The sequence below is a fragment of the Ornithorhynchus anatinus genome, chromosome 9, assembly GCF_004115215.2.
Source record: "Ornithorhynchus anatinus isolate Pmale09 chromosome 9, mOrnAna1.pri.v4, whole genome shotgun sequence".
NCBI classification, from domain to species: domain Eukaryota; kingdom Metazoa; phylum Chordata; class Mammalia; order Monotremata; family Ornithorhynchidae; genus Ornithorhynchus; species Ornithorhynchus anatinus.
Genome location: NC_041736.1, coordinates 58,110,259 through 58,226,736, shown reverse-complemented (window position 1 = coordinate 58,226,736; position 116,478 = coordinate 58,110,259). Strand labels below are relative to the sequence as shown.

Below are 116,478 nucleotides of genomic sequence, written 5' to 3'. Positions count from 1 at the left end.
AAGGACCGTGGCCGCTCGAGTCTAGTCTCTCGGGTCCTAAAAGCCATGACTTGCATCCGGTGGACTTCCCCAAGCGTTGAGTCCAGTGCCCTGTTCAGGCGGGGGCACTCGGGACATAGCGCCGACGCTGCCGTGGCTGTATTTCGGTCTGGCGTGGTACGGAGAGAGCATCGATAACTGTGTCTTTCCGTAGACTGAAACGCTTGAAAGATGCTGACAATCCGATCTCACCAGAGGTGGCTGCTTAGGTCTGAAGGACACGAGTCGATGAGCAAAGCCATCCCGGGTCAGATCAATCGTCATGCAGCGGGGGATCCTGTCTCCACGGCAACGAAGTATGCTCGGAGGAACCGTGGGATGACTTGGCCAACCACTCTCGTGGTTAAGGGATGGCCTCTAACCACTCTCCTTATTCATTTCTTTCTTCCCCTCTGGACTGTAAGCTCGCTGCGGGCAGGGGATGTGTCCGTCACGCTGTTTCATCGTAGCCTCCCAAGCGCTCAGTACAATGCTACGCACCCAGCAAGCGCTCAATAAATACCTCTCGGCCTGTACCGGTCCTCCCCGGCTCCCTCGGGACACAGACCGACTCCCCGGAGTTTGACTTGAGCATGCCCAGGGAAGGGAAGGGCAGCCTTAATACGCACAAGATGAAGAGGAAATAAAAAAAGCTGACGTGTTGATGATGCTCCCCCGCATCTGCTACAAATGATAAAAATCTTGTCTCCTCCCTGCCGTGCCCAGCGGCCGTTCCGACTCGAATTCTCCCATCGGGTTCAGTTGTCTCCGGATCTCCTGAGTTGAAACCGAAGACATAAAAAGGAACAGCATGCAAAGGGACACCGTGTAGCCAACAGAAACCGCTCTCTCCACCTCCTCCTCCTCCCCTGCTGGTGTCCTTGCTTTCCTCCCTCACCTCTCCGACTCCCCGCTGATCGGAAAGCCGATGGAATCGGCCCGATTTTTTTGCCTTGGAGCCGCCAAAGGTCTTCCAAATGACGAGTCATATCGTCTACCGCTTATCATATCCTGCCCGGTCTATTGTATCGGCCTCCTCGCTGACCTCCCTGCCTCTTCCAGCTCCAGTTCAGACTTCCCTCAGCTGCCCGGGTCATTTTTCTACAGAAAGGCATTCGGTCCACATCTCCCAACTCCCCAAGAACCTCCAGTGATCGCCCATCCACCTCCACTTCAAACAGAAACACTCCGTTAAAGGAAATTCCTCTTCCAACCCTTTGCATTGTCCTCTCCCACGTGCTCAGCACAGTGTCTGCCCACAGTAAGCGATCAATAAATACCTTCGATTGACTGAAGGCAGGTTACGTGTGTGTGCGTTTGTTTCTGGAGTACTCGACCAAGCGCTTAATACAGCGCGCTTAGATTAACGTGATCTCTGGGTTCGGAGATGAGGCTGGCAATGGTGAGACGGAATCCGAGGGTGGAAATGTCCTCAAGAGATACTCTTGGGGAAGCAGTACGGCAGCGTGGCCTTGTGGCTAGAGCCTGGCCCAAGAGGACTTGGGTTCTAATCCAGGTTCCGCCACTTTTCTGTTGAGGGACCTTGGGTAACTCATCGCTTCTCTGGGCTCCATATTGGACAGGGACTGGGTCCTTCATAATAACGTTGGCATTTGTTGAGAGCTTACTATGTGCAGAGCACTGTTCTAAGCGCTGGGGTAGAATCAGGGTCATCAGGTCGTCCCACGTGAGGCTCACAGTTAATCCCCATTTTGCAGATGAGGTCACTGAGGCACAGAGAAGTGAAGTGACTTGCCCACAGTCACCCGGCTGACAAGTGGCAGATCCGGGAGTCGAACCCATGACCTGTGACTCCGAAGCCCAGGCTCTTTCCACGGAGCCACGCTGCTTCCCGTACCTCGTGATACGAGGTATCGTGATCATGTCATATCTACTCCAGCGCTCAGAACAGTGCCTGGCACATAGTAGGCGTTTAACGAAAACAATAAATTAAAAAAGAGAGGATCGAGCAATCCAAAAATGTTATTTCTAGAACTCTTACTCAGTACAAAGCTTGTTCAACTTTGCCTGTGAAAATTCTGCTGCGCATCTTTTCAGGACTCCTGCCACTCAGGGTAAGCATGGCTCGGACATCAGTGGGTTAAGGTCGTGACTGCCGGCCTCACCGGACTCTGGACAATTTGAAAACGGCTCCTTCGTCGCAAGTTTCTGAAATTCTCATCACTCCCATCGTCGTCCTTGGGCCCTTTCTTTTTTTTATGGTGTTTGTTAAGCGCCAGGCTGGGGAAGATACAAGCAAGTCACGATCCATTTCCCACATGGGGTTCACAGTCCTCATCCCCATTTTACAGGTGAGGGAATCGAGGTCCGGAAAAGCGAAGTGACTCGTCCAAGGTCACACAGCAGACAAGTGGTAGATCTGGGATTAGAACCCAGGTCCTTCTGACTTCCAGGGGTCCTTCTGACTCCCAAGAGATACAAGCTAATCAGGTTGGATGCAGTTTCTGCCCCACCCGGGGTGCGGAGTCTTCATCCCCATTGTACAGATGAGGGAACTGAGGCCCAGAGAAGTGAAATGACTTGCCCAAGGTCACGCAGCGGACAAGTGAAGGAGCCGGAATTAGAATTCAGGTCCTTCCGACTCCCAGGCCCGGGCTCTATCCTCTTGGCCACCTGTGTCGCTTTGTCAGTGCATTAGATCTTTCCTCAGATCCGGTTCCCGATCAATCCGTCAGTAATATCTCTTTGGTGCTTACAGCGTGCAGAGCACCGTACTGAGCGCTTAGGAGACAGTACGGTGGAGTTGGCGGACACGGTCCCTGCCCTCGCAGAGCTGACATTCTGGCGAGGAACAGCCCTAATTCAAAAACCCCAACACCGCCGGCTTCTATCCGCTTCAGAGCGCCCCTCTACGCGCTGGAACCCGCCCAGTCCACCGAGCCTCGCATTAGCGTCATTTTAATCAAATATCCCAACCTCGCAAATTACGGCTATCTCTTCAGCGACACCGCCACCTCCGGGTATTGATCCCCGAGCCAACGACCTCGTCTGAATGACTCCCTTTAACGGTCCTCCCCATCGAGGCTCCCATTAAGATGTCAGAACTGTCACAGACCGTGTAAACGCGGCGCGACCTCTCATCTCTTCCAAGTAACAACGCATTATTTATGGAACCCGGGTTTCCGATGGCTTTGCTTAACACTTGACAGAGGCGATAAAGCATAAACCTGCCCTCCGTCCAGCTCGGCCCCGTCTCTGGCTCTCCACCGGATGCTTCTCTACCCTAAGACCTTTTTCGGAGAAGCATTTCTAATTCAGTTGGGTGCCGCGCACGGTCATTCGATTTATGGTATGATTTCTTTCAGGAGGGAGACAGAGCCTGATCGATATTATCATAGAGCCGCCAAGCCGAGCTGCTAATCGGAACCCATTCAAGGAAAGAGTAGTCGGACGATTCCAAGTCAAGGTTATGCCAGCCAAGAAGTCAGTCTCTCGATCGTTCATTCGATCGCGTTTACCGAGCGCTTACTGTGTGCGGAGCACTGCGGAGTACCAGCTTTCCCGATGGGTGGCCCTTTCAGAGGCTTGACGACGCACATTTCAATCAGTCGTCATATTTTTTAGCTCTTACTGTGTGGCGAGAGCACTTGATTCTATCTATTGCCATCGTTCTCGTCCGTCCCTCTCCCCCGATTAGACCGTGCGCCCGTCAAAGGGCAGGGACCGTCTCCCTCTGTTACCGATTTGTCCATTCCAAGCGCTTAGTCCAGTGCTCTGCACGTAGTAAGCGCTCAATAAATACTATTGAATGAATGGATGAACTTGGGAGCGTACAATAGAACACCCAAGAAATGTCAACGCCCTATCAATCCATTATTGATGCATTTATTGAGCGCTTACTACATGCAGAGAACTGTATTAAGCGCTTGGGAGAATACCATACAACAGAGTTGGCAGACAGGTTCCCCGCCCACAAGGAGCTTAGTCAATAATGTTGGTATTCGTTAAGCGCTTACTATGTGCCGAGCACCGTCCTAAGCGCTGGGGGAGATACGGGGGAATCGGGTCGTCCCACGTGAGGATCACGGCTAAACCCCATTTTCCAGATGAGGGAACTGAGGCCCAGAGAAGTGAAGTGACTCGCCCACAGTCACCCAGCTGACGAGCGGCAGAGCCGGGATTCGAACCCATGAACTCTGACTCCCAAGCCCGGGCCCTTTCCACTGAGCCACGCTGCTTCTCCACGCGGCTGGAAATAGGGAATGACAATATTGAAACAGATCTAATAGGGCTCGTCGTGGGCAGGAAACGCGTCTGGAGGTGATAGGACTCTAGACGGTTTCCCAGCCCATAATGAGCCAAAGTGTACTTTTCAAGCACTCAGTGCTCCGCACACAGTAAGCGCGCAATAAATACGATTGAACGAATGAGTGAATCAGGGACTGTGTCCAACCCGATGTGGAAGCACAGTGGTCAAGGTCCTGCATCTGGCCCCTTTTCCCTCTGACCTCTCCCTCTGTCTAGGCGCGCTTGCCCACTTTGGGTTCGCCCGATGGGTTGATTGACCCCAGGCTTGGCTACTTGGTTCAATCAAGTCCGGTAGTTTGCTTAACCCGAACTCCCCGGCTCCTTGATTTACTCAGAGCCAAGCCCAGTCGTTTGATTGACTCAGATAACTTGGCTATGGGATTGACTCAAAAAACTTGGTTTCATGACGGACTCTAATTTAGTCGCCGAGCTCCATTTCGGTCAAGCACATTACAACACGTTAAAACCACGCGCTTGAACAAATCAAGCCCCTGGCCCTACTTATCGCCTTATCAAAAGAGGTCCAGGGCAAAACAGAAAATGCCCCAAGGACTCACTGCTCTCAGCGTGGCTCAGTGGGAAGAGCCAGGGTTCGGGAGGCAGAGGTCATGGGTTCGAATCCAGGCTCTGCCACTTGGCAGCTGGGTGACTGTGGGCGAGTCACTTCACTTCTCTGCGCCTCAGTGACCTCATCTGGAAAATGGGGATCAACTGTGAGCCTCACGTGGGACAACCTGATTACCCCGAATCTACCCCAGCGCTAAGACCAGTGTTCTGCACATAGTAAGCGCTTAACAAATACCAACATTATTATTACCCTGAAGTATTTCTCCTATCGTATCGTTCCGATCGCTACGAATGCAGTATCAATGGCATATATAAAGAATCTCTGCGCTGCTTGAAGTCGAGCTGGCCTTGACTGGCGAGAGAATCACGGCCTCTCGACGCCTCTCCCTATCAGTGCTAGTAATAATAAAATTTGTCTCTGATGTACCTTTTTCTAAACGCAACACGGGGTCTGTGAAATTTTTCTTCCATACTCGTCTCCACCCCAGCACTTAGTACGGTACCTGGAACCTAGTAAGTGCTTAACAGACACCACAATAATACTAATAATTGCTATTATTATTATTGGGGGACTTGGATTTCACAGTCCCTTAATTGCTATTATTTTATTATTATTTTGTACTCTCCCAAGTGCTTATTAATTTAATTTTAATTTAATTTAATGTTGGTATCTGTTAAGCGCTTACTATGTGCAGAGCACTGTTCTAAGCGCTGGGGTAGACACAGGGGAATCGGGTTGTCCCACGTGGGGCTCACGGTCTCAATCCCCATTTGACAGATGAGGGAACTGAGGCACAGAGAAGCGAAGTGACTCGCCCACAGTCACACAGCTGACAAGTGGCAGATCTGGGATTCGAACTCATGACCTCTGACTCCAAAGCCCAGGCTCTTTCCACTGAGCCACGCTACAGATCTCTCGAGGGACCTAAAAGATTGCGTTGGTGACCTGATGCTGGAGAGGGTATTTGTTTTCCAAAGATTTACAACAGCAGGAAACTATTTTCCCTCCATGGAAGGGCCGAGCTTAGATATCTACAAGCCTACCTTTCGGAGAGCTAAATCAAAAAGGTTATAATTATTACGCGTTGCCGGCAATAATTTTCTGAACGCTTCTATCTTACAGACTGGAAGTAACATTCATGACGTAAACTGTACTTCAGGCGGAATATAAACGAATATACAAGGAATTGAATCAGCAGTGGCAAACTGCATGTCTAAATAGCACATACGGGTTTGCTTTAATTATTTCGCACTGGATTGGAGCGGAATGACAGGACAGTGAATCCTGGGTTTGATCATGGTTAAATCCTACTGAGGTTTCCCATCCTAGCCCAGTAGCCACGAAAGCGTCTCTCTCCCCTGTTAGATTGGAAGTTCCTTGAAGGCAGGCATCGTATCTATCCATACACCGGACAGTCATTCATTCAATAGTATCTGCTGAGCGCTTACTATGTGCAGAGCAGTGTACTGAGCGCTTGGAATGGACAAATCGGCACCAGATAGAGACGGTCCCTGCCCACTGACGGGCTCACGGTCTAATCGGATATCTTACGACTGTACCGATGCCTTGTCTACTTGTTTTGTTTTGTTGTCTTGTCTCCCCCTTTTAGACTGTGAGCCCGCTGTTGGGGAGGGATTGTCTCCGTTGCCAAATTGTACTTTCCAAGCGCTTAGTACAGTGCTCCGCACACAATACGTTTGAATGAAGGAAGGAAGGCGAGAGGCGCACCCAAAACACAGATCACGGGCCTGGGACGTGGAGGACCTGGCTTCTCAGCCCGGCTCTGCCATTCACCTGCTGCGTGACCTTAGGCCAGCCACCGAACGTCTCCGTGCCTCGCTTTCCTCATCTGTAAAATGGGGGTCCGATTCCTGTTCTCCCCCTAGATTGAGAGCCCATATGGGACCTTATTATCCCACATCTAACCCAGAGCTTAGTACAGCCACTGAAACACAGAAAGACTTTTAGAAACAGCACATTATGACCGCTATTATTATAGGGTAGGGGATGGGGGTAGGGAGGGGGTGCCCGAGGGTGGCTTCAACCCCTGAAAACCTCCGGGAATTACCAGGAGGTCACCAACATCTTTCCCTCCCGTCCTACTCTCTCAGTCCAGCTAACTCATCTGCTCTCTGGAGCTCGGGGAAGGTACACATTTGCCGCTAAAATCGTCTTTTCCTCGGATTAAGGAGGAAAACGAAATGATCCCGTGAAGCGTCATCACGATCTTCTTCCCAAGCTTTCCCCTCGGGTTTTCTCTTGAGGCCTGAGCGTCCCCTCGCCTATTCCTTGGGGAGAACCCCCTCTTCCCCCCAAACCCCCCCCCCCGGCTAAGTAGTCACCTCCGGTTTTAAAACGGACAGACAGACAGATGGAGAAGACTTGGCCGACGATGATTTCTTAGGCTCGCGGCAGTCGTATAAAATTTTAATCGGGAAGAAACAAAATGGAGACCGGCCTTCTAAATTCACCATAAATGGAACAATAAACGGTCATGAAGGGAATTTTGATGATGCGATAACTTTTATTAGCTTGATGGCCTGACAGAGGAAAGGCACAACCCCGAGCTCTTAAAAGGTGGTTTTTTAAGGAAGAATAATTTGTTTGCATAAAATATGATTACTTACCTTCATAAATGTTGATTTGAATTTATTATACTATAATCCAAGCCAACTGCACCAGATCCAGCAGGGAGGCTAGCTTTTGAATTGCAAAACACACCGAGAGTGTGGATGGAGGTCGGATGGGAAGCATCTGCTGACTGGCAGAAATGGAGAAGGTTAAATTTCTGCTGATTCTCCCGGGGAGGAAGACCCTGATACGACGGGACTCTTATAAAATGGAAATAAATGTAATGGGCAGCGGGACCGACGAAACCCATAAATATCCCTTCCCTCAGGCCTCCTTTCCTCTTTTCCCACTTTCTTCTGCGTTCCCCCCCATTTGCCCTCTTTATTCACCCCTCCCTCAGCCCCCACCACTCATTTCTATATCTGGAATTTATTTCGATTAATACCGGTCTCCCGTTCTAGACCGTAAGCTCACCGTGGGCGGGGAACGTGTCTACCGACTCCGCGATACCGTACTCTCCAAGACGCTTAGTACAGCGCTCGGCACACAGTGAGCGCTCAATTCACACCACTGAATGACGGATTGATACGGAGCACTTTTTAAGCGGAGCCCTGAAAGCAGCGTGGCCCGGTGGATAGAGCCCGGGCCTGGGAGTCAGGAGGTCCTGGGTTCTAATCCCGGCTCTGCAGCTTGCCTGCTGGGTGACCTCGGGCAAGTCGTTTCACTTCTCTGTGCCTCAGTGAACTCATCTCTCAAATGGGGATTAAGAGTGTGAGCCCCATGTAGGACAGGGAGCTTCTCCAACCTGATTAGCTTGTATCTGTCCCAGCGCTTAGAACAGTGCCTGACGCATAGTAAGCGTTTAACAAATACCCTCCGTATTATTAGTATTTACCGGTCCTGACTAACGGGAAGGGGGTTAGACCAACTCTCCGGGCTTCGGCTCGAGCCGGGAAGGGGCCTGGCTACTGGAGAGGGGAGGCTGCAGGCCGGACATTGGATTTCGGGGGCAACATCAGCCCCGTGCGGGGGTCTACATCGGACGACGAGGCGGGGCGACCGGTCGTCGGACGCCGCCGGTGGGCCACGCGGGGGAACTCCCGGGCGTCCCGTATGACGTCCCCTAAATTGCGCCGAGCGTGCCCATGGGACAGTGTCATCCCTCATCACGCAGAGGATGAGAAGATGATGACGATAATGGTATTGATTAAGCACTGTGTGCCAGGCACCGTTCTAAGCGCTGGGGTAGATACGAGAGAATCGGGTTGGATACAGTCGCCGTCCCACGTAGGGCTCACGGTCTCAATCCCCGTTTTACCGACGAGGGAGCTGAGGCCCAGAGAAGTGAAGTGACTTACCCAAGGTCACACGGGATGATGAGAAGATAATAACTGTGCTATCTGTTCAGTGCTTACTGTGCGCCAGGCACTCTACTAAGCGCTGAGCTGGATCCACCCTAACCAGGTTGGACACGGTCCCTGTCCCACGTGGGGCTCAGAGTCTTAATCCCCATTTTCCAGAGGAGGTAACTGAGGCCCGGACAAGTGAAGTGACTCGCCCAAAGCCACAGAGCAGACGAGAGGCAGAGCCGGAATTCGAACCCTTGCTTGCTGGCTCCCGGGCCCGTGTTCTAACCATTAGGCGACGCCGCTTCCCCGTTCTCCCTCCTACTTGGGCTAAGAGCCCCATATGGGCCAGGGACCGGATCCAACCTGCTCATCCTGTATCTGTCCCGGTGCTCGGCACAGTGCTCGGATACTCAAATGCCGTAATTATTATTTGGCAGAGTACAACGGGGGTGCTCTAAAAATGGGAAAAGGAGGAGACCGGGAGCCAGGCTCGGGGTTCTGAGGGGTGAGCCGGGGGAACGGAGGAGCGGAGAGAAGCACGGAGCAATCTTCCAGAAGCAGGCGGCGACGAGAGACCCGCAATCTGCTCTAATCGGCGAAGGATAACACCGCTCCCAAGGAACGCCCCGCCGGCGGCCGGGGAGTCGGAGCCGTGAAGGTCTTGAGTGTTTAAACACCATCTGCCGAGACATTAAAACCGCCGTTCCGGGCACCCGAGGAAGCGGAACGAAATGAGAGAAACTCCTTAGCGCCCGGCTCCAAAATTCGGGCTTCTAAAATCCCAACTCCCTCTCTCCTCTTCCGAGTCTGCGGGGTGAAGAGGAGCAGTTGGCAGCGAGGCCTCGGGGCTGGAGCGGTCACGGCGTGACACGTGGAAGTCGCGTGGCCTGGTGGAAAGAGGGGTCTCGGGGCTGGGGGTCGGAGGACCTGGATTTTCATCCCGGCTCTGCCTCTTCCCTGCTGCGTGACCCCGGGCAAGCAGCTTGACCTCTCTGGGCCTCAGTTTCCTCAACTGCAAAATGGGGAGTCTGCCTATCTCCTTGTTTTGTTTTGCCTTCATGTCTCCCCCTTCTAGACCGCGAACCCGATGTCGGGTAGGGATCGTCTCTATCTGTTGCCGAGTTGCATTTTCCAAGTGCTTAGGACAGTGCTCCGCACACAGTAAGCGCTCAGTAAATAGGAATGAATGGATGAATCCCTTTTCTCCCCTCCTACTTGACTGTGAACCCTATATAATAATTATGATATCTGTTAAGCGCTTACTATGTGCCGAGCACTGTTCTAAGCGCCGGGGGCAGGGAAGCGGCGTGGCTCAGTGGAAAGAGCCCGGGCTTGGGAGTCAGAGGTCATGGGTTCGAATCCCGGCTCTGCCCCTTGTCAGCTGGGTGACCGTGGGCGAGTCACTTCGCTTCTCTGGGCCTCAGTTCCCTCATCTGTAAAATGGGGACGAAGACTGGGAGCCTCACGTGGGACCACCTGATGACCCTGTGTCTCCTCCAGCGCTTAGAACAGTGCTCTGCACATAGTAAGCGCTTAACAAATGCCAACATTATATTGTAATTATTACGAGGTAATCAGGTTGTCCCATGAGGGGCTTGCATTCTCAATACCCATTTGACAGATGAGCTACGTGAGGCACAGAGAAGTTAAGTGGCTCGCCCCAGGTCACACAGCAGAGGAGTGGCGGAGCCGGGATTAGAACCCACGTCCTCTGACTCCCGAGCCCGGGCTTTTTCCACTAAGCCACGCTGCTTATATGAGAGGGGGACTGTGTCCAACTGGATTGACTTGTATCCACCCCAGCGCTTAGACCAGTGCTTGACACAAATACCATAAAAAAATTAGAATGATTCACAGGCACGCTTCGCTTGAAGATGGAGTTTCAAATCCCCTTAAAGATCCTTTTGGGGTTGTCTGGAAGGACCAAAATAATAATAATGATAATAACGTCGGTACTCGTTAAGCGCTTACTACGTGCCGAGCACCGTTCTAAGCGCTGGGGGAGATACGGGGGAATCAGGTCGTCCCACGGGAGGCTCACGGTTAATCCCCATTTTACAGATGAGGGAACTGAGGCCCAGAGAAGTGAAGTGTCTTGCCCACAGTCAGCTGACAGGTGGCAGAGCCGGGAGTCGAACCCGTGACCTCTGACTCCGAAGCCCGGGTACATTGGGTCCGTTAATCGAGCAACCAATACTTAGCTAATTGTGGGCGGGAAATGTATCTGCTGATTCTCCTGCACTATACGCAGCACGGCTCGGTGGAAAGAGTCCGGGCTTGGGAGTCGGAGGTCATGGGTTCGAATCCCAGATCTGCCACTTGTCAGCTGTGTGACTGTGGCCAAGTCGCTCAACTTCTCTGGGCCTCAGTTCCCTCATCTGTAAAATGGGGATTAAGACTGTGAGCCTCATGTGGGACGACCTGATTCCCCTGTATCTCCCCCAGTGCTCTGCACATACTAAGTGCTTAACAAATACCAACATTCTTATTATTATTTTTATACTCTCTCAAGTTCATTCATTCAATAGTATTTATTGAGCGCTTACTACGTGCAGAGCACCGTACTAAGCGCTTGGAATGGACAATTCGGCAACAGATAGAGACAATCCCTGCCCACGGACGGCCTCACAGTCTAATCGGGGCAGACAGGCGAGAACAGTAGCAATAAACAGAATCAAGGGGATGTTCATCTCATTAAAACAATAGCAATAAATAGAGTCAAGGGGATGTTCATCTCATTAACAAAATAGATAGGGTAGTAAAAATATATACAAATGAGCGGACGAGCACAGTGCTGAGGGGAGGGGAAGGGAGAGGGGGAGGAGCGGAGGGAAAGGGGGGGGGAAGGGGGCTCAGCCGAGGGGAGGGGGCTTAGAGGGGCAGCAGAGGGAAAAGGGGAAGTCGAGGAAGGCCTCATGGAGGAGGTGAGCTCTCAGTAGGGCTTTGAAGAGGGGAAGAGAGTTAGTTAGGAGTAGGTGAGGAGGGAGGCCATTTCAAGTGCTTAGTACAGTGCTCTGCACGCAGCGAGTGCTCACTAAATGGCACTGATTGATTCCTACTGTGTGCAGAGCACAGTGCTAAGTGCTTGGGAGAGGTAACAGAGAGATGGCCCCTGCCCTCAAGGAGTTTAGAATAGAGAGGGGAAGAGAGAGGCGCTAAGTAAATTACAAATAGAAGAAAAGAAAGTTGCATAGTTGTTGGTATTTGTTAAGCGCTTACTATGTGCAGAGCACTGTTCTAAGCGCTGGGGTAGACAGGGGAATCAGGTTGTCCCACGTGGGGCTCACAGTCTTCATCCTCATTTTACAGATGAGGGAACTGAGGCACCGAGAAGTAAAGTGACTCGCCCACGGTCACACAGCTGAGAAGTGGCGGAGCTGGGATTCGAACCCATGACCTCCGACTCCAAAGCCCGTGCTCTTTCCACTGAGCCACGCTGCTTCTCATGCGTAAGAACTTCTAAAGTGGGGGATAGACGGCGACGTGTAAGTTCGCTGCGGGCAAGGAACGTGCCTACCAACTCTGCTGTATTCATTCGATCGTATTTCTTGAACGCTCACCGTATGCAGAACACTGAACTCGGCGCTTAGGAGAGTACAAAACAGCAAGAAACAGTCACATTCCCTTCCCACAACGGGCTCACAGAAACGCTTAGTACAGTGCTCTGCGCGCAGTCTGTGCTCAGCCAAATATCATCAGTAGCGATGCGTAAAGAAGGGCTGCGGGTGGGTGGAGGTGCGTGAATAATGACACTTCAGGTTCTTATCGTGTTGGTCTCCTTGTTGTCATAGTCATGTTGGTATTCGTTAAGCGCTTCCTATGTGCAGAGCACTGTTCTGAGCGCTGGGGTAGATACAGGGTAATGAGGTTGTCCCACGTGAGGCTCCCGGTTAATCCCCATTTTACAGATGGGGGAACGGAGGCCCAGAGAAGTGAAGTGACTCGCCCACAGTCACCCAGCTGACGAGTGGCAGAGCCGGGAGTCGAACTCCTGACCTCTGACTCCAAAGCCCGGGCTCTTTTCCACTGAGCCACAGCTGCTTCCCAACCAGTCAATCAAACTAAGGCATTTGTTGTTCACTCACCGTGTGCAGGGCACTGTGCTAAGCAGTTGGGAGAGGACAATACCACAGAGTTGGTAGACACGGTCCCTGCCCCCAGGGAGCTTTTAGAGGGGGAGGCAGATATTAATACATTCCAAGCGCTTAGTACAGTGCTCTGCACATAGTAAGCGCTCAATAAATACTATTGAATGAATATTAATAGACGGGTACTTCAATCAATTGTGTTTACTGAGAGTGGAAAGAGCCCGCGCCTCGGAGGTCACGGGTTCGACTCCCGGCCCTGCCACTCGTCAGCTGGGTGACCGTGGGCGAGTCACTTCACTTCTCTGGGCCTCGGTTCCCTCATCTGTAAAATGGGGATTAAGTGTGAGCCTCCCGTGGGACCACCCGATGACCCTGTATCTCCCCCGGCGCTCAGAACGGTGCTCTGCACATAGGAAGCGCTTAACGAATACCAACGTCATTATTATTATATTAAGGTACTTAAAGGGAGCAGATCCAAGTACAGAACAGTGCTTCGCACATAGTAAGCGCTTAACAAAATACCATCACCATCATCATCATCATAAGCAATACAGAAGGGAGAGGGAGTAGGGGAAAAGACGGCTCAGTTGGGGAAGACCTCTAGGAGGAGATGTGATCTCAGTAAGGTTTGGAAGGTGGGCAGAGTGGCGGTAATAATAATAATAATAAGAATGATAATGATAATACGTTGGTATCTGTTAAGCGCTTACCATGTGCAGAGCACTGCTCTAAGCGCTGGGGGAGATACAGGGGAACCAGGTTGTCCCACGTGAGGCTCCCAGTCTTCATCCCCGTTTTACATATTAGGTCACTGAGGCCCAGAGAAGTGACCTACCCACAGTCGCCCAGCTGACGAGGGGCAGGGCCGGAATTCGAACCCACGACCCGTGACTCCCAAGCCCGGGATCTTTCCGCTGAGCCACGCTGCGGTCTGCCAGATAGCAACGGGGCGGGAATTCCAGGCCGGAAAGAAGACGCGAGCAAGGAGTGGATGAAGAGATGGGGGAGACGGGGGCCCAGGGAGAAGGTTGGCATTAGAGGAGTGAAGTGGGCAGGCTGGGTTGGGGTAGGAAAGGAGGGGGGCCGGGGGACTGAGGGCTACAAAGCCGACGGTGAGGAGTTTCGGTTTGCCGCAGAGGCGGACGGGCGACCGGCGGAGCCTCCTGAAAAGTGGGAAGGCATTCTAATCCCAGGCAGCAGAGGCAAGTATGGATCGAAAACCAGATCGTCCGCCGTAAAACCAGAGAAATAGCCACACTGCCATGGAAGCCGTGCCCTGACTGCGCCCTCCTTTCCTCTTCTCCCTCTATTCATCCCCCCTCCCGCCCCCCCCCCCCCCAAATCCCTCCTCTACCTCTATTAATGTCCGTCTTCCCCGCCGGACTGTAAGATGGTTGTGGGCAGGAGATACGTCTGTAATATCGCGCTCTCCCAAGCGCTTAGTACAGTGCTCCGCACACAGTAAGCTCTCGATAAATAGGACCGACCGACCGACCGACCGTTTCCAGTTGAGAAGAGAAGAGCCGCGGTCCCGCAGACCTATCCCAGGAGTAGCAGTGGAAATGCTATTTCCTGAGCACTCCCTGGGTGCAAGGCACTGTATTAAGCGCTCGGTCAGCACAGAGGCACGAAACACACACGGGGAGCTTCCCCACTGAAGGGTGGAGGGGGTAAAATGGGATCCACGGGCCTCATCTGGGGCACTAATCGCCACCTCCTCTTCCTCCTCCTCTTTCCTAGAGTGACCGACAAATAGCATAATCGACGGTTAGTTAGCACAAATAGAACAAATGCTTTTCCACAGTTAACGAGCTAGTTAACGAGCCATGAGAAGGACCAGGAAGATGGAGGAGGAAGAGGTCTGAATAATTCGGAAAACGGAGAATTCGGCCTCTAAGCGCTGAAACCCGTAGAGCGGTCCAACCCGCGATTGCCATTACCACTACTGATAATAAGGATAAATTGAGGAAGAGGTTGCCCGAAGCTTTGGAGGCCTCTGTGACTTTGGGCAGGTCACTTCGCTTCTCGGTGCCTCGGTGACCTCATCTGTGAAATGGGGATGAAGACCGGGAGCCTCGCCTGGGACGATCTGATGACCCTGTGTCTACCCCAGCGCTCAGAACGGTGCTCCGCACATAGTAAAGCGCTTAACAAATAGCAACATCATTATTATTATTATAGACGATAGGGAAGCAGCGTGGCTCAGTGGAAAGAGCCTGTGCTTCGGAGTCAGAGGTCAGGGGTTCGACTCCCGGCTCTGCCGCTTGTCAGCTGGGTGACTGGGGGCGAGTCACCTCACGTCTCTGGGCCTCAGTTACCTCATCTGTAAAATGGGGATTAACTGGGAGCCTCACGTGGGAGAAGTTGATTCCCCTGTATCTCCCCCAGCGCTCAGGACAGTGCTCGGCACATAGTAAGCGCTTAATACCAACATTATTATTATGAGAGAGACACAGAGAGAGAGAGAGAGAGATACAGAGAGAGACGGAGGGAGGCCGTGTCAACGAGGAAGGGAGAGAGGAGTAAGAGACGCGGCCTGAACCTGAAGGTTTATATGCTTTTTGCTCGTCCTTTCCTACCATGGAAATAGCCTAATGGCTGCGAAATCGACTACATGAGTTTTGTGCTTTAATGTCCCAATTAATTAAAACCACAGAGGCTCCAGAGGTCTAGTAAATGACCAGCTCTTTCTCCTTTGAAAACCCCCGAAAGAACGCCAATGTCAGAATGGCATGTACAGCGGACCACAGCCCTCTTCAAGATGGTGCTACAAAGCCACCTCCTCCACGAAGCCCTCCCGGCTAGGCCCCCTCACGGACTCCTTTCCTCCCATAACCCCGGTGGCCCTTGCGTCCAGCTCCAGAAACTACGTTGCTCCGCTCGTGCCCTGAGATCCCTCTGCGTGGTGGATAGAGTCCGGGCCTGGGAGCCGGAAGGACCCGGGTTCTAATCCCCGCTCCGCCACTCGTCTGCTAGGTGACTGTGGTCGAGTCATTTCTCTTCTCTGTACCTCCGCTCCCTCATCTGCCAAATGGGATTTAAGACTGTGAGCCCCATGTCGGAATATGGGCTTTATCCAACCTGTTTAGCTTGTGTCTATCACAGTGCCTGGAGAGGCAGCGTGGCTCAGTGGAAAGAGCCCGGGCTTGGGAGGCGGAGGTCATGGGTTCGAATCCCGCATCTGCTACTCGTCAGCTGGGTGACTGGGGGCAAAGTCACTTGGCTTCTCGATGCCTCAGTTACCTCATCTGTAAAATGGGGATTGACTGTGAGCCTCCCGTGGGACGACCCGATGACCCTGGATCTCCCCCAGCGCTTAGAACGGTGCTCTGCACACAGTAAGCGCTGAACAAATACCAACGTTATCATTAAAAACTAAAAAAATAGCCTAAGAACGTCTTGGGGTTAAAGGACAATTGCGGGGGAAGGTAACAGAGGCCCCAACCAGATGGGTCCACCAGAAGAATATTAATCCGTTCATTCCTTCAGTCATATTTACTGAGCGCTTACTGTGTGCGGAGCGCTGTACTAAGCCCTTGGGAGAGTACAGTATAACAATAAACAATAATAACAATCATAATGGTATTTGTTAAGCACTTAACTATGTGCCAAGCGCCGTTCAGACATATCCCCCGCCCACAGGGAGCTTACGGAGGGACACACATTAATAGAAATAAATGAATTACAGATATGAATGGTCTCGAGATGCTAAAAGATTAGGCTCAGCGAAACAGAAAATGCAAACGTTTTTCAAAAGAAAATAGGCGAGAGAAACAAAAAGAGGTTTTTTATAGATCGTAGGGCCAGAGGCAACAAAGCCTCCCCATTTGTACCCTCTCCTCGTGACTCGACATCAACTTGCCTTCGCTGGGGATACTGGCTGCGAGGGCTCAGTACTTTTATTAATCCCCGCTCTTCAGCGAGGTGTTAAATAAACCATGCCGCAGAGCGGGCTATTTCAGGCAACGTATATCGCATTCCGGCCCATGCGTGTTTTTTGCGGAAAGGCGCCCCGAGGGGACTGACTTGGGGATGATTAAAATTTCACCCCACACCCGGGCAAAATAACCACCGTGGTATTTGCGGATCGATCCGTCGATCAATCGGCGGTATCTATGGAGCGCTTACTGTGTGCGCAGCACCGTACGCTGTACGGGAGAAGCGGTGTGGCTTAGTGGAGTCCGGGCCTAGGACTCGGAAGGACCTGGGTTCTAATCCCGGCTCCGCCTCCTGTCCTCTGTGCGACCTTGAGCAGGTCCCTTCACCTCGCTGGTCCTCAGGGATTTCATCGGTAAAACGGGGACCGAGGGTAAGGTACAAGCTAATGAGGTCGGACCCAGTCTGGACTTCTCGGGGCCTCAGTTTCCTCATCTGTAACATAGAGATCCACTTCCTGGTCTCCCTCCCTCTGAGCTCCATGTGGAACAGGGACTGGGCTCGTACCCACCCCAGTCATTGGTCTTAATAATAACGTTGGTATTTGTTAAGCGCTTACTATGCGCAGAGCACCGTTCTAAGCCCTGGGGTGGAATCAGGGCGATCGGGTCGGCCCACGCGAGGCTCACAGTGAATCCCCATTTTACAGATGAGGTGACCGAGGCCCCGAGAAGCGAAGCGACTTGCCCACCGTCACGCGGCCGACGAGTGGCGGGGTCGGCATTCGAACTCATGACCTCTGACTCCCGAGCCCGGGCTCTCTCCACTGAGCCGTGCTGCTTCTCGTACCCCGTGCCCCATGCGGGACAGGGAGCGTGTCCGACCCAACCGCCCCGTAGCTATCCCGGGGTTTAGTGCGGTGCCTGGCACGGAGTAAGCACTTGACAAATACCACAGTCATTATTATTAACATTATTATTCTTCCCTCAGCGATGGGCAAATGAGGTGACCGGACTCCCCAGGTCGGGAATCTGCAACGGGCCCACAGTCCGACGGCTGACGGGGGGCAGAGCCGCATCCGAACCCACGACCTCTGACTCCCAAGCCCGGGCTCTTTCCGCTGAGCCACGGTCTCTGAAAGGCCCCGGGGACCTGGCTTCTCCCGTGATTCTCGGAGAGGAGAACGGGGGACGGATGGGGGATGAGCTGAGCAGGTGGGGCGGATTTCGAACCTGGGGCAGAATTAACCAAAAACTGGCGCTCTGATGGCAAGGGAAAGCCGGCAACCCCAAAAATAGTAACGAGGCTGAATTCTTCCACCGCCTTTGTCTCCTGCCAAAGGAGCGACCGGAAAACGGTCCAATCCCCGGGAACTCGACTCATACTTGATGCAGGGAGGCTCCTCAGAGGCTTTTTTCATTATTGTCGTTACTATTTTTATGGCTCCAGCGCTTAGAGCAGTGTTTGGCCCAGAGTAGGCACTTAACAGATACCATAACTATTATGATGATTATTACTTTAGAAGTGCTTACTTTGTGCCAAGCGCCATTCTGAGCACTGGGATAGATACCGGTTAATTAAATTGGACACGGTCCGGATCCCACGTGGGGCTCACGCAGTGCCTGGCACATAGTAAGCGCTTAACAAATACCATGATTATTATTAATATATTAATAATACTCATCATCATCCCCATTTTACAAATGAGGTCACTGAAGCCCAGGGAAGTGAAGGGACTAGCCCAAGGTCGCCCGGCAGACGCTTGGAAGTCGCAGGTCATGGGTTCGAATCCCCGCTCCGCCACCTGTCAGCCGTGTGACCGTGGGCAAGTCACTTCACTTCTCTGTGCCTCAGTGACCTCATCTGGAAAATGGGGATTGAGCCCGCGAGCCTCACGGAGGACAACCCGATGACCCCGTATCTCCCCCAGCGCTTAGAACGGTGCTCGGCACCTAGTAAGCGCTTAACAGCTACCGACGTTATTATTATCACGTGGCAGGGACAGGCTTAGAACCCAGGTCCTTCAGACTCCCGGGCCCGTGCTTTATCCGCAGAGCCACCCTGACCCGGTCAAAGGAACGGGCAATCCGACACATCTAAATTCACTCCCTTCTTCAACGTAGACGGAGCGTAAGCTCCTTTCTTATGGTATTTATTAAGCTCTTACGCGTGTATCAAGCACCGTTCTTAGGCCGGAGTAGATGGACGCTAATCGGGTCGGACGCGGTCCCTGTCCCGTGCGGAGCTCACGGCCTAAGAGGGAGGGAGAGAGAATAGGTATTGGGTCCCTAGTTTACAGATGAGGAAACTGGGGCACCGAGAAGTCAAGACTGCGTCCGACCTGATTAGCCTGTATCTACCCTAGCGTTCAGTACGGTGCCTGGCGCGCAGTAAGCGCTTGACGAGTACCGTTTTTAAAAAGTGCTTTGGGCCCACGGCAGGCGGGCGGGGTAGCTGGGATCAGAACCCAGGACCTCGGACTCCCAGGCCCCTGCTTTACCCACCAGGCTACACTGTTTCGCCTGCGGAGGAGGGTGTCGTTTGCTTAGTACAGAGCACCGGATCCGGTAGATATTTCTACCGCCACCGTTCACTACTTTACGACGAGCTCGTGGCGGGCGGGGAACGGGTCTGTTGTCCTCTCCCGAGCGTTTAGTGCAGCGCTCACAATAAGCGCTCCATAAATACCAACGCAACGATTTCACCTTTACGACCCTTGCCGACTAAGACCGTGAGCCCCACCGTGGGACGGAGACTGCGTCCAACCTGATTCAGTCGGTATCCGTTAAGCGCTTACTATGTGCCGAGCGCCGTTCTGAGCGCGGCGGGGGGCGGGGGGGGAGGTACGGGGGTCGCCGGGCCGTCCCACGTGAGGCTCCCGGTCTTCATCCCCGTTTTCCAGATGAGGGAACTGAGGCCCAGAGAAGTGAAGCGACTTGCCCACGGTCACCCGGCCGAGGAGTGGCCGGGCCGCGATTCGAACCCGTGACCTCCGACTGCTAGACCCGGGCTCTTTCCGCTGAGCCACGCTGCTTCCCTTGTGTCTAACCCAGTGCTGGTCCTCTCGGGGTGGCAACCGGAGAGTTTCCGGTCCTCCGCCGGTCTCGGCGACGGGAGGGGAGAGTCGAGCGGAGGCCCGGCCGGTCCGTTCCCGGCCCGGCCGGTGGCTAGCGGGCGGCAGGCCGTCGGCCACGCGTCGAAACCCAACCCCCCCCCCGTGCCGGGCAGCGGCGGCCCGGGAGACGGCCGAGGGCGGAGACTGGGGTCTCCCGCGCGGAAGGCGGCGACGGTCAACCCGCTTCTGGATTAGTCCCGAGGAGATTCTACGGATCCACCGCGGGGACGATCGCAGACGGAGAGCGGGGCCTTCCGGAAGAGACGGGTCCCCGGTGTCGCTATGGGTGGGAAACGACTCGACGGCACGAGGCGAGACCGGACCCCGGCGCCGGGGACGGTCCTCGACGAGCGGTACGTCTTTTACAAACGCCGTCGTGAGAAATAAACGGCACCTCCGGCCCTCTGAACGTACGAGACTTCACGGGTTGCTCTGTCCGCTTGGTTCCTCCGTTAGATTCCTCCATTAAACTTCTCGAGGGCAGGGGACCTGTGCCTCGCTTCTGCTCGAGCGCTTAGTATCCTGCCTGACACTCACCAGCTGCTCCGTAAATGCCACCGACCGATTCACTTCATTCGCTCGGTCGTATCTATTGAGCGCTTCCCGGGTGCAGAGCATTCATTCGTTCGATAGCATTTATTGAGCGCTCACCATGCGCAGAGTACCGAGCGCTTGGAATGTACAATTCGGCGGCAGATAGAGACGACCCCCGCCCACTGACGGGCTCACGGGCTAATCGGGGGAGACGGACGGACGGAAACGAGAGCAATAAATAGAATCGAGGGGACGTACGTCTCATTAACAAAACAAAGAGCGCTGCACTAAGCGCTCGGAAAGTCCAATCCGGCAGCTAACAGAGACAATCCCTGCCCACGACGGGTTCGCAGTCTAGAAGGGGGGAGACAGACATCGGAACGGGTAAAAAGGCATCAGTGGCATCGATATGAATACCCAGAGTTATAGAAATATACACATCATTAATATAATGGAATTATAAATCTGTACTTATAAGCATAAGTGCCGCGGGGCGGGGCGGGGGGGAGCAAAGGGAGCACGTCGGGGCGAAGGGAGCGGAGGGAAAGGGGGGGGCTTCGCGACAGTCACCGTGAAGAAGCCAAACATAAGTTAGATAAGCACGTCCCCCAGATTCCAAGCTGGGTGTTATCGATCAAGAAATCAATGGTACGTACTAAGCGCCTGGGAGAGGACCTCGATTCTGCCCCTCGACTCCATCTACCGCCATCGTCCTCGTCCGCCCGTCTCCCCCGATCGGACCGTGAGCCCGTCGGAGGGCGGGGACCGTCTCTATCCGTTCCCGACTTGTCCATTCCAAGCGCTCGGTCCGGTGCTCTGCACACAGTAAGCGCTCGATGAATGCTAGCGAATGAATGAATGAATGAATGAATGAATGAGCAGACAACAGCTCCGCATCTCTTCTCCACCGCCGAGCGCTTCCCGAGCCTAGCGGAAAAAGCAGGGCCCTGGGCTCCGATTCCGGCTCCGCTGCTTGATGACGATGGCATCCGTGACGCGCTTGCCACGGGCCGAGCGCTGTTCTAAGCGCCGGGGAAGATACAGGGGAATCGGGTCGTCCCCCGGGGGGCTCACAGACTTCATTCCCATTTCACAGATGAGGTCACTGAGGCCCAGAGTGAGGTCTTGCCCGAAGCGACCCAGCTGACGAGTGGCGGAGCCGGGCTTAGAACCCGCGACCTCTGACTGCCGAGCCCGGGCCCTTTCCGCTGAGCCCCGCTGCCGGTCCGCTGTGCGAATTGGGCCGAGTATGCTTGGCTTCTCCGGGCCTCGGTTTCCTCATCTGTAAAATGGGGATGAAATTCCCCTCCCGCCTCCCCCTCAAATCAAACTTGGCATTCGTTAAGCGCTCACTGTGTGCCGAAGCCCCGTTCTAAGCGCTGGGGCGGACCCGGGGGGGGGGGATCGGGTCGTCCCACGTGGGGCTCACGGTCTTCATCCCCATTTTCCAGATGAGGCAACTGAGGCCCAGAGAAGCGACGTGACTCGCCCACGGTCCCACGGCCGACGAGCGGCGGAGCCGGCATTCGAACCCGCGACCTCTGACTCCGAAGCCCCGGCTCTTTCCGCTGAGCCGCGCCGATCATCTTGTATCTCCCCTGATGCCCAGTGTCGGACACTCGTTAAGACTCTAACAAATACCGCTATCGTTAGTAGTAATTTGAAAATCCACAGCAGACGGGCGGGTGTCCGTCGAACCGCGAAGGGAACAGATGGAAAACAAACGAAAGATTTCGTCGTACCGCAGTGGGAAAGCGCGTGGAAGTGGGGTTGTCTCAAGGAGTCGGGCGGTCTACGACTATCGGTTCATCCAAGGCGGCTTTAGAAACCTGCAAGGGAAACTGGAATTCTCGGGAAGAAATTTAGGAACGTTAGATAGGGTGGCCGCTAGAATGTAAAGCATCGTGGCTTAGTGGAAAGAGCCCGGGCTTGGGAGTCAGGGGACGCGGGTCCTAAGCCCGGCTCTCTCTCACCTGTCTGCCGGGTGACCTGGGCAAGCCATTTAATAATAATAATAATAATGATAATGTCGGTGTCCGTTGGGCGCTCACCCCGTGCAGAGCACCGTTCCGAGCGCTGGGGTGGACACGGGGGAATCGGGTTGTCCCACGTGGGACTCGGTCTTCATCCCCATTTTCCGGATGAGGGAACCGAGGCCCGGAGAAGCGAAGCGACTCGCCCCCGGTCCCGCGGCTGACGAGTGGCGGAGCCGGGATTCGAACCCGTGACCTCTGACTCCACGCTGCTTCTCTAGCCACGCTCTGGGCCTCGGTGACCTCGTCTGGAAAATGGGGATGAAGACCGCGAGCCCCACGTGGGACGACCTGATCACCTTGTACGCACCCCGGCGCTTAGAACGGGGCTCGGCGCGTAGTGAGCGCTGAACAAATACCGTCGTCGTCATTATTATTATTATTCTCCCAACCGCTGAGGTCGAAGACATTCATCTCCCCGAAAGGGGGTGTCCGAATAGATCTCCTAAACGTGGTAACCAGGGAAACCCGCATTTCAAGGTGGGAGACGGCTCCCAACGAGCCTTGCCTCTAATGAAAAAAAAGAAATTAACCTCTGCCCGTCGACTGAGGATTTCGCGGAGCACGTAAGCTTATTACGCTTCGACTCCGTGAATGATTCATTCCGCCTCAAGTGGGAGAGGTCGGATTTAATTGCATTCCGAGGGGGCATCTCCCGTCCAATTAAACGGTGAGATTCTCAGCCGGCCGCCGGCGAGCTCGGAGGCACGGACTTCATCCGTGACTCCGTCCCGTGTGTGGAGACACAAAATGAGGGGCGGCTCCGAGATCGGAAAGGACGATAGGACGCAGACCCACGACTGGACGTCCTCTCGAAACCGGCGTTTGAACGAGATCCACGGACGACCGCAGTTCCGTGGCCTCCGCGCCCGCTTACTAAGGGGGCGGCTCGGGGTCTTACGCCGGTTTTGGCAGAATTGATCTCCAGAGGGGAGCGCGTCACTACACGTAAAGCGGTTCCAGGCCACCGGTCAGCGAAAACCGTCCGTTTCCAGCAGGGCGGTAACCCCTCCTTCGCGTTGGAACGAGCCGGGCCCGTGATTATATCCAAATGGATGGCAATTCCAGACGCCGGCATTTTTCACTGTGCTCTCGCTACAAGGCTCCGTGATCCTCGATGCCAAATGGAGGGAATTCTCAATTCCGCCGTCTCTTCTCGCCCGTTGCCCGCGGGACGACCGCCGTCCCTCCTCCCGGCTGAGAAGTACGTCTAGATCCCGTCGGAACCGATCGACTCAGAGAGGTGGGGGAGTGTCTGGAGCAGAGATGCTTCGACTGGAAGTGGATTTAGCAAACGCTATCAATCTCTTTCTTTTTGAATCGTATTCGTCAGGCCTTTACCGTGTAGCGTTTAATAAAATCGCCTAGTGAGAGCGTGCCTAGTGGACAGAGGCCCGGGAGGCAGGAGGACCCGGGTTCTAATCTCCGTTCCGCCACGTATCCGCTGCGTGACCTCGGGCAAGTCACTTAACTTCCGCGGGCTTCTGCTTCCTCATCTGTAAAACGGGGATCAAAACTGTAAACCCCTCGTGCCCACCCCGATTACCTCGTATCTCCCCCTGCACGTGCTGGCGTCAGGCACGTCGGTTCGACCGTATCTACCGAGCGCTTACTCTGCGCAGAGCACCGTGCCAAGCTCTTCGGGCACACGGCGAGTGAGTTCGAATCCCGGCTCTGCCGCTCGTCAGCCGTGTGACTGGGGGGCGAGTCGCTTCGCCTCTCTGGGCCTCAGTGACCTCATCTGGAAAATGGGGATTGAGACCGGGAGCCCCGCGTGGGACGACCCGATTCCCTTGTGTCTCCCCCGGCGCTTAGAACGGTGCTCTGCACGTAGTAAGCGCTTAACAAATACCAACATTATCAACAAACACCGTTTAAAAAGTACGGAAATAATGAAAACGACCTCAGGGCAGACGTTCACCAGGACAGGTGTAACGTGCTAATCTTCCCCTTCGGGTTAAACTTCTCTGTCTTGAATACCGTTGCTATTTGTTAAGCGCTTACACCGTTCTAAGCGCTGGAGGAGATCCAGGGTCATCGGGTCGTCCCACGTGAGGCTCACAATCTTAATCCTCATTTTCCAGATGAGGTCCCTGAGGCCCAGAGAAGCGAAGCGACTGGCCCGCAGTCACACAGCTGACAGGGGGCGGAGCCGGGAATCGAACCCACGACCTCTGACTCCCAAGCCCGGGCTCTTTCCACTGAGCCACGGTGTCTTTCCATCTCTCCCCGTAGGAAGGAACAAATATACACACATCCAAGACGGGGATGACGCCGGCGTTTCTCTCTTAGAGACAACAGCCATTTGGGAGGCCTAATGATCGATTCCTTCTCGGCCTTAATTAAATATCGGCGAGTTCCATTCTTCCACCTGACACGATGGCGACACAAGGAAGTGCGGACACATGGAGGCCTCTATCGACCCCAGACCGACAGCTCCCGAATGCTACTTTCCAGACGGTTAGTACAGTGCTCTGCGCACGGTAAGCGCTCGATAAATACGACGGAATGAAGTTGACTCCCCAGAGAAATCTTCTCAGCTGGGCGTCCCTTCCAAGGGATTTCCCAGCCCCGGCTTCTAAAACTCCGGACTGAGCTCCTGGCCTAATCATAATCGTGGTATTTGGGAAGCGCCTGCTGCGTGCCGGGCACTGTACTCAGGCGACGTTCCTCCCCTTGATTCTATTTATTGCTACCGTTTTCGTCCGTCTCCCCCGATTAGACCGGAGGTCCGTCAACGGGCAGGGACCGTCTCCGTCTGTTGCCGATTCGTCCATTCCAAGCGTTTAGTGCGGTGCTCTGCACGCGGCGAGCGCTCAATAAATACTGTTGAACGAAGGAATGGGGTGGACACGAGCAAATCGGGTTGGACCCGTTCCCCGCCCCACGTGGGGCTGGCGTCCTCCATCCCCGTTTCCCACAGGCGAGGTCACCGAGGCCCAGGGAAGCCAAGGGGCTCGACCGAGGTCGCACGGCCGATAAGTGGCCGAGCCGGGATTAAAACCCGTGACCTTCTGACGCCCGGGCCCGGGCCCTCCGCGCTACGCCCAGCTGCTTCTCTCGGGGCTCGGCTGCGGCCGGTTTCCCGTACCGCTCTGGGATGGGGGTCAGAGGTCATGAGTTCGAATCCCGGCTCTGCCGCTTGGCAGCTGTGTGACCGTGGGCAAGTCACTTCACTGCCCCGTGCCTCGGTTGCCTCATCTGTAAAAACGGGGATTGACTGTGAGCCTCACGTGGGACAACCCGATGACCCTGCATCTCCCCCAGCGCTCAGGACAGTGCTCTGCACAGAGTAAGCGCTTAACGAATACCAACGTTATTATGATTATTATCCTCCAGGGCCTCTCGGGCTCAGAAGCTTAGGCTCGTCGCTGATTCCCGGGCCCGGACTCTTCCCGCTGGGCCCCGCCGCCCCTCGTCTCTCCCCGGGGCTCAGCGTGTGGAAAAACGTTCCGTCGGATTCGACAAACATCGTTACCCCCCGCTAAACCGCGGTGCTTATTTCCAATTTAATCGAATCGGAAATTACAAGTGGAGGACTCCCGGCCCTCCGACCTCAACCTGCAATTTTTTAATATAACAGGCCGTTGCATTTTTATGACTGAAAACAGTAATCACGGTTTAGTGGTCGTTTGACAGACGCCTCCTAGCATCAGAGGTCCTTTCTCTCCCTCTGGAAATGGCTTCGAAATGGGAACCGCCATCGTCCAAAGCGAGGAGGAGGTATTAGTCACGGGTCACGAATATCACCCGCTGCTTTTAAAAAAATTATCGGCGGGAGGCGGGGAGGGTTAAATAAGGCAAAAAATACATTCGCCGATTTTGCCAACGGGTTAAAGACACTCAACGGCTTCAGGCGGTAAGATCTGGCGAGATCCTCGAATTGCCCCCCGAAACCGATACGATTCGCATCTTTCCACCACCCCGAAATGAAGACGACGACTTCAATTCCATCCTTGTAAAATCGAACAGACCCGTCACCTGACTGACGCCGAGCGAACCCGATCTCATCTGCGGAGGTCTCTCCTTCCCGGCTCGCCCGGCACCCGAGATATTTACGGTGACCCGCCTGGGAAGCCCCCGCTCCGACCCCTTCTCCCGAAGGGAGGCTCCTCCGGAATCCCGGAGCGTCCGCTGGCTTTGGAGGCGGCTCGCGCCGCGTACGTCCGCGGCCGGCGACGACGAGGCTCCCGCCGATCGCGGGGAATGACGACGACCATCTCAAAAGAGGGGCAGAGCCGAGGCCTAGCGAAGACAGCTCGGGCCTGGGGTCCGAAGGACCCGAGTCCTAATCCCGGGTTCCGCCACGTCCCCGCTGCGGGACCTCGGGTGGGTCCCGTGGCTTCTCTGGGCCTCAGTTCCCCCATCTGTAGAATGTATTCAGTCGTAGTCATCGAGCGCTCACTGTGCGCAGAGCACCGCGCTAAGCGCTTGAAATGTACAATTTGCGACGGGTCTGTAAAATGGGGATCAGACTGGGAGCCTCACGCGGGACGGGGACTCTGATCACCCAGTGATTTGTATCTACCCCAGTGTTCGGTACTGTGCCCGGCGCACGGTAAGCGCTTAAAAAAATACCACAATTATTAATATCATTATTACAACAAACGCGAGACTGCCAGATTCCGACGAGCAGTGGACTTCTATCGAGTCCCCCGGGCCGGTACCCAACCCCTTATCCCCGCTCCCCGCCGGGACATCTCCGGTTGGGCCGCCTCCTCTCCCGCTCTCGCTTTGGTCCCCTTCTCCTTTCTCGTCCCTTCTCGGCCCCGTTCTCATCCTCGTTGGCTGCTTGACCGTCGTCCCGTCTCCTCTCCTCGATCGATCGATACGATCGAATGGTCCCCATCGCCTATCGGGTGCACAGCGTGGGAAGAAGGCCGTACCGGGCGCTCGGGAAAGTACCGCATAACGAGAGCACGGACACGTTCCCCGCCCGCGACGAACTTACCGTCTAGATTGCTAGATACGGTCTCAGAGAAGCAGCGCGGCTCGGTGGAAAGAGCCCGGGGTTGGGAGTCAGAGGTCGCGGGTTCTAATCCCGGCTGTGCCGCTTATCCGCTGTGTGACTTGGGGCGAGTCACTTCACTTCTCTGGGCCTCAGTTCCCTCATCTGGAAAATGGGGATTATGACTGCGAGCCCCCACGTGCGACCCCCTGACTACCTTGTATCTAGTCCAGCGCTTAGAACGGTGCTTGGCACGGAGTAAGCGCTTAACAAATACCACCATTATTATTATCATTATTATTATTATTAAGACCGTGAGCCCCACGTGGGACAACCTGATTCATTCGATAGTATTTACCGAGCGCTCACTATGTGCAGAGCACTGGACTAAGCGCTTGGAATGGACGATTCGGCAACAGATAGGGACGGTCCCTGCCCGCGGACGGGCTCACGGTCTGATCGGGGGAGACGGACGGACAGAAACAAGAGCAATCAATAGAATCGGGGGGACGGACGCCTCATTAACAAAATAAAGAGCGCTGCGCTGAGCGCTTGGAAAGTCCAATTCAGCCACAAAGGGAGACAATCCCTGCCCACAACAGGTTCGCAGTCTAGAAGCGGGGAGAGAGACCTCGTATCCTCCCCAGCGCTTAGAACAGTGCTTTGCACGTAGTAAGCGCTTAACAAAAATGCCATCGTCATTATTATTACGCCTCCACACAAGTGCCCGCACATGTGTAGACAGGGGAGAGGAAGAAGCAAAACGGTGAGACTTCGGAGTAGAGGACCCGAGGAGACCAGGACAGGGAAACCAAAAACACTAGGGAGAAGAAAACAGACGCATGGTCTGTCTAACCCAAAGACGAAACATTTCTCCAAGTTCAGAGCAAAAAGAGACGGTAACGCGCTCCGCAAAACGGAAGGGCTCCAGAAATACTAAATCAAATGGCCACACTGCTTACTAAAGCCCACTTGGGTTTTCACCGATTTGAAGAAAAACACATTTCAGGAACCGTGACACCTCGAGTTTGTACGGCCCATTTCACGCTCAGTAACCCTTTCTTAAAAGAAGACGAGCACGACGCCGCTCATTCGAAAACTTAGAATACGATTCCGCCTCCCACTCACGACCGGAGAGACAATGAAAGGGAAGAAAACGTAGGAGCCCGCTGGGACCCGACCGAGACGGAGAGCATTTTCTTCCCGGAACGCCGATTCAAGAGAGGAGACTCCCATCGGTCGAAAAGTCGAGGCGGAACGGATGCGACGGCGGGGAATCGGGAATCCACGAAGCTGTCGAGAAGAGGCTTGGCCGGAGCCGACCGGTCCGCGCTGCGTTTGGGCTGATTCTGCGGCAGATTCGAGGCCACGAAAGCACGGTTGTCGGCATCGCCTGAGAGGCTCCGGGCCTCGGTTCCCTCATCTGCAAAATGGGGGTTCGATATCTGTCGCTGTCCCTCCTACGTAGACGCCTGATTATCTTCGATACAGATACAGAGATCTTCATCTGGAAAATGGGGATTAACTGTGAGCCTCACGTGGGACAACCTGATTACCCTGCATCTCCCCCAGCGCTTAGAACGGTGCTCGGCACATAGTAAGCGCTTAACGAATACCGACATCATTATTATTATTATTATTATTATTATTCGATCTACCCCAGGGCTGGGACCAGTGCTCGGCACGTAGGCGGTGCCCATCAAGCACCGCGATTAACGTGACCACTTGGGGAGGGAACTCTGTAGACCGTAGACTCGCTGTGGCCAGGGACGTGTCTGTAATACCGCGCCCTCCCGAGCGCTCAGTACAGTGCTCTGCACCCAGCAAGCACCGCTTGTCAGCTGGGTGACTTCGGGCAAGTCACTTCACTTCTCTGGGCCTCCTCGTCTAATCTCCCCCCATTAGACGGGGAGCCCGTCGAAGGGCAGGGACCGTCTCTATCTGTTACCGATTTGTCCATTCCAAGCGCTCAGTCCGGTGCTCTGCGCGTAGTAAGCGCTCAGTGAATACTGTTGAATGAACGAATGAATGAATCTGTAAAATGGGGATGAAGAATGTGAGCCCCGCGTGGGACAACCTGATCACCTTGTATCCTCCCCAGCCCTTAGAACAGTGCTCGGCACATAGTAGGCGCTTTAACAAATGCCATCATCGTTATTATTATTGCGCCTAATAAGCGCTTAATAAATGACTGACTGTATTCAGTTTCTCACTGAACCCGCTGGCTTCTTTTCTTTAGACCCACCCAAAATTCTCAGACCCGGGCTTGAATTTTCAAGACTCACCGGATGGAGCACTTGGGGAGAGTTAATCAATCTCGGTATTTATTGAGCGCCTACTAGGTGCAGAGCACTGCCCTTGGGGGAGTACGATACAAGAGAGTCGGTGGGCACGTTCCGTGCCTACGGGGAGCTGACTCTCTAGAGGGGAGGACTTGCGTTGAAATAAATTACGGATATGTACGTAAGTGCCGTGGGGCTGAGGGCGGGGTGGATAGCCAGTTCGTTCAATTGTATTTGAGCGCTTACTGTGTGCAGAGCACTGTACGAAGCGCTTGAGCGCTGCACTGAGAGAGAAGCAGCGTGGCTCAGCGGAAAGAGCCCGGGCTTGGGAGTCAGAGGTCGCGGGTTCGAATCCCGGCCCCGCCACTCGTCGGCTGTGTGACCGCGGGCCAGTCGCTTCACTTCTCCGTGCCTCGGTTCCCTCATCCGCAAAATGGGGGTGAAGACCGTGAGCCTCCCGTGGGACGACCCGATGACCCCGGATCTCCCCCGGCGCTTAGAACGGCGCTCTGCACATAGTAAGCGCTTAACAGGTACCAGCACCATTATTATTATTATTATTATTATTATTACTAAGCTTGAAGGATGCAGACCCGAGTGCTTCGAAGACACAGAAGGGAGAGGGAGAAGGGGAAAGGAGGGCCTATTTGGGGAAGACCTCTCGGAAGAGGCGTCGATCAGTCAAGCACGTTTGTTGAGCACTTACCGTGCCAAGAGCCCGGTACTAAACGCTCGGGAGAGAACAGTAGAACCATAAATAATAATGTCGGCGTCTGTTAAGCGCTTCCTGTGTGCAGAGCACCGTTCTAAGCGCCGGGGGAGATACAGGGTCATCGGGTCGTCCCGCCTGAGGCTCACGGTCTTCATCCCCATTTTCCAGATGAGGGAACCGAGGCCCGGAGAAGTGAAGCGACTCGCCCGCGGTCACACAGCCGACGAGCGGCGGGGCCGGGATTAGAACCCACGACCTCCGACTCCCAGGCCTGAGCCCTTTCCACCGAGCCACGCTGCTTCTCGTCAAGAGACCCATTCCTTGCCCACAGTGAGATGGGATCTCAGTAAGGGCTTGAAGGTGGGGAGAAGGGGGGAGCGTAAAGGGGGAGGGAGTTCTAGGCCAGAGGGAGGATGCGGGCAAGGTCGTGGGTGGTGAAGCCGCTTGGCCTAGCGGATAGCGCCCGGGCCTAGGAGTCGGAAGGACCCGGGTTCTAATCCTGTCCCCGTGTCTGCTGGGTGACGTTGAGCCGGTCGCTTCGCTTCTCTGGCTTTCGGTTCCCTCATCTGAGAAACAGGGATTAAGGCCGGGAGCCCCACGGGAGACAAGGACCGTGTCCGACCTGCTCGGCCCGTCTAGACCCCAGCGCTCGGAACGATGCTCGACACGTGGTAAGCACTTAACAAGTACCAGAATTACTACTACGGCGAGACTGAGATCCCCAGGCGATTAGTACAGTGCTCTGCACGCAGTGAGTCCCCGACAAATCCGACAGACCGGTTGATCCGGTCAATCGGCATTCCTGCTGTCTGCTCTGTATATATTTTCATCACCCTATTTATTTTGCTCACGAAATGTACACGGCCTCGATTCTATTTATCCGCTATTGTTTCGATGAGATGTTCATCCCCTCGATTCTGTCTGTCGCCATGGTTCTCGTCCGCCCGTCTCCCCCGATTAGCCTTTGAGCCCGTCGGAGGGCAGGGACCGTCTCCGTCCGTTCCCCATCTGTCCATTCCGAGCGCTTAGTCCAGTGCCCTGCACACAGTGAGCGCTCAGTAAATACTACCGAACGAATGAATGCTCCTCTATCACTCAGGTATCATGGGACGAGAGTCTAGTCTATCACTTCCATTTGCAGGGATTCACACTGTCACGTGAGAAACCCGCTGGAGAAAAAGGATTTTTAGCCAACGGGGTATAACGGCATACGCGATCAATCAGTCTGAATACACAACAGCTGTGAGTAACTCGCAAGTATTGATTTCGGGGCGGGGGGACGGGGACGCAGCACTGAAATGGCGAGAGAGAGGAAAGGGGGACCGCAAAAAGCATCATCGCATAACCGGGGGCGGAGGGTGATGTCCGCGGTTATTTTATTCTGCATTTGAATAACGGGCGGGAGTGACAAGGTTCAAATGCACGACAAGCCCCCTTCTCGGGCAGCAAACGCCGATGTTTAGAGCCACTTTTCCTAAGCAAAATAAGGGCCGGGCCAGAAAAAATCTCCAGGTTAAACCGAAGAACTGTTGTGCAATGTCTCGGCCCTTCACGGAAAGAATATGCGACCTCAGGAAGCAACACTAACTCAGATAATAATAATAATAATACCAAGCACCGTGCTTAGAATAGCGCTCGGCGCATAGCCAGCGCTTAACAAATACCGTAATTATTATTATTATTATTATTATTATCGTTACTAAGCGCCGGAGTAGATGATACAAGATCAAGTCCCAGATGGGGCTCACGCTCTAAGCAGGAAGGAGAACAAATTCAGGATCCCCATTCTGCAGATGAGGTAACTGAGAGACCGAGAGGTTAGGTGACTTAACAGTGACAATAATAACGATGCTAGTTGTAAAGCGCTTACTACGTGCCAAGCGCTGTTCTAAGCACTGGAGGAGGTAAAAGGTAATCGGGTTGTCCCTCATGGGGCTCACTGTCTTAAACCCCATTTTCCAGATGAGGTCACTGAGGCCCAGAGAAGTGAAGTGACTCGCCCAAAGTCACCCAGCTGATAAGTGGCGGAGGCAGGATTAGAACCCACGACCTCTAGCTCCCGAGCCTGGGCTCTTGCCGCCGAGCCATACCGCTTCTCAAGGCCAAAGGGACGAGTGGCGGAGCCGGGTCCTCCGACTTTCAGGTGCTCTTTCCGCCAGTCAATCCTATTAACTGAGTGCTTACTGTGCGCAGAGCACTGCACTGAACACTTGGGAGAGTACACAGTATAATACCAATGTCGGCATCTGTTAAGCGCTTACCATGTGCAGAGCACCGCCGTAAGCGCCCGGGGGAGATACGGGGTCATCGGGTCGTCCCACGTGAGGCTCACGGCTAATCCCCATTTTCCAGATGAGGTCACCGAGGCCCAGAGAAGTGAAGTGACCCGCCCACGGTCGCACAGCTGACGAGTGGCAGAGCCGGGAATCGAACCCGTGACCTCTGACTCCGAAGCCCGGGCTCTGTCCACCGAGCCACGCCGCTTCCCACATCTAACACTAGGCCACGCCAATTCCCCATACACCTGCCGGTTTTCCTTCTCCCTCCTCTCCGTATATTATTTAATCGTCTGTCTTTCCTCCATCGGGCCGGAAGCTCCTTGAGGGTGAGAATCCTAACCGTCAAACTCCGTCGCGCTCTCCTAAGCGCTTAGCTCGGTGCTCTGCGCCCAGGGCTGGCTCAGTATATACGGCTCTGGAAATGATGGTAAAAAAAATTCAGTCACCTGCCAAAAAAACCTTCGGGTCCACAGCTTTCCGGACAAGTGCCAAGGCTTTACGACGGTTGGACCCGCTGTTCCTTTTTTGGCCCTCCCTCACTTACCGCTCCGAATTCCAGGAATGCGTTCATCTCATCGATACCGACCCGATTACCTCTTCTGCCGGACACGGTTTGAATCCGGAATCCCCCCGCCGTCTCTGAACACCCCCGAGAAGAAGGGGCGGGGGAAATCAAGTCGACCGCGTTACCGTAATCTTCAAACAAACATTCCCCGAGGGGGAAGGAGCAAAATCCATTTTCCTCCCGGTGGCTAAATTAAGAGCTGGAAAGGGGATAACTGGGATTGCGGATCATCACGGTCCCTTCACGGAAATGGAGTTCCATCTACCCTCTTTCGGGCCAAACGCTATCACCGCATCCCGTGGATTCGCTTTCGGCGACGTTCCAGGCGATCGCCCCCTGAAAAGTTTCCAGTTCCCACAAACGCCGGATTGAGGGAAACAACGCTATCCGGAACAGCTAGCCTAAAGTTGCTTATTCCCATCACGCCGATCGTCATTATCGATGCTATTCGTTGAAGAGCTTACTGGGATCAGAAGCCACGTGGCCTAGCGGATGGAGCCCGGGCCTGGGAGTCCAAAGGACCTGGGTTCTAATCCCGGCCCCGCCCCTTGACCGCTGTGCGACCTCGGGCAAGTCACTTCGCTCCTCCGTGCCTCGGTGACCGCGTCCGTCGAATGGGGACGTGGTGCCCGGACTGAGTCCGGCCTAGCGCTTAATACGGTGCCTGGCACGTAGTGAGCGCTCAACAGATATACCGCGATCACAGTTACCGTCATCATCATCGTTACCATTACTGAGTTCTCGGGCAACAAAGTCAGGCCTTCCCTGAGCCCTCTCTTCCTCTTCTGGCAGTCCCCCCTGCGTCACCCTGACTCGATCCCTTTATTCATCCCCGCTCCCGACCCCACGGCGCTGATGTCCTCATCTGTGATTTATTTCCATTAACGTCTCTCTCTCCCCTTAGACCGCATGTCATTGCGAGGAGGGACTGTGTCTTCTTCCTGCTAAATTGTACTCTCCCAAGCACTTAATAAGCGAGAGAGAAAAGGGAGAGAAAGGAAAGGGAAAGGGAACGGAAAGGGAAACGGGAAAAAGAAAGGGAAAGGAAGAGACAGTCCCCGCCCACCGCGAGCTTACAGTCTCGAGGGAGATCGGTGACGGGAAGCCGAAGGACGCGATCGCGGAACAAATTTCAAGAGGCTGGGTTTCCGTCGCTCTTTATTTCCGATCTCGCAAAGGCGGCAGGGGAAGGCCGGACAATACAGGGCGGACGAGGGTCTAGAGAACCCGGCGGCGTCGAAGCGTCGGCCTACGCGACCGCGGCCCGTCCGGCGATGCCTCTCGGCCGCGCTCTCTCCCCGGCCCGGGCCTCCCGGAGGAGAAACGAGCCGCGTCAACCGGTGCCGCCGGCTCCCGCGCGCCCGGGGTCGTCGGAGGGTTCTGGGATCTTGTGCGTCCTCAGGACGTCTCTGAAGAGCAGGTAGTCGCGCAGGCTCGCCGGGAGCTGCAGCTGAGCCACGCAGCCGGGCCTCCGCACCCGCTCCGCGTTTAGAAGGGACCGGATTTCCAGGCGGCAGAGGTGGGCCAACGGCGGGATGGAGGCTGCAGAGGGGACAGACCGGACGGGGGAGGGGAGGATGGGGGCGAGGGAGGGAGTGGGAAGACGCGATCGCTCTACAGAGAAGCACTGTGGCCTAGCGGAACCGACACGGGCCTGGGAGTCAAAGGACCAGGGTTCTCGCGGCTAGAGCCCGGGCCTGGGAGACGGAATGATAACGTTGGGATTTGTTAAGCGCTTACCAGGGCGATAACTGGAGGGGGAAGTGGGGTCGAGAGCGGGTTTTTTTTAGGATGGGGGAGACGTGGGCGTGTCCGAAGGCAGAGGGGAAGGAGCCGTCGGAGATCGAGTGGTTAAAGGTAGAAGCTGAGGAAGGGAGGAGGGCAGGGGGCGACGGTTTTAATAAGGTGAGAGGGAATGGGGTCCGAGGCGCAGGCGGAGGGGGTGGCGCTCGCGAGGACGGAGGAGACCTGCCTCCGAGGATGCCGCGGGGAAGGACGGAAAAGTAGGGGAGAGGGGCGGTGGCGGGGAGGGGAGAGGCGGAGGGGTGACTTTGGGGAGCTCAGACCCGATCGTGTTGATTTTCGTGATGAAACAGGTGGCGGGATCATTGGGGGGGAGGGACGGGGGAGGGGGAGGAACGGGGGGCCTAAGGAGAGAGTTAAAGGTCCGGAACAATCGGGCGGGGGTGACGGGCGGGGGTGTCGACGAGGGAGGAGAAGAAGTTACCTCATTTGGAAAATAATAAGGTTGGGATCTGTTAAGCGCTTACTACGTGCAGAGCGCCGTTCTAAGCGCCGGGGGAGATCCAGGGGAATCGGGTTGTCCCCCCCCCCCGAGGCTCACGGTCTTCATCCCCATCTTCCAGATGAGGGAACGGAGGCCCGGAGAAGTGAAGTGACTCGCCCACAGTCACACAGCTGCCAGGTGGCTGAGCCGGGAGTCGAACCCGCGACCCCCGGCTCCCAAGCCCGGGCTCTTTCCGCCGAGCCACGCTGCTTCTTTATTAAGATCAAGATCCTGGTGTGGGACAGGGACTGTGTCCGATCCGATCTGCTTGTATTCCCCACCAGCCCCTGCTCCGGTGCCTGGCACACAGTAAACACTTAATAAATACCACCGATGTTATTATTAGAGCCGTTATCAAATAAACCCACGCTCCCTGCCCTCAAGGAACTTATAATAATAACGGTGGCATCTGTTAAGCGCTTACTATGTGCAGAGCACTGTTCTAAGCGCTGGGGGAGATCCAGGGGAATCAGGTCGTCCCACGTGAGGCTCACAGTCAATCCCCATTTTCCAGAGGAGGTCACTGAGGCACAGAGAAGTGAAGTGACCCGCCCACAGTCCCCCAGCTGCCGAGCGGCAGAGCCGGGATTAGAACCCACGACCCCTGACTCCCAAGCCCGGGCTCTTCCCACTGAGCCGCGCTGCAATGAGGGCGACGTTGAGGAAAGTCATTCTACCCGACGTGACGGAAGGAGTGACGCCCTGTTACGATTTCTGAAGTTTTCCAACTGGATACGCAAAACTCATCCGGCCCTTCGCACTATATCCCGAGGAAGGTTTTAAAAGACATTTTCAAGTGAGAGTAGCGGCGAGACACGGGAGATTTTAAACCGTTGAATAACGTTCTCACCCCCTGGGTTGAGACGATGACCTTCGCTGGAAATAACATCACACCCTCTCGCTCACCTCATTCTTTCGTCTGACCCAGGTTATTTAAAACATCGTACCGGATTGAGTCTCTACACCTATCTAGGGGGAAACATCCCCTCGGCTGAAGGGTTTATCTAGCCCGTTTCCCCACAGGATGTTCTTATTCCTCTTGTGTCTAGACAGAGGGACGGTAACCCACAGTCCGATAATACGACTCTAGCGGCAATTCCTAAACCTTTAGCAGACGACGGTAGAGGAAACGGCCGAAAAGCTCCTCCCTGGAAAATAACCTGTTGCTCCTCCTTCGTGTAATCAAAAATCGGAATTTTTTTTTTTTTTTTATGGTATTTGTTAAATGCTTGACGATGTGCCGAGCACTCTTCCAAGCGCTGGGAGAGAAACAGACCGATCAGGTCCGGCACGGGCCCAGTCCCGCGGGGGGGCTCACAGTCTAACTAGGAGGGAGAACGGGGACTGAATCCCCGTTTTAATAATAATAGTGTTGGTATTTGTTAAGCGCTTACTACGTGCCGAGCACTGTTCCAAGCGCTGGGGTGGACACGGGGGAAATCCGGTTGACCCACCTGGGGCTCACAGTCTCCATCCCCATTTTACAGATGAGGTGGCTGAGGCACCGAGAAGTGAAGTGACTTGCCCAAAGTCGCACAGCTGACAAGTCGACAAGCGGCCGAGCCGGGATTCGAACCCATGACCTCTGACTCCTAAGCCCGTGCTCTTTCCACTGAGCCACGCTGCTTCTCTACGGTTGAGGAAACTGTGGCACAGAGAAGTTTAGGTTAGTTTCGTTGTTTTTTCAATGTCTGTTGGCGTCTACTATGTGCCAGGCACTATACTAAATGCCGGGTAGATAGAATGAAATCAGGTGGGACATAGATGTCTCGCATGGCGTTCACGGTCTTGATCCCCATTTTCCAGAGGAGGTAACTGAGGCACAGAGAAGTGGCATGACCGAGGTCAAAGAGCAGACAGTAGAGCAGCGTGGCTCAGAGGGAAGAGCCCGGGCTCGGGAGTCAGAGGTCATGGGTTCGCATCCCGACTCTGCCGCTCGTCGGCTGGGTGACCGTGGGCGAGTCGCTTCACTTCTCTGGGCCTCGGTGACCTCGTCTGTAAAATGGGGATTGACTGGGAGCCTCCCGTGGGCCACCCCGATCACCCCGTATCTCCCCCGGCGCTTAGAACGGTGCTCTGCACATAGTAAGCGCTTAACAGATACCAACGTCATTATCATTCTCTGTGCCTCAGTTCCCTCATCGGGAAAATGGGCACGAAGACCGTGCCGCCCCACCTGATGACCCTGTATCCACCCCAGCGCTTAGAACGGCGCGCTGCACATAGTAAGCGCTTAACAAATACCAACCTCATCATTGTTATTATCACCCCGGCGCTTAGAACAGCGCTGGGCACGTAGGAAGCGCTTAACAGATATCGCCGTGGTCCTCGTGTTCTCCGGCCCGTCGGTGAAGCCCGGGAAGGGGGGGCCTTCTTCCCTTGGAATCCCCGGGGCAGCGAGGGGGCCGAGACGGGGGGGGGGGGGGGGGGACCGGCTCACCTAAATGCGGCGGGAGAAGCCAAGAGGACTGCTCGGCGTGGATAGAGAGGAGCTCGAGGACAGCGGGAGGGAGCCGCTTCCAGTTGGAGAACTCCAGGGTGAAGTTCAGGGCGGCATCGTTCACGGAACGGATCCTGCCGGGAGGAGGTGGGGGACGAAAAGTGAGCCCGCCGGCGACACCCGATTCGCCCCCCGCCCCGGAAGGGATAAACGCCTCGGATGCCGCGGTGCTAACAGCGCTCGGCGTAGTGTGCTGCGTACGGGAAGCGCTCGGCAGGTACCGCTGATCGATCGGAGGATTTATTGGGCACCCACTGGTCGCCACGCACCGTACTAAGCGCTTCCCTCCGCCTAGCTCAGAGGGGGTTTGCTGTTTTATCCCCGGGAAGAGGGGACGGGCAGGAGACGTGAACTCGGCGAGGTGGGGATACTAACCCGGGCCCCGCCCGGCTCAACTCGGGAGCCGGCCTACGCCCGTTCCGGCGTGCCGTACCCTCCCGAGCGCTCAGGCCGGCGCTCCGCACGCAGTACGCTCCCGATAAATACCACCGGCTGACCGGTCGGCGCACGATACGCTCCCGGTAAACGCCACCGGTCGATCGATCGACCGGACTCATCTGAGCGGGGATCGCTTCGTTTTCCCGGGTTGCGGGTCTAACGGTGACTTGTTCGGGGCCATTTTTAAGCCGTCATCTGCACTGGACACAGGAGGGTGAATCTGTCCGGCCAGGCGATAGACCGATGGCTTGCCGAGTCGACTTTACCCAGCCGACAGTACCACTGAAATCGATCGTCTCCGACCACGACGCCGTAAGGGGCGGTTTATCCATTCAACAGTATTTACCGAGCGCTTACTAGGCGCGGAGCACTGTACGAAGCGCTTGGAACGAACGAGTCGGCAACAGACAGAGACGGTCCCTGCCCTTCGACGGGCTTACGGTCTAATCGGTTTATCCGATCGCAAACGTTGGGTCGAGACGCCCAACGCCCGGTGACGACGACGACTGTCGGTTATCCCCCCCGTTTAGAGTCCAAGGGGTGAGAACGCGCACACGCGAAAATCCGTGTCACATTTTCAGTTACTAAAACACATCAGGTTTGCGGATTATATTTTGACAGGCGATTACTCTACCTGGCACGGTTTGATTTTTTCAAACGGTTTGAGACGAGCAGTGCCTACAGAAACCCCTTATGATTTACATGACAGAGATCTGAAAGGTGGTTACACGTGATCCTAATCAGACCAGAAGAAAAAAGAAAAGCGCTTCCCTGATAGGTGGGGAATTTCGGGGGGCTGGCGAATCTTACTACGCTCAGTCCTTCGCACGCGAGTTTCGACAGAGAAATCAAACATCGTCACGTCAGACTGAACGCCGGACCGATCCGGGAACAGAAGGTTCCACCGAGTCAAGGAAGTATTTTGATGGCGGAGGGAAAATCGCAAACAGGACGACGACTTCCACGCCGACTGCCGCCCACAGCCGTAATGGCGCCGACTACGCGAGTATAAGAATGAGTCTAAAAGAAAGGAAGGACTCCTTCAGTGGAATGGGGAGCAGAAAAATAAAAACGCAGCTTGAGCCGTCCCATCGCTCGGGCAGCGGTGCTTAAATCGACCCCGTTATCCGCGCTACGTCAAATCGCTCCATTTGGGGGGGGGGGGTGGGAGAAGGGAAGTGGAGGGAAAGGAAGGAGGGGGAAGAGAGGGGAATTGAATGAGGGAGGGAAAGAAGTCGGAGAGAGCGAGAGGAAGCCAAGGTGAGATTGAATTTGGGGGAGAGGGAAGGTGGAGACGGGAGGGAAACCGGCGGCATTTATTAAGCGCTTACTCTGGGCTCGGCACTGGGCTGAGGGCGGGAGAGAGACGAGATGATCGGATCAGAGATCTAATCTCCCCCGATTGGACCGCGCGCCCGTCGAAGGGCAGGGACCGTCTCGATCTGTCACCCATCTGTCCGTTCCAAGCGCTCGGTCCAGTGCTCTGCACATTGTAAGCGCTCAGTAAATACTATTGAATGAATGAGTGGGAGAGAGAGGAGGGGGAAGTGGGAGAAAGAAGAGGGAGAGGTGAGAGGGAAAGGAGCAAAAGAGAGGGGGGGAGGGGAGGGAGGAGGAAGGGGAGGAGGAGGAGGAGGAGGACAAAGAGAAGGGGGAAGAAAACGCGAAGGAGAGAAGTGGAGGTAGGCAGGGAAGGGGAAACTTCCTCGGTGAACTCATCCGCTCTCACGGCTTTGACTACCATGTCTACGCAGATGACACGCAGATCTACATCTCCGCCCCCGTCCTCTCCCCCTCCCTTCGGGCTCGCGTCTCCTCCCGCCTCCGGGACGTCTCCGCCCGGATGTCGGCCCGCCGCCTAAAACTCGACGTGAGCGAGACCGAGCTCCTCATGTTCCCTCCCGAACCCGGTCCTCTCCCGGACTTCTCTATCGCCGTGGATGGCGCGACCGTCCTTCCCGTCTCTCGGGCCCGCGATCTCGGTGTCGTCCTCGACTCGTCCCTCTCGTTCGCCCCACGCGTCCTATCCGTCGCCGAGACCCGCCGGTCTCACCTCTACGATATCGCCGAGATCCGCCCTCTCCTCTCCACCCGGACGGCTACCTTACCGTTACGGGCTCTCGTCATATCCCGGCTAGACTACCGTGTCGGCCTTCTCTCCGACCTCCCTTCCTCCTCTCTCGCCCCGCTCCGGTCTATCCTTCACTCCGCCGCCCGGCTCGTCTTCCCGCAGAGACGATCCGGGCCCGTCACTCCCCTTCTTAGACAACTCCAGCGGTCGCCCGTCGACCTCCGCTCCGAACAGAGACTCCTCACTCTAGGCTTCGAGGCTCTCCGTCACCTCGCCCCTTCCCACCTCTCCTCCCTTCTCTCTTTCTACCGCCCACCCCGCACGCTCCGCTCCTCCGCCGCCCGCCTCCTCGCCGTCCCTCGGTCTCGCCCGTCCCGCCGTCGACCCCCGGGTCGCGTCCTCCCGCGGTCCCGGAACGCCCTCCCTCCTCGCCTCCGCCAGACCGATTCTCTTTCCCTCTTCGAAACCCTACTTAAAACTCACCTCCTCCGAGAGGCCTTCCCAGACCGAGCTCCTCTTCCCCCCTACTCCCTCTGCCATCCCCCCTTCACCTCTCCGCAGCTAAAGCCTCATTTTCCCCCTTTCCCTCCGCTCCTCCACCTCTCCCTTCCCATCCCCGCGGCACCGTACTCGTCCGCTCGACTGTCTGTATTTTCGTTACCCTATTTATTTTGTCAATGAATCGTACATCGCCTCGATTCTATTCAGTCGCCATCGGTTTTTACGAGACGTTCTTCCCCTCGACGCTGTTTATCGCCATCGTTCTCGTCCGTCCGTCTCCCCCGATCGGACCGTGAGCCCGTCGGACGGCGGGGACCGTCTCCATCTGTCGCCGACTTGTTCATCCCAAGCGCTTAGTACGGTGCTCTGCACATAGTAAGCGCTCAATAAATACTATTGAATGAATGAATGAAACCCCGGTCTTAGAGAGACCAGATTTCCAAGATCATCCTCCGTGGCATTTATTAAGCGCCTCCTACGTGCAGGACACCGTACTAAGCGTCTGGGAGAGTACACCACCACAGAGTCGGAAGACCGCTCCCCGCCCGAAAGGAACTTACAGGCTGGCGTGGCGGGGGGGGCGGGGGGGGCTGACGGTAATATAAATGAATTTAAAGATAGAAGTTAAAGATGCATACGTAAGTGCTGCGGGGCTGAGGGCTGGGAGACTATCAAATGCCCGAAGGACGAAGATGATAATAACGATACCAATAATGACGGCATTCGTCAAGCGCTTATTATGTGCCGAGCGCCGTTCGAAGCGCCGGGGTGGAGACAAGGTGATCGGGTGGTCCCACGTGGGGCTCGCGGTCTTCGTCCCCGTCTTCCAGATGAGGTCGCTGAGGCCCAGAGGAGTGAAGTGACTTGCCCACGGTCACACGGCTGACGGCTGGCGGGGCCAGAATCAGAACCCACGGCCTCTGACTCCCGAGCCCGGGCTCTTGCCACTGAGCCAGGCCGCTTCTAAGATCCAAGCGCGTGGAAGACGCGGAAGGGGAAGGAGGGCTTAGTTGGGGCAGGGCCCTGTCGTCATCATTATTTTTAAACAGCCTACTATGTGCCAGGCACTGTTTTAAGCGCCGGGGTAGATAGAAGCGGGTCGGACGCCCGAGGCTCACGGTCTTAGTGCCCATTTCACAGATGGGATAACCGAGGCACGGAGAAGCAAAGTGGATCTATCCCAGACCTTAGCGCAGGGTCTGGCACATAATAAGCACCGGACAGATACCACAAAGCAAAGCGACTCGCCCAAGGTCGCCCGGCAGACAGGCGGCAGAGCCGGGACGGGACCGCGGGTCCTTCTGACTCTCGGGCCCGCGCTCTACCCGCTAGGCCACGCCGCCTCCGCGCACCGTACTAAGCGTCCCTCTCCCGCACTCAGCCCGGTGCCGAGCCCAGAGTAAGCGCTCAATAAATACCGCCGGCTCCCCTGTAACGCGGGGCCCGCGTCCTCGACGAACGCTCGCGCCCGGAGGAGAGGGCAGGGCGCCCTTCCCTTCCTCGCCTCAGGGAGATGGAGACTCCCTCCTCCACGTGCCCGCACCTCGGGAAGCGGCAGGGTCTGGCGGGTAGACCATTGGCCCGAGGGTCGGGAGGACCCGGGTTCCGATCCCGGCCCCGCCACCCGACCGCCGCTTGACATCGGGCAAGCCGCTTCACTTCCGTAGGCCTCAGTGACCTCGTCGGTAAAACGGGGATGAAGACCGGGAGCCCCACGTGGGACAGAGACCGCGTCCTTCTCGTCCATCCGGCCGCCAACCCCCCGATCACAACCCGGCGCTGGCCCGGAACGCCCGCCCTCCTCAAATCCGACGGACGGTGACTCTCCCCTCCTTCGAAGCCTCGCCGAAGGTCCACCTCCTCCAAGGAGCCTTCCCCGACTAAGCCCTCCTCTCCTCTTCTCCCGCTCCCTCCGGCGACACCCTGACTCGCTCCCTTCGCTCATCCCCCTCCCGGCCCCGCACCGCGATCCCCCCCTTCGCCTCTCCGCAGCTAAACCCTCTCCTCCCCCCTCTCCCTCCGCTCCTCCCCCTCTCCCTTTCCCCTCCCCTCGGCACCGTGCCCGTCCGCTCGACTGTACAGATCTCCGTCGCCCTATTTATTTTGTCCAGTGAGACGTACGTCGCCCCGACTCTTATTTATCCGCTATCGTTTTAATGAGACGTTCATCCCCTCGACTCCGTCTGTCGCCACCGTCCTCGTCCGTCTCCCCCGATCGGACCGTGAGTCCGTCGGAGGGCGGGGACCGTCTCTATCCGTCGCCGATCCGTCCACTCCAGACGCTCGGTCCGGTGCTCCGCACGTAGCGAGCGCTCAATAGATACTACTGAATGAACGATCAGGTTGTCCCAGGTGGGGCTCACGGTGTCAATCCCCATTTGACAGAGGAGGTCACCGAGGCACAGGGAAGTGAGGTGACTCGCCTAAAGTCACACAGCTGGCGAGCGGCGGAGCCGGGATTAGAACCCATGACCTCTGACTCCCAAGCCCGGGCTCCTGCCACTGAGCCACGCTGCCTCTCAAGACCGTGAGCTCGTTGCGGGCAAGGAACGTCTCTGTTCGTTGCTATACTGTACTCTCCGAAGCGCCCCGAACAGTCCTGCACGCCGGAAGTGCTCAGTAAATACCACCGACTGACTGAACCCGATCAGCTAGTAGCGTGGCTCGGTGGAAAGAGTCTGGGCTTCGGAGTCAGAGGTCACGGGTTCGACTCGCGGCTCTGCCGCCTGTCGGCCGTGTGACCGTGGGCGAGTGGCTTCGCCGCCCCGGGCCTCGGTGACCTCGTCCGTAAAATGGGGATTAAGACGGTGAGCCTCACGTGGGACGACCCGATGACCCTATATCTCTCCCGGCGCTCAGAACGGTGCTCCGCACCTAGGAAGCGCTTAACAGATACCAACGTTATCGTCGGCTAGCATCCACGCCGGCGCTCGGACCGGCGCCTGACACCCAGTAAGTGCCGAACGCCGTCATATCTTCGCCACGGCGACGACCGCTAGCGTTATTACCATCGGACGGTACCCTCGCTCCCACGGCCGAGCCGGGGCCGAGCGGGGGCCGAGGGACGGAGATCGGGGGGAAAGGGCGCGGGTCTTACCAGGAGGGGCACAGCAGGTTGACGGGGTCGAACCCGGCGAGCAGGAGGGCGGGCAGCCACTGCTCGAATCGGGCCTGGGAGCCGCTGGCTTGGCGCAGGAACTCGGACATGTGGCTCCAACGAGCCACCGGGCAGCCCCTCCTCAAGAAGTCCCGGAACAGCGGAAACTTCTGGTGCTCCAGGCAGCGCGTCAGATGGACCTCCGTCAGCCGGACTCCGTATCTCAGGAGGACGTCGACGATTTCGAAGACCCTAGGGCCCCGGAAGACGACGACGACGGTCCGCTCGGGGTAAGGAGGAGGTCGGTCGAGACCCCGTCCGCCGGAAGTCCCCCCCCCCCCCCGCTCCTCCCCGTCTCCCGTCCCCTCCCCTCGGCCCCGCGCTCGTCCGCTCGACTGTATCTATCTCCGTCGCCCTATTTATTTCGTTTCACGAGACGTACGTCGCCCCGATTCTATTTATTCGCCGTCGTTTTAATGAGACGTCCTTCCCCTCGACTCCGTTCATGGCCCTCGTTCTCGTCCGTCTCCCCCGATCAGACCGTGAGCCCGCCGGGGGGCGGGGACCGTCTCTATCCGTTGCCGATCTGTCCATTCCGAGCGCTCGGTCCGGTGCTCCGCACCTAGTAAGCGCTCGATAAACGCCACCGAATGAATGAATGACCTGTCCCTTCCCAGTGGCGCGGTACGGTGCTCTGAACGGGGGACGTGCTCAGTGAGTACCCAGGACTGGCTGCTCACTGTGGGCGGGTTGTTCTGTACCCTCAGAGGCGCTCACTACAATGCTCTGCACATAATAAGCGGCGTGGCTCGGCGGAAAGAGCCCCGGGCTTCGGAATCAGAAGCCCGGGGCTCCTCCCGCTGAGCCACGCCGCTTCTCCACGGACGAATGGGCGACAGAGACCACTTCTCCTAACTCCGCTGCCCTCTTCCAGGTGCTCGGCGCAGCGCTCCGCACAGGGCGGGCCGTTCGCTGAACGGCAGCCGCCGGCCGACGGATCCAGAGCACGTCCGAGGAGTCGCCCGGCCTGTCTGAAGCGACGCTCCTGCTCGGATGGTCCGAGGAGACTCCGGGTCGGCCCGGAATTCCCACAGGAAATCCGCCCTACGGGGATGGGGGAAAAAAAGGAATCCCAGGATACGTACTCTCTCTGGAAAGCCATGCACATGGGAGAAAGGCACCCGAAGATGAGGCACTTCTGGGCGTCGGGACTGTAGCCGCTCTTCAGCAACGTTTCCACGCACTCCCGGTGACCCCCGAACACGGCCGAGTAGACGGGGCTCACTTTGCCCGCTCCCGTATCGCAGATGCGATCGGTGATCGGAATGAGCAGGTCCAGGATCCTGCAAAAGCACAGATTCGGAAACGAGTCGAACCCTTCTCCGTTCCCGGGAGGGCAGGGGCCGCCTTTCGATCGGGCGGTGGGATTTATTGGCTGCGTACTGAGGGAGAAGGGCTGTGCTGAGCGCTCGGGAGGGGACGGCGTGACATCATAGTCGGCCGCCGCATTCCCCTGCCCGCGAGGAACCGAGACCGTAGGTATTTTCATCACCCTATTTATCTTGTCAATGAGACGTGCGTCGCCCCGATTCTATCTATCCGCCATCGTTTTAACGAGACGTTCATCCCCTCGATTCCATTTATCGCCATCGTTCTCGTCCGTCCGTCTCCCCCGATTAGACCGTAAGCAGGGACCGACTCTATCTGTTACCGATCTGTCCATCCCAAGCGCTTAGCACAGCGCTCCGCACCTAGTGAGCGCTCAATAAATACTACCGGATGAATGAATGAGAGTAGCAGAGAGGCGGCGCGGTCTAGCGGAGAGAGCACGGAAGCGACGCGTTTCAGTGGATGGAGCACAAGCCCGGGAGTCAGAAGGTCCTGGGTTCGCATCCCGGCTCCACCACGCGTCTGCTGTGTGACCTCGGGCAAGTCGCCTTACTTCTCTGGCCCTCTGTTGCCCCATCCGTAAAACGGGGATTAAGACTGTGAGCCCCAGCGCTTAGAACGGTGCCTAGCGCACAGTAAGTGCTTAACAGATACCATCATCGTTGCTGTTATTATACTCCGGGCCTTAGTTACCTCCCCTGTAAAATGGGGATCAGGAGCTGTGAGCCCCATGTGGGACAGGGACCGTGTCCAACCTGATTACCTCGTATCTACCCCAGCGCTCAGAACAGTGCTTGGCACACAGGAGGCGCTTAACAAGCACCAGAATTATCATCTGGGAGTCAGGAGGCCCAGGTTCTAGTCCTGAACGCCTCTGCGCTACTGGGCAATTCAGAGGTGAGGAGTTCGAATCCCGGCTCTGCCCCTTGTCGGCTGCGGGACTGTGGGCGAGTCACTTCGCTTCTCTGGGCCTCGGGGACCTCATCTGGAAAACGGGGATTAACCGTGAGCCTCGCGTGGGGCGACCTGATCCCCCCGTGCCTACCCCAGCGCTTAGGACGGTGGTCGGCACGTAGCGAGCGCTTGGCCAATACCAACATTATTATTATATATCCTCTCTGGGCCCCGTATTCCTTAAATATAAAGCGTGGCTACGACGTCGGCTTCTCCCTTTCCTATACGGATGTTGGGAGGGTGAAAGCCGACGACTCACATAGACGCGTTTCGGGAAGATTAAAAGCGTCATCCGGCGTTATCATTTCAGGTCACCCAGAGCTTTCTAAAGCGCCGAGGTTATTCCGGATCCTTGGGCGGACCTCTAGATCCACCTGCATTTCTCCCCTCCACGAAATGCACGTTTAAAGGCTTCATCATCTCTCATTTCTTCCCCGTCGGACTTGAGCGCCGACGCCGATCTAGCGCGGGAGTCCGTCGGGTCTCCGACCGAATCCAGCGAGAGAGGACTCCCTTTCCTACAGAAAAGAACCACGGGAAAATGCTTCCTTTTTCAGAACGGGTCTACCAACTGTTAGAGTGTCCAGTACGGTGTTCTGCGCACGGTCAGCACTCAATAGAGAGGCAGCGTGGCTCGGTGGAAAGAGCCCGGGCTTGGGAGTCGGAGGTCGGGGGTTCTCATCTCGGCTCCGCCGCTCGTCAGCTGGGTGGCTTTGGGAAAGTCATTTCACTTCTCTGTGACCCAGTTATCTCCTCCGTAAAACGGGGATGGAGACTGTGAGCCCCACGTGGGACAACCTGATAACCTCGTATCTATCCCAGCGCTTAGAACAGTGCTTGGCACATATCAAGTGCTTAACAAATACCACCGCCATCATCATCATCGACAGACGTCATTCCGTGATCGATTTTCCCCTCAGGAGACGAAACCTGCCTACTACTTTGTGAGCCACAAGTGGGACAGGGACTGTTTCCTAACTGATTAACTTGGCACTACCTCAGTGCCCCCAGCGCTTGGAACAATTCTTGATATATAGTAAGCCTCTAACAAACAATAATAATAATAATAATAGTAATAAAGGTGATGCATCTTCTTTTGACTGGGGCTGATATATTTTTTTTACGTTGGTATTTGTTAAGCGCTCACTATGTGCCGAGCACTGTTCTGAGCGCTGGGGTAGACGCAGGGGAATCAGGTTGTCCCACTTGGGGCTCACAATCTCAATCCCCATTTTACAGACGAGGTGACTGAGGCACCGAGAAGTTAAGTGACTTGCCCAAGGTCACCCAGCTGACAAGCGGCCGAGCCGGGATTCGAACCCATGACCTCTGACTCCCAAGCCCGTGCTCTTTCCACTGAGCCACGCTGCTGCTTTTTTTCGCCCGCAGAAGGTCTAAGAGGCCAATTTATTCGGAAACTACCCAGCTCCTTCCTTTCCCACCTTCGGGGAAGAGAAGGGAGAAAGGGTAGGGAGAAAGGGAAGGGAGATAGGGAAAGGAGACAGCGAAGGGAGCCAGGAAAGGGAGAAAGGGAAGGGAGAAAGGAAAAGGAGAAAGGAAAGGGGAAAAGGAAAGGGAAAGGGAAGGGGAAAGGGAAGGGGCACAGCGAAGGGAGCCAGGAAAGGGAGAAAGGGCAGGGAGAAAGGAAAAGGAGAAAGAAAAGGGGGAAAGGAAAGGGAAAGGGAAGGGGAAAGGGAAGTGGAAAACAAAAGGGTGAAGGGAAAGGGAAAAGAAAAGGGGAAAGAAAGCCCGGCCTCCTCAGCGCTCTGGATGACCTACTTGACGTGGCCCATTTGAGCGGCTGCGTGAATGGGCAACTGCCATTTTTCTGCATTACAGTAGAGGTTGGGGTCAGCTCCCTTGGCCAGCAGCAGCTCCACGCACTTTTGGAGACCCTCCTGAGAGGCGATGAAGAGTGGTGTGGCTTTGTCCGAGGCTTGGCAATCGACGTTGGCTCCTGGGTCAAAGCACAGCACGGAAGAGGAGACCGGTGTCTGCAGCCACACACGCACAAACTCTCTGTCTCTCTCTGTCTCTCCCCACCCGTGGTCAAATGAAAAAATTAACCGCCAGAGGCCCGTTGGGAAAACATTCCGACACCGAACGCCGCCAACTTATTTGCTCGTCATTCTGTTCGCCTACACTCCTTTACCGACGTAATAATAATAATAATAATGTTGGTATTTGTTAAGCGCTTACTATGTGCAGAGCACTGTTCTAAGCGCTGGGGTAAACACAGGGGAATCAGGATGTCCCACGTGGGGCTCACAGTCTTCATCCCCATTTTACAGATGAGGGAACTGAGGCACAGAGAAGTTAAGTGACTCGCCCACAGTCACCCAGCCGACAAGTGGCAGAGCTGGGATTCGAACTCATGAGCACTGACTCCAAAGCCCGTGCTCTTTCCACTGCGCCACGCGACCCGAGGGAATCTCAGCGAAGCAGTCGTCTTGAAACGGTAAGAACAATCTCACCCGTCGAAGAACTCATCGCCCCCCCTTCCAATCCGTCTCCCCGAAATAACCTTCGGTGGATCGACATGAGACCATTTGAGAAGGTAAAAGGGAGTGGACACGTAAAACTGATAATCTTCAGGACAGATCCTCGCTTGGCGTGGAGTCTGAGGACTGGAATCAAGAGCTCTTGACGGAACGACTAACCGATGCCGGCTAAGATGGATGAAAAGGGAACTAAAGTGCATCGGTGGAAACGGAAGTAATGTTAATAATAATTAATCACCATGGTATCTGTTAAGCGCTTACTATACGCCAAGCACCGTCCTGAGCGCTGAGGTCGATAACAGGGTGATCAGGTTGCCCCACGTGGGGCTCCCACTTTTAATCCCCGTTTTACAGATGAGGCCACTGAGGCCCAGAGAAGTTAAGTGACCTGCCCAAAGTCACCCAGCAGACAAGCGGCGGAGCCGGGATTAGAACCCACGTCCTCTGACTCCCAAGCCCGGGCCCTTGCCACTGAGCCACGCTGCTTCTCTAACGGGAAACGGCAACAAGCAACACGAAACCACCCCATGACCGGATTTTGTCCGAATGATACAGCGGGACCCCCGTGCCTCGGTTTCCCCACTCTGGGGGGGGGTGGGGAAGGGTGCGAAAGGACCTTTCCAAGGGGGTGAGGGGGACATTCGGTGGCCCTACAGACCTTGGGCAAGTCACTTCACTTCTCTGTGCCCCAGTTCCCTCATCTGTAAAATGGAGATTGAGACTCTGAGCCCCTCAAGGGACAGGGGCTGCGTCCAACTCGATCCGCTGGAATCCACCCCAGCGCTTAGTACAGTGCCTGGCACACTGTAAGCGCTTAACAGGCACCGTCGTCGTCATCATCATCATCATCAGAGCCGGGCACTGACCCGTGCCTCCGCTCCGCAGGAAACCCCCTCTCGGCTGCGGCGGGAGAGGCAAAATCCCGCAAGTTTGGCAGATTTAGCCAAAAGTCTCGGACGGACGCCGTGACGATCTCAACACCCCCGGGGAAGATCCAAGTCGATGCGGTCTAGCGTCTAGAGCCCGGACCCGGGAGGCAGAAGGACCTGGGTTCTCATGCCGGCTCCGCCACCTGTCTGCTGGGGGACCTCGGGCGCATCGCTTCACTTCTCTGGGCCTCAGTTTCCCATCCGGGACACGGAGATGAAGACCGTGAGCCCCACGTGGGACAGGGGCTGTGCCCAACCTGATGAGCTCCTGTCTACCCCGGCGCCCAGTACAGGAATCGCTTAGCGAATCGAAAAGAAAACTTGGAGGAAGATGGAACGAGTGCGTGTGACGGAGGAAGTTGGAACCGCCTCCTCAGCTGGCTGTTTCCTCGCCCGCCGCCGACAGACAACTTCATAATCACGGTATAAACCCCACAAAGAGCAATGGCTCAAAGAGAAACCCTTCAAGCGATGCTCCGATCCGGAAAACGCATCCCCATCCCTTAGCAAGACACACAGAAGCGTTAGCTAATACATCAATCGATCCCTTGCACCCTTGGAAGATGAGGTCGCTCAATTCCCTACAAGGGACGACAGTCCCATCATTCAACGTGCCAGTGATCTTGGCCCAGCCAATCAGCAGCTGGGCATTCCATTACGTTTAATAATTGGTTCTTAATAACGCTTTCATTCCCCCTCTAGACCGCAAGCTCGTTCCGGGCAGGGAACGTGTCCGCTAAGCAACGTGGCGCGGTGGACGGAGCGCTGGCCCGGGAGCCAGGAGGTCACGGGTTCTGATCCCGGCTCCGCCGCACGTCGGGCGACCACGGGCAAGTCACTCTGCTTCTCTGGGCCTCGGTTACCTCACCTGTAAAATGGGGATGGAGTCGGTGAGCCCCACATGGGACGGGGCCTGTGTCCAGCCCGATTTGCTCGTATCCACCCCAGCGCTTAGTACGATGCCTGGCACGTAGTAAGCTCTTAACAAATACTTTTATCATTATTATTATTATTATTATTATTATTAATTCTGTGCTAGCGTACTCTCCCAGATGCTTATCACAGTGCTCTCCGTGTAGAGAAGCAGCGTGGCTCAGCGGAAAGAGCACGGGCTCGGGAGTCGGAAGTCATGGGTTCCAATCCCGGCTCTGCCGCTTGTCAGCTGGGTGACTGTAAAACGGGGATTAACCGTGAGCCTCACGCGGGACGACCCGATGACCCTGTATCTCCCCCAGCGCTCAGCACGGTGCTCGGCACACAGTGAGCGCTTAACGAATACCAACGTAATAGTGATAATAATAGTAGGCACTCGCTAAATACCACTGATCGACCGACCGATTTGACTTACCCCGTGCAGCATTCACCGCCCCCCCCCCGGTTGCCGTCCGGCCCCGGGACCCTCCCGGCCGGAGCAGTTGGAGTCAGACCCGGAAGCACCGCGCGGATCGGGGGGAAAGGAGGGAACGTACCGTACGCCGTCAGCAGGCTCAGACTCTCCAGCTTGCCGTACTGAGCAGCCACGAACAGAGGGGTGATGCCAAAGTCGTCCTGGCACTCCAGATTCACCCCCTTTCCGAGAAGGAATTGGATCATCTCCAGGTTTTCCTGGAAGACGGATTTCGGTGGGACAAGAAAAGAGCTCGGGGGGAGGGACGGGGGAAAGGACGGGGGAAGGAGAGGAAAGGGAGAGGGAGACTATGCCCAACCTGATTAGCTTGTATCCACCCAGTGCTTAATACAGTTCCTGGCACCCAGAAAGAGCTGAACAAATACCATTAATGAAGAAAAATAAATTAGCCTCTTAGACCTTCTGCAGGCTAAAAAAAAAAATACATCAGAAGGCTCTAATCAACTGGCCCAAGGAGGGGGCAAAAAAAAAATACCATTTGAAGACAAGTGTCCCCCAACAAAAATGGCCACCACTTACAATTTCTTTAGAGCCCCCAAATCTCATCTGGTGATTGAAGTAGATCAGCCGGGCTATAAATCCACGATACCAGGCTTTAAATACTTTATTAATGATAATGATAACGATAACGTTGGTATCCGTTAAGCGCTTGCTACGTGCAGAGCACCGTTCTAAGCGCCGGGGTAGACGCAGGGGAATCGGGTCGTCCCACGCGGGGCTCACGGTCTTCATCCCCGTTTTACAGATGAGGGAACTGAGGCCCAGAGAAGCGAAGTGACTCGCCCGCGGTCACACAGCCGACAGGTGGCAGAGCCGCGATTCGAACCCACGACCTCTGACTCCAAAGCCCGGGCTCTTTCCACCGAGCCACGCTGCTTCTCTTCCTTTGAGAAGCGGTGTGACCTAGAGGACAGAGCGCGGACCCGGGAGGTGGAAGGACCTGAGTCCTAATCCCGGCTCCGCCTCGCGTCTGCCGGGTGACCTCGGGCGAGTCACTTCACTTCTCTGGGTCTCTGTTCCCTCATCTGTCAAATGGGGATAAGGATGGGAGCCCCCAGGCGGGACAGGGACCGCGTCCTGACCGGATTACCCCGTACCTACCCCCCAGCGCTTAGAACAGTGCTTGGCCCACAGTAAGTGCTTAACAGGTACCACTGTTATCACCATCGTGGTACCTGTTGTTATTATTATTGTTTTCATTGTCAACCAGCCCCTCGAGCCCAGCACCCACACCAACCGCCGAAGCCTCGAGCTCCTTCTGAACGGCCGCTGGCGTTTAGACCGCCTCGCCGGGGCGAGGCCGACCGGCACAGATCGGCGGCGGGTGGGGAGCGGAAGGGAGAGGAAGGTCCCACCATTCCCGCGGCGGTGGAAAGCGGGACCGCGCGCAAGGTTACCCGGAAGACAGCCTGGTGCAGGGAGTTCCAGCCGCACGTGGAATGAGAGCCGTTGACGTCCGCCCCGTGCTCGGTCAGGAGCTTCGCCACCTCCGTGTGTCCGTTCTCCACGGCTAATAATAATAATAATAATAACAACGATAATGTTGGTATCTGTTAAGCGCTTACTATGTGCCCGGCGCTGTTCTAAGCGCCGGGGTAGACATAGGGGAATCGGGTCGTCCCACGTGGGGCTCACAGTCGTCATCCCCATTTTACAGATGAGGGAACTGAGGCCCGGAGAAGTTAAGCGACTCGCCCACGGTCACACAGCCGACAAGTGGCAGAGCTGGGATTCGAACTCATGAGCCCCGACTCCAAAGCCCGTGCTCTTTCCACTGAGCCACGCTGCTTCTCCTGCCAAGGGTGGGTCCGTCAGGTGATCGGATTTACGCGCAGCACCGTACCGAGCGCCCGGGAGCGTCCGATACAATAAACAGACCCGTTCCCCGCCCGGGGAGAAGGCGGATTCTCCCGCCTGGCGCCTTCCGAGGGCTGGGACAAGCGGTCAGTCGTATTTATCGAGCGCTTACTGCGTGCGGGGCACTGTACTGAGCGCTTGGGGGAGCGCGACAGAACGGACACGCTCCCCGCCCACAGAGAGCTTAGAGTCTAGAGCGGGAGACGGACATTAACGGAAATAAATGAATGACAGATACGGACAGAAGCGGTGTGGGGCCGGGCCGGGGGATGAGTAGAGGGGAAAGTCAGGGAGACGCAGAAGGGGGCGGGACACTTAGTCGGGGAAGGCCTCTCGGAGGAGGGGGCTTCCGATAAGGCTCCCAAGAGGGTGGGGGAGAGTCATTTTCCGTCGGACAATTACTCGGCATCTCTTTCCCCGGTCTCACGAGGGTCGTTTCTGCCCCCATCACGCCATTCAAAGCCGGGGAAGAAGCGGTGCGGCCCGGCAGACGGGACCCCGGGTCTGGGAGTCGGACGGACCTTTTCTGCCGGGAGACCCAGGATTGCTTTCAAACCACCAGTGAGCTGTTCAGCGCACGCCCGCTTATGTTGGGAATTACCTTCCTTCCTGCAGAAACGCTCTGGGCACGTCACTCCCCTCCTGAAAAACCTGCGGCGGTTGCCCGCCGACCTCCGCACGAAACAAAAACTTCTCCCCCTCGGCTCCGAGGCCGTCCGTCCCCTCGCCCCCTCCTACCTCTCCTCCCCCGTCTCTTTCCGCCGGCCGCCCCGCACGCTCCGCTCCTCCGCCGCCCGCCCCCTCGCCGTCCCCCGTCCTCGCCCGTCCCGCCGTCGACCCCCGGGCCGCGTCCCCCCGCGGTCCCGGAAGGCCCTCCCTCCTCGCCCCCGCCCGACTCGTTCTCTTCCCCTCTTCCAGACCCTACTTAGAGCTCACCTCCTCCGGGAGGCCTTCCCGGACTGAGCTCCCCTCTTCCCTCTGCCCCCTCTCCCCACCCCCCTTCACCTCTCCGCAGTTAAACCCTCTTCTCCCCCCCCCCCCTCCGCTCCTCCCCCCCCTTCCCGTCCCCTCGGCGCCAGACCCGTCCGCCCGACCGTATGTATCTTCGTCACCCTATTTATTTCGTCGATGAGACGTACGTCGCCTCGATTCTGTTTATCCGCTGTCGTTTCAAGTGAGACGTTCAACCCCTGGACTCTATTTCTGATCGCCATCGTTCTCGTCCGTCCGTCTCCCCCGGTCGGACCGTGAGCCCGTCGGAGGGCGGGGACCGTCTCCCTCCGTTGCCGATCTGTCCATTCCGAGCGCTCAGTCCGCTGCTCTGCACATAGTAAGCGCTCGAGAAATACTATTGAATGAATGAATGAACACAGTCCCTGTCCCACATGGGCTCACAACCTTCATCCCTATTTTCTAGGTGAGGTGATTGAGGTCCAGAGAAGTAAAGTGACTTGCCCAGCAGACGACTGATGGAGTCGGATTAGAACCCAGGTCCTTCTGACTCTCAGGCCCACGTTCTATCCACTAGGCCACTCTGCTTCTCCCAGATGATCCCGACAGAGAAGCAGAGATGGGCCCGGTCGGGGAGGGCAGCGGGGGTGACATGTCTCACGGCCCTCTGAGCCGGGAGCTCCCTCATTTACGAATTCCAACTCTCCGACCAGTCCTCAGCGTTTCCAAACCGGGAGCTCTCGACGCCTGCCTCGGGCAAGTCGCTTCACTTCCCTGGGCCTCCGTTCCCTCCCTGTGGCATCTGTTAAGCGCTTACTACGTCCCACGCACCGTTCTAAGCGCTGGGGTCGATACAAGATAATCGGGCCGGCCCACGCGGGGCTTACGGTCTTGATCCCCATTTTCCGGAGGAGGAAACTGAGGCACAGAGAAGCGAAGTGTCTTGCCCAAGGTCACACAGCCGACAGGTGGGACGAGAACCCACGTCCTCTGACTCCCAAACCCGGCCTCTATCTGAAAAATGGGGATGAAGATTGGGAGCCCCGTGCGGGACAGGGACCGTGTCCAACCCGACAACGCCGTATCTACCCCAGCTTTCGGTCCAGTGCCTGGCGCGTAGTAAGCACCTGACGGACACCAATCGAGAGACGCGCTTCGGCAGGACCGAGTGTACCTGAGAAGTAGGCGTAAGCTTCCTATCGCGACTTACGCTCCCGGATAAATCTCAGCTGAGGCCTCTGAACTTGCTCTGCAAGGTCCCCCCCGGCCCAGCTCCTTCGATCGGTACAAAACGAAGGCGTGCAGACACACACACGGTGCGCGTGCCTACAAAACCCAAGATCGCTAACCCCCAAATCACTGCCGACATCGGTGGCCTGCATCACTACGAAATCTAGGAGACGGATCTACTTCGAGGCGATCGCGTCCGCGAACGGGAAGAGAAGACACGTAGGGAAAGTCTGGCTCCGGAGTGCCAAACGTTCGCCCCGCTCCGCGCCGAAAACGCACCACGGGGAGCTGTGTTTCACAGCTCTCCGCTAAAGATAGTGTCCCTCACGCAGCCATCCGCGTTTCGCCCGGCAGCCTAGTTGAGAAATGCCACGGTCAGCGAGGCTGCGACGACAGTAGACAGCGCAAGCCGTCCGTCTCCTCGATGTTTTCAGGAAGGCGGCCGAAATGCGCCGGCTCCTCTTCGAGGTCACCGCGCCGGCTCTCCGCCGACTTGAAAAGAGCCGGGTCAGACCCCCAAGCGGGCCTCCCGCCCGCCGTCCACGCCTTCGGAGACCGACCGTCTCCACGGAACGTCGGACGTCCGCATCTCGGCTCCGAGATCTCCTTTCTTGGCCGGAGCCCCCGTCGCCACGCGAGAGGGTCATTTCCATCTGCGGCCGAGCGTCCCGGCCCCGAGCTTACACTGACATCTGCTGGAACCGGAAATGAAACCCTTCGACAAGGACTCGAGCTTTTTCGGGGGGCACCGCTTCTGGTAGCGGGGACGATTTCTTCCGCGCCATCTGGGGGTTTACGCCGGTTGGGGGTAAGCTGACGGAATTTCCGGGATGGGATTCGACGTTCTGGGTTTCTCCAGCGGAGCTGGGGAACTGGGCGCCCCGGGGGGAACCCGGAATTTTCTCCGCCGGACTGAGGCCTTCTTTCCGCGGAAGGATTTCCGACCGGGCGGACGTAAGCTCGGGCCTCCGGCCTCTGAGCGGCTTCGCGGAGATTCTCGTTCTCCGGGGTCGGGGGCTCGATCCCGTCTCCCCGCCCACCCCAAGACTGTAAGCTCGCTGTGGGCCGGGAACACGTCCGCCGACTCTGTAGCGCTGTACTCTCCCGAGCACTTAATACATGGTCACTACTCAAATAAATAGAAAGGTAGAGGGGGAGGAGAAGGAGAAAGAGGAGGAGGAGGAGCAGGAGAAAGAGAAGAAAAGAAAGAAGAGGAGGAGGAGGAGGAAAAGAAAGAGGAGGAGGGCAGGGAATGGCTTCATCCACTCCTCTTCCACAGCTCTCAACAAAGGCAAAACCTTCCCTAAAAGCCCCTTCCTCACTTAATTCCCCACGCCCCAGAACCGTTCGGGGGCACAGGCCCGAGAGTCAGGGGACCCGGGTTCCGATCCCGGCCCCGCCCCTCGCCTGCAGTGTAACCCCGAGCGAGTCCGCGCGCTTCTCCGTACTTCGGTCTCCTCGTCCGTAAAGCGGCGATTCCTCCCTCTCCCTTAAACCGGGAGCCCCAGACGGGACAGGGACTGTGTCCGATCCGACTGCGTCCCACCCACGGCACAGGACTTGGGACGTAAAGCAAAAACATCAGCTCGCTTTCTGGGGCCCTTCCTGGGTCTCCCGGAGGGACTCCCCGCGAACCGCCTGTGCATTAGGCAAAACACCCCTCTGAGTAATTCATCGCTGAACCGGAATTTCAGACTAACGGTCACGACGTCGGCTAAATAACAAAGCTGGTACTCCACGATACTCCTCTAGACTGTAAGCTCGCTGTGGGCAGGAAACGCGCCTGTCATATTGTTCCACCGTACTCTCCCAAGCGCTCAGCACAGCGCTCCGCACACTGTCGGCGCTCAACAAATACGGCTGACCGGCTCCACGGGAGCGCACGTCAACGGCCTTAGATTTCGGCTTCCTCGGGGGGCCTGAGAACACGCTGAACGTGACCGAGGGAAGGAGAGCCCTGTTTCAGACCGTCTCCCATGAGGGAAGCGCTGCTGAAATTCACAAAGCTCGCCTCACCTAAAAATAACGGCGTGGTCTCCTCTAAGGTGAACGAGTTCGCGTCGGCCCCGGCGTCTAAAAGAATCCTGACGATCTCCAAGTGGCCTCGGACTGCGGCGAGATGCAACGCGCACGACCCCTCAAATGTCTTTGTTTTGATGTGTTTTTCCGAGGGATCTGTGGAGGGAGAAAGAGGGAGAGACACACACACTTAGCTGAAATACCAGTCGTTCGCCTTAACCTAAGGAGTAAAAAAAAAAAAACGAAAACGTTCATTTTGGCCGAGACAGCGTGCATAAAAATGCACCGGTTTTAATGTCAAAGGTGCAAAAACTTCAGTCTGCAACAATTACAGACAAAGATAGATCGGTTAACGAGTTGGAAAAGGTCACTGGCGGGCAATATCTTTAGCGTGACCCCCTTTTCACGATGGACGCCTCGGAAGAAATTCAGAACGATCACCCTCCTCTGTTACGGTACCCACAGAAATGGCGTCGACTGAGCGCGTACCGAATGCAAGACCACCCGCCCGAGAGGTAAGTCGGACGGAGCCTCTGCGTCTGACCTCAGAAGAGAAGCCGACTGGAGGCACGTCCCCAAATTCAAGTTTATTTCTTCACCGCTGACCACATAGCCGTCAAGTGACGCGCATCGCCTCGGCGGCAAACTTTTCCAGAAGTTACCGGTGAAGTGGACTGAATAAGAAACTGATAAATCCTCCACCCTCCAACCTCACCTCACCGATCCTCTACTCCAGCCCCGCCCGCGCACTCCGCTCCCGGGGCGTCAGTTTACCCACCGTGCCCCGATCTCATCTATCTCGCCGCCGACCTCTTTCCCGCATCCTCCCCCGGCCTGGGATTCCCTCCCCCTCCATATACGCCAGATCGCCCCTCTCCCCACCTTCAGAGCATGACTAACGTCCCGTCTCCTCCGAGACGTCTCCCCCGACGAAGCCCTCTTTTTCCCGACTCCCTCTCCCTTCTGCGTCACCTCTGCCCTTGGATCTGTGACCTCGGGACATTTGCTATTCGCCCACCCCCGACCCCCCCCGGCACGTCCGTTCCTATCTTTCAATTAGATAACATAAATGGCTTATTCATTCGTATCGACGTCCGTCTCCCGCTCTAGACTTTTCGCTCGTTACAGGCAGTGAACGCGTCTGCTAATTCTGTTGCGCTGTCCTCTCCCCGGCGCTTAGGACAATGCTCTGCACGTACCAATAACGATAATGGTGGTACCTGTTAATGATAATAATAACGTCGGTATCCGTTAAGCGCTCGCTATGTGCCGAGCACTGTTCTGAGCGCTGGGGACTCTATTTATCGCCATCGTTCTCGTCCGTCCGTCTCCCCCGATCAGACCGTAAGCCCGTCAAACGGCAGGGACCGTCTCTGTCTGTTGCCGACCTGTTCATTCCAAGCGCTTAGTACAGTGCTCTGCGCATGGTAAGCGCTCAATAAATACTATTGGATGAAATGCTATTGAATGAACACGGGGGAATCGGGTTGTCCCGCGTGGGGCTCACAGTCTTCAGCCTCATTTTCAGATGAGGCGACGGAGGCACCGAGAAGTGAGGTGACTCGCCCCGAGTCCCACGGCCGACGAGCGGCCGAGCCGGCATTCGAACCCGTGACCTCCGACTCCGAGGCCCGGGCTCTTTCCGCTGAGCCGCGCCGCTTCCCCGTTCGTCGTGGACAGGGAATGGGTCCGTTCTATTGTTCTAGCGTCCTCTCCCAAGTGCCCGGTACAACGCTCTGCACACAGTAGGCGCTCAATAAATACGTCTGGCTGACCGGCCGACTGTCAGTAGCGCCCTAAAGACGGGGGTCGCCGAAGCCCCCTAAGAGAGGGGTGGGGGGGGGGGATCGAAACCCGCTCATTCAATTAGCCCACACGGCTTCGTTCTCGGCCACGACACTCAGGCCCTTTAGAGAAGCAGCGCGGCTCAGCGACGAGAGCCCGGCCTCGGGAGTCACGGGTCATGGGTTCGAAAGCCGGCTCTGCCGCTCGTCAGCTGCGTGACTGTGGGCGAGTCACTTCGCTTCCCTGGGCCTCAGTTCCCTCCTCTGGAAAACGGGGATGAAGACCGCGAGCCCCACGCGGGACGACCCGATTCCCCTGTATCTCCCCCAGCGCTAAGAACGGTGCTCTGCACGCAGTGAGCGCTTAACAAATACCAACATTATTATTCTTATTATTATTAAAACGGGGATTAAGACTGCGAGCCCCAGGTGGGACGGTGACGGCACCTCTCCCGGCACTTAGCGCTTAATAAATATAACCATCGTTATTTTCTGTATCCGCTTAAGTACTTCGATACTCACCCCGTCCCCCGGCCCACACCCTTCGCTACGCAACTCTTCTGTTCCCCCTCTCTGTAATCATTTTAACGTCCGTCGCTCCCAATGGACTGCAAATTACCTGAGAGCAAGGATCGAGCGCTTAACAAATACCAACGTTACGATTATTACCCACCAAGAGCTATCACTCCGATGAGACAGATATAAAAAAATTCACTCTCGGGAGCGGTCAAAATCAACAGTCACACCCGGACGCCGAGGAGGATATCTTTGAGTTCACGGCCCAGACCGGCGAAACCCTGAACCCCTCTCGCCGCCGATCCGCTCCATCGATATTCTGACTAACGATTTTGTTCGTTCCCGGGCACTTGCGACCGGACGCGCTAAAACCCGCTCGGAGTTGAGGGGGGAGAAGAAAAACCTGAGGGCGAAAAATCGAGATGATAATAATAATAATAACGTCGGTATCTGTTAAGCGCTTACTCTGTGCAGAGCACCGTTCTAAGCGCCGGGGTGGACGCGGGGGAATCGGGTCGTCCCACGTGGGGCTCGCGGTCTTAATCCCCATTTTCCAGATGAGGGAACCGAGGCCCAGAGAAGCGAAGTGACTCGCCCGCGGCCCCACAGCTGACGAGTGGCAGGGCCGGGATTCGAACCCATGACCTCTGACTCCAAAGCCCGGGCTCTTCCCACCGAGCCACGCTGCTTCTCGAGACGGCAGGAGGTCCTCCAACAATCTGCGGCCCTCCTTCCAAAGAGCACCCTCCTCCCGTCCGTTCGCAAAGGGAAGAGAAAGCAAATACGAAACGTGGCCTTCGAGCGCTGCGGACCAAAAAAAAACCCCAGATCCCTTGGGCCGCGCTGCACGACCGAGACGAGAAAAACGGGTGAATCGGGAGCACCTCCGCGCAACAGAGAGAGATCACTCTGTGGTTCCTCTCATTTCCACACGATACCACCGCAGGCCCGTCCGAGGGCGGGGACGGTCTCTATCTGTTACCCACCCGTCCATCCCAAGCGCTCCGTCCAGCGCTCCGCACGTAGCAAGCGCTCGATAAATACTATCGGATGAATGAATGAACTACACAGAGGCCGCCCCCTTAGAGAAGCAGCGTGGCTCAGGGGCAAGAGCCCGGCCTTGGGAGTCAGAGGTCGTGAGTCGGACCCCCCGGCTCTGCCACTTGTCCGCTGCGTGACCGTGGGCGGGTCGCTTCACTTCTCTGGGCCTCGGTGACCTCATCTGGAAAACGGGGATTAACCGCGAGCCTCAGGTGGGACGACCCGATGACCCCGGATCTCCCCCGGCGCTTAGAACGGTGCTCTGCACTTCGTGAGCGCTTAACAGATACCAACGTTATTACTGTTATCGTTCTCGACAGAGTAGGGGCTTCTGCTCATTTCTTTCACACGCGCAGAGACGGGGGGGAGGCGCCGCCGCTGACGGGTGACGAGGCAGAATCAACTCTGGTTCGATCCGGAATAACGCTTTCGGGTCCAACCGGAGATCGCGGGCGCCTTAACAATAACGGTTATAACGTTGGTGTTCGTTAAGCGCTTGCTACGCGCAGAGCCCCGTTCGAAGCGCCGGGGGAGATACGGGGTCATCGGGTCGTCCCACGTGAGGCTCCCGGTCCTCGTCCCCGTTTTCCAGATGAGGTCACTGAGGCCCAGAGAAGTGAAGCGACTCGCCCACGGTCACACGGCCGGCACATTCGAACCCGTGACCCCCGACTCCCAAGCCCGGGCTCTTTCCACCGAGCCACTCCGCTTCTCTAATAACAACTAATATTAATTGCTATGGTATGGTAATTACAATGGTATTTGTTACGTGCCTCCTACGTGCCGGGCACAGTAATAATAATATAACAGTAATGTTGGTATCCGTTAAGCGCTCACTATGCGCCGAGCGCCGTTCTAAGCGCCGGGGGAGATCCGGGGTCATCGGGCCGTCCCACGGGAGGCTCGCGGTTAATCCCCATTTTCCAGAGGAGGGAACTGAGGCCCAGAGAAGCGAAGTGACTCGCCCGCGGTCGCACAAGCTGACGAGTGGCATAACGCTGGCATTCGTTAAGCGCTTACTCTGCGCAGAGCACCGTTCTAAGCGCCGGGGGACGTCCAGGGGAATCGGGTCGTCCCACGTGAGGCTCGCGGTTAATCCCCATTTTCCGGATGAGGGAACTGAGGCCCAGAGAAGCGAAGCGACTGGCCCTCGGTCACACAGCCGCCAAGGGGCGGAGCCGGGGGTCGAACCCACGACCTCTGACTCCCGAGCCCGGGCTCTTGCCACCGAGCCACGCTGCCCCCCGAGGAAACGGAGGCCCGGGGAAGCCAGGCGACCCGCCCGGGGTCACCCGCGGCGGACAAAACGGCGGCGGCGGGATTAGGAACCCAGGTCCTCTGCCGGGCTCTTTCCGCTGCTTTCCTTCTGAGGCCGGCGGGCGCTCAGTAAAGGCTCCCGGCTGCTCCGCCCGGCGCGGGATTCAATCGGCCGACGGTACCGATCGAGCCCTCGCTCCGTACTAGGCGCCTGGGAGGGGACGACAGCGCGGGAGCGGGCGGGCGGTCCCGTCCCGGGCCCCCCGCGCCTTCCCGCCCCCCGGCCCGGGGAGGCCGTACCCGCGTGGATTAACAGGCGCAGGCATTCCGGGGCGTTGTGATGGGCGGCCTCGTGAATGGGCATCCAGCCCCGGTTGTCGGCCACGTCGACGCTGCAGCCCCTCCTCAGCAGCGTCCGGAGCCGGTCCGCGTCGCCGTCTCTGGCCGCCAGGCCCGCCGCCGAGCACGTGTCCGAGTACGCCTCCGTGAAGTCCATGGGCGGGAGCCGAGCTGGAAGGAAAACCGACCCGTCGCTGATCGCGACGACAGCCACGAGCGCTTACCGTGCGCCAAGCGCCGCTCCGAGCGCCGGGGGGGGGACGGGGGACGGGGGACGGGCTCGTCGGGGTGGACGCGGTCCCTGTCGGACGGGAGGCCCGCGGGCTGAGGGGGAGGGCGAACGGGTATCGGATCTCATCTTACGGAGGGGGAAACCGAGGCCCGGAGACGTCGAGCGACCCGCCTCGGGTCACGCGGACGGCGGGGGGGGGCGGAGCCGGGATTAGAACCCAGGGCCCCCGACCCCCGGGCCTGTGCCCTTTCCACTCGGTCCCGCCGCTTCTCATCCTCACACGAGTACCGTCTCCCAGCCCCCTTCCCCCGGTTTTTTTTCTCTTTTAGGTATTTAATGATAGATAGAAGCAGCGCGGCTCAGTGGAAAGAGCCCGGGCTTTGGAGTCGGAGGTCACGGGTTCGAATCCCGGCCCGGCCGCTTGTCGGCTGCGTGACGTCTTTCACCTCGCCTCTCGGTGCCTCGGGTACCTCATCTGGAAAACGGCGACGGAGACTGCGAGCCCCACGGGGGACAACCCGGTCCCCCTGCGTCTACCCCGGCGCTTAGAACAGTGCTCGGCACATAGCGAGCGCTTAACGGATACCAACGTTATCATCGTCATTATTAGCAAAACGGGGATTCGGTCCCCATTCTGCCTCCTAGTTAGACCGTGAGCCCCCCGTGGGACCGGGCCTGTGCCAGACGTGATCGATCTGTTTCTATCCCTATCCAGTTAATAATGACGACGACGGTACTCGTTAAGCGCCAACCGCGTGCCGAGGACTATCTGCTAAACGCTCGCCTCCTTCGAGCCTGCCGCTTATTATTTCTCCTTCAAGAAGCCTTGCCCGACTGAGCCCTTGTTCGTTCACGCAGTCGTATTTATTGAGCGCTTACTGCGGGCAAAGCGGGCACCGGGTTAAGCGCCGGGGTAGACGTGGCTCAGTGGCCAAGAGCCCGGGCTTGGAAGTCAGAGGTCACGGGTTCGAATCCCGGCCCCGCCACTTGGCAGCTGCGTGACCGTGGGCACTTCACTTCTCGGTGCCTCAGGGACCTCATCTGGAAAATGGGGATTAAGACTGTGAGCCTCACGCGGGACCACCCGATTCCCCTGTAAATCTAGCCCAGCGCTCGGAACCGCGCTCCGCACATAGTGAGCGCTCAACGAGTACCAACGTCATCACGGAAGCTAATCATCGGGTCGGACCCCCATCTACCTCCCACGAGGGTCTTCCGGTCTCGCGTTTTCCGGTTGCGAAAACCGAGGCAGCGAGAGGCGAAGTGACTTGCCCGGGGTCACGCAGCAGACAAGCGGCAGAGCCGAGATGGGAACCCACGTCCTTCCGACTTCCGGGCCCAGGTTCTACGCGCCGGGCCGGGCCGCTTCCGGTTCTAGGCACCAAACCGAACGAAAGAGCGGTTCCCCGATCTTGGCGTACCACCCGCTCTGCCCAGGTCCGCCGTGGAAGCAGACTCCTCTCCCTCTCCCTCCGACTCTCCAAGAAATTTCAGGGCCGAGCCAACTCCTCGGAAGCCCGAAGGGTCACTCCGGTCTGGCAAACGGCCCCCTCTCCGCCCCCGGGATACGGCCGGCTTCCTCTCCGTCCGCCAAGTTCGGGAGCGCGGTGTGCCGTGGGGCTCCTGTTCTTCCTCCGGGCCTGTTGCTGCCTCCGGCGAATTTCTTCATTCATCCGATAGTATTTCTCGAGCGCTTACTATGTGCAGAGCAGCGGACTGAGCGCTCGGAATGGACAGATCGGCAACGGAGGGAGACGGTGCCCGCCCTCCGACGGGCTCACGGTCCGACCGGGGGAGACGGACGGACGAGAACGAGAGCAGCAAACAGAATCGAGGGGGTGAACGTCTCATTGAAACGATAGCGGATAAACAGAATCGAGGCGACGTACGTCTCATCGACGAAATAAATAGGGTGACGAAGATACATAAGGTCGGGCGGACGGGTCTGGCGCCGAGGGGACGGGAAGGGGGGGGAGGAGCGGAGGGGGGGGGGAGAAGAGGGTTTAACTGCGGAGAGGTGAAGGGGGGTGGGGAGAGGGGGCAGAGGGAAGAGGGGAGCTCAGTCCGGGAAGGCCTCCCGGAGGAGGTGAGCTCTAAGTAGGGTCTGGAAGAGGGGAAGAGAACGAGTCGGGCGGGGGCGAGGAGGGAGGGCCTTCCGGGACCGCGGGGGGACGCGGCCCGGGGGTCGACGGCGGGACGGGCGAGGACGGGGGACGGCGAGGGGGCGGGCGGCGGAGGAGCGGAGCGTGCGGGGCGGCCGGCGGAAAGAGACGGGGGAGGAGAGGTAGGAGGGGGCGAGGGGACGGACGGCCTCGGAGCCGAGGGGGAGAAGTTCAGGGTGAGAGTTTCTTCAGCTCCAGACGGTCTCCGGCAGGGAGCCCCGCAATTTGGAAGGCCCTCTCCCCGCCCCCAGCCATGGAGAAACAGGAATACTTTCCCGGATGGAAGCTACTCTTAACGCTAAGACCCGGAAGCCCCAACCCGAAGAAATCGGGTGGTGTAAGAAATCCGTCCCCACCCTCCCAAAAAAGAACCTTTGATCTTTCTAGACCTGAGGTTTTTCCACCCAGGTTCCGTCCGTAAGCTCCTTGCGGGCGGGGAACGTGTCAACCGATTCTATCCTATGTCCCCTCCCAAGCTCTGCACGCGGACTAAGCTCTCGATAAATATTTTGCATTAGCACGTCGCAGGATCCGGCTCGGAAGGCTCTCTACTAAAACGAACCCTGGGAGAATTCCGCAAGCCCAACGCTCCCATATGCTATCGCTGGTCACGCTGGGAAAAGGAAGAGGAAAAATCGTGGCGGAATCGGCGTGGCTCGGTGGAAAGAGCCCGGGCTCGGGGGTCCGAGGTCACGGGTTCGAATCCCGGCCCCGCCACCTGTCGGCCGTGTGACTGTGGGCGCGTCGCTTCACTTCTCTGCGCCTCAGTGACCTCACCTGGAAAATGGGGATGAAGACCTCACGTGGGGCAACCCGATGACCCCCGTATCTCCCCCGGCGCTCAGGACGGCGCTCTGCACATAGCAGGCCCTTAACGAATACCGACGCTATTAATCCCCCGACCCATCTCCTTCCGCTACGCATCAGCTTCGAAGAGATGGTTTTGACCTTTCGAGGCTACCCAAATCGAGTAGCCGCTCCCCTCCTCAGTGAGACGGGATTTGTCGGTGCCCACTACGTGTCGAGCGCCGTCCTAAGCGTCCGACCCGGTGCTTTTTTCCTTCAAGCTGTTTGTTGAGCGTTCGAACGCTCTGAGGGAGCCACAAACTGAACGGGTTGGAGCCGGTCCCCGTCGCACACGGGGCTCACGGTGTTAATTCCCATTTTACGGATGAGGGAGCTGTGGCACGGAGGAGAGAGGTGACTTGCCCGAGGTCCCACAGGGCAGAGAGGTAGTGGAACTGGAATTACAACCCAGACCCTGCGCCGCCCAGGCTCCTGCTTCCTCCCCTAAGCCAAGGGGCTCCCTTACTGACGTTACAGAGGTGACGCTTACACTCGCACAACGATTAAACCTCAGGTGAACCCGACGACCTCCGGTACATCTGTTCGCGATCTGTTTTTAATTACGAGTCTTCCCGATCCGGCGGCCGACTGTCCTCTGACTCCTGGTAGCGAGTCAAACATCTGGATTTGGGGGGGGGGGGGTCAGTCATTTAATAATGATCATAATAATGACGACGATATTTGTTAAGCGCTTACTATGTGCGGAGCACCGTTCTAAGCGCTGGGGGAGATGCGGGGCGATCGGGTGGTCCCACGTGAGGCGCACGGTCTTCGTCCCCATTTTCCAGATGAGGTCGCTGAGGCACAGAGAAGGGAAGTGACCTACCCCAGGTCACCCAGCTGACAAGTGGCGGAGCCGGCATTCAAACCCGTGACCTCTGACCGCCAAGCCCGGGCTCCTTCCACTGAGCCATGCGATTATCAGGGGAACCTGAACCCGGACACATAATTCAATAAAAGCTCCCTGTGAGGATTTCAGCTGGAATCCAAGTACGAGATCTGATCCCTATTTCCCAGAACGGTGGGATCCGCCCTTTTCCTTCCAGGGGCACGTACGTATTTTTTTTAATAATAATGTTGGTATTTTAATGGTATTTGTTAAGCGCTTACTTTGTGCCAGGTACAGATTAGACTGGGCGCCCGTCCAAGGGCAGGGACCGTCTCTATCTGTTACCGATTTGTCCATTCCAAGCGCTCAGTACGGTGCTCTGCACATAGTAAGCGCTCGATAAATACTATTGAATGAATGAATGAATGAATGAATGAAGAAAGAACTAAGCACTGGGCTAGATAAAAGCCAGTCGGGTTGGACACAGTCCCCATCCCACATGGGGCTCCCAGTCTTCACCCCCATTTTACAGATGAGGCAACTGAAACCCAGAGAATAAGAATAAGAACGGCATTTGTTAAGCGCTTACTATTCATTCAATAGTATTTATCGAGCGCTTACTATGCGCAGAGCACCGTACTGAGCGCTTGGAATGGACAAATCGGTAACAGCTAGAGACGGTCCCTGCCCTTGGACGGGCTTACGGTCTAATCGGGGGAGACAACTAGGTGCAACTCTGTGCGAAGCGCTGTTCTAAGCGCTGGGAGGGAGACAGGGTGATCAGATTGTCCCACGCGGGGCTCCCGGTCTTCACCCCCATTTTACAGATGAGGTAACTGAGGCCCAGCGAAGTGAAGTGACTTGCCCAAGGTCACGCAGCAGACAAGCGGCGGAGCCGGGATTAGAACTCAGGTCCTTCTGACTCCCAGGCCCGGGCTCTCGGTTATCTGAACTGAGGCTACACTTACGCCAGCGCTAAGCGCTTAACGCCCCAACCTAAATTTGAATCCTCAAAGAAACAGGTTGGACGAAATTCGCCCAGCGCCTAAGAGCGACAAAGAAAACTTAGCGAAGTTAGAGAATTCGTTTTCCAAAATAAAAGATACCGTCCTCTGGCTTTGCGTCTATCTTTCGGTTGGGTCCACGATTCCCTCTCTTGCCCTTTCCGCGCTCTGCGCTTCCGCTTAAATCCTCCTCCCTCTTGGGTTCTGGGCATCTCGAGGGAAGAGATGTCGTTTTTCTCCTTCCCGCGTAACTCTTCCATGTCTACCCAGAGGGGTCACTCGATGAATTTCTTCCCGAACCCTAATTGGCCAACGCTCGGCCCCGTTGCGTTCGTACCTCGTCTCTAAATGAGATTACGTCGGGAAGCAGCGTGGCTCAGTGGAAATAAAAATAAATGAATAAATGGTGGTATCTGTTAAGCGCTTACTACGCGCAAAGCACCGTTCTAAGCGCTGGGGGAGACGCGGTGCTCGGGTTGTAAAGTTTTAATCCCCATTTTCCAGATGAGGTAACTGAGGCGCAGAGAAGTCAAGTGACTCGCCCAAAGTCACACAGCTGGCAAGCGGCGGAGCCCGGATTCGAACCCATGAACCCCGCCTCCCGAGCCCGGGCTCTTGCCACTGTACCGCGCTGCTTCTCCGGGCTCGGGAGTCCGAGGTCACGGGTTCGACTCCCGGCTCGGCCGCTTGTCAGCCGTGTGACTGTGGGCGAGTCACTTCGCTTCTCTGTGCCTCAGTCCCCTCATCTGTGGAATGGGGATTAACCGTGAGCCTCACGTGGGCCCACCCGATGACCCCGTATCTCCCCCGGCGCTTAGAACGGTGCTCTGCACATAGGAAGCGCTTAACAAATACCAATATCATCATATCTACCTGGACCCTAATAAGTGCTTAAGGAATATAAAATAATAAAAAAATACCAGAGATTGATCACCAGAAAACTGGCATGAGCGCGTCCCTTTGGAATGAATAAATATTTGCCATTCAACCCAGCCCCACGGTCCTTACGTAAATATCCTTATAAATCGATTATTTCCCCCCTCCGTAATCTCTCTCAACACCCGCCTCTCCCTGGAGACGGGAAGCTGGTCGTGGGCCCGGGATCATGGCTCCCAACTCTGTCGTATTGTACTTTCCCAAGTGCTCACCACAGTGCTCTGCACATAGCATATGATGAATAGATCCCGCCGATCGATAATGTTGGAATCCGTTACGCGCTCACTCTGTGCAGAGCACCGTTCTAAGCGCCGGGGGAGATACGGGGTCATCGGGTGGTCCCACGTGCGGCTCACGGTTAATCCCCATTTTACAGATGAGGGAACTGAGGCCCAGAGAAGTGACTTGCCCACAGTCACCCAGCTGACAAGGGGCCGGGCCGGGATTCGAACCCGCGATCTCTGACTCCCAAGCCCGGGCTCTTTCCACTGAGCCACGCTGCTTCACCCGAAGGTGGACCTCCCAGCCCGCCGACAGTAAATACTGTGGTCGAGATGAAACCCCACGCCGAGGGCCGCTCGCGATAAAGCGGCCACTTGTCTCCTGTGTGACCTCGGGCAAGCCGCTTCACCTCTCCGTCCCCTCGGTTCCCTCATCTGGAAAATGGGAATTGAGACTGGGAGCGGCATGGGGGGGGGCGTGGACTGTGTCCAGACTGTCAGTTTGTATCTTCCTCTGGCGCTCAGGACAGTGGCTGGAATACAGTCAGCGCTTAACAAACACCATAAATTAAAATAAAAAGGTGCGGGGACCGGGGGGGTGGAAACTTGTGAGTTTTCACTTCAAGCGGCATCCGAGCTGGGCGGAGGGAATCGCAAGATTTTGGCGCGAACGGCCTCCGAGCTGGGCGGAGGGAATCCGCCGGCTTAAATGGCAAGCGGAATCTCAACGGGACCACCCAACTCCGAAGTCTACTAATCCACCGACTCGACAGCCGGCTGAAGCGGAGGTAACAGGTGTTTCTCGGGCTCGCCTCGGCTCAACTCTCCCTCCGACGAGGAAATAAACCGGTCGCCTGGGCTCTTCCCTCCTGGAATCGCGCTAACAACGTTCTTCTTTATGAAAAACTGCGTGGTGTTTTTTTCTTTAAATACAGATTAAGTCCACAAACCGTCAGACAGCAGTACCTAGAAAAGCCTTCACTGCCCTAAGGACCTACAAGAATTCAAATTTCTGGCTTTCTCCCCAGTGGTTTTAGTTTGTCCTAAGGACCCTCTGGCTCTTCCAAAGCCCCCGTTGTGAAGCTTCCGGTCTCCAGGGAGAGGCGGGTGTTGAGAGAGATTACGGAGAGGGGAAATAATCGATTTATAAGGATATTTACGTAAGGACCGTGGGGCTGGGTTGAATGGCAAATATTTATTCATTCCAAAGGGACGCGCTTCTGCCAGTTTTATGGTAATCAACTAGGCATTTGGAGAGCGGCTTCCTCCTAGGTATATAAATCACAAAATAACCAGGAATCCCATAAAAAGAACCAAAAAGGTTAGGCGAGGCCGCTGTTTTAGAACCCCCACGTTTTGGTGAAACGGGGCTCGGTCTCTTCGCAGATAATGATGATGATTGTGGTATTCGTTAAGCGCTTACTGTGTGCCAGACCCTGTACTAAGCCCTAGGGTGGATACCAGCAAATTGGGTGGGTCACAGTCCCTGTCCCACTGGGGCTCACAATATCTTCCGACCCCATTTTGCAGATGAGGGAAGCGAGGCCCAGAGAATAACGACGACGACGTTGGTATTCGTTAAGCGCTTACTCCGTGCAGGGCACCGTTCTAAGCGCTGGGGGAGATACAGGGTCACCGGGTTGTCCCACGTGAGGCTCACGGTCTTCATCCCCATTTTACAGATAATAATAACAATAATGATGTCGGTATCTGTTAAGCGCTTACTATGTGCCGAGCACTGTTCTAAGCGCCGGGGTAGACACAGGGGAATCGGGTCGTCCCACCTGGGGCTCCCGGTCTTCATCCCCATTTTACAGATGAGGTCACCGGGGCACCGAGAAGTGAAGTGCCTTGCCCAAAGTCACCCGGCTGACAGGTGGCCGAGCCGGGATTCGAACCCGTGACCTCTGACTCCCAAGCCCGTGCTCTTTCCACTGAGCCCCGCTGCTTCTCTAATGATGAGGTAACAGGCACGGAGAAGTGACTCGCCCCCAGCCACACAGATGACAGGTGGCGGAGCTGGGATTCGAACCCATGACCTCCGGCTCCCAAGCCGGGGCTCCTCCCGCTGAGCCGCGCTGCTTCTCAAATATACACAAGTGTTGTGGAGGGGGAAGGGGGTAGAACAGAGAGAGGGAGCGGGGGCGACATCCTATCTATCTATTTATCTATCTATATAATTATGTATAATTCACTTTCCCTCTGCCCCTCCTCTCCTCTCCATTCCCCCTCCTCCCTCCCTCTGCTCTATCCCTTTCCCCGTCCCGCAGCACTTGTCTATATTTGTCTAGATTATTTATTACTCTATTTTATTTTTTAATGATGTGTATATATATCCACGATTCTATGTATCTATCTCGATGATTCTATATATCTATCTTTATCTCTTATCTGTCATTTATCTGGATGCCCGTCTGCTTGAGAAGCAGCACGGCTTAGTGGAAAGAGCCCGGGCTTGGGGAGTCGGAGGTCGTGGGTTCTAATCCCCGCTCGTCAGCTGTGTGACTTTGGGCCAGTCCCTTCCCTTCTCTGGGCCTCAGTGACCTCATCTGGAAAATGGGGATGAAGCCAGGGAGCCCCACGTGGGACAACCTGGTCACCTTGTATTTACCCCAGCGCTTCCAACGGCGGCTGGCACGCAGTAAGCGCTTAACAAATGCCGTCATTATTATCGTTATTAAAATGGGGATGAGGACTGTGAGCCCCACGTGGGACAACCTGATCGCCTTGTAGCTACCCCGGCGCTTAGGACAGTGCCTGGAACATAGGAAGCGCTTAACAGAGTCTATTTACATCCCCTTGATTCTATTTATCGTGATGATGTTGTCTTGTTTTCATCCATCCGTCTCCCCCAGTCAGACTGTGAGTCCATCGCTGGGCAGGGATGGTCTCTATCTGTTGCTTAATTGTACATTCCAAGCGCTTAGCATGCCGTAAGCGCTCGATAAATACGACTGGACGCACGAATGAATGCATATGGTTAATCTATGATTCTCTTGCCAAACCGTCCATTCCAAGCGCTTAGTCCAGTGCTCCGCACGCAGTAAGGGCTCAATAAAGACGATTGATCCCCCTTCCCTCCCCTTCCTCTCAGCACTGTTCTCATTTGTATCTATTATTTATTAGCCTATTTATTTTGTTAATGAGGCGTACCACCCCTCATTCTGTTTAATAATAATAATGATGATGTTGGTATCTGTTCAGCGCTTACTATGTGCCGAGCACCGTTCTAAGCGCTGGGGTAGACATAGGGGAATCGGGTTGTCCCACGTGGGGCTCACAGTCTTCATCCCCGTTTTACAGATGAGGGAAGTGAGGCACAGGGAAGTTAAGCGACTCGCCCACAGTCACACAGCCGACAAGTGGCAGAGCTGGGATTCGAACTCATGAGCCCCGACTCCAAAGCCCGTGCTCTTTCCACTGAGCCACGCTGCTTCTGTTTATCTTGATGATGTTGTTTCGTTCTGTTCCGCTGTCTGTCTCTCCCGTTTAGACTATTATTGGGCAAGGAAGGTCTCTCTCTGTTGCAGAACTGTCCATTCCAAGCGCTTAGTCCAGTGCTCTGTATGCAGTAAGCGCTCAATAAATACGACTGGATGGGTGAATGAATAATGAACCCGTGGATGAATGAATGAACGCATGGATGAATGAAATGAACACATGGATGAATGAATGCATGAACACATGGATGAATGAATGTGTGAACACATGCATGCATGAATGAATGAACGTATGAATGAATGAACGCATAAATGAATGAATGAATAACGAATGAAGGAATGGTGAGTGAATAACGAATGAACGAATGAATGAATAACAAATGAAGGAATGATGACTGAATAACGCATGAACGAATGAATGCATGCATGCATGCATGAATAAATGAACGCATGAATGAATAACAAATGAACGAATGATAAGTGAATGAACGCATGAATGAATAATGAATGAACGAATGATTAGTGAATGAATGAACGCATCAATGAATGAACGCATGCGTGCTTGAATGAACACATGCAGGCATGAATGAATGAACAAATGAACGCATGAATGAATGAACGCATGCATGATTGAAAGAACAGAGGCAGGCATGAATGAATGAACGCACGCATGATTGAATGAACACATGCAGGCATGAAGGACTGAACGCATGAAGGAATGGACGCCTGAACGGATAACGACTGAACAAACGGTGAGTGAATGAATGAATGAACGCCCGAATGAATGAACGCAGGCATGAAAGGACGATTTGGATAACGAATGAACAAATGACGAGTGCATGAATGCACGCATGAGTGAAGGATGGATGGATGAATGAATGACGAATGAACGAATGAATGAACGACGCCTGAATAAGGCAGGAAGGAGCGCTGCGGGGGCCCGGGCGGGCGCCGGGCATGTCGGGAGTTGTAGTCCCGGGCCCGCGCGGCGCCTCCCGGGTAGGGCTGGACTCCAAGTCCCGAGGTGCCCTGCGGCCCCCCGGCGCCTGCGCAGAGGCGGCGCGGCGCCGGGAGGGCGAGGAGCCGGCTGGCGGCGGCCGGCGGCGGCCCGGAGGAGCCGGTCGGTCCGTCCGGCGGGGAGATGTGGGTGTTCGGCTACGGGTCCCTCATCTGGAAGGTGGACTTCCCCTACGAGGACAAGCTGGTGGGCAACATCGTGGGCTTCAGCCGCCGCTTCTGGCAGGGCAGCACCGACCACCGCGGGGTCCCCGGCAAGGTGAGGACGGCGCCCCCCGCCGGCCGCCACGGCACCGCGCATGCGCACTCCCCCTCGCGCGGGCACGCGCCCTCTGTCTCCCCGGGGGCGCGCCTCCCCCCCCCCCCCCCCCCATCCTGACCACCGTAATGTTGTTGTTCGCTAAGCGCCCGCTCGGAGGGTCGATCGTTCAATCGTATTTATCGATCATAATAACGATGACGGTGCTATTCGTGAAGCGCTTACTATGTTCTGGGGGGAGGCACAAGGCAATGATGATAATGATGATGTGGGTATTTGTGAAGCGCTTACTATGTTACTTACTTTGTGCCCAGCGCTGTTCCAGGCGCTGGGGAGGGCTGCAAGGTAATAAGAATAATAATGTTGGTATTTGTGAAGCGCTTACTATGTTACTATGTGCGAAGCACTGTTCCGGGCGCTGGGAGGGGGATGCAAAAGTAATAGTAAATGCTGGGATTTGTTAAGCGCTTACTATGTTACTTATTATGTGCGAAGCACTGTTCCAGGCGCTGGGAGGGGGTGCAAAGGTAATAATAATAATGTTCATATTTGTTAAGCGCTTACTATGTTACTAGGTGCGAAGCACTGTTCCAGGCGCTGGGGGGGGGGATGCAAAGGTAATAATAATAATGTTCGTATTTGTTAAGTGCTTACTATGTGCAAAGCACTGTTCCAGGCGCTGGGGGGGGGATGCAAAGGTAATAATAATGTTGATATTTGTTAAGCGCTTACTATGCTACTATGTGCGAAGCACTGTTCCAGGCGCTGGAGGGGGGGATGCAAAGGTAATAATAATAATGTTCATATTTGTTAAGCGCTTACTATGTTACTATGTGCGAAGCACTGTTCCAGGTGCTGGGGGGGAATGCCAAGGTAATAATGATGTTGATATATGTTAAGCGTTTACTATGTTACTTACTATGTGCGAAGCACTGTTCCAGGCGCTGGAGGGGGGATGCAAGGTAATAATAATAATGACGTTGGTATTCGTTAAGCGCTTACTGTGTGCGGAGCACTGGTCTAAGCGCTGGGGGAGATACTGGGTCATCAGCTTGTCCCACGTGAGGCTCCCAGTCTTCACCCCCATTTTACGGAAGAGGTCACCGAGGCCCAGAGAAGTGAAGGGACTCGCCCACGGTCACCCGGCTGACGAGTGGCGGAGCCGGGATTCGAACCCCTGACCTCTGACTCCCGAGCCCGGCCTCTTTCCGCCGAGCCACGCTGCTTCTAAGCGCTGGGGCGGGTACGAGCGGATGGGGTCGGCCGCGGTCCCCGATCCCCGCCCCGTGGGGCTCGCACTCTCCGTCCCCATTTTACAGATGAGGAAACTGAGGCTCAGGGCAGTGAAGTGGCCTGCCCGAGGCCACCCAGCAGACGAGTGGCCTCGACAAGCGTGCCGTGCGCGCCCATTCACAGACACACGAGCGTAGCGGGGCGGGTCTGTGCCGACAACCAGTCGGTGGTATCGACCGGGCGCCTACGCTGTGCGCAACACTGGGTCGGCGGGCAGGTTCCCTGACCGCGGCGAGCCGACGCACAAACGTTCACACACGCCGCCACCTCCTCCTTCCTCTCCCCTCGACCCCGGAAGGGTCCAAAGCCGGGATCGTCTGTCCCCTCCGAGGAACTGCCTGGAGAGGACCCGGGTTCTAATCCCCCCCCCCCCCCCCGCCACCTGTCCGCCGCGTGACCTCGGACAAGTCGCTTCTCCGGGCCTCGGTGACCTCCTCTGGGACTGCGGGACGTGGACCGTGTCCACTCGGGATGGCCGGGATCCATCCCGGGGCCCGGCACGTATAGCAAGCGCTTAAGCGAACACCGTTTTAAAAAGAAATTTGCCTTGGCAACAGTTGGGTCTGCATGGCGCGGTTCCCCGTGCCAGGATTGAAGGGTTTTAAGAGACAGGGAGGAGGAAGGTATGGGGCAGCGGCGGCTGAGATAAAATGAGCTATCGGGTCCCCGCAGCCCCGACGGGAGCACGCGCAAAACTCCGCCGCGGAGCCACCCCGGCAGATTCTGTCTTCTTAAAAACGAGTCGCGGTTTTGCGCAAGGCCCCTTGACGGACCCTGGCGCCGACTTCCCGAACGTTTTTTTTCCCAATCCATTTGAAGACGGCTTTCTTAAACGACTTAGAATCGTAGACGGAACGCCGGTTTTGTTTCCCCGGTCTTGGGTGGGTGGGATGGACCCCCCCCACGTCATCTCACTCGACCCGCAAGGAGAGACTTTAGGCCCTCTGGATCCATTTTCTAAACTCCCCTCAGAGACGGGGATCGCGTCTGCTGATCGTATAACGCCCTCCCCGGCCCCTGACCCGACGTCCTGCACATAGTGAGCTCTCGCTGAGGACTACAGAGGAGCGGCTAGTGGAAAGAACACGGGCTTGGGAGTCAGAAGACCTGGGTTCTAATTCCGGCCGCGACGGTGGGCAAGTCTAGATCGTCGATGGGCAGGGACCGTCTCTCTCTGCTGCCCATCTGTCCGTTCCAAGCGCTTAGTACAGTGCTCTGCACGTAGTAAGCGCTCAATAAAGACTATTGAAAAACATACTATTGAATTTATCGCTGTTGGTCTCGTCTGTCCGTCTCCCCCGATTAGACCGTGCGCCCGTCAAAGGGCAGGGACCGTCTCTATCTGTTATCGATTTGTCCGTTCCAAGCGCTTAGTCCAGTGCTCTGCACGTAGTAAGCGCTCAATAAAGACTATTGAAAAACATACTACTGAATTTATCGCTGTTGGTCTCGTCTGTCCGTCTCCCCCGATTAGACCGTGCGCCCGTCAAAGGGCAGGGACCGTCTGTTATCGATTGGTCCGTTCCAAGCGCTTAGTACAGTGCTCTGCACATACTAAGTGCTCAATAAATACTATTGAATGAATGACTCATAAGCTCCTTGTCGGCAGGGAACGTGTCTACCGACCCCGCTGCAGTATCCGCTCCCGAGGGTTTAGTGCGGTGATCCGCACCCAACAGGCACTCAATAAATGCAACTGACTGAAGTCACGTCACTCGGGTACCTCATCTGTCAAGTGGGGATTCAATACCAGAAGCAGCGTGGCCCGGTGGAAAGAGCCCGGGGTTGGGAGTCAGCGGTCATGGGTTCGAATCCCATGACTTGTCAGCTGGGTGACTGTGGGCAAGTCACTTCAGTTCTCCGGCCTCAGTGACCTCATCTGTAAAATGGAGATTAAGACTGGGCGCCTCACGTGGGACAACCTGATTACCCTGTAAATCTACCCCGGGGCTAAGAACATTCATTCATTCAGTAGCATTTATTGAGCGCTTACTATGTGCGGAGCACTGTACTAAGCGCTGGGAATGAACAGGTCGGCAACAGATAGGGACGGGCTTACGGTCTGATCGGGGGAGACGGGCGGACGAGAACGTGTCTACGTGAGAAGCAGCGTGGCTCAGTGGAAAGAGCCCGGGCTTTGGAGTCGGAGGTCACGGGTTCGAATCCCAGCCCGGCCACTTGTCAGCTGTGTGACTTCGGGCGAGTCACTTAACTTCTCGGTGCCTCAGTTACCGCATCTGTAAAATGGGGATGAAGGCTGTGAGCCCCACGTGGGACGACCCGATTCCCCCGTGTCTACCCCGACGCTTAGAACAGTGCTCGGCACATAGTAAGCGCTTAACGAACACCAACAGTATTAAGAACAATGGCAATGAGTAGAGTCGAGGGGAAGAACATCTCGTAAAAACAATGGCAACTAAATAGAATCGAGGCGACGTACATTTCATTAACACTCTGCACAGAGTAAGCGCTTAACAGATACGGACATTATCATCGGTATTATTCCCCCTCCCACTTAGACCGTGAAATGCGATTATCCTGTGTCTACCCAGTGCTTCGTACGGTGCTGGGCACTTAGCAGGCACTCGACAGATAGCGTTTTTAGTATTATTCCCGTTGATCGATCGGTTCTAAGTCTGAATAGTATCAGATTCGGTGGGAAAGACTTGCGGCTTGAGCCCAGTCCCCAGACTACTGTTCCCTTACGTGAAAACGGCGATTCAGAGGTGGCCGGTCTCCCGCTCTCCACGTCCTTAAACCGGGCCTGCCAGGACCGAATCTTGGCCCCTCTCCAGTCCCCACTTTCACAGCCTCGCGGGTACAACATGTCACCACCTCCCCCGGGACGGGCCGAGAACTCCACCCTTATTGCGGCTCCGGTTCCAGACCGGCACGAAGCGCAAAAAGTTCTCCGCACCACACCTGCGTTCAAGCCCCGGCTGAACGGGTCTACCGGCACTCTTAGATTACGCTCCCCAAGCCCTCACCGCAGTGCTCTGCACACAGTAAGCGTTCCATACGTACCACCGAGAAGCAGCACGACCTAGTGGAAAGAGGTCCGGCCTAATAATGATGATAACGTTGGCGTTCGTTAAGCGCTTACTATGTGCAGAGCACCGTTCTAAGCGCCGGGGGAGATACAGGGTCATCGGGTCGTCCCACGTGAGGCTCCCGGTCTTCGTCCCCATTTTCCAGAGGAGGTCACTGAGGCCCAGAGAAGTGAAGTGACTCGCCCACAGTCACCCAGCTGCCGAGTGGCAGAGCTGGGATTCGAACCCAGGACCTCCGACTCCCAAGCCCGGGCTCTTGCCACTGAGCCACGCTGCTTCTCAATTACCATTTTACAGACGAGGTGAATAAAGGGACCTGCCCGAGGTCATCCAGCAGACAAAATGGGGATTGACACCGTGAGCCTCACGTGGGACGACCCGATTAGTATTATTGTGATTATAATCATCATATTAGGATGCCTGCCAGAACTTGCCCATCCGGGGTGAAACCTTCTGACCACAGAACCATGTAGGTTCAATAGAACAATTCGAGATCTACCCTGTCTTCTGAAGGTTGCTTCAGATTCAGATATGAAAATCGAAAGAGTGCAGCGAGTGATCATCTTCTCCACAAATCCCCAGTCCCTCCATTTACCCGAGCAAACCGCAAATCCCACCGTAAGCGTGTTTCAAGTCGGGGTGCTCTGTTCTAGCCAGAGGGCTCAGAACGACATAACTGGGGTTTTCCTTTTAAATCCTGCATCACCCCGTCAGCCTTAGGTAAATTCTAATAACTTAACGGACGACACCGGGCCCAGCGGATTGCAGAAATCTCTAGCAGGTTGGGAGGGGCCGAGGGAGAGCAGTGACACTGACTCTTCGCTTTTTCTGTTATTTACCACAGTTTACGTTGCTAATGATTCATTCGGTCATTGCAAATGCCCGCTCATTGACGTATAGAAGTTCATATGTCAAAGCCTGGCTCGCTTCCCACACAGTGCTCTCTGTTGTTTCCTGGGAAAATGCCGAATGTTTATTTACTCCATTAAGTTATGTTTTGCTCTGTGCTTCATTCATTTTTATTTTCTTCCTAAAATCTAATTAGCCACGCCGCTTACACGCGGCAAAGCCAAATGAGCTTCATGCCCAAACTGGGGCTTTTTTAACATGTAAAACTGTAATCCTATATTTTAAAAGCGGTGACGATTAATTCCATTTTTTTAAAAAAAAACACAACAAAAATTAATGCAGGAGGTAATTACGGTAATTGGGTAAGCAGCACCATGTCTTCATGCTTTTTAACTCGCAAATATTTCAAATCAGGGATTCAGTAATGCACTAAAGTATTCCCATTAATTTACTACCACAGACAAAAGTCAGAAGAATTTAAAGAACCAGATCATCTCCGTGGGGTATTTTTCTTTTTGGAGTAGTGAAGAGTTTGCAGATTAAGGAAAGCTACGATACTGAAAGTACTTAGGCTTTTCTTTGAACGGAATGCCAGTTAACTAGCAATGAACGACGAGGGAAAAAAAACTTCACTCCTTGTACATTCTTAAAACAGGTGCCTGCAAAATTGGTTTCTGTAGGAAAGTTTAACTGAAAGAGCATAAATGATAATAACTAGGGCAAAGAAGATACCGCGTGTCACGATTATTAATAGCCCGGAGGGCATAAAATGCCCTCAAACTGATCTAAAAAATTGCTAATGTACATTTTTTAAAAAAAAAAATCAGCTTGGAAAGTTATGTTACCCTACACTAAACAAAACCTGACTTCTATAAAAGGGCAGCGACTTTACAGAACACCTATCAGCATGAGTCCGTGCTAACGGTACTATCAACCCAGGACTGTTGTGATTATTGGATTAAAGTTTGCTCGATACTCATTTTAAGACGCAGCGCTTTATATTTTGTTTCAGCCTGGAAGAGTTGTGACTCTCGTTGAAGACCCTGAGGTACGGTACACGTTTTATTCGAATTATTCCTGATAGCCCATAGGTTATATGGATCTTAAGGAAAAAAACAACAAAAAGGTGCCCAAACTGTAAACTCCTCGAAGGCAAGGATTGTGTCTACCGACTATTGTGTCCTTTCCCAAGCGCTTAATACAGTGCCCTGCACATGCTTCAGGAACCCTATAGGTAGAGGGAGACACGGGCATTTTCTAGTTCGCGGAAAACTCAAGGTGACTTGGACGTTGATCCGGCCCTTCGGTCCATGCTTCGGCATGGCTTGTTAATCATGATAATGTTGGTATTCGTTCAGCGCTATGTGCCAACCACTGTTCGAAGCGCTGGGGTAGATACAGGGCGATCGGATGCGAACCCATGACCCCTGACTCCCAAGCCCGTGATCTTTCCACGGAGCCACGCTGCTTCTCTAGTGCTTAGAACAGTGCTGTGCACATAGTAAGCGCTGAATGAATGCCACTGATTGATTGACCGAGGGCAATACAAGAGAGTTGGCAGGCCCGTTCCCCGCCTACCAGTCTAGAGCAGCGTGGCTCACTGGAAAGAGCACGGGCTTTGGAGTCAGAGGTCATGGGTTCGAACCCCGGCTCTGCCACTTGCCAGCTGTGTGACTTTGGGCAAGTCACTTAACTTCTCGGTGCCTCAGTTCCCTCATCTGTAAAATGGGGATTAAGACCGTGAGCCCCACGTGGGACAACCTGATTCCCCTATGTCTACCCCAGCGCTTAGAACAGTGCTCGGCACATAGTAAGCGCTTAACAAATACCAACATTATTATTATTATTATTAAAATGGGGATTAATGGTGAGCCTCACATGGGACCACCTGATGACCCTGTATCTCCCCCAGCGCTTAGAACAGTGCTCTGCACATAGTGAGCGCTTAACAAATACCAACATTATTATTATTATAGAGGGGGAGACAGACGTTAAAATAAATCAGTTATGGACCAAATGGCTGTGGGGCCGACGATTCCCACCACCTGGGCCAGGGAATGCGACTGTTCCGTTCCGTTGTCCTCTCCCAGGCGCTTAGTACAGTGCTCTGCCCACAGTAAGCGCTCGATCGATCCGACTGACTGGGCCGATCCTCTGCACCGACAGAGGAATCTGCCCGCCTAGGTATGGCCTTCATCTTGCTGACGCGACCCTGATAGCCTCCCCGTTCGAGAAGGGTCTCCCCGGAGAAAGGCCGACCCGTGTCATTTCTTCCCTCGAAACCCATTCAGACCCGCTGCACCTAGTTGGACGCTCCGTCCCTGTGGTTGGCAGTCCGGTGCTCTGCACGTAGTAAGCGCTCAATAAATACTATTGAATGAATGAATAATGTAGTAAGCGTTTACTATGTGCAGAACACTGTTCTAAGCGCTGGGGTAGTTACAGGGTAATGAGGTTGTCCCACGTGAGGCTCCCGGTTAATCCCCATTTTACAGATGAGGTCACTGAGGCACAGAGAAGTTAAGTGACTTGCCCAAGATCACACAGCTGACGAGTGGCAGAGCCGGCATTCGAACCCACGACCGCTGACTCCCAAGCCCGGGCTCTAATCTTTCCCCCTGCTAACCCGATGGCACACGATGAAGACGGAGATAATTTAGGAGAGCGAACCACTAAATGGAGGGAGGTTAACTTGGGGGAATCGCATCTCATCCGTGCAACGTTCCATCTAGCATCGTTAGAAAAACAAATGAATCCTGCAGATTAGAGGACGTTTCCTCAATCTGTAATGTCTTTCCAACAAGTCATTTTTAAAATAACCTCTAATTAGGCAATTAGAGAATAAGCAGCATTTGGGTTTTATAGATGATTTTAATCAATCTGGCGATTCGAGAGGATGCGTAACTGCGTAGTTTAATGAATTAGATTTACCGTCGTCGGATTTTAGCTCGGCGCCGCTCCTTTTCCTGACGGCAGTATGATGGAGCATCTAATAAAAGCCGGCTATTTCAGATCCTCTCAACTGACGGGCACTCACACGTCAGGAGATTCAGTAACTCCTCCTAAGAATGGTCTTTCTCTCTTCATTTTGACTCGCCCTAGTCAGAGGGAGACGGTGTGATTCCCCCCCGCCCCAGTGCTTAGAACAGTGCTTGGCCTAAGAAATGCCATTATTATTACTATTATTACTGGCCCAGTCTTCCCCAGATTCCAACAGAATGAAAGCTTTCTCCCCGGAGAGTAGCGGAGGATGCCGCTTTCATTTCTTTTTTACTACCGGCGCCGGTCTTGGCAGCCGTTCCGTCTCGTCGTGGACCCGGAGGGTGAATTTTTGGTCCCGAAAGTTTCCCGACGGCCCTCGGGGCGAGCGTCCGAACGTACCCTTTCCTTCCTCCGTCAGGGTTGTGTCTGGGGCGTGGCGTACCGGCTGCCAGCCGGAAAGGAAGAAGAAGTAAAAGCCCTCCTGGACTTCCGAGAAAAGGGCGGCTACAGGACCACGACGGTGGTCTTCTACCCCAAAGACTCCGCGGTGAAACCGTTCGATGTGCTGCTCTACATCGGAACGTGCGACAACCCCAACTACCTGGGCCCCGCTCCTCTGGAAGACATCGCCGAACAGATCTTCAGCGCCGTCGGCCCCAGCGGCAAGAACACCGAGTACCTGTTCGAACTCGCCCACTCCATCAGGAAGCTCATGCCCGAGGATGCCGACGAGCATCTTTTTTCCCTGGAGAAATTAGTGAAGGACCTCTTGGAAAGGAAAAACCTCAACTGCATATAAAAATCCGCTCCCGGCTAGAGAAGGAGTTTCCCCAGACCGACTCCCCTCCACCTCCGGGGTCATCTTTATGGCCCGACGCCTACGTGACTCGGTAGCTTACCCTCCCGCACGCTGTAATCTAATTTATTGTCACCTGGCATTTGAGATGTCACAGGTTAAAGTCATCTGGAGGGTGGGGATGAGCGTATATGGGAGGAAGCCTGTGCCCCCCGGGGTCTGGTGGAGCGAAAAAGCAACTCCGAGGCTGAAAGGCCCAAAAAATGATCCCGGGGGAAGGAGAAAGCTCGTCTTTGAGAAACCAAAAAAAATACGGCAGTCGGTTTGACTATCTTATGTTGACGGCAGAAAACAGTTGAGTTTCCAATTTGGGAGGAGGGTGGGAGAGCTGAGATTAGAGATGGACCCGAACGGTTCTGCTCAAATTCTGCCACTCGGGCCTCATCCAGTTCTTGCTTCATGACAGCGGCTTAACAGAGAGGTGTCTCTTCGGTCTTGTGCCGCACAGTCACACCTCTGAGTTTTCTGGGGAATTATGCTGTCAGTTGTCGTGGCAAAAAAATATATATATATATATATCGATACCACATCCTGCCAACACCTCTTTTATTTAATTCTAAGACAACCAAAAGTTTGGTTAACTCAGAGGTAATGCCTTGATTCTGTGTGTGTTTGTGTGTGTGTGTGTGTGTGTGTAACGAAACTAGTCATGGTTTAAAAATGGCGGAGGCTGGAAATAGCACGTGATCATAAACACCCCAAAAGGCACCAAAGGATTTCAGTTCCAACTTGGTACTTTCTTGCCTTTCTGGGCTCGCCAGACTCCTTCAACTTAAGATCGATGTTTCCGGGTGTTGTGATGTAGACGCTCTCCTGCAGTTACTTTGCATCTTGTTCATGTTTGTCGATTAGGCAATGTTGTTGCACGGAAGACTTATTAAAACTAATAATAATAACAATCGTGGTATTTGTTAAGCGCTTACTACGTGCGAAGCGCTGCGGTAAGGGCCGGGAGAGAGAAACTACAATCAGATCAGACAGTAGTCCCTGTTCCGCAGGCTCAGGGGGAGATAGTTCATCCCCATTTTTACAGATGAGAAAACTGAAACAGCAGCAATCACATTACACCGGATCCAGTCTGTCGGTGTCCCGCAACCTGATCGAAACGTGATCGAAGGTTTTTTGTTTGGTTTGGGGGGGGGGGGGGGGAATGAATAGAAAAAAAAGATGGCCAGAAATGGGAGTCGTCAAAGAGGGGACTCGGCATCCTTCTGTCTAATCGGTCAATCAGTGGTATTTATGGAGAATTCACTGAATGCCAAGCACTGTACTGAGCGCTTGGGAGAGTACACTATCAGAGTTGGTAGACACGCTCCCTGCCCACAAGGAGCCTACAGTCTAGAGGGTCTAATCTGACTATTTCCTGAAGGGGGAAGACCAAATTTTAGTAAACCAGAGGATCAAAAATGCATCCGTCCGGGGGCATGGGGTGAGGGGAGAAAGTAAGTGTTTCCCTGGAGCTCCTTTATGCTGCCCGTGGAGAAATGGGAATGCTAACGCTAACCACAACGATAGACCACTCTCAGCAGTTCTGCCCCGCGGGAGCAACCATTATTCGTCTCTACACTGTAAGCTCGACGGGCAGGGCACGAATCCGCTGATTCTGTTGTGTTGTCTTCTCCCAAGCGCTCGATACGGTGCTCTGCACGTAGAATGCGCTCAATAAATACCGCCGATTGACTGATTATTGAGCCTACAGTTCCTTGGAAGGCTGGCTCCCACACCGGGATCAGAGCTTGAATCAGCATTGAGCGGGATGGGGGTCTGTAGGGGAAATCTACCGAACTGTATCAACTGGTTTGGAACCGATGTACGTTCTGTTCATTGAATTAGTAGAAGCAAATTACTACACTATTTCATTGATTCCCTCTCACGTCGTAACGCAACCCTATCGAGAATCTTTCTACTCCAGTCGTGATCACCTGAAAATATTCTCTCTGAAACACAAGATACCATGGAAGTGATTGTCAGACTTGTTTGGGCTTTTCCTTTGCTGTTAAAAATTTTAGTGGGGCAAACTAGTCACCCAATCGAATAAAGACAGTTTTGGGGAGTATAAAAAGTCACGCTATCTAAGGGGGATTTTTCAATGGACCGAACACGCTCCGTCAACAAGAAAAGTGAAGACGATTCCTTCGAATATTTTCTTAAAAGGGGGGGGCTCAGAGGGCTGACCTCTGTCCTGCTCAAATAACCGGAATTTAGCAAGGCTGTCTCCGAGTGATCTCCAGTGCGCCCCGCTGCGAAACCAAAGACTATCTCGCCTCTGACTTTCAATCAGAAAGCGATGCCGTCGGATGTTTACGCTCTCTCAGACGGAGCAAGCGTCATCCTCGGTGGTATTTATTGAGCGCTTACTCTGTGCAGAGCACTATGCTAGGCATTTGGGAGAGGACGTTTCCGCCCCACGTAGAGCTTCAGCTATATGCAGCTATTTCCGCTAAGTGCACAGAGAATTTATAGCACGCATTTGTATCCGCAGTACTTATTATGACAGGGAGACGTTATAAAACCCGACCCCGTATTCGGCAAACCATCCCCCAACCAACAGAGCGATGATGTAGTGTTTCAGTTTGTGCTTACCGACAGAATACTAGATCTGAGCACGGCACCACATCACAGAATAGGTCTGGAGTTCAGTCATTTCACTTTTCCCAGAAAGCTACTGGGTCCAGCTCGCCTTTCCAATTTTCAGAGTCCCCTCCGGATTAATAGTTGCAATAAAGTCAGTGATAAATTATATTTAATAGTGCCGGGCAGTAAAATATTGGGCCTATTTAAAAGCCGTCCACAACTGCCCAGAAACGTCGCATTGTCTTCGGTATCCAAGTTTTCGAGATTGGAAAATCCTGCTGTTCACGGATCTGTATCTTATTAAAATTTCCAATACTAATTCAGAAGGTAATGCCTTCTCCGCTTTCTCTTTCGATGTATAATTCCAGCATTTTCCGAAAGTGCGAATGTAAGTTGAACCTCCCGACTCCTTAATCACTGACAGCAGACTTTTTGATGAACCGTCTCTGATTCTTGCTCTCAGACCTATTCCCCGGGAAAGGTTTTTAAATCCACCCCTTACCACGAGTCGCTCGAATCACTCTGCCACTTAATACGGTCGCGCACTTACTACGGTGCTTCGTTTTTGCCAAGTGCAGCGTTTTATTCGCCTTGCCCCCCAGATTCAAAGGGCAGGTGCAGGGGGTACGTTGCCCTGAGGGCCGGGAAGAGGAGTGGGCGGGGCGGGTTGGGAGGAAGCGTTTGCTGCAAAGAAGCAGCGTGGCTCGGGAGTCAGAGGTCATGGGTTCGAATCCCTGCTCCGCCAACTTGTCAGCTGTGTGACTCGGGGCAAGTCGGGCTTTACTTCTCTGGGCCTTAGTGCCCTCATCTGGAAAATGGGGATTAATAACGACGACGTTGGTATCTGTTAAGCGCTTACTATGTGCAGAGCACTGTTCTAAGCGCTGGGGGAGATACAGGGGAATCAGGTCGTCCCACGTGAGGCTCCCAGTTAATCCCCATTTTACAGATGAGGTCACCGAGGCACAGAGAAGTTAAGTGACTTGCCCACAGTCACACAGCTGACAAGCGGCAGAGACTGTGACCCGATCGCCTTGTATCCCTCCCAGTGCTTAGAACAGTGCTTGGCACATAGTAAACGCTTAACAAAATAATAATTATTATTATTATAGTGGGGCCTTCCAGGCCACAGGAGAGTCCAGGTCCAAGGGTCGCCAGAACCTGCGGTGACAAGTGGGTGTTCCCCTCAACGGAGACCCCAAAACACATGGATAGTAATAATAGCGGTATTTGTTAAGCACTTACTATGTGCCTTGATGATTATTATTATGGTACTTGTTAAGCATTATGTGCCAAGCACTGTTCTAAGCACTGGGGTAGATACAAGTTAATCAGGTCGGACGCAGTCCCTGTCCCGCATGGGGCTGACACTCTTCATTCCCATTTGACAGATGAGGGAACTGAGGCCCAGAGAAGTTAGGGGACTTGCCCAAGGTCACTCAGCAGACACAATGTTCCAAGTGCCGGGGTGAATACAAGCAAATCAGGTCGGACGCAGTCCCTGGCCCGCATGGGGCCCACAGTCTTCTTCCCCATTTTACAGATGAGGGGACTGTGGCCCAGAGAAGTGACTGGCCCAAGCTTCACTCATTCAGTCAGTCGTTAATTAGTAATAATGATGGCACTTGTTAAGCGCTTCCTAGGTGCAAAGCACTGTTCTAAGCGCTGAGGAGGATACGAGGTGATCAGGTTGTCCCACGTGGGGCTCACACGCTTAATCCCCATTTTACAGATGAGGGAAATGAGGCCCAGAGAAGTGAAGAAGAAGAAGAAGAAGGTTGGTATTTGTTAAGCGTTTACTATGTGCAGAGCACTGTTCTAAGCGCTGGGGGAGATACAGAGTGAAGTGACTTGCCCAAAGTCACACAGCTGACGAGTGGCAGAGCCTGGATTTGAACCCATCACCTCTGACTCCCAAGGCCGGGCTCTTTCCACTGAGCAGCAGCGCTGCTCCTCTCATTGAGAGTTTACTGTGTGCAGAGCACCGTACTGAGTGCTTGGGATAAGTACAATGTGACTGTCTATTGTTGCAACAATAAATAACACTATTGTTGCAACAATAAACGGTCACATTCCCTGCCCACAAGGAGCTTGCAGTCTAGAGGCGGGGAGACAGACATTAATACAAATAAATCAAATGGCCCCAAGGGCACAGAGCGGAGCCGGAATTAGAACCCAGCACCTTCTGACTCCCAGGCCTGGGCTCTACCCATTAGGCCACGCTGTAGAAAGATAGATGCGTAATTTCTACAGCGATCGTGGCCATGGAACTGGTGAGGTTGATTTCAAACGGGTCAGAGAATGGTTCTTGGGAAAGATGGCTTTGAGAGCAGGTTTCAGGTGAGGAAGAAATACAAAAAGAATTATCTTGACACCTTAATTTCCAGTCCCTCTGCGTTCCACTTTTTCTGATTACCTTCTTTTTCTACCGTCTTTGAAACTCTTTTCCAGCACATCTGATTTCCAACGGCCTCTGCCCTCTCCTTTCAGTTAATAATCTATCACCTTCTTCCTTTCATCTTCTACCACTAACAGAAGCCAAATGAAGAAAACACCCCACAAATGATCAACAGATGACTAACTTGAGAAATCCAACAAAAATCTCATTTCCCCGAGCCCTTCAGTCCTCCACGGAGGCAGGCATTTAATTCACAGTTGTGTGTTTGCCTTTTTTGTGTACTGTAGATTTTTTAAATCAGATCTGAATGAAGAAGACAGGAAGGTGAATATTTTCCGCACTTTGCCTTCTGCAATACAAACTACATAATTACTGTGGAGGCAAAGTAGGAAAGTCTTTAACGAGTGAATGGGTTAGGAAAGGCTGAGGCAGCTGCCATACTGAAATCCCGTGAGGAAATAACATTAGTGAGCACCAATTTTTTTTTAAATTAAAGCTACGAATGTACCGTTTTAAGGTTTTGAGTTTTTTCTTGTCAACTCAGCGCAAACACAATATGATTGCCAAACTATAATACTCAATCCAATTGACAAGATCATTCAAAAGACTTTTTATCGTGCCCTAAAAAGCCTCTTCTTTCCATGAAAAGAAAATTAGACTCCTTCTTAGATCTAGAAAGCAGTCAATCAAAATGATCGGCCCTTAAAGTTTCGAGATCTCTAAAATTTCTTTTTGACTCAGTCGAGGAAGAATCATCCCCAAAACTTCCTCGCTTTTTATTAACCGAGTTCCTAAGCATGCTTCAAAACTGTTCTGTTTCGGCCACCTGTTTGGGGGAATAATGACGACGATCATTATCCGTTAAGCGCTTACTACGTGCCAGGCACTCTACTAAGCGCTGGGGTGGATACAAATTGAGTTGGACGCAGTGTCACAGTCTCAAACCTCGTTTTTACAGATGAGGTAACTGAGGCCCAGAGATGAGAGGTGACTCCCCCAAGGTCACACAGCAGACAAGCGGCGGAGCCAGGATTAGAACCCACGGCCTTCTGACGCCCAGGTCCGTGCTCTAGCCACTAAGCCCTGCTCCTTCTGGATAAAAGCGGCCCCGATCTTGTGCTCTCTGTCAGCTACTCTCAGGCGATCACCTTACCGCTTCCTCTCCCAGGCTGGGGTTTGGCACAGAGTAGTAATAATAATTACGTTATTTGTTAAGTGCTTACTATGTGCCAGGCCCTGGACCCTAAAGCCCGTTGCGGGTGGGGAATGTGTCAGTTTACTGTCATATTGTAGCCTCCCAATCTCTTACCACAGTCCCCGGCATACAGTAAATAAATACATCTGAATGAATACCAGAAAATCGGGCTGGACACAGTCCCTGTCCCACATGGGGTCCAAAGCCTTAATCCCCATTCTCCAGATGAGGAAACTGAGGCCCACAGGAAGTGAAGTGACTTGCCCAAATAATGATAACATTGGTATTTGTTAAGCGCTTCCTATGCGCAGAGCCCTGTTCTAAGCGCTGGGGGAGATACAGGGTCATCGGGCTGTCCCACGTGAGGGTCACAGTTAATCCCCATTTTACAGATGAGGGAACTGAGGCACAGTGTGGTGGAGACAGGATTAGAACCCAGGTCCTCTGGCTCTCTAGCCCCTCCTCTCTCCATTAAGCCACTGTAGAGGACTTGCTAAAGAAGGTCCGATGGAGGATTTCGATGCATCAGTGGCCGATCCAAGGTTAAACCCAAACCACCTTCTGGTACCCAGGCACTGCCCATGACTGCTTTTAATGTTAGGTCTGTTCCTGGGCATCTGATTTTCTATAAATAATCATCACTGAGAAACGTGTGACGCACTTTCCAGGTGCCAAGCCCTTTGCTAAGCCCCGGGGCAGATACAAGATAATCAGTCCAGACCCAGTTCTTGTCCCCGGTGGGGGTCACGGCCTGAACAGGCGGGGAGACAGGAATTGAGTTCCCATTTTACAAATGGGGAAACTGACGCACAGGGAAGCCAAGTGACTTGCCAAGGTCACCCAGCAGGCAGGCGGTGGAGCTGGGATTAGAACCCAGGTCCCCACATTCTCAGGCCTGTGTGCTTTCCACCAGGTCGGACTGCTCTTGACAGCTGCCCATTTCTCCATCCTCATTCGGCACCTTCTGAAATTCTCAATCACAGCGGGAAAGACCTCATTCAGAAAATACGTCGACGCACATTCATTCGCTCACGATTCAGGCCCGTCATTAACCGCTAATTCACCTCAGTGATCGCCAACTTCCGTCCTGACGATGCCAACCTTTCCTCCTCCACAGTAAACTAAGGCAACAGGTTTGAACTATTTAACCCCTGCCAGATGCCCACTGTCCCTTCCACCAGCCTGTCTTTCCCCAGGTCGCCTCAACCCTTCTAGACACACGTTGGTTTCCACTAGTCACATTAAAAAACCAAAACAAGCCAAAAGAAATTTCTGAACCTCTTCTCCGAAGCCCCTCTTGCCCCACCCAGGAGCACATTCATCTGGTTGAAGACGGGGAACTAAGTACTCTTTAGTCCACACAAACCAAGCCCCCAGTAAACAAAATTATTGATTGATTGATTGATTGACTGATCTATCCCTGATGCCTCTACTTCCTTCTCGACCCTCTCCTGCCTCACTTCTTTAACATCCTGCACCCAAACTGCCGCCAAAGAGCTTCGAAATAAACTCGTGTCCATCGTTTGACTTGTCTGGAAGCTCCTTGGGGGTAGGGATCGTGTCTCTACTGTCCTCTACCAACATTTAGTTCAGTGTTCTTCACATGGTAGGCGCTCATTCAATGCTACCGATTGATTCTCCCTGGGCATTCAACACCATTCCCCCCCGCCAACCCCGCCTTGATTTCTCTGGCGACACTCATTCGATCGTATTTAATGAGCGCCTACTGTGTGCAGAGCACTGTAGTAAGCGCTTGGAAAGTACAATAAGTGGCTTCGCTTAGAACAGCGCTTCGCACGTAGGATGTGCTTAACAAATACCATCATTATTATTATTTTATCCTTATCCACTCTTTCCCTATCGCCTCGCTTGTCGCCTGTGGGTGAGCGGGCGGGAGCCAAGGAAGAAAGAGGGGTGGAAGAGGATGCTCGGTCTAAGCCTCCTTCCGGGTTCCTGTACTCGTTTCCCTTCACACCTAAACCCCTTCCACCTATTCACATCCACCTACTCTCGATCAGGAGCCTGAGACGCCCAGAGTCAGGAGCCTGAGGCCCCTCAGAGTCGGAGAGAGGCCTCGCACACGTGGAGTCTGGGGCCTGACAAACCAAAATCAGAGGCCTTGAGATACCAGAATCAGAGGCCTTGACACACCTAGAGTCAGAGGCCACAGTCAGGGGTCTGAGGACACCAAGAGGCAGACGTCTGAGACACCCGGAGTCACAAGCTTGACGTCTGCGGCGTCAGAGGCCTGACAATAAGTGGAGTCTGGGATCTGAGACCCCCCAGTGTCACAAGTTTGACGTCTGCGGCGTCAGAGGCCTGACAATAAGTGGAGTCTGGGATCTGAGACCCCCCGTGTCACAAGTTTGACGTCTGCGGCGTCAGAGGCCTGACAATAAGTGGAGTCTGGGATCTGAGACCCCCAGTGTCACAAGTTTGGCGTCTGCGGCGTCAGAGGCCTGACAATAAGTGGAGTCAGAGGCCTGAGGACACCCAGAGTCAGAAGTCTGAGGACACCCAGAGTCACAAGCTTGACATCTGCGGCGTCAGAGGCCTGACAATAAGTGGAGTCTGGGATCTGAGACCCCCCAGTGTCACAAGTTTGACGTCTGCGGCGTCAGAGGCCTGACAATAAGTGGAGTCTGGGATCTGAGACCCCCCGTGTCACAAGTTTGACGTCTGCGGCGTCAGAGGCCTGACAATAAGTGGAGTCTGGGATCTGAGACCCCCCAGTGTCACAAGTTTGGCGTCTGCGGCGTCAGAGGCCTGACAATAAGTGGAGTCAGAGGCCTGAGGACACCCAGAGTCAGAAGTCTGAGGACACCCAGAGTCACAAGCTTGACATCTGCGGCGTCAGAGGCCTGACAATAAGTGGAGTCTGGGGCCTGAGGCACTGGGAGTCAGAAGCCTGACACACCACAATCAGGGAGTCAGAGTCTGACAATCAGTACAGTCTGGGACCTGGAGTCTAGGGTCTGACACACCACAATCAGAGGCCTGAGGACACAAAGAGACAGGGGTCTGAGGACACCCGGAGTCACAAGCTTGACATCTGCGGCATCAGAGGCCTGACAGTAAGTGCAGTCTGGGGCCTGAGACACTGGGAGTCAGAGGTCTGACACACCACAATCAGAGGCCTTGACAGACCCAGAGTCAGGGGTCCGGGGACACCCAGAGACAGGCGCCCGAGACCCCCGGAGTCACGGGCTTGACATCTGCGGCGTCAGACTCCTGACGATACGTGGAGTCTGGGGCCCGAGACACCGGGAGAGTCAGAGGCCTGAAACACGTGGAGCCTGGAGTCTGACACACCACAGTGGAAGCATCAGAGGCCTGACGAGAAGTGGAGTCTGGGACCTGACACACCACAGTCCGAGGCCTTGACACACCCACAGTCAGAGGCCTGAGGACCCCCAGGGCCAGGGGTCTGAGGACCCCCAGAGACAGGCGCCCGAGACCCCCGGGGGTCACCAGCTTGACATCTGCGGCGTCAGAGGCCTGACGCTAAATGCAGTCTGGGGCCTGAGACACTGGGAGTCAGAGGCCTGACACACCACAACCCGAGGCCTTGACACAACCACAGTCAGAGGCCTGAGGCCCCCCAGAGTCAGGGGTCCGAAGACCCCCAGGGACAGGCGCCCGGGGCCCTCGGGGGTCAAAGGGCAGGGCGGCCCGTCCCGCCCCACGCCGCAGGACTGAGGGGAGGCGCGCGCGCGCGGCCCGGGGGACTCACCGCCTCTGCGCGCCTCCGGACGCGGGAACGCGCTTGCGCGGGGCGGGAGAGGGAGGACAGGACGCACGCGACACGGGGGGGGGGGGAAGGGGAGAGGGCGCGCGTGCGCCGGGGGGTGGAGGGGAGAGGACGCACGTGCGACGGGGGGGGGGGGGGGGGGCGGCAAGAGGACGCGCATGCGCCGGACGGAGAGCGGGGACGCCCGTGCGTCGAAGGGGAGAGAGGATGCGCACGCGTCGGGGGGGGGGGGGAGGAGGACGTGGACGCCCGTGCGTCGAAAGGGGGGAAGGACGCGCGTGCGCCAGAGGGGGGGGGGAAACGCCCGTGCGTCGAAGGGGGAAGAGGACGCGCATGCGCCGGAGTTGGGTGGTGGGGAGAGGACGCGCATGAGCCGGAGGTGGGTGGGAGGGGAGAGGACGCGCATGCGCCGGAGGTGGGTGGGGGGGAGAAGACGCGCAGGCGCTGGAGATGGGTGGGGAGGGAGTACGCGCAGGCGCCGGAGGTGGGTTGGGAGGGGAGAGGACGCGCAGGCGCCAGAGGCGGGGGGGGAGGGGGGGGCGGATAGAGGACGCGCAGGCGCCGGAGGCGAGGGGAGAGGACGCCACGTGCGCGTCCGGCGTGGGGCGGGGCCGTTGACGTCGGCGTTTCCGGGGCGGAGTCCCCGGATGCGGCCGGGGCGTCCGCCGGAAGGAGACGTGGCGGCGGCGGTGGTTGTTGCGCGGCGGCGCCGTCCCCTGCCCCTCCCCCTCCTCCCCCCGCTCCCGCTCCTCCCGCTCCCGCCGGTGTGCCCCCGCGCCGCCGTCCATGGGCCGAGGGGGGGGGCGGCGGCGGCGGCGGCGGGAGGAAGAGGCGGAGGAGGATGGGGGGCGGCCCGCTGCTGCTCGTCCTCTGCGGCCTCCTGGAGGCCTCCGGCGGCGGACGCCCGCTGCCGCCCCCGCTCAGCGACCACGTCCCCTTCCGCCTCGCCTGGCCCGGACCGCGCCTCGTCCTGGTCAGTCGCCGGCTCGGGGGCCCGCACTGTGCTAAGCGCTGCGGGGAGGGGGAGGGGGGAAGGGAGGGGAGGGGAGGGAGGGGCGGCGGCAGGTCGTCCGCCTCGGGGCTCGCCGGCCTCAACGCCCATTTGGCAGAGGAGGCCACTGAGGTCCGGAGAAGCGCCATCGTGTGGGTATCTGTTAAGCGCCGACCCCGTGCCCGGCGCTGTGCTAAACGCTGCGGGGAGAGGGAGGGGCGGCCGGTCGTCCTCCTTGGGGCTCATCGCCCATTTTACGCAGGAGGGAACTGAGGCCCGGAGGATCGTCATCGTCTTGGTGCTTGGTAAGCGCCGACCCCGTGCCCGGCACTGTGCTAAACGCTGCGGGGAGGGAGGGGCGGCAGGTCGTCCTCCTCGGAGCTCACCGGCTTCCCGTCCCCCATTGTGCAGAGGAGGCCACCGAGGCCCAGAAAACCATCATCGTGTTGGTAATAATAATAATAATGTTGGTATTTGTTAAGCGCTTACTATGTGCCGAGCACTGTTCTAAGCGCTGGGGTAGACACAGGGGAATCAGGTTGTCCCACATGGGGCTCACAGTCTTAGACCCCATTTTACAGATGAGGAAACTGAGGCACAGAGAAGTTAAGTGACTTGCCCACAGTCACACAGTTGACAAATGGCAGAGCTGGGATTCGAACTCATGACCTCTGACTCCAAAGCCCATGCTCTTTCCACTGAGCCACGCTGCAGTGGTATTAAGCGCCGACTCTGTGCCCGGCACTGTGCTAAACGCTGCGGGGAGGGAGGGGCGGCAGGTCGTCCTCCTCGGAGCTCACCGGCTTCCCGTCCCCCATTGTGCAGAGGAGGCCACCGAGGCCCAGAGAATAATCCTTAGTGAAGCAGCGCGGCTCAGTGGAAGGAGCCCGGGCTTTGGAGTCAGAGGTCACGGGTTCGGATCCCGGCTCGGCCACTCGTCGGCTGTGTGACTTGGAGCAAGACACTTCACTTCTCGGTGCCTCGGTGCCCTCATCTGTCAAATGGGGATGAAGACCGGGCGCCCCACGTGGGACGACCCGATTCCCCCCCGTGTCCACCCCGGCGCTTAGAACAGCGCTCGGCACAGAGTAAGCGCTTAACAGATACCAACATTTATTTGTTTCTCATCATCACTCTGTGCCGAGCCCGGTTCCAAGCGCCGGGAGAGATGCCAGATCATCAGGCCGTCCCCCTTGGGGCTCCCGGGCCCCGTCCCCGTTTTACAGACGAGGGGACTGAGGCCCAGAGGAGTGAGCTGACTTGCCCGAGGTCCCACAGCAGACAGATGGTGGAGGCGGGACTAGAACCCGTGACCGCCTGACTCCCGGGCCCGTGCTCTGTCCACCGGGACACGCCGTTTCGGAGATTAATGGTAACGGATAAGCATCAGAACTCTGGTCTCTGTTAGGCCGCTTGCCAGCCGTGTGACTTTGGGCAAGTCGCTTCACTTCTCGGTGCCTCGGTGACCTCATCGGTCAAATGGGGATGAAGACCGTGAGCCCCACGTGGGACGACCTGATCTCCTTGTATCCGCCAGCGCTTCGAACAGGGCTTCGCACCTAGTAAGCGCTTAACGGACACCGCCGTTTATTTATTTCGGCGCCGCTGAGGCGGCAGGCACTGTACTGAGCGGTCGGGGTGGTTCCAAGCCAGTGGGGTTGGACGCAGCCCCGGCCCACTCGGGGTTCACAGTCTCTGTCCCCGTTTTGCAGACGAGGGAGCTGAGGCCTAGGAAGTGATAATTATAATCATTTCGGTGTGTGATAAGCACTTGCTACGCGCCAGGCGCCGTACTGAGCGCCGGAGTGGATCCGAATTGGGTCGGGCCCGGTTCCTGTCCCTCGTGGGGCTCACGGTCTCGTTCCCCATTTTACAGATGAGGGAACTGAGGCCCGGTGAAGTGACGCCGGGCAAGTCGTCCGATACCTCCGTGCCTCGGTTTCCTCGTACGAAGGTACGAGGTCCCCGCGCAGACGAGTGGTGGAGCCGGGATTAGAACCCGTGACCTTCCGACTCCCGGGCCTCTGTCCTCCTCGCCGGGCACCCCCCACCTTCCCGCCCCCCCCCCCCCCCCCGACCCCGCCTCTTCACCCCCCCCACCCCCCCCCCCCCCCCCGCCCGGGAGGAACCGGGGTCTCTGGGCGCGCTCCGAGTCTAGGTATGGGAGAACCTGCTGCGGAGGTCGCTTCGTCTGTAGAACGGGAATCGATCGCCACACGGAAGGGGAGCGGGCGGGCTCCTTCGTAGGAGGAAACCGAGGCACGGAGGTGTCGAACGACTTGCCCGGCCTCACACGCCCGTCAGGCCCCCGGCGGGGCCGGGACTAGAACCCGTGCGGAGGCGGGCCGCCTCGCCGCCGGAACCCGTCCGACGAACATCGCCGGAAAACGGACCGACGAGCGGACGCGGGAAGCGTCCGCCGGGGTGGCGTGAGGGCGGGGGGGGGCGGGGAGGTAAATCGACGTCCGTCCAGCACCGAGGCGAGTTTTACGGGGAGGAGCCACCCGATTCCGTTTGCCTTCGGAGAGACGGAGGGGTGGAAACGAGCCTCGGTTGCTCCGCGTGGGTCGGGGAGGAATTTCCTCCCCGTCTGGGTTTCGGAGACCCAGGGAGGCCCCCAGCGCGCCGAGGAATGTCCCTCTCAAGAGACCTCTTGGAAAATAACACGTCAGGTCACCGCCGGCCCCGGGCGGCGGGGACGTTGAACCCGGCCCTCCGCCCGACTCCTCAGGGATTCCCACGGTCCCGATCTCCGCCCGGGGCGTCGGCCGGACCCGACCGTTAACGGCGGGAGCCGAGACGAGGTCGGTGGACCCCGGACCCCTCCGGGAGAGCGGCTTCGACCGGCCGCCGGCCCGAGCGGGAAGCGACCCCGACGTGAAGGCACGCGGATTGAGGCGCGGTCTCGGACGGGCGCGGGGGGCGAGATGGAGGAGAGGGGCGCTCACCGACGCGAGGACTCGGGAAGCCTCCCCGTCCCGAAGAGAGCCGTCCCCGTCACCGCGTGGAATCCGGCGTCTTGGGCGCTTCCGCTCCGATCTTCCCCATCGCCTCCCACCCCCGGCGGCACCGATCGCCCCCCGGAGCGGCGGGTTCGAAAGGGAGAAGAGCTCGTGCGTCGCAGGTGTACGGATCCATTATACGCATCTGCGACGCACGAGCTCTAAGAGAAGCGGGGTAGTCGAACGGATAGGGAAGGGGCCCGGGCGTCGAGGGACCGGGGTTCGAATCCCGGCCCCGCCACCCGCCGGCCGCGTGACGTCGGGCAGATCGCGTGACTCCTCCGCGCTTCTGTGTCTTCGCCTAAAATGGGCATCGAATGCCCGTTCCCCCACCCCGCTTAGACCGTGAGCCCCACGCGGGGCAGGGACGGAGTGCAAACTACTCAGATCGTATCTACCCCAGCGCTTGGGATAGCGTTTGGCGCAAAGTCTCTGCTTGACAAACACCACGGTGGTTATTTTTAAGTCATGAGGGCCCCTAAAGGCTTTAACGTCAGGCGGGAGTCTAGCAGGCGGTAGATCGGTCGGTCGGCGGTACTTGAGTGCTTCCTGTGTGCGAAGCGCTGTGTTAAGCGTGTTCCTTGCCCGCATCGAGGTTAGGGTCTAGAGGCGGTTGGTGGGGACAGACATTAAAACATATTATAGATATTTGTACATAAGTGCTGTAGGACTGAGGGGGGGATATCGAGTGCCGCAGCTCCGAGCCCAAGGGCGACCCGAAGGGAAAGGGAGCGGGCGGGGGGGGGAATGAGGGCTTAGGCGAGAAAGGCCCCTTGGTGGAGATGTGATTTTAAGAGGGCTTCAAAGTAGGGGGCGGCCTGTCGGATACGAAGGGGAAGGGGGTTCCAGGCCAGAGAGAGAATTTGGGCAAGGGGTCGGCCGTGAGATTTAGAAGAGTTGGAGGTACGGTGAGTGGCCTGGCATTGGGGGAGCAAAGTGTGTTCCTGTTTTACCCAGGGGAAATTGCCACTCCCGGGCCGTGCCGTACTGCGACGCTGAATTTCTCACATTCTGCTCCGTTCGAGACTTCCCCGCCCCCCCTCCTTTTCCCCTTCGGCTACCGTTTCTCTTCTGCCTTTCTGTCCCTCCCAAGAGTCGATCACACCGGAGAAACACCGTGGGTCTGAAAGTCCTTTGCGTGTCGGCCTGAGCCGTCTGTAGGAAATCCCCACGTATCGTCTACTACGGCTGCCTTCCGGCCCCGGAGAGAGAAGGCGATCCGTCACTGTGGGCGGCTGAGGCGGAGACCCCCGTGTGACCGATGGACGATGCCCTCCGGGACGCGGGAGTCGGAAGCTCGCGCTTCCTCCGGCCACCGTCGCGTCCGTTAGCACGGCGCCCGGTGCCGTGAGTCACGGGATCCGGTCGGAGCCTCTCTTCTCAGAGTAAATCGTAAGGCCAGTCGAGCCACCGAGTAAACAAGCCGGCCGCCCCTCGGAATGTGAGACTGGGAAGCAGCATCACCCTCAGATCCTCCCCGCTGCCTCCGCCTCCCTCGTTGGCGGCTTTCGGCCGGGAAGCCCGGGCAAGATTTCCCCGGGCTGCTTCCGAGTTCCCCACCGCCAGTAAGGAGCAAAAGACGCAGAAAGCGCCGGGCGTCGCCAAGATGCGTATCCTCTTTCCCGCCCAAATCTTCCTCGTTAGCATCCGGGAGGTGCACCACTTAGAGAAGCAGCGTGGCTCAGTGGGAAGAGCCCGGGCGGGGGAGTCGGAGGTCGTGGGTTCGAATCCCGGCTCGGCCACCTGTCAGCTGGGTGACTGTGGGCGAGTCACTTCACTTCTCCGGGCCTCAGTCACCTCATCTGGAAAATGGGGGGTGAAGACCGGGAGCCTCACGTGGGACCGCCCGATGACCCTGTATCTACCCCAGCGCTTAGAACAGTGCTCTGCACATAGTGAGCGCTGAACAAATAGCAACATTATTATTGAGGAAACTAGAAGGATCCCAGCCACAAGATTGCCATGATGACTTCGCCTCCCAGATCCCTTGACGCTGTGAATCGGCCCCGAGGGCTCTTGTGTTTCCTCGAGACGATTAAGTCCCCGTTACCGAGGAAGCCGGTGCTGTGCAGCGTGGCCTAACGGGGGCCGGGCCAGGGAGTCCGAAGCCCTGGGTGCCGATGCCGACTCCACCACTCGTCTGCTGTGTGACCGTGGGCAAGCCGTTTAACTTCTCCGTGCCTGCCTTACCTCATGTGTAAAATAGGGGTTAAGACTGAGCCCCCATGTGGGACGGGGACTGGGTCCGACCTGATTATCTTGTGTCTACCCCGGCGCTTAGAACAGTGCTTAACGAATACCATAAAAAATGTATCCTGCAAGCCTACAGGCTGTACGAGCGCCTAATAATATTACCCCCGGAAAAGTCACCCGGAAAAGGCCGCATTAATCCTGTAGCTTCTTTCCTTTAAGCATCTTTTAAAGCTCTTTTTTTTTTTTTCCTGCTGCTAAGGCTGATTTCTGCGTGTTGGTGATTCCTCACCACCACCTGCTTCCACCTCATTCGTTCCAGCTCGCTCTGTCGGTGGCGTTTATTAAGTACCTACTGTGTGCAGAGCGCTGAACTAAGCGCCTGTGGGATTCCGTACACCGTAAGCTACTATAAGTATCGCCTGTATTTCGTTTTTCCCCAGAGAAGGAACTGAAAATGCTTGGAGGTTCGGCAGGTTGGAGGTCAGGATAGCTAAAAGTGTCATTTTAGGAACACAGTAAGAGATTCCGCTCACCGTACTGTATCAGTCGAAGGGACACGAACGAGGGACTCTTGAGGAGCGTGGGAGAGACATTCTGATCCACAAAAATCATCTGCAAAACAAAGGCCTAGTCCACAGAGGCCTCTGCCCCCCACCCAGTAAAGCTTTGGAACTGCCTCTCTGATCTGTCCAAAATCCTGAATTAGTAAGAATTACTAGAATTACGGTATTTGTTGAGCACTTGCTACGTGTCAAGCACCGTTCTAAGTGCCGGGGAGAGATACAGGCTAATCGGGTTGGGCTCAGCCCCTGCCCGCGTGGGGCTCCTGGTCTTAATCCCTATTCTACAGACGAGGGAACTGAGGCCCAGAGAAGTGAAGTGACTTGCCCAAGGTCACGCAGCAGACGGGCGACAGAGCCGGGGTTGGGACCCAGGGCTTCTGTTCCCGTTGGAACGGTCTTCGCCGTCATCTCCCCTCCCGCCGGACCGAGATCCATCCGCATCGGGTTCGGTCCGGGAAGGCGGAGAAGCAGACCCACCTCCCGCTCGGTGAAAACACCCTGGCAGACGCACATCCGTCCCCAAGGACGCTTCGCTCGGCAGCCTTCTTTGCTCCCAACAGTTAAAGCTGTGAAACCATCACCCTCCCATTTTTCAAGCAGTTAGCGCTCAGCAGATGCTGGTGTCTTTTTTTTTTTTTTTTTTTTAAAGCACTTACTGCCTGCCAGGCTCTGAACTAAGCGCTGGAGTAGAAGCGAGCTAATCAGGTTGGACACGGTCCACAGCCCACATGGGACTCAACAGTTTTAATTCATAATAATGTTGGTATTTGTTAAGCGCTTACTATGTGCAGAGCACCGTTCTAAGCGCTGGGGGAGATGCGGGGTCATCGGGTTGTCCCTCGTGAGGCTCAGAGCCTTCATCCCCATTTCCCAGATGAGGGAACTGAGGCCCAGAGAAGTGAAGTGACTCGCCCACAGTCACACAGCTGCCAAGGGGCAGAGCCGGGATTCGAACCCATGACCTCCGACTCCCCAGCCCGGGCTCTTTCCACTGAGCCGCGCTGCTTCTCTATTACCATTTTACAGGGGAGGTAACTGAAGTGACTGGCCCAAGGTCATCCAGCAGACAGGTGGGGGAGTTGGAACGAGAACCCAGGGCCTTCTGACCCCCAAGCCCGGGCTCTTCCACCAGGCCTCACCGCCGGAAACCTCTCTCAAATGCCCCAGGAAAGATTGGGGCCGGGTACGTCAACGCTTTCGATGCCGCGCCTCGCTAAAACGCGGTAAATTCCGCAAGGGATCAGGAAGTCCGACGGGGAAAGGCTTTCCTTTCCCACCGTAAAGCTTGCCCACCTCCTGCGGGGCCGGGCGGGCAGCTCCACCTGTCACTTGGCCTTCTAGTAATCAATCAGTCGCATTTATTGAGCGCTTAGTGTGTGCAGAGCACTGTACTAAGCAACTGGGAGAGTACACTGTGAACATCAACAGACACATTCCCTTTCCACAAGCAGGTTACAGCCTGATGGGGGAGACCGACATTAATATAAATAAATAAATAAAGCCCGTCATTGGGCAGGGACCGTCTCCATCTGTTGCCGAATTGTCCATTCCAAGTGCTCAGTACAGGGCTCTGCACGTAGTAAGCGCTCAGTAAATACTACTGAATGAACGAATAAATGAATTACTGATACGTAGCCAGTGACGTGGGGCTTAGGAAAGGGTGAAGAAAGACAGTGAAGCCAAGTGCAACCAGTAGGTCTAGTAGATTGTGAACCTCTTAAGGGGGGGGGGGGCATCGTATCTACCTACTCTTTTATCTTGTATTCGCCCCAGCACTCGGCACAGTGCTCTGCAGATAGGAAGAGCTCAGTAATTCCCTCTGATCGATGGAAGGATCGTAATTATGGTATTTGTTAAGCACTGACGACGCACCCGGCGCCGTTCTAAGTAAGCACCGGGGTAGAAATGAGATAATCTGAGTCTCTGTCCCACACGGGGCTCCGACTCTTAAGCAGATGGGGGGACAGGTATCGAATCCCCATTTTACAGATGAGGAGACCGAGGCCCAGTGAAATGAAGTGAACGGCCCCAGATCACACGGCGGGCAAGTGGCGATCCCTGCTCCTAGCCCCCGGGTCCTCCGACTCCCGGGCCCGGGCTCTCTCCGCTAGGCAACACCGCTTCTCTACAGCCTCCGACGTGGTTCTTCACGGACGAGGCCTGGAGGGATTTTGCCCGGGAGCCACTCAGACCTTCCAGTACGGCCCAGAATACTTCGATGGAAGGGAAGTCCCCTCCTCGCCTTTGGCCTCGCCCTCCGCTAGCGGCTCCGGCCTCTCTGTCGCCGTGGATGAACTCCTGCCCCACCCCTGCTAGGAGAAACCCAATAAACAAAGCTACGTGACGGCAAACCCGCACCCCCGGGAGTAGGGTGACGGGCGCTAGGCTCCACTGGATCAACCGACGGGGCTTCCCGAAACCGCCGAATTGGAGTCCCACGCGGCTCACCTCTCATCCGGCCGAGGGATCCGGGGCCGAGCCACGCTCCCCACCGTCGGTCCCCACGCGCACGTTCAGCGCGGCCCGGTTGGGCTAGACCAGGGGCCTGGGAGCGCGAGAGACCTGGGTTCTAATCCCGGCTCCACCGCTCATCTGCCGCGTGACCTTGGGCCAGTCACTTCACGTCTCTGGGCCTCATCAGTGACCTCATCTGTAAAATGGGGATAGAGGCCGTGAGCCCCGTGTGGGTCCTGGACTGGGTCTAACCAGATGAACTCGTATCCACCCCCAGCATTCCGAACAGTGCCTTGTATGCGGTCAGCGCTTAACAGATTCCATTAAAAGAAAAAAATTCAGAGACCGACGAGCAGTTGGAAAATGCCAGGCAGCTCCTAATCAGTAATTTCCCCAGACTCATCCACCCACTCCTAAGGCCTTTGCATTCTCTTAGTATAGAATGATGCCCAGAGTTCCTGTGAGGCAGGATTCGAAACAAAAGAGTTCCTCAATTTATCCCTGGCGGTCTACGGGGAATTTAGGGGAGGAATGGGATTTCGTGCCACGAGGGGAAATCTGGGGGCCGTTGAGCCGGGCGTCAACTTGCGCCCGGCGCTTAGAACGGTGCCTGACACAGCGTGGCTCAGTGAAAAGAGCCCGGGCTTCGGAGTCGGAGGTCATGGGTTCGACCCCCGGCTCTGCCACTCGTCAGCTGGGTGACCGTGGGCAAGACACTTCACTTCTCTGTGCCGCAATTACCTCATCTGTAAAATGGGGCTTAACTGTGAGCCTCATGTGGGACAACCTGATTCCCCTGTATCTACTGTGGGCTCTGCCCATGGTAAGTGCTTAACAAATACCAATATTAAGCATTTAACAAATACCACTTGAAAAAATTCTATTTAGGCAGCTCTTCAGGGTCCGAGGGGGTTGGTGCTCCTCGAGTGCTCCGTGGACCTCATCCACGCGGTGGTTTTGATATTAGATTCCCAGTGGCTCAGTGTCACGCGGCACGCTTAATGGCCAGCCTGGTCTTCATTTCAGCTTATTGCATCAGCAGTGTTTTCTTTGGGGTGTGTGTGGAGAGTTTCGTTTCGGTTCTTTGTAGACTTGAGGATGTGATGTCTGCCAAGAGGCTCGTTTTCCCCTCCCGTGGGAAAGAATCCCTAGAGTTTTTAACCTGTCCTTGGAATCGTGGGCGGACTGGGCATTTCACCCAACAGAACAGTTGGAGCGGCTGACGCTATCTAACCAGAACGAGGAATGTGTCCCGCTCCCTGCCACTGAGCAGAACGTCTGACCCTGCTTTCTTTTTGTTCAATTTTAGCCCACGACTGGTGTTTTGTATAAGGAAGATAATTATGTCATCATGACAACTGCAGATAAAGAAAAGTATAAATGCATCCTTCCTCTGGTCACAAGCGGAGACGAGGTAAGCTTTAAGATGTAGATTGACTACAGACCTGAATTTCAACCATTCTTGAGGAAATGGCTTTCGGATCCGACGCTTCCCTGAAAACAGTGTGGATTGTGCACCGATTTGAACGTTGCATAAAGAGTGTACACTGGAATGGTTCTTGCCCGTTGACTTCATCGTCATGAGAGGTACTTTTTGGGCGCTTACTATGTGCAGAGCACTATACCGAGTGCTTAGGAAAGTCAGGCACAGCAGAGTTATCGATGAAGTTCTGCTGGGTGGCGCTCAGCGGCTCAAAGGCAAAGAAGGAATCGGGATATCGCATCCCAGGTTTACTTTGGTGAAGAATAAGAATTTTATGGTATTTGTTAAGCGCCTGCTCTGTGCCAGGCACGGTACCGAGCGCTTGGGTGGATACAGACTTAACCGGACTGCCTTCTCCTGGAGTTGCTGTCTCAAAGGTTTCCGATCGTTGTCGGTTGAGAAGCATTTTTTGGGAGACGCTTTTGACCCCGTTTATTGTAGCCCTTGTCCTCTCAAACGTCAGAACATCTTCAGAAAAGGTAGCAAGGAATACACGGTTAAAAATGAGCTGCCGTGAGAATTTCCCGGCCGAGATCCAGTGTGGCAGAAATCTTTGGTTTTTTGGAGTGGTCCGTGACAAACTCACTGAAAATTTGTCCAAGCAGATCAGATAGGATTTTTTTTTTCTAAAAGCGTCCTCTAAAATGACTTTTCCAGAAGGGCTTGGAGTACTGATTCCTGCAATTCAGTCTGTCAAGAGAGCTGTCTCCTCAGGGTGTGTTACCTATCCCTCCACAGTCACCGCCTTTTAGAATCACTACTCTCTTACATCGTTCTTCATTTCTCTTCCTGGTTAGAGGGATCGTTCTTTTGATATTCCACTCTTTTTTTTTTTTTATCACTTCAACAGATGTCCAGTCGACTTTGGATCCAGCATGATCTTTTCCAAAAGGTGTGCTTTTTCTCACCAGCGGGGGTGGGGATTTTGAACAGTCCGATTGAGCCAAGATTTCCGTTCTTGTTCTAGGAAGAAGATAAGGACTACAAAGGACCCACTCCAGGGCAACTCCTGGACCCACTGTTTAAACAGAGCAGCTGCTCCTATAGGGTACGTTTTCCAGTGGGCATTTCGATCCAGAGGTGCCGAATTGCAAGGTGCATGTTTCGTGCCCGATACTGATTCAGAAAATAATCCTGCACGTCTTCCTGTTCTACCATTGTCCTAAACTGTGGATAAGTAGGTAAATTCACTGACTGATCCTCATCACTGTCTTATTAAGCACACACAGAGAGTAGGTGCCCTCCCATCAGATCAGACACAGACTCCGTTGCATGCTGAGTTCACAGTCTGAAGGTATATTTCACCCCCATTTTACAAATGAGGAAACTGAGGTCCTGAGAAGCTAAGTCGTATGACACGCAGATCGACATCTCCGCCCCCGTCCTCTCCCCCTCCCTTCGGGCTCGCGTCTCCTCCCGCCTCCGGGACGTCTCCGCCCGGATGTAGGCCCGCCACCTAAAACTCGACGTGAGCGAGACCGAGCTCCTCATCTTCCCTCCCGAACCCGGTCCTCTCCCGGACTTCTCTATCGCCGTGGATGGCGCGACCGTCCTTCCCGTCTCTCGGGCCCGCGATCTCGGTGTCGTCCTCGACTCGTCCCTCTCGTTCGCCCCACGCGTCCTATCCGTCGCCGAGACCCGCCGGTCTCACCTCTACGATATCGCCGAGATCCGCCCTCTCCTCTCCACCCGGACGGCTACCTTACCGTTACGGGCTCTCGTCATATCCCGGCTAGACTACCGTGTCGGCCTTCTCTCTGACCTCCCTTCCTCCTCTCTCGCCCCGCCCGGTCTATCCTTCACTCCGCCGCTCGGCTCATCTTCCCGCAGAGACGATCTGGGCGTGTCACTCCCCTTCTTAACTCCAGTGGTTGCCCGTCGACCTCCGCTCCGAACAAAAACTCCTCACTCTAGGCTTCGAGGCTCTCCGTCACCTCGCCCCTTCCTACCTCTCCTCCCTTCTCTCTTTCTACCGCCGCCCCGCACGCTCCGCTCCTCCGCCGCCCGCCTCCTCGCCGTCCCTCGGTCTCGCCCGTCCCGCCGTCGACCCCCGGGCCGCGTCCTCCCGCGGTCCCGGAACGCCCTCCCTCCTCACCTCCGCCAAACTGATTCTCTTTCCCTCTTCGAAACCCTACTTAAAACTCACGTCCTCCGAGAGGCCTTCCCAGACTGAGCTCCTCTTCTCCCTCTACTCCCTCTGCCATCCCCCCTTCACCTCTCCGCAGCTTAACCCTCTTTTTCCCCTTTTCCCTCCGCTCCTCCACCTCTCCCTTCCCCTCCCCACGGCACCGTACTCGTCCGCTCGACTGTCTATATTTTCGTTACCCTATTTATTTTGTTAATGAATTGTACATCGTCTCGATTCTATTTAGTCGCCATCGGTTTTTCGAGATGTTCTTCCCCTCGACTCTATCTATCGCCATCGTTCTCGTCCGTCCGTCTCCCCCGATCAGACCGTGAGCCCGTCGAACGGCGGGGACCGTCTCTATCTGTTGCCGACTTGTTCATCCCAAGCGCTTAGTAAAGTGCTCTGCACATAGTAAGCGCTCAATAAATACTATTGAATGAATGAATGTAGGGAGCGCTCACTGTTTGCAGAGCACTGTGCTAAGCTCTTGGGAGAGTACGGTCTAACAGAGTTGGTGGGCACATTCCCTCCCCACAGTGAGGCTCACCGTCTAGAGTCTGAGTGACCTGCCCAAGGTCGCACAGCAAATGGTTGGCAGAGCCGGGATTGGAACCCAGGTCTCCCAACCTCCAGCCCTCTGCTTTTTCTGCTAGGCCACATTTGCTTCCCTGTGAATCGAAGGCATGGTCGAATTCAGCGTGTAATCATTTCCTGCCAATCCGCTCCTCCACACTTCTGTGCTCAAACCAGCCCACTGCTCTGGACCTCAGTTTCCTCATCTGTAAAAGGGGATTAAGATCGTAAGGCCCACGTGGGACACGGACTGTGTCCGACCCGATAGGCTTGTGTCTACCCCGGCGGTTAGTACAATACCTGGCAGAGAGTAAGCACTTAACAATTACCATTAAAAGAAAAAAACACCCCACAAAGTAGACCCGATCCCGGCCCTCAAAGAACTGACAGTATAGCTTGAGAGATTGACGTTAAAATACTTCGTAGATACTCTCCCAAGCACTTAGCAGAGGGTTCTGCACGTAACAGATGCTTGGTAAATACCAGAATGATTATAATTCGACTCCTAAGTTGGTGCAAGCCTTTGAGAAATATATTTTTAAATACGCGTGGAAGAGGTTGAAAAATTGTCCCATCCTCATTGCATCCAGCAGATTAGCTAATAAGCCAAGGCCCCAGATTGTAACTTGTTTTGAAGGCACTCCTAAGGAAGAAAGGCTTAGTCTTTTGAAGCTGGGCATTTACCCCCTCACACCGAGAGGTTTTCCGTTAGCTAGAACTTCACGTTTTGAAATGGGCTGAGGCCCGTGCAAGATCGGGAATCCCAAAACACCCAGGCCTGTGCAACTCTTAAGTAGCCAGATTTCCTTACAAAGCTCACACTTTGTTCTCAACTGATAAACTTTCGTTCCGGAGGCGTACAAGAAATAGTAGGTGTCTTTCTCTAAAGTATAGTTGGTCTGTTGGGTTTTTGGAGGGGGGGGGGGAGTTCGTTTCCGGCCATTCTACAAAAATGCCGGTCACTTGTCGAAGTTTGCCTTTCTCCAGCGAGTCACTTGCCCACGGGCTGCCAAACGGGGAATGGCAAAACCGTGAGAACGCTCACAGTTCCCCAGAGCCCGTGGATTTAAATCGGCGAATCCGTTGTTTCAGATCGAATCGTACTGGACCTACGAAGTATGCCATGGGAAGCACATTCGCCAGTACCACGAAGAGAAAGAAACCGGGCAGGTTGGTTTTTCTTGCCCAAAGCCCGGGCCTCACCCAGCTGCCACTCGCCCCGTTTCCCAGAGAAAATGTGCGATTCCGGGGCGGGGAGGCGAGACCATCCTGGGTCTTTTTGAAACGTCGTCCTTCACAGACTGGCTCATGCTGTGTTGTGCTCTTTACTGTAGAAAATAAGCATTCAAGAGTATTACCTCGGAAACATGATGAGAAAGAACCCAGCGTCTGAAACAGGTTCGACTTTGTGCTCGGATTGGGTGTTCAGTGGGCTTTTAAGCAAAAAAAAAGATTTTAAAAGAAGTCATCTGGGCGGTAAAATAGTAAACATCTGATTTATTAATGCCCGTTTGGAAGTTCTTTCCCCGTTTTTCTTACTCTCCTTTGCTCGCGGGCACTGCATCTTCAGCCTTTTGAGGCACATTTGATTCTTAAAGCTGTGTTTGGGAAGCTTTGACGTACAATATAGTTTTCCCGCTTTAGCAGATGTTTAGGGAAAAAGAAAAAGAAGTTAGCCCTCTTATAATTTAAGCTGACTAATGTATCCAGATTTAATACAGAGACATTTTAGTTAAGGATGTAAAGTAGAATATCTTCAGCCCCGAGGAGTCTTTGGGGATGTTCTGATCCATCGTAATCAATTTAATGGAAAATTACGCCTAAATCTTAGCATTTACTAGAGCACTTTGACATCTTTCAAAATACAAACAAATTCAGCAACAGAAACTTATCTGTAAGCCCGTCATGGGGCAGGCATTGTCTCTATCTGTTGCCGAATCGTATATTCCAAACGCTTAGCACAGTGCTCAGTACAGCGCACATAGTAAGCGCTCAAATACCTTTGAATGAAACTTCTATAAGCCTGTACACTTTTGGTGGGCAAGGAATGAGTCTACCAACACTGTGGAATAGTCTCTAGTGTCCTCTCCCAAGCGCTTAGCACGGTGCTATGCGCACAGTGCTTGAGAAATATTGATTAATAAACAATACCTGTTGTAAAGAATTCGCCAAAGCTCACGCGTGGACTTTGTAAATGATTTTTAAAAAATCTTCTGCTCTGCAGAATGGACAGGAAGAAGTCCCGTAGATTGCAAAGGAAAGCTTCTTTTGAAAGTTTTGATTTCTAAACCGGTTGAACCTTTGTCATTTTTAGCAGTTTTGAATTTTTCTGCCCTTAACAGAACAGATCGAAAAAGAACATGAAAAGCCACACGAGAATTCCAGAGAGGCAAGTGCAAACCTTTCAATCTGCCTTCTTGTCAATCGAAACTGTTAAAATGGGGATCTGATTTGCATAGCCTTCCCAGGAAGGGACCAAAAATAATTGTCCATTCAAGCACTTAGTACCGTGCTCTGCACGTAGCGCTCAATAAATACTATCGAATGAATGAATAATAATAATTATGGTATTTGTTAAGCGCTTATTATGTGGCAAGCACTGTTCTAAGCACTGGGGTAGATACAAGATAATCAGGTTGGACACAGTCTGTGTCCCACGTGGGGCTCCCAGTCTCAATCCCCATTTTACAGATGAGGTAACCGAGGCCCAGAGAAGTAAAGTGACTCGTCCAAGGTCACACAGCAGGCATGTGGAAGAGCTGAGATTAGAACCCACATCCTCTGACTCCCAAGCCCGGACTCTCGCCATTAGGCCACGCTGCTGCTTCCAGTGTTGGAGGCCAAAGCGCTCTCTTCCCCTCCTGTCCACCTCTCCCTGCCGCCTTCTGACTGTGGTCCCAACTTTGCCCTTCTCATCTGAGGCTGCTTTGTAGCCTCCTTTCCTGGGTCGGCATCGTTGCTTTTCCTCTGGATGGTTTGGAATAGAATCAGCACTTTTTTTTTTTTATGGAGGGAGGTTTCAGTGTTTACTCATTCTTGTATTTCTAGTGTGTCTGTGTTGTACGAGTGTGCGTTTTTCAAACCTTGCAAGTGCCCAATGTTTCCTTTAAGGAAACCGCACTTTGCATTTGATCCGATACCTAAATTTGCTGCAGTCGAATGTGTTTTTCATAAAGAGGTCAAAAGGAAAGATCCGAAAGAACTTGGCATTTGGAAAAAGATTTGTCGGCGAGGGTGGAATCTTTTACGACGTAGAGTTCACCTTGGAAGGAAAAGAGCGATCATTTGGGCTGTCCCCAGTGACGTGCGTTTTGTTGTTGTTGTTGTCGTTTTGTTGCGTGTAGATTCCCACGAAAAACATTGAAGGCCAGATGACTCCCTACTACCCAGTAGGAATGGGGAACGGTACGCCTTGCAGCCTGAGGCAGAACCTGCCCAGGTCAAGTACCGTCATGTACATCTGTCACCCGGAAGCTAAACACGAAATCCTCTCCGTGGCCGAAGTCACCACGTGCGAGTATGAAGTTGTCATATTGACACCGCTGTTATGCAATCACCCCAAGTACAGGTGAGGGGCCCGAGCGGATGGACGGGCGGTCCTGTCCCGCCCAGACCCGGGGGAGAGGTGCGTGGGGGCTCCTCGGCATTCGCAAGGGCTCAGTGTCTTGTTCTCGTTTGGCTAGGTTCAGAGTTTCCCCTGTGAATGACATATTTTGTCAGTCGCTTCCAGGATCACCACTAAAACCCCACAACCTGAAACAACTGGAGACGCAGCAGGAAATGATGAAGACGCCATTTAGAAGAGTGAAGGAGGTACACGACTGTGTTGATCGAGGCTCGGTTTTTGGGGCATCGATCGTCTGCGTCTCGTTCCCGGCCTGAAGTTTATTTTCGGTTCAGATTTTTAAGTTTCCAGACGATCACTCAGTCTTCCTTTTAAGCTTGACCCTCTTAGGCATCAATTTGCTTGACTGTTTGGGCACTCTGTCAAATCCTGTTCTTTAGAAATAGCAGTTTGGCCTTGAAATAGCTCTTCTCTCCTCTGTCCGCTTGATCTCTTGAGTTTCTGTAGTCGGCATCAACTCGAGAGATAGTGAGGTTCTAAGGGTTAGAGAATACAGCGAAATGGCCCATATTTGGCCGATCGCTGTAGCCAGCGTGGCCACTCTACTGAAGAAAGGAGTTAAGGGCCTTTCCTAAACCGGGGGCTGGTCTGTGTTCAAGACGTTCGTCCTGGAACCCTCCTGTTCCGGCCTGGAGGGCCAGCAACAGGGGTTTCTAGGAGCCTCCAGGCCAGGAAACCAGGAAAATGGGGATGTCTGGCTTTTCTGCTTTGACTGTGAGCCTCGTGTGGGACAGGGACTGTGTCTGGCTTGACTTTTATCTATCCCAGCGCTTAGAACAGTGCCTGACGCGTAGTCAGCGCTTAACAAATAGCATATTAAAAAAAAAAAAAAAACAACCCACCTCCAGCAGGCTCAATCCCTGCAGCCTCCTTGAGAGGGAATGACCTTTCACCTCTGTCCAGGGCCTTTTCTTAGAATAATGTTGGCATTTGTTAAGCGCTTACTATGTGCAGAGCATTGTTCTAAGCGCTGGGGGAGACACAGGGGGATCGGGTTGTCCCACGTGGGGCTCCCAGTCTTAATCCCCGTTTTACAGATGAGGTAACTGAGGCACAGAGAAGTGAAGTGACTCGCCCACTGTCACACAGCTGACAAGTGGCAGAGCCGGGATTCGAACCCATGACCTCTGACTCCAAAGCCCGGGCTCTTTCCACTGAGCCACGGATTCTGTCATATTTGAGAGGATAGAATGAGTCCGCTCATTTAGGAAAGGGATTTTTTTTTTAAGGAAACAGGACCGTATGTCTCGGTTTAGGAGGCATTTCATAAACCTCAAGTATTCGTTCATTCGGCCGTATTCGTGGAGTGCTTACTGGGTGTAGAGCACTGTACCGAGCTCTTGGGAGGGTAGAGTGGGAATAATAATTGTGGGATTTGTGTAGCGCTTTCTATGGGGGTAAGTGCTAAAGTAGCTACAGATTAATCCAAGGGGACACAGTCCCTGTCCCACGTGGGACTGAGTCTAAATAGGAGGGAGAATGAGCACTGAATCCCCGTTATACCTATGAGAAAACTGAGGGCCCACGGAAGGGAAGCGACTAGGCCAGGGTCACTCAGCAGGCAAGTGGCTGAGTTGGGATTAGAACCCAGGCTCTTGCGCCTGCCACCAGGCCATGCTGCCGCTTCCCCAGTATTTCACAGTTCCTGTTGGGCATCTTGATGAGGCAGGAGAAACCTGGGTCCCCACGGCTACTTGTGTGAGGACCGGTCCTGCCCCCCAAGTCCCCGTCTCCCCGTCCCCTTCGCTGTCCTTCCCTCAGTCGGCTGCTCCCCCATCACCGTTGCCTCATAGCATGGGCTACCTCCTCTCCTGCCGCTCCACCCACCGTGGCCCTTCGACGACCATGGCGACGGGGCAGACGACAAAGCCTCCGGGCCTCCGCGGAGGCTCTGGCTTTCTAACGGCGTCGTGCCCGTCGCCGTCGCTGCCCGCCGGAAGCCCGCGGGGGCCTCCCGGCGGGGTTTCCGAGACAGGCCCCTCGAGCCCCGTCTCGCTCTTAGGAGGAGCTGCACTCGGCCAAAGAGGAGAAGTTTGCCGTCCACAAACCGGTGGCCGTCGGCACGCATCAGCTACTCACGGTTGGAACGACGCACATCTCCAAGCTGACGGACGAGCAGCTCATCAAGGAGTTCCTCAGCGGCTCGTACTGCTTCCACGGGGTGAGGCGGGGTTCCTCCCCTCCCACGCTCAGCTCGGGCTTTGGCTCCCCGGCGGCCTCTGCCCGCACCCAGAAGTGAAAACCCGTTCGGCTCGCTAGGTCGGAGAAGACTTCGGGCCCCGGGGGCGGGGGGCGGGGTCGCTGCCGCCCAGAAATGAGCCCGTCCCCTCGGGGTGTCCCGCGGCCTCTCTCGGCCAACTTCCTCTCCTCCCCGGCGGGAGGTGGCTAGGCCGCAAAACGGGCCACGGGCTGCTCCTCCCGCCCGGCGGGACCGGAGACGTTCCGACCGTCGTCTCCGACGGGAAGGCCGGCCCGGGAAGCCTCTGCTCGTGCCGGGCGGTTCCCACGGTTCTAAGTCAGAGCCGGTAGGTGACCGCACCCCCCCGGTCGACCACCCCCTTGTCCCCTGAGCGGAGAGAGCCGGCACCGGGACCGCACCGTCTCCGGGTAGGTTTTAGAGCTCGGGTTGGCTTTCTCCGGCCAAAGCCCCGTCTAATATGCTCCAGCGGCCGCCCCACCCATCGGTTCCGCCTCGGGATCGAAGCGGGCTTCTCTTTCTGGATGATAGTCCGTCCCCGGCGCCTCAGGGTAAAAGAGGGCGGGCGGAAATGGCCCCCTGCCCCCGGCCCAGAGCACGTGGTGTTCTTCCGGAAGTTTCTCTTGTGGCCTCTGCCCAGCTCGTGGCCCCACCGGTGGAACCTCCCCCAAACCGGCCCCAGTTTGTTGAACGCCGAGGCTGGCCGGGCCCCAGAGTCGGCGCGGTTTCAGCCGTCTGTCCGTCCCGTGGCGGCAGGCCCAGTCCAAGAGGATTTACGGGACAGGGCCGCTATACGCCTCGTACCTTTTAGCAGACTCCTCTGGCCCCGGCCCTGATTTCCTTTTCCCCTCCCCCTCAGGGCGTTGGCTGGTGGAAGTATGAATTCTGCTACGGAAAATACGTGCACCAATACCACGAGGTACGAGGCCACACTCGGAGCGTGCTTCCGGCTAGTGGCGGGGCGTGGCGGGCAAGCCGGTGGGATCGTTCGTTATTGGGGGGCGGGGGCCCGCGACGGGGACCCGCCGCCCACTTGGGAGTCCTTCTGAGGGGATTTTCTTTCACGTTTGAGAGTGCTTCCGAAGATGAAAGAAACGTGATTTTCCCTGAGTGTGTCTCGGTGCTGTATCGGGGTGAATCGGGCGGAACGCCGGGGGGCCCGGAGCCTTAGGCTCGGAGGTGCCCGGGAGGGGCCCCCCCGTTCTCGGTCCCCGACGGGGCCTGGCCTCCGCTCGCGCCGTCTGCTCGAGTCCCCCACTCCTCACCTTGCTCTTCCCGACCCGTCTCACGTTAGGACAAGGAGCTGGGGAAGACGTCGGTGGTCGTGGGAACGTGGAACCGAGAAGAGCACATCGAGTGGGCCAAGAAGAACCCGGCTCGAGCCTACCACCCCCGCGACGACGGCATCCAGACCGTGAGGTGGGGGCCGTCCTCCGGGGCCTTTTTCTCCTCAGGCCAGAGGTCCTGCCACACTAAAGGGAGAGGGAAGGGCCTACGTTGGCTCGAGGGCAGGGAAACAAAACCCTCTGCGCCGGCCGGTCCGAGCCCTGCTTTGGATCCCTGGACCCGCCTCCCGGGACTCGGGGGGATGAGCGAGGTGGCCGTAGGGGTCGGGGGTGGTTGGTTCTGCCCCGGGCAGTGGGTTATGGACCCTTCTTTGTCCACCTCCTAGCCCCCCCCACAGACTGTAGAGAAGCAGTGTGGCCTAGCGGAAAGAGCCCAGTCCCTACCCGGTCGTGGATAGGGAACGTACCTCCCCACGCGGTTCTCTTTTCCCCTCCCCGGCTCCACACACGGCGCTCACGAACGCCATCGATCCGCCCTGGGTTGTAAAACCGGCTCCTCCGCTTGCCTGCCGCGTGACCTCGGTCGGTCATTCCGGGCCTCGTCGTCGTTGGCTGCAACAGGGTGACCTTTCATTCATTCGGTCGTATTCGAGCGCTCACCGTGTGCAGAGCGCTGTACGGAGCGCTTGGGAGAGGACACTAGAACAAAAAGACACAGTCCCTGCCCCCAACCAGCTCAGGGGACCAGTCCTCCTCCTGCTGGCGAGCCCCTGGGAGGAAGAGGGACCGTGTCAGACCCGACTGTACGGCATCTACTCCGGGGGAAGGAACGGTGCGCGGGTGGCCCCGAGTGAGCGCGGAAATCCTTACCGTCCTCCCCCACGTGAGCGCTGTGGCCGAGACGGGCCCGGAAAGCCTTCGTTTCCCTCGGCAGGATGGTGTCCCACTTCTACGGCAACGGCGACGTGTGTGACCTGACCGACAAGCCGCGACAGGTGACCGTCAAACTGAAGTAAGTGGCGGGGCGGCGGGCCACCGCGGCCGGGCCCCCCTCGCTCCGGGGTCCGGGCTCCCGCCCACGGCCGCTTTGCGTTCTAGGTGCAAGGAGTCCGAGTCGCCTCACGCCGTCACCGTGTACATGCTGGAGCCCCACTCGTGCCAGTACATCCTCGGGGTGAGTGGGGACCGCAGCCGCGCCGCCTCCCGGGCCCCGCCCTCTACTGTTTTCTGCTCGGCCCCTGGGAGTCGGCAGGTCACGCGTTCGAATCCCGGCTCTGCCACTTGTCTGCTGTGGGGCCTTGGGCGAGTCGCTTCACCTCTCTGGGCCTCGGTTACCTCATCTGTAAAATGGGAGCCCCACCTGGGACGGGGACTATGTGGAACTCGATCTGCCTGAATACTAATAATAACATCTGTTAAGCGTTTACTATGTGCCAGGCACTCTTCTAAGCGCTGGGATGGGGGGAGATAGAAGATAATCAGGTTGTCCGAGATGGGGGTCACAGTCTTAATCCCCATTTTCCAGACGAGGTAGCTGAGGCACAGAGAAGTGAAGTGACTTGCCCAGAGTCACAGCTGACAAGTGGCAGAGCAGGGATTCGAATCCACAACCTCTGACTCCCAAGCCGGGGCTCTTGCCACTGAGCCAAACCTCATCCACCCCAGCGCTTAGTACAGTGCCCATAGTACATTGTATGCACTTACAAATACCATTATTATTATAATAATCAACGGTATGAATCAACCAATCACTGGTATTGATTGAGCGCTTACTGTGCAGGGAGTACAATACCACAGCATTAGCAGATCCATTCCCGGCCCACGACGGGTTTCCCTTCTCGAGGGAATCCGGCCGCGTCCTCGACTTCTCTCTCCCTCATTTCCAAGTCCGCCCGCTCCGTAGGCTCTGTCCGGGGGTTAGTCCGGGGGTCCTTCTGGGGTCAGACCGTCTGCAGCCTCGCGCGTGTCGTGCAGGTGGAGTCTCCGGTGATCTGTAAGATCTTGGACACGGCCGACGAGAACGGGCTCCTCTCCGTCCCCGGCTAAGAGGCTAGCGGAGGCCCGAAGCCCCCTGGGAGCCCCGGGGCCGCCCGCCACCGTCGGATTCTCAGCCCGAAGGACTCTAGAAAAGGACTCTCGACCACTCTGTGAATACGTATGTGTATATAAGAGGTTATCGATAAACTTATGAAGCGGGACCACGCCTCTTCTTGGCGCCGGCCTGGCACGGGGGCGGTTTTGGGGCCGAGCACGGCGGCGAGGGTAAACCTCGCCCGGGCCCGCCTGGGTCCTTTCCCTTCCCGGGCCGGCCCCGGCCGTCGTCGTCTAACGCTACCGAGAGGTGAGTCGACGGCGCCGGGTGTGGGGACCCCACCAGAAAAACCCGAGGGAGGCGTGCCCCGTTTCGCCGGCGTCCGCGCCCCGGGCTCTTGGCTCAGGGAGACCAGATGCGTCCAAGACCCTTCGCCGGGCACCGGGTTGGGCCGCCCCGCCGTCGCCCACCACTGAGGCCTTGGCCTCCGGGCCACGGAGGAGGAAGAGGGAGAGCTTTCTTCTGGGTCCGACCTGCTTAACTTGCATCCACCCTAGCGCTTAGAACGTTGCTCGGCACGTAGTAAGCACTTAACGAGCATTATGATGATGATTTGATAAACACACTTTTTAGTACTCTTTCCTTTCTCCCCCCTTTGTCCTGAGGAAAAGTTAATAATGGTGGTGGTGGTTTTGCGTTTACCGTGGGCCAGGCGCTGGGATCGCTATAAGATGGTCCAGTTGGATAGTCTTTGTCCCACATGGGATGCTTAGTGTAAGAGGGAGGGACAGTAGCTATTGACTCCCCATTCTGCAGAAGAGGAAACGGACAGAGAAGTGAATCCTGCGGCAGGCAAGTGGCGGAGTCGGGATCAGGACCCAGGTTCTCTGCCTCCCAAGCCCTCAGGCTTCCCCCTAGACCGCGTTGCATCTTTGGAAGCGCCATGCTCGGAAATCACGGGCCCTGCCTCGCCCGGGGGAAAGTGCAGCCAAGCGACCCAGTCCACTTCCCAGGCCTACGCGGTGCCTTCCGCAGAGATCAGATTGCTCCTGGGCCAATCCCACTTCGAGCCAACTGTTGTCTTGACTCTCCCAGGTGCGTAGTACACCGCTCTGCGCAGAGTAAGCGCCCGATAAATACCGCTGATGATGACGAAGCCCATAGAGCACAGAGAGGCAGCAAAATGGCCTAAGGGATAGAACACGGACCTGGGAATCTGAAAGACCTGGTTTTTGATCTTGGCTTCACCGCTTGTCTGCCGTGTGGTGTTGGGTGAGTCATTTCACTCCTCTGGGCCTCGGCTGCCTCATCTGTAAAATGGGGATTAGCCCGTGAGCCCCAGGTGGGACAGGGACTGCATCTGAACTGAATACTTTGTATCTACCCCAGGATTTAGAATAGTGCCTGGCACATAGCGCTTAACAGATACCATTTAAAAAAAAAAAAAGTACAAAGAGGCTTAAAGCAATTCGGGCCTGGAAGAAAGTTGCACTGACTGGTTCTTCTTTTTGATTCCAAACCGTTCAGTGCCCGGCCCATACTAAGCACTTAACAGATACCATAAAAAAACATACAGACCCACTTAAAGCAATTCAGGACTGACAGAGAGTCGCAGTGACTGGTCCTTCCTTTCTTTTCTGAACCGTTCAGCTCCCGCTCCGCCCCCACCGCCACGATGGTGAATAATAGTAATTGGGTTATTTGTTCGGCGCTTAGTACGTGCCGGGCCCGGAAGCGAGCGCTGGGATGGATACGAAGCAGATCGGGTTGGGTGAAGTCCC

The 116,478-nt window shown here is 55.5% G+C and overlaps 3 protein-coding genes across 4 annotated transcripts; 2 read left to right on the top strand and 1 right to left on the bottom strand.

Annotated features, from left to right (window-relative positions):
• Nucleotides 1–34,348: 34,348 nt before the first annotated feature.
• On the bottom strand, nucleotides 34,349–92,225 carry ASB3 (ankyrin repeat and SOCS box containing 3). 2 transcript variants are annotated; one of them, XM_029071504.1, is made up of 10 exons: nucleotides 92,153–92,225; nucleotides 62,238–62,447; nucleotides 57,337–57,495; nucleotides 52,680–52,792; nucleotides 51,344–51,479; nucleotides 48,224–48,401; nucleotides 45,247–45,444; nucleotides 44,102–44,353; nucleotides 37,935–38,068; nucleotides 34,349–34,749 (listed from the first exon to the last, which is right to left on the bottom strand). In XM_029071504.1, the coding sequence occupies exons 2-10, from the start codon at nucleotides 62,431–62,433 to the stop codon at nucleotides 34,541–34,543; spliced, it is 1,575 nt and encodes a 524-aa protein (XP_028927337.1). In that variant the 5' UTR covers nucleotides 62,434–62,447; nucleotides 92,153–92,225; the 3' UTR covers nucleotides 34,349–34,540. The 2 variants fall into 2 exon arrangements, with proteins under 2 accessions (XP_028927337.1, XP_028927334.1); XM_029071501.1 differs by lacking the exon at nucleotides 92,153–92,225 and adding an exon at nucleotides 63,930–64,189.
• CHAC2 (ChaC glutathione specific gamma-glutamylcyclotransferase 2) lies at nucleotides 73,029–85,145 on the top strand. The gene is made up of 3 exons (XM_029071505.2): nucleotides 73,029–73,222; nucleotides 79,427–79,462; nucleotides 81,815–85,145. Exons 1-3 carry the CDS (start codon nucleotides 73,088–73,090, stop codon nucleotides 82,193–82,195), a joined length of 552 nt encoding a protein of 183 aa, XP_028927338.1. The 5' UTR covers nucleotides 73,029–73,087; the 3' UTR covers nucleotides 82,196–85,145.
• Nucleotides 92,226–92,981: 756 nt separating the features above from the next.
• Nucleotides 92,982–114,863, top strand: ERLEC1 (endoplasmic reticulum lectin 1). Its single transcript, XM_029072114.2, has 14 exons — nucleotides 92,982–93,143; nucleotides 102,683–102,787; nucleotides 103,824–103,904; nucleotides 106,650–106,727; nucleotides 106,892–106,955; nucleotides 107,900–107,946; nucleotides 108,902–109,125; nucleotides 109,241–109,370; nucleotides 111,185–111,343; nucleotides 112,239–112,298; nucleotides 112,674–112,798; nucleotides 113,600–113,677; nucleotides 113,764–113,839; nucleotides 114,640–114,863. Exons 1-14 carry the CDS (start codon nucleotides 93,012–93,014, stop codon nucleotides 114,709–114,711), a joined length of 1,431 nt encoding a protein of 476 aa, XP_028927947.1. The 5' UTR covers nucleotides 92,982–93,011; the 3' UTR covers nucleotides 114,712–114,863.
• Nucleotides 114,864–116,478: the final 1,615 nt, after the last annotated feature.

Bases quoted from the DNA above. Each gene is read 5' to 3' on its own strand.
- CHAC2 (XM_029071505.2), top strand. From the start codon at position 73,088: ATGTGGGTGTTCGGCTACGGGTCCCTCATCTGGAAGGTGGACTTCCCC. The intron at 73,223-79,426 runs GTGAGGACGGCG...ATTTTGTTTCAG, and splicing joins ACCGCGGGGTCCCCGGCAAG to CCTGGAAGAGTTGTGACTCT. The intron at 79,463-81,814 runs GTACGGTACACG...TTCCTCCGTCAG, and splicing joins CTCTCGTTGAAGACCCTGAG to GGTTGTGTCTGGGGCGTGGC.
- ASB3 (XM_029071504.1), bottom strand. From the start codon at position 62,433: ATGGACTTCACGGAGGCGTACTCGGACACGTGCTCGGCGGCGGGCCTG. The intron at 52,793-57,336 runs GTGAGGCGAGCT...TATTATTATTAG, and splicing joins GACCACGCCGTTATTTTTAG to CCGTGGAGAACGGACACACG. The intron at 51,480-52,679 runs GTAACCTTGCGC...TCCGTCTTCCAG, and splicing joins TGCACCAGGCTGTCTTCCGG to GAAAACCTGGAGATGATCCA.
- ERLEC1 (XM_029072114.2), top strand. From the start codon at position 93,012: ATGGGGGGCGGCCCGCTGCTGCTCGTCCTCTGCGGCCTCCTGGAGGCC. The intron at 106,956-107,899 runs GTTCGACTTTGT...TGCCCTTAACAG, and splicing joins GAACCCAGCGTCTGAAACAG to AACAGATCGAAAAAGAACAT. The intron at 111,344-112,238 runs GTGAGGCGGGGT...CCTCCCCCTCAG, and splicing joins GCTCGTACTGCTTCCACGGG to GGCGTTGGCTGGTGGAAGTA.